This window comes from Psittacula echo, assembly GCF_963264785.1.
Source record: "Psittacula echo genome assembly, chromosome: 14".
Lineage (NCBI taxonomy): Eukaryota > Metazoa > Chordata > Aves > Psittaciformes > Psittacidae > Psittacula > Psittacula echo.
Window position 1 is genome coordinate 4,615,311 of NC_137750.1, and position 118,336 is coordinate 4,733,646.

Genomic DNA, 118,336 nt, shown 5'->3' on the forward strand with positions numbered 1-118,336 from the left:
ATTAGGGGGTACAGAGCAGCTTAGACATAAGTTAGCCCATGACGTGGGCATCTTCCAGGAGCTAAATGCTATTGAAAGATCTCATCCTGCATGACTTCAGGGGGAGCGGCCAAAAGTCATCTCATGGCTGAGGTGCTTCTCTCTAGGGCAGGTTTGGAGGAAGGTGGCAGGGATGGGACACAAGGACAATATGGGACCAAACCCACCCTAACGTACCTGATGGTGTTTCTCCTGCAGGAGCCAGGAGGCTGACTTCCCTTCTGTGTTTTCGACATGTCCATCTTCCTCTCTCTGTGCCCATCCATGGAGGTCTTGGGGCAGCTTGGAGATGTGACAGGAAGGTCTCCTTTTGCCACCTACCTGCATGGGAAATGGCTTCCTCATGTGCATTGGGATGCTGTGACAGTGCAGGAGCTGGTTGTGCCCTCCAAGATCCAGGGAAGGTGCTGGAGATAAAAGACCAAGGGTAAGTTTCTTTGTTGATTCCATGCCTTGTCGTCTTAGGAATGGGAAACACGGGTGCTCAGAGAGGGGTGAGGGCAGACCAGGACTGTCTCCAAGACTCAGATTGTTCTTTGTGATGTTCTCCCCTAGACATGACCCCGGGAGCTTTGCTTGCATTGCAGAGCAGCTCATTTGGAAGGGTTTTCTGTAGCTCCTCCAGAGCCACTCAACAAGCTCTAATAATAACTGACTGCTTTCCTATTTATACATGAGCACAGCAGCGAGGAACTCGGCTCAAGCGGCTGCGACCACCGCAGCCCCTGTGCTCCTACCCAGTACCATGGCTCTCACCCTTTGCCACTGTTTATCTCAGAGCCTTGAGCAGCCTGGTCTATGGAAGGTGCCCCTGCCCATGGCAGGGGGTTGGAACTGGGTGATCTTAAGGTCCTTTCCATAGAATCTGTGATTCTATGGTCTGTCCTGCCAGAGCCCCGGCAGCCCTGCCACCGTGCATGGGAAAGGGCATTTCCCAGGGCTCTTTCCTTCGGATACACAGTGGGTTTTTCTGCTTGTTGCCAGGGAATATTTCCTCTTTGGAAACTGGGATTGTTTCTGTAGCAGCTCTTCCCCCAGTCTGTAAAACAAACACTCCCCAAGTGCTTCATGGTTCAGAGGATGTTACTGGAACACCAGTGTGGATGTCAGAAAATGTACTTCTTGGTTGGTTTTGTGCTGCCCAGCTCCCACACGTGATGCCGAGGACTGATGGATCCTTTTGGCTGAGCCAGTCGGGGGTTTCCTGCATTGGAAAAGCATTTAGGTTTGGATTAACATGCCGTAGCCCAAGACTAGCTCTCGCCCCGCTGCATGCAGGAGGGGAGCATCCCTTCTGCTTTGCTTGAGTCAGGCTGAAGCTGGCTTCTGTCTCATGGGGACCGGACATCTGCAGCCAGTGCTGGTTCTGTCCACTTTATTTCCCCTTCTGAATAGCACCAGACCCCATAGCTGCACTTCTGGGAGAGGCTGGAGGGAGTTTTCCCTCTAATACATCCTCTCACTATCTCTGCTACATGCAGGATGCCAGATTTGATGCAAACGCTCTGATCTGTTCTGACAAATCCTCTGTTCCTAAGTAGATAATAACTAGAAAATCTTCCTAAATAAATCCCAGTTTCAGAGCTGTGCCCACAATTCTTATTCTTTTCGTGCCAATTAACTGCTCCTTCTTGCCCTGGTCTGGGTCCATCCTCAGCCCCTCGTAGGAGAAAGGGGGCACAGATTTATGGCTGCTGAAGTCAGCATGGGAACTAGCGGAGTTTTATGACTGTAAAACATGCGTGTGATTTGGCAGCATTAATGCACAAATGACCAAAACACTCACTCCTGAGCAGCGATTAGAGGCAGCAGATAGCTGTAATCCCAAACTGCAGAGGAAAGGGCTGGGATACCTTGTAATTACAACTGCATTGGAGCAAAGCTGACACATGGATCTGACCTGGACGAGAGGAATATATTAGAATAATACCTGTCTACTTCTCTGTTTCCATCAGGATCAAGTTGATGTATGGATACTGAGACATTCCTCTGGCAACAGGATTCCTGGATCTCCATCTGCCCCCAAACTGGGACCAGATATGGCCACACTGATAAGGCCTGTCACATACTGAACAGACACAGCTTCCTCAGAAAGGTTCATCACAGGTGCATTGAGGATGTGAACATCCCTGGTGATGGTGGCCGCTGCATTCCTGTTGTTACAGCATCTGTGGTTCAGCTTTTTGACCTTCTTCCATCTGCGCATCCTCGGTGTGCAGCCAAAGCCCTTGGACAGCAGAGGAGCAGCAGAACAAGGCTCTGGCTTGTATGGGAGGCAGAGGTGCCACCTTCAGCACAGAGAAGCAGAACCTGGAAGACTTGGGAATGGACCTTCCCTTGGATGGATGCATTGCACAGAAAACTGGGCATATCATAGAGTAGTTTGGGTTGGAAAGGACCATAAAATCCACTTCCAACCTCCCCGTGTGCCGCCGTGCACCGCTGCGGTGTCACCAGAAGGTGGCGCAGCACGAATGGAGATGCTGCGGGCAGAGCCGCGGCTCTGCACCCCGAGGCGACCCGCGGTGATTCAGCAGCAGGGCGGCTCCAGGAACGGGCAGAAAAGTCCCGATCATCGTTCTCGGAAACGCGATGTGCAAAATCCTTGTACATGGGAGGGAACGAAAACAACGGCACAAACCCCACGTTTGTCTGGAGAGAAGGAAAGAATGAGCGCATTCCCCCTCGTTGAGAGCATGCAGATGTCGGGACAGCCGCTGTCCTGTGTCCCCATGGCCTTTCTGCACGAGCGGAGCCTCTGCCTGGTGCCCTCATTCCCTGCTCTAACATGCCATCTGTCGGTACGGTCTTTAAGGAAGCTTCATTTACAGCTTGTATGCTAGTAATGATACCAGCTATAAATCATTTATATGCTGTAAGGCATAAATGAAGTTTACCCAGAAATATGTGTTATAAAACTTAAATATTTAAATAAACCACAATAAAATAGATAACACATGCTAACTCTAATTATACTGATTTAATGATATTTGCATTTTAAATTTTATTTATAAATATATATTTTTTATAATATATGCATGTCATTATTTTTCTATAAATATATATTTTATTTGTATAATATATATTTATATACAAAAATTTATGGATTTATATATTATTATATAATAATATAATAATATATTTTTATATACTTATATAAATATGAAGACATAATATATAAATATATATAAATCCATAAATGTAAATATTTATCAATATATTTATATAAATATATATTTTATTTACATATATAACTTTAATATGTAAAAATAGACATATATACTATATAGTTCTATATTATTATATATATTTATTTTATATATTTCTATATATGAATACATTTGCGTATATATAATATATAAATTAGATATAGAAATTATAGATATACACAAATAGATATGCAAATATAATAAATATATATTTTACATCTATTTATATGCATATATACATATAAAATATACATAAATAGATATATAGTTACCTATATAAAACATGCATTTTGAATATATTTACATATATTCATTTTTATATATAAATATATTAATGAAAATACCACTAAAGATGTAGAAAACATATTTTTCGATATAAACATAGAAATATTTTTCTGTTTATATATTTATATAAAAATACATTCATATAAATTAATATATATACAATTAAATATTTTGATTTATATATACTTATACATGTTTATACATACCCATGTATACATGTATAGGTACATATACCTATATAAACATATATATAGCTCTATATATTTTAATATTTATATGTTATATTTAAATACAAATATATTTATAAATTTATACATAAATATATATAAATATATGTGTGTATAATCCGTATACTTAATATCTATTAAATAGAAAATTAATATATTAATATATATTTATAAATATAGAGATATAGAAAGATTTATATATGATATAGACATATATTTCTAAATATCTATGTATAAATATGTTTATGTATCTGTAAAAATACATATAAATATACGTATTTTTATATAAATGTATACGTATATATACACTCATAAATATATAATTAAAAATAATATATATTAATAAATATATATTTTATGGCATATAAAAATATATAATTATTTAATATAACAATATCTGTATATCTAAACATATACCTATACATTTAATATATTTATATATCATATATAATATGTGTTTATATATTTATGTATTTAAATATATTTTTATATTTATATGTATACATATTATATATTGATATGTTATGCAACATTACATTAGTATATATTAGTATATTTATACATTAATATTTAAATATAGATATATAGTTTAATACCTATTTATATAGAAATATATATAAATAAATATTATGCATAAAGTAAAATATAAATTATATAAATATTTATAAATGAAATTTTAAATGTCATCATCCTATAATCATTATAATTAATATATAATGTAATTAATTATAATTCCGTTATATCTTCTACATTTTAATATTATATTTTATATGTTATTATAAGTTATATATTTTAAAACATAATTTATACTTATATATGTAAATATATAAAGATAGATGTTAAGTATAAACATGTATGGATATATAATTATATAGAGAAATATATGAATTATATAAATTTCTATTTATATAATTGAAATTTAATGATGTATAATTGAAATTTAATGATGTAAATATCATTCAATCATTATAATGACATAAGCTGCTTTGAATAGAGATTTTCCCTTGAAAACCTTTCCAGGAGCATTGCGTCGCTGGAGCTCTCAGTGGCTGAGCAAGGACAAGTCCTGCTCCCCAAGCCCCAACCTCCAGAGCTCCATGTGCTCATCCCCAGATGGGATCCAAGGCATGTTCCCCATAGGACATATTTAGCCCAGATTCCCTTGCAGGTGCTCCCATTAGGCACCAGTGGCAGCGCTGATTCGGGTTTGCCATTTCCAGCTGTAGTTTTTTGCTGAATATCCGCAATTTTCCCTTTCTAGCAAAGGACAGGGGATGTAGAAGGAAGAGATCAGCCATTACAGACCAGATGGAGGATTTGCTTGCCGCGAGGCACTGACCTACGGCGCTTCTGCTACAAACACTGCGTTTCAAGAACATTATTGTCTGTATTATACTTGTGCAGCTGATTTTGCAGTGCATTGCTATCATTGTAAACCATACACCATACACCCATGCCCACTTTGAAACCCCCAAAATGCTGATTTCTTCCTAGAAAAGACTTCCTGCTCTCCCAATTTTCCCTTATTGGGTTTACGTGTCAAAAGTTAACACAGACTTAATGGGCTCCTAGGAGAACAAGGACCAAGCATCTCTTCCGGGTTCTTGGGGTCCTTTGGGTCCAGCAGCTCCCCATGGGGGGCTTTGTCAAGCCAGATCAGCTTTTAGCTTTCACAGCATCCTAATGGATGCAGTTCCATGCCATGCCCTCCAATCTGTGCCTGAAAGAGTAGAGTTGTCCCTGTCACCGCTACAAGCCTTTTACTATCAGTAAAAACCCCAGGACAGGATATAGATGTTCTGCAAATGCAGGAAATGAGATGTAGAAGATATTGTGCAATCATTCACTCACCGGAGCCCATTTCTTGCTTTTCAGTCCCTTGTGAGGTGCAATCACAACTCCCCTCGTGCGATGCGGTGTAGCTCTGTGACACGATGTTGGCAGGAGCCTTCTCTCCTATCCTGGGAGAGGAAAAACCATTGCAGTTTCCAGGCCAGTTATTTTTCAAATTAAAGCAAAAAAAGAGAAATAAATCTCATTTCTTTTTGTTTTTCCTGCTTTGCATCCTGAACCCTTTTAGAGGATTTGTGTTTAGAACATGAAATGGATTTCTCAACATGAGGCCAAAGAAAACCAAGTTCTGTGGGTGGAGGAAGCGGTGGCCTGTGCCAGCAAGTAGATGTCCTCAAACTGCCTAAGGTGAGGCCGAGCACTGCCTCAAATCCTTGAATCCCACAGCACTTCCTTTAAAGTCAGAATCATAAACTCATGAATGAATAGAATGGTTTATGTTGGAAGGGACCTTAAAGCTCATCCAGCTCCAACCCCTGCCATGGGCAGGGACACCTTCCACTAGAGCAGATTGTTCCAAGCCCCATCCAGCCTGTGTGAAAATGGCTCTGTTCACATACCGGGTGAGAAGGAAGATGTCTTAGGTGATCTTGCTGTGTTTTGTGGGTGGAGGAGTTGATGGCTGGGCTGGCTCCTGGATCTCATTTGGAACATGGAGCATGAAGGCTGCTGTAAGGTAGGAAGCTGCTGGGAGTTAGGGTCAGGCTGGTGTGGTCACCTGCAAGAGAGATGATTATTTACTTATAGGCATTACAGGTTCCTATAGCTACATCCAGTTACCTGGGAGAGAAACGTGGATGGCAGTGACAGTTCTTCCTGCAAACCCATGGTATTTTGCCACCATAATGACACAGAAAGAGCTGTGTCAGTATAGCCCAAATCCATGGGGAATATTTGCCATTGGTATCTTGGGCATCAGGACATCCATCACCCTTCTCTGACCCAACCCAAGACCTTCCCGGGGGCATTAATTGCTGGACTAGATGACTTCTGATACTGTCAAATTCAGTCTGAAAAGCCCCTGCAGGAGGACTGTATTCAGTGCTCGTGACAGTGGCATCCACCATGACCACAGACACCCATGTGTGTTTCTATCTCCTCTGCTGCACAGCCCGTATCATAGAACCCTAGCATAGTTAGGGTTGGAAAGGACCTTAAGATCATCCAGTTCCAACACCCCTGCCATGGGCAGGGACACCTTACACTAAATCATGTCCTTCCTTATCTGTCCATAAAACACCATCTGATGTCTGCTCCAGGATAAGGATGCACAGGGACAAACCGGACACCTCCATTCTGTCCAGAACATAAGTTCATGAACTCCTGTTGTCATTCAGGCATGACCTAATTGAAACACCAGGACTTACACAATCATCTCCTTGTCTGTCCCCTTCTTCCACTCCTTTAAAAGCGCGCTTCCTGCTTTTTCCAGCTGGACAAGCTATCCTTCTGCCTGCTTTGAAGTAAATATGTTGTTGGGTTTGGCTGCTGTCAGAGCCACACAGTGTCTTCGGCCTGATATTTTATCCGTCTGCTGCTAAAGAGAATAGTTTGAGCTCCAAAGGGGTTTGAGGTGCTCAGTAGAATTAGGGAGAACCAATGCAAGAGGAAATTCTCAGCTTTTCATGAGTAGTAATTCAAGCTGAATTCCGCCTTAAAAGTTAAATACTCCGAGATGCTTGTTGTGACATCCTGGTGCTCACGTGCTGCAAACTGGGGCTCATACGCTGGTTCGCATTAGCTGACGGCCTGATCCATCCTGCTCACCCCCCTCCACATGCAGATGTAATCCAACCCTGATTTCCTCTTTTGTCTCAAGCAAATGGAAAAAGGGAATTGGACTCCTGCACTGTCGAGGTTGCCAACATCTGCCTTGCCTCATTTCTTCTGCTTGAAGAACATCTGGCTCTGCTCTGGGACAGCCACGTATGGCCAGTTGTGTTGCACGGGAATGAGCTGGGCTCGCTGTGATAAAGCCTCTCATCTCCCTGGCTGGAGATGCTCAGTGCCCTCATGGCATGGGAGGTTGTGTGTTCGTGGTGCCTTTCCTTCCAGAGCACACACAAATAACTTTGTTTGATGCTGTAAACCTATTTTCCTCTCCATGCAGGTTGCTGTGAAAAAAGGATGGGTTTTGTTCAGTTGAAATACACTAGAGGTGCCTGCCTGGGAGCAAGCACATACACCCATGGCACTGCTGCTGTGAATGGGAGGATACAGCTGTGATGAGCTGCACAGGGCTGGGATACATTGCTTTTACTCTGCAGGGTGGCTGGAGGCAGGACTTGTAGGCCATCTGCTATGGGCTTCTTGCAGAAAACCAGCCCTTTGCTTACCATCGCTCAGCTTTACCCTCCTCCTCCTCCTCCACAGGAGTTAGTGTGAGCTCTTTTGCACCTTGCATCACTGCTTTTTGTGAAGTTCCTTGAACTTCTCAGAAACACCACGTTGTTGTTGTGGTTTACTTGTGCTTAAGGGAAATTGCTTAACCAGCATTTGAACTACACAACATCCATCTCTCTCTCACTGCAAGAGCATGAGACCTGGAAAGCCCTGTCATTCCTGCCCAGACATTTTGCAAACACCCCTTTGCTCCCCAGAATCTTGCAGGGTGAAATGCTGTCCCTGAGCTCCCAAACTTTGAGCACATGTGTGCCTTGCTCTCCAAACTCAAGCACTACTGCCTGGCACTGATTTGCCTTATCTAACCTCAAAGGCAAAGGCTGCTCTTTGCTGTCGCTCTGGGAGGCGTGTTTAGGGGATGGTGCTTGGGGACCAGCCCTGGAAGCAGCTGGTGGTGAATGGCCCTTTGTGTGCTTGCTGCATAAAGAAGACATTATTAACTCTGATAAATAAGAATCTCCCTGTTATTAAGACCAAGTTACTGCATGAATTACCTCCAGGAATGTGCAGCACCTGCAGCATGGAGCTGCCTCATCCTCTTTGTGCTGGGTCCATGGATGCACTCTGGGACATGGCCAGTATGCTCTGGTTCAGGTTTATCAGCAGAGACACTGTGGGCATGGAGGGCTTCTGCTGTGCTGGAAAACAAGGAGAAGAACCAAAACATTAGGCCAGTTTTGGAGCTGGTTTGCGTGCCGGAGCAGGGCATTCCCACCAGTCACAGAGCAGGTAGAGAGACCGCAGCTCCTGGGGATGTTTTCACTCCCCGCAGCCCTTTAGTTCAGGGCAGGGCAAAGGAGGGAGGTGGAATTGCTCTGAAGGGATTATTTCAGCAGCCAGTTCATTTCCAGGAAATCTCTCTCTTGTTCTTTTTGTTTTTCAATGGAAAAGCCAAGTCCTCATGAACTTTTGCTTGTTCCCTTTTGCCAGCAAAGTTCCTCTTTGTGCTGGTGACAGAACCTCTTTCTCCAAGCACTGGCCACAGGCCAGGACCTGGAAATCTTGACTGAGTGCTGCCAGTGCCATGAGCTCTATCCCCTTGATGCCCCAGCTCCAATCAGTTGGCCCTTAAGGGACCCCCTGTGGGTCCTTTTCCTTCTCCTCCTTGTGCAGGAGATGATGGAGCCAGCTCTGCTTGCTTCATCTTTCCCTGTAATGAAAAGCCTCAAATATCACGGAGAATAGTCTGTCAACCTGTGGTAGCAGAGGATGCAGTGGGTTGGTGGTGGTTACTTGCAAGAAACAACTGTGCAAGAGGGGTTGGAAGGAAGAGTCAAGGCAGGAGGTGCTCTTCACCCCAGAGAAGGAAATGCAATGGCCACAAGGTTTCATAACCTCAGTCCTGCTCTTTGCTTTCGTGTCTTGCCTGAATCCCAGTGCGCTCCTCTTCATCCAGATGCCAGAGGTGCTCTCTCTGGAGCAGGACTTTGCTGGGGCTTTTATTGCTGTTTGTGTCTTTACATCACTCCAAGACCTCTTCCCTTTCCCTGAGCTCCCATTTCCTGGAGCTGAGTGTGTGTGCACAGGTGACTGCAGGGCTGGTGATTGCACTTCCCAGGGGTGGGGATTACAGATGGAGCTGTTGTGCAATCAGCAGGGAAACAATCACGAGCCCTCTAAGTATGTGTCCTCCAACTGCCAAAATCTGTTTTGAAGCCAAGTGGGGAACAGACCCAAGCAGTGATTGCGACACAGCCACTGCTGCAGATCAGATAAAGAGAACTGGGCCGTGTTTGTTCTGTGAGTTTTAACCTTTGTAAAGGAGCTGGGCACAGGGATAACACGTGCCCGAGCTGTCAGGAGGAGAGCAATAGAATCATAGAATGGTTTGGGTGGGAAGGGACCTTTAAAGGCCATCTAGTCCAAATCCCCCTGCAGTGAGTAGGGACATCTTCAACTAGAACAGGTTGCCTAAAACCCTGTCTGACCTGATCCTGAATGTTACCAGGGATGAGGCATCTATCTCCTCTCTGGGCAACCTGTTCCAGTGTCTCACTGCTTATTGCAAAAAATTCCTTCCTTATAGCTAGTCTAAATCCACCCTCTTTTAGTTTAAAACCATCTCCTCTTTTCCTGTCACACCACGCTCTGCTATAAATTCTGCCTCCATCTTTCTTATAAGCCCCTTTTAAGTATTAAAAGGCTGTTACAACATCTTTGCAGAGCTTTCTCTTCTCCAGGCTGATGGAGACAGCAAACGTGAGGGGCTACAACAGCCTGACCACTAGCTCTTGCACCTCTGTAGCTACCTCCATCCCCATGGGAAGGAGTCTGAGCTGTTCCTGACGGTCCACAGCAATGATGACATATGAGGGTGTAACGGCGGTATCTATAGAGACATTTATTGGAAGGGTATAAAAATAGAGTGCAAATTTCATTAAGATGTATTTAAACACATCGTAGGCAAATAGCCCCACACGTTGGTGGGAGAGGAGCCCAGAAAGCTGGCAGCATGTCCAGAATTCCCTGATGCACCCACATCTACTGAGCAAAGCAGAGCTCCGATCCCCATAGATGGGTTATGATCCCTGCAAACCTCTTTGTCCCTTTGCTGTGTGCTGCTCTGTTTGATGAGAGCTTTCATCAGTGCAGGCACGGTTTCATCAACCAATTTCATTTGGAAATGCTGGTTGGGATCAGGCTTAATGTAGACACCTGCAATGTTCAGGTGAAATGCCTTCTGCATTGGAGAGGAGGCCTCAGCAGATGCTTGCTGGAAAGGTAGAGCTGTTCTTCCTCTTCATGGTACGCTGATAATGGTAGTAAATATGTGCAGTATCACGTCGGGTTAATACGCAGTAATGTGTAAATGAGCATCTTGGATCTTCAGCAGTCCTCCTGCTGAAGCTGATTCCATTCAAAAGCCCCATCCAAAGTCAGGTCAAGATTATCCATTTCCTGCTCTCGGGAGAGTTCCAGAAACACCTGAAATGGACAAGATGTGCTGTGTTCGTGACTTGGGTGAGTGGAGTCAGACAGCAACAATTCGCCTACACTTATTCCCGTCACGCTAAATCCCTGCAGTGCAAAAACCCCAGACCATTTTGCACCACTTTCCCAGCAAAGGATCCATCACCTGCCACCGCCAAAAGTCTTTTGGTGGATCCTCACTGCTTCACCAGATCCCACTGCAGCTTTTCTTCCTGCTCATGCCTTTACGGAATATCCAGCCTTGAAATCACCTACCTGAGCCAAAGTGTTCAAAGAGAAGCTGTAGTCCTCGAGGCTGCAGTTTCGTTTGGCTGTGGAGAAATGGAAAGAGCGTCAAAAAATGACGGTCTGTGTTTCACCTTCTCAGAAAGTCATCTTGTTTTGCTCTTACCCTCCTCTAGCTTGGAGAAAGATTGAGACAGGGGCAGTGCATCTTCCATTGGGACCTTGTAGACTAGCAAAGAAGGGAACCTTGAAGAAAAAGAAGAAAAGATGATTTCTGGTCTGTACTGAGGTCCTGGGATCAAAACTTTATGTCGTGCTATGAGCTGGATATGTGAATGTTTTGCTGCAGTGGTCACAGCAGGGTTGAACCTGGTGACATTATCAAATCAGATCCGCAGACAGGGTCTCTGAGCTGGTTGTCCATCTCCAGCTGAGATCCTGAGTCTGGCCATCAGACTGGGCACATTTTCAGGGATGAATTGAAACCACCGTTCACCCCATATTTTATAGTTACCGCTCCTGACGGGCTGCGCTCGGGAAAATCCTCAAAATCTCAGCATGGAGAAGCTCAGCGCGCTCCGGATCCTTCACCTTAATTTCCAGCAGATAGCCCTTGCCAAACTTGTTCTTCAAGTACTGAACGGAGCCAATGCACCTGCAGGAGGGGCAGGAAAAAGAAGAGATGCGAGTGTGAAACCATTGGTGCCCCATCGTCTGCTCCTTCCCAAATTGGTGAAATCACAGGGAGCACTCAGTAAAGCCCACGGTGACGGGCTCAGGTAAGTGAGGCTGAAGGAGGAGCCCCTGTTTCCCAGCTCAGCTGCATTCCCACCGTAGCTGCCCCGACACCAGGATGGCCACACGGTCACACACTGCCTCTGCCTCCTCCATGTGGTGTGTGGAAAGGATGGCTCCTGCCTCCTTGGTTTTCAGGGCGGCGCGAAGCGTTTTCCTGAGGACCAGAAGGGGGATAAAAAAAGAAGGAGAAATAACGTTAATATTCCCTGGGAATATTGGACACTTTTTCTTATACGTTTGTCCCTCCAGATACCTTTCCTCTAAAATAAGTGTAAAAATTCACATACAGCAACTTTAGACTGATGTGCACATGATAATACTTTGAAATAATAATATTAGAATATATGTGTGTATATATATACCCATGAATAACTATTTTTGCCTCAGGTCCCTTTATGAAGGTTTGCAATAAGGGTGAAAGTAAAACGTTTTTTCTCTCTCCTTGCTCATGTTTTAGCTAGGGAGAACCAAGAAAACGGAATTTCCAGTTAAAACCATTGGCAAGTGACAAGCAGCACTAACCGCAGATGGGGTCAAACAGTCTTTACCTGGCCTTAGGCACTGCACCCTTTATGACTGCGGTAACACAGTGCACAACATCCTAACTCACCAGACACAGCGCTGCCCTTTGGGATCCATGCCAGTTGATGGCTCGTCCAGGAGCAGGACCGCGGGGTTGCCCAGCATGCACACTGCAAAGCACAGCTAGGACAGGGAAAAGGGACTGGATCAAACCTTTTGCGGTCCCTGGCACTCGGTCTACAAAAAGCTGCAGCAGCATTGCTTCATTTATGGGAATAAAGGTTTGATTTATAGGCAGTGTGGTCTTGGGAAAGGCTGATTTTCCATCACCCCACCACGGGAGACAGCACGATGCTCTCCCTGTAGCTCGGAGCACAGGTAGGTCCCTCTGCTGACAAAGGGGATATTTGATTTGTGCTATGAGCATTGCAGTGCTCATTGTCAGTAAAACAATACAAACCTTTCTGGTTATCCCAGCAGATAATTTTCCAGGTTTCTTTTTTAGGTAGTCTTGAAGCTGTAGAGCATTTACTATTCTGGGGGGAAAGGGAGCAAGTGTTAAAAAGAAAGAACATTTTTGTTATTCCAAATCAATACTCTCATCAAGGACTCCCACAATGATAAGAAAAAGGAACTTTCTTCCCCTTGCTTTTCACTCCTGCTTGTTTTCATGAAACATTTATTGAGTTATTAAAATGGAAGGGAATACTTGAAGCAAAGTGTACTGAATAAGCCACACGCTTTTATCTAAACCCAGCATTAGTGTCAACAGCACTATAAATCCATTCCACCCTGCCAATGTCAGCTGAGCCTGCAGTGCTTAAGCACCCTTTCTTGTAGTTCCCAACTATAACATCAGATTTTAGGAAAGCTTCCTAAAGATAGCACACTTAAAAGGGCATTAGTGGTAAATTTATCTTCACTAGATGCACTCAGGCGAATTGGGGATTTTCTTAACCCACTCACTTAATCACGGCATTTAGCACAAAATCAGTTTTGCAGCTCCGTTTCCTGGGCTTCTTTATGGCTTAGAGTGAATTTTGACTTTCTGGTCCCCTCCTCGTAGCCTAGGAGTGGGGATAAACCATTGGCCAACCCCTGAGGCACCCTCCATCCGTACCGGTTAACAGCAGCAGCTGTATCCTCCTTGGACACCCCTTTCACAGCCGCATAGACCTGCAGGTGCTGGTGCACGGTGAGGTTTGGCCAGAGTGGGTCCTCCTGTGGGCAGTACCCCAGGAAGGAGGGTGCATGGTCCTGGAGGTGGGAGGTTGATCCATTTCCCTTCTTCATCAGCACCTGCACAAATAGGGTGATAGTTTTGCTCTCACAGCCTTGCCCAAATACAGATACAAGGGCAAGACTACTGGGATTTAGGCAAGGAAACCCAAAGAGCAAGGAAGTGATTTTGCAACCCTCATTTGCATTGCTTCTAAAGATAACCATGGACAATTAAGGTAGAAGCAACTGCTTGTCAAAGTCAGGCGTAGCTCAAAATTTGGTGCTGAGGTGCTGGCACAGGGTGCCCACAGAAGCTGTGGCTGCCCCATCCCTGGCAGTGTTCAAGGCCATGTTGGACACAGGGGCTTGGAGCAAGCTGCTCTAGTGGAAGGTGTCCCTGCCTGTGGCAGGGTTGGAACTGGATGAGATTTAAGGCCCCTTCCAACCCAAACCACTCTATGATTCTATGAATATCTTTCATCAATACATTCAATACAATCAATACAATTTAATAGCCCAGTGAATGCAGTCAAAACCTTTATCACTCATAATGCTTTGTAAAATAATGATAGCTTAGCCCAGGAACAAGGTTTGCACTTGTGCTTTTATTGTGGATCTCTCTCCTTTCTCCTACCTGCCCAGCAGTCAGTGTTGTCTCTCCAGTGATCATTTTTATAGCCGTGCTTTTACCAGCTCCATTGGGCCCCAGCAGCCCTAATACTTCTCCTGGAATAAATGCATATAATTTCTTAGCAATACTTCCCCTTCCAGAAATATATCCTTCCCACAAAAGAAAAAAATACAAATAATAACAAAGACATATAAAAGTAAATAGTATAAATATATGCCTTGAGAGCCCATAACATTTCTACTCTAACTGATGCTGTGAGCCTGAGCATTGCTCCCAGGGCTCTAAGAAGCCTCTGCTCAAGTGGATTCTGGAGGGGGGGGCTACTTTATTTTAAGTAACAGAGTCAAAGGTAACTAATGGGATGCCTCCACCTTACACTGTCCATTATCACATTAACCACACACTGAGCATGCCCTAACCACAGAACAAATAGATTTGACCTTTACGTCCTTGCTCAGATAACTAAGAATTAACTCTCTGGGTATGATCAGGGTCCAAATCAGGTCTAGGAGAACAGTTCCAGATCTCACCTTTTTTAACACAGAAGGAAACATTTTTGGTGGCCATTTTCTTCTTCTTCTTAAAAATGGAACCAGCTTGCTTTACTTTATATTCCTTGCACAGATTGCTGACAATAATGACTGATTTCTGAAAGTGAGGAGGGAGAAAGAGCAGTCTATTATATTGGATAGCATTAAGCCTTCAGTAATATTTTTCCATTAAAAAAGGCAGAAAACCTTCTAAAGATCTTTTGTTTTCTAATTCATTGGGAATCTGAGGTGCAAAAGGACACTTTACGGTTCATATTCCTCTTAACATCTTACGTCTCTATCCTGATGGGGCCCACACTGTACATGTAGGAGTTGGATTTTCCCCATGAGAATAATACAGCTGAAGCACTGACCTGTGCTTATTGATACTTGGTGATTTGGTTTTTACCAGTGGGCTTCTTATTGGTATAAAATAAGACAGATCTGGTCATACCTCCTCCTGACTCGGAGTCACTATGGCATTTCTCACTGCTGCTCTTTCAGCTTTAACATCTTCATCTTCCTCTTCAAGCTCTTCAGGATGCTGGTGGCTGCTTTGTCTTCTTGGGGAAATCCTACAAACATGAAACACCATATGGAGGTATTAGCAAGCTTGAGAGCTGTTTTATAGCTCCTCAGTATTTAAGAGGCTATTTTAGTTATAAAAAATCACCGATATTTAAACATATATTTAAAAATAGGGACACAAAGTCAATGATATCTGACCAAAACGTCTTCAAGGTAAAGCAGTGTGATAGCAATTTAGATCTCACATGTGCCTGCGGCGCATGCGTGTTTATACCAACCTAAATATCGGGTCCCTTCTCAGAACTGCTCTTCCATATTTGATCTCCAAATATCGAAGAAGAAAAATGAAACCCACAGAATGGATAAAAGGCTGAAAAACAGAGGTTGCCACATTAACAGCTTTGCCTTCCACCTACTGTGGCTGAAACTGAGACGGTGGGGGGGGGTTATAAAATACGTGGGGGAAAACCATAGTGTGTGAAACATCTAAATTTGGGGTAATCCTGAAGGAGGTGAACTCTGCTGTCACTTGCCAGTGCTCCAGAAAATAGCAATAGTAGAAGAAAAACATCATTCATAAAAATAACAGGGCAGCATTAAGTGATTTGGGCTTATTCCATTTCCCCTTCCCTGTTTCAAAGGAGCAAGGTTATTTTTGCACAGGGGAGTAACCCATTTTGATCCTGCTGCATGAAATGAACCCAGGGTTCTTGCCTGTTTACTCAACTGAGGGCAGGGTTTAGTAGACATGCATTACTAAATAAAAGTAATCTTAAATGTTTTCTTACTGCAAAGACAGTTATTAGTAAATCAGTCTTTGGAATCAGCTCAAATAACCACTCGTCGTCTACTAAGACCTATAAGAATAATAAGAAAATACACAGTTAAGAGCTGCTGGCTAATTCTGGGAGGGTTAAAAGCAAATAACAAATACTTTGAAACTGAAGAAAAGCTTCTGATTTACACAAGACATTCACCATACAATGAACAAATACAGATAGCAGAAAATGTCACAGCACTCAGCGCATGTCTCAAACCCTCCTTCAGGGGATAATGGCCTAACACAGGAAAATACCTTGTCTCCTCTCGTTTGGGGTACCAGCAGAGAAGAGGTGGAGGTGAATGGGACAGGACAGAGGAGTCTCTTCCGTTTGGACTCACTCCTAAGTAATTTGGGGCTCATAAGTGGTCTTGTATGTAGCTGGAGGGTGGTGTCAAATTCCTAGCTGACTTTCCACCACCCCCTTCAGCCGACATGGAGTAAAGCACCTTGTGAGTGTTCTGAATTCTCCCTTGGTTTCCATGCAACATCAGATGTGTAAGTTTCTCTTATGGTTGTTCAAGCCAAGTTGCTCAATTCTGCGTGGGAAGATCCTAATCTACAATCACAGCTCAAGCGCCAGAAGTGTTCCCTAACCATAACAAGCAGCAGGGAAAATCAAATCTGATCTGAAATGGATATCTAATGATGCACTCTGGCCATTGGGAAAATCCCACCTGTAAGAGAAAACTAAGGAGCCTTCCCAGAGCACAATACGTGGGTATCACCAGACTTTGCTCACAAGGACACATAGTTGTGTTCTATGGTGGGGTGCCTTTCCTTGCTCAGCACCATTGCTTACCTGCATGCAGCTCATCGTTACAGCCAGCAGTGGGAACAAAGGAATCAAGAGAGACAGAATATAGATGGTGACTCTGATATCCATGGAAAAATACATGATGTTGCTGATGATACAAGAAACGAAGAATACCTAAGAATAAAGCAAGAGGGTAACTTAGTTGATGGGGAAGATTGTGCTCATCACTAGCCTTTAAAGTTGTGTGGGTTTTACTTTTTCAGTTCCCTGATGGATTCCTAAAGGTGGACAAGAGATATAAAGATGAGAAACAGTGAGGGATCAGGACGTTCTCAGCCATCTCTGCCTGAGGGTAGGATGCTGGTTTAGGTCAGCTGGGGAAACTTCTTCCCAGGCAGAGCAATGAAGCATGGCATCCTACCCTGTTCTTTCCATCCCAAGTTCCTGCCAAATAACCCAGGTCAGGCTGCATCTAACCTAATGGCTCACGTCTCAACACCTTACATCTCCTGGATGCAAAGTGTTGAACAGAGCAATAAGTAACTTTTTTGCCTTCATTCCTGCACCAGAGCAGGGTATATCCAAGCATTTCCCTGTGCCACAGTAGGATTATAGGAACAGAACATGGTGTCAGGAATTTAATACAGAATTGACTCCTATAAAACACATGCTCATATTTATGTTCTTCATCTATATTTGGTGTTTTGACATAGAGTCCATCCTTACGATCTCAAAATACATTTCTGTAAACCCTACAGCACATTTTCTAGCCATATGCTTACCGCTATCATGATAAAAGACCAAAAATCACAGTTCCATCCTCTGCGAAAGATGAAGGAGATCACATAAGTGAAGAGAACAATAGAAATTCCATAGCTAAGAGCACCTGTGATCTACAGAAAGAAAGGGCTTTCATTAGAAATTGGAGTCATCTAAACAACCAGGAACCTATATATAGCAATGTGGTTCAGTTTAAACGATCATACATTAAGATCAAGGCATTCATAAATTACCACAATTCTACTGCCAAGTGTGAAGGAGTATATTAAAGGCAAGTTTTATTGCCTTTTATTCCCAGCTGGGAAAACCCAAACGATAGGAGGTGAAACAAGGAGAAGGTCCGTAAGCACCTGGGGACACAGAGGTGTCTCCTGTATCCCTACATGTGCGCAAAATACTACCTCAATCCCTCCCCTAGTGAACCAGCAATCATCAGAATGAGATGTACCACCAGGAAGAGGGCGTCAGTGTGCCAGGAAGTTTTGGTGCTCAATGCAAACTGGAGGCCAAACATCGAGAAGAGAAGGAGCCAGCACAGTGGGATGTCCACCAGTGCCTGGCCACACCAGTATGCTGAGGGAAAGAGCCCTGAGACCCTCAGCTGGGCACGAGCTCCCACCTGGGAAGACACAATGGAAAGAGCTGTTGTTGGGTGCAAAGCTGCTCATGGCATCATACTCAAACTTCCTTGTGTCAACACAGTTGTAATCCCTTCTGTGCACCCCAAATCTGCCTCCGTTTACCTTGTAATCCTGCATATAGCCCATTGCAAATTGAGGAGGAAAACCAGGGAATAACAACAGCATATAAAAGAGGTAAAAAGTAACAAAATAATCCCAGAATTGTGGGTCGCCTCTCTGAAAAAGAAGAACAAAGCATTGTGTAAAACATATGCCATGTAAAAGGCAAGATGCAATAATTTGTTTTATTGCATTTCTCATGAAATACAAGACAGGATGAACACAAAGTGAGATTTGAAAGCAAATACTGTCAGGAGGAAGGTTTTCCTCAAACCACAGCCCTGCAATGTGAAGTAGAGAATGAGGAACCTCCTGAAGAAACCCTCCTGAAGAAGCCCTCCCAGCCTTCAGTTTTCCTGAAGTTAAATGTTCCAGAGTGAGCATTGAGGAAGGTGGGTTTTCAGGCACATACAGCCCACAGGCTTGCCACTTAAATCTGATGAGTTACTGAGACCTTAATCAGATTTAATGACTATTTTCTGACACCTTCCGGCTCTGCCACTTACAGGTAAAAATGGATGGCTCCAGATCCGAATGTGCACGGTGGAATTGAAGACTTTCAGCAGAGCGTTGCTAATGACATTCACAAGCACCGGGAAGCAGTTGACAGCCTCCATGTGGCATAACACAGTAAACCTGTAGCTCTTGAAAGAACAAGAAAACAAGATGAGAACTCTTGGCTTTTCTCATCTGCAGTAGAAAAGGAGCACACCAGGAGAATCTGGGCCTGGAATAATTTTGCTTATGTTTTGTTTGCTAAAAAACCAGATTATAAGTTATTAGAAGTCTGTGCTACAAAAAATGTGAAGTTTGAGGTGGAGGATGAAGCAGATAAGGTCTCCTCTATCATGTAGTTTACTGGTTAAAACACTTTCACATCTTTCAACCCATGGGCCTTATTCAACAGGACCATCCCACAGGTAGACCAGATGGAAGCATCATGCTAAATTATTCAGTTGTTGGGAAGAAACAGGAGGAGGAGAAGAAAAATCCTCACCTGACCTTTGCGAGACACGTTTATAGCCCCATTGTGTTTTAGCTCCTCTGTGATGTTTTCCGCACTTATTTCCACTGTGAGATCTTGGCTCTCGAGCACATGGATGAAGTCTTCAATGGCTGTGCCTGGTGTGAAAGCCAAAAGCAGAGGAATCATAATACTGGACAACAGGAGAGTCTTTGATAGTTTGGGGTTTTTCTTCAAATCCATGACCACCAAACAGAACCCGAGGAAGTCTAATAACCGTGGATATCAGGTGACACACACGTGGTGGACCATTGCACAGTAATTCTTGTGAAGTTAATGGATTTCAGTCTCATTGACTGCATTTTTGCATTGTCATTTTTTTCCCTGCCTTTCCTGAACTGCTACCAAATGCAGTTCCTCCTTTGTGACGGTCTGATGAAGCCAACAGTCTCATACTCTGGCCAAATAACGTTAAATAGCATCCATTCATAGGAACATGGAAGGTAAAACTGGAACTAGATCATTAATTTTACTCAACATTAGTGAGCCTTTACTGGAATGTGGTTTGAGAATCCCATGCTCTGAAAATGCAGAGACTGCTTGGATAGGGGTCTAGATTTGGAGCAGGGAAAGCACTGGGTCCCTTCTAATCTCATCTGCTATGATATCCCTTTTCACATCATTGCATCAGGATCTTACCCCATGGGTTTCCTTCACAACCCTCTAAAAATGACAATTCCCATGCTTCTCCATCATAAACCCCTCCATCCCGCCTTAGATTCCCTACATCCTACAACCATCTCCTCTTTCACTATTTTCCTTCGCAACACCAAGCAGCCCCAGCATAGGAAAGGATGAGGAAAGGCTTGTTGCCCTCACCCGTGTTGTTGTGGACCAGGAGGCTGGTTGTTGTCTCTGACCAAGCCCTCTTCCCCTGGGGCAAGAAATATCGTGCAGATGAGAGCTCCCAAGCATTCCCGCTCTGCCAGGCAGCTAGCAGGGACAGTTGCAAAACCACAGGAAGCAGGAAAACCACATAGAGCAGCAAACTAAAGAGAGAGATGGATAAACACTCTGAAAACAGACCTTCAGCAGAATGCGGTTGCCTATTGGGAATGGTTAAACTGTATTCAGGTTACCCAACGCTCCTTCTGCTACGGATATTTGGCATTTTTCTTTTCAGAAGTCTCAAATTTGATCATTCACAAACAACCTCAAAATGCATCAGGGAGAGAACCTTAGATCTGCAATGCTCAGATTTTAGAGCCATAAAACGCTTTTCAGATTTCCTTAAGGATGCATAGATCAGCATCTCCCATCGGCTTCTTGTACCCCAGCAGGAAATACCAGCTTGAAGATCAGTGGGGCCAAAATAGTTCAACATTGGCAACGTGAGAGAATTTTAAGTTAAAAGAAGAAGCCTGGTAGTAGCATTTTTTCCTCTCTTTGAACACGCTGGCTTATTTTGAAACTTCCCTCTCCATCTGAAATAAAAGTGTTTCTAAATGATTCTTTTCTTCAGAAAGAAATTGGGTTTCTGTTGCATAAATTACTCAGTACAGAAAGGAAAATGCACAAAAGGGAGATTTTGTATTACTGGCACTGGAAAAGAAGAAGCTTTTCTCTCCTCTGAGTGCAGATTACCAAGATCATTCATTGCTAAGACTTGATATCAACTAATCTAAATGCTCATAGAAACAGCCTGCTGTGATTGTTCGGATCTGCAAGACAGAATCACGCTGGTACTTACATGGACCGCAGGTTTTTCACTGAGCTCTTCAGCTTTAAGAAGTGCACCCATGCCATGGCAGAGACCTGCTGCCTCCAGAGAGCCAAGCCGACGACTGCCGCCTTCCCAGAGTCCGAGAGCATCAGGGAGCCCAGCTCCATCTCCTCAGGGCATTGCGATCCCACTTCTGCACGCTCTTCCCCGAGGACGTGCTCATCTGCAGAGAGTTTTCCACGTACACATTCATGTCTAAGACCAGCTTCTATGTTGTAATGTGTGAAAGCCTAAGAGCCATCTAGTAACCAGCTGTTGGAGGCATGGCCAGAGGTTATTGCAAAGTAGCCGTTCCCTTTGGCTGCGAGTTGTGCATTTGCAGCCACGATTGTACCTTCTTGATCCACTGTGGCTTCTTCCTCCAGCCTCAGGAAGACATCCTCCAGGGTTGTCATGCTAACTCCATAATTGATAATCCCCTGGTCAGAGCAGCTGTCGAGGCCACTGAACAGATCTGCAGGACAGAGGTAAGACGAGTGCCTCCAAGGTTGCAAATATAAGCACGTATAAGCTCCGTCCCTGGCAATGTTCAAGGCCAGGCTGGACAGAGCCTTGGGTGACATGGTCTAATGTGAGGTGCCCCTGCCCATGGCAGGTGGGTTGGAACTGGATGATCTTAAGGCCCTTTCCAACCCAAACCATTCTATGTTTCTATATTCTATGATTCCATGCTAAAATTGTAGGGGAAAACCATAATGCAACAGTTCTAATTCCTTAAGTGACTCCTATAGAAAATTGCTCCATTTGTCTTTCCCCACATTTGTGATGATTTTTTTTCCCTATGGACAATTCTGAATTATTTTAATACACATTACCTGGGAATTTGTTCATGTTCTCTAATGGCAGTTTATATCTTAGCTCATATTGACTGTGTCCTGAGAAGATGACATTGGGGATGTACCGTTTAACCAGAGATGTCACGTTCTTTAAGTCACAGGACTCCCTGACATGGATCCTGTTCAGTTATGAAAAGAGAGATGCTTAGTCTTGAAACAACAACAAACCTACCCTAGCAACCAAACAAGCCCAACAAACCTAAACACAAATAATCCCCTAAACCCAAACACAAACCCAAACTCAAACAACCACCACCACTGGGTTTGCTTGGATGCATACAAAGAAAGCTCCAGTGTATTTCATTCATTCCTTACTCCAGAGTAAAATCCTGCTTCAGTTTATTTAACTGTATTAATCAAGTTCATTTTCTTGGTTTGATGACATCTGCAATATGGTTTCCCCCTGACACTCATTCTGGTGACTTCCCAGATACCCATTGCTGGGGCTGAAGTAGATACCTTAAATGGTAGCAAATCCCCCATTTCTTCTTTAAGAACAGAGAAGAACCGACACACTTCAGCCTTCCATGTGAGATAAAAGCCTTGCGGTCTAGAAGAAGAATAAGCCAAAGGGATTTATACTGTAGAGCTGTGGTTCAAAACTGGTTTTGCAGCTGAACCTCATATGAGCTTTCTACTCCATGGTTGCTCTGCAGATGTGCTGCAGGCCGAGCCAGTGCTTGCCTGCAAGGATATCAGCCTCATCCATGAACTGGGTACTGAACAGGATCACCCGACCAGCTCTGTGCTCCTTGAGGAGGCTCCACACCTTGTGCCTGGAAAGAGGATCCAACCCAGCCGTTGGCTCATCCAGGAGCAAAACCTGCAGAACGGATGAAATCAGACGCTCTTCATGCCAGAGTTACTGCACGTCTTTTGGGTCTGGTGTTCTGAAAACCTCATGTCCTGAAGGCAAGAGACCCAGGCCAGCTTTTGTGCAAAGGCATCTATTCTGGGAGCTGAGGTCGGGGGACTGTCTATGTGCTTTAAAACAAAACTAGCAAGATGGATCAGCAATATAATGACATTTATTAATGTTAATAATTATGAGAACTTTAAAGATGTCTGAAGTTATGCAAGAGCTTGTAGCCAAGCACATGACAAGGTTTTACTTATGTTGGACCTAAACATTCCCTATGTTATGGTGCCATGCCTGCTGCTTTACCTGGGGGTTCCCAAGCATGGCTATTCCAATGGATAACTTCCGTTTCTGCCCACCACTGAGTTTCTCTGCTTGAATGTCTTGAATGTTACTGATATCCAGCAGTTCCAAAATGTTTTGCACCTAGAACAGCACAAGGATGTCCATTCTCAACACCGAGTGTCTTTCCATCCTTTACCAGTCGTGAAGGAGATCTGGCTGGGATTGAAGGTGCAGTTTCTAAGAGCATATACCAAGGTCTACCATCACCAGCAAGAGGTCATCTGCTCATCTCCTTGGGTTCCGTCAAGCCCACAAGTTGCCTACTAACCTGGTTGATGGTCAAAACCAGCTTTGGTTTTCAGAAGAGACAACCAGGAGGAGCCTTTGAGCTTCCCAGAGGAGCCTTTGCTGAAACATGATGCATTCCAGGGGAGTGCTCACAGGACATACACTTACCTCTTGCTCTACCTCTTTGGACCTGATGCCCTTGATTTCTGCAAAGGTTTTCAAGTTTTCTTTCACTGTTAAGACACCGAACTGTACATTGAACTGCGGGCAGACGCCAACCATCTCTCGAATCTCTTCCCTATCTCCTATTTCAGAGAGTTTGTAGTTGTAGATGGTTGCAGAGCCTGTTTATAGGAATAAATGTGGTGAGGTGGAATGAACTGGTCTTCACAGCTTTTGAATTAAGCCCAGTACTTGCCATCCTACCTTCGGAAGGGAAAGTGAGCCCACTGAGCACGTTTAACAGTGTCGTCTTTCCAGCCTCACTGTGGCCAAGTAAGGCGGTGATCTGACCCTCATAAATACTTAGAGACAAACCTAGAATGCAAACAACATCAAGTTTGGGAAGAAATAAGGTTTGACTTGGCTTTACTCATTGTTGAAGGTAGGACAAGTTCAGGAGTATAAGGACTAGGTAGCAATAATTAGTGAAAAGTGCATTAAGAAATGTGGGGTAAAGTTCTGCAAACTTTTAACTGAAGACATAAGAAATTGCTCTATATTTAGCAAAAAAGACAGAAATACAATAGAAAAAAATCTTTGTTCTCTTTAGTCTTATTAAATATGGAAAATCAGTGAAAACTGAACAAAATAGTGATCAGTTACATCAATATTTGACATAAATTCTTAAGCAATGCAAGTGTTGTATTTCTTTGACTGAAACATTTGCACAACTGTTTTCCCTCATTTTTAACAGGAATCAGTATCAAGGCTTTCTTACCTCTTAAAACTTCTGTAGTCTTGTCCTTCTTCTTATATGCTTTTTTAATATTGCTGAGTCTAAAAGGAAGGTAAGTAAGATATTATGGTTTGGTTTGGTATGCTCTGTACACAGGCGTGAACATCTCTACCTGGCACAAAATACTGGAGCACCCAGCCTTGCAAAGACAGGGTTCCTAATGGATGTTTAACCAAGTCTACACCAAAAACCCTGCTATTTTTAAAACTGAATTTACCCGAATTTCACTATTAGTGCTCAGCCTGAATTATCTATTCATCTCATCTGCATTCCATCTCTAATATTTCTCTGTGAAATAAAGTGTTTTGCAAGAGCCTCATGAACACAAAAACTGCCTGGGTAAATCAAAACAAAGCTGATGGTGGAAGCGGTGGGAGCATTAAACCCAGGCTCCTCAACTGAAAAAGAAGAGCAGCAACTCCTCTCTTTACCTGATGGCCTCTTTCCCCATGAATTCAGAGGGCACCGGCTCTACATCGTCTCTGAGGAGCTCTTCAGGGTTCACTGGAGTTCTGGGCATCTTCCTGGTGGAGCCTTTCCTGCTCTGCACCCAGTACGAGGGCTTCAGGCAGAAAAAAGGGGGGTCTGGGATGCCGTATTTGCCTGACAGGAAAGCAGAGAAGATGATCTGTCATTAACCAAAGCCACAACCAAAACACCATCCGGGACTAAACATATAGGAGGGCCTAATAAGAACCTGGCTGCCTCAAAATAGGTACTTCGAGGAGTTAAAAACAGAGGTTTGGAGATGGGGTTAGGAGAGACAAAAAGGCTGGCTTCAGGCCTGTACCTAGCGAATTCAGTATTTACTTAATGAATTAACATAATATCCCACTGTGTTTTCTCATAAACAGCTCAACAGCTATATAAGAGAAAGAAAAACCATTAAGTACTTTGTTGTCTTTGATTTGGGACTTAAGAGTGTGCGTGCCCGGGGCTGAAAAGTCACTCAGTAATATAATATGAGTTTTTAGTCCAAAACCTATTCTGAGAAAGGAGCAGGCCCTCATTTCCTTGTCAAGCTATTACAGGCAATCCATAGAAATCAAAGGTATAAAATGAGAGAGTATAATCATAAGTATAAATTATACCTACCTGGGAGAACCTTGTCGAAGTACATAGCTAACAGCATGTACAAGACTGAGTCAAAGACTAGCATAATATAAGTTGAAAATAGAAAGTATGAATCCTCCATTAGGTTAGAAAAAGATAAACCCATTCCGTATTTTTCTAAATGGAAAACCTGAAATAAAGGACAAAGAAGAATAATCTGCAGGCTGGAAGACTATGCAGATGCCATCAAACCATGGGTGACTTTGTTAACCCAGACATCATCTGCAGTACTGACCAATTCTCCTTCCTTTCTATCTAGTGAGGAAAGGAAATACTTTTACTCCATGCAGAGATCTTATGGTTTCATTTAGAATTTTCCAGAACAATCCAAAAGCAGAGACCAGAATGTTACAGAAAATCATTCAAGAAACATGATATTGGCAGCCTTGACATGACAGAGTCATGACAAAGACAGTACAATTTTACATGGTGGTTGATTTATCCATATGGTAAATTAGCAGTAAACTCAGTTTCTTTTCTGCTGGTGCAGAATCTCCTCTCTCAGGCAGATTTTTTAACATATATATATATACGTGTGTGTATCAGGAAATCAAATATAAAATAACTAGAGCTAGCAAGCATTGCTCAGAGCTATGGAGATATGGGCTTATGGGAAACAGCACAGAATTAACCAAAAGGGGGATGGAGGAAGGCCGGCTGCAGCAGGAAACTGGAGTTGTGTTTGCAGTGTCTCTGTTGCCAGGAAGAGTCGCTGCAGCAAGAGGGGAATGACCGCGTTGAGAAGAGCTGATGTCCCCAACTCAACTCCCATCTGCCTGGGGTCCAGGCCCCAGAGGATAATGGTGCTGTTGTGTGCGGCAATGGGCTTGTTGTGGCTTCCTCGGGTTCGTGTGGGTGCTACTGAAGTGCACAATGACAGACTGTGAGAAGGGCTGTGGTTTTCTTTGCATTTATGAGCTCCTAAATACGGGAACAGGATGGGGCATTGGAGCCCCTCTTTGCTGCCCAACAGCAGCTCAGCTCTCACAGGTATGAATGAAGAGCACTTGAAGGTTTTACAGATGTGGAGAAACTGGTCTTTTGCAATGAGGACCATGACTTCCCATGCCTTTTTCTATCAGCAAAGCACAGCAGGGTCCTTTATGGCCTCTGTCTGTGATAAAATATACTCTGTCCTCACTGTTTGCCCAGGACAGCAAACTATCGGGAAGGTTCAGCTGCAGAGATGATGTGCCATACCTTTGCAATGCCAGCGTTAAATGCAAAAGGACAGAAGAGACCAAGAAACCATTTCAGCGGTTCTGGAAGGTTTTCTATCAGCACCACAAGGCTCAGGCATCCGAAGAGGAGGGTGATGAGGAACGCCATGAGACCAGTGAGTCTGGAGGTCCTTAATAGGGAGCAGAGCATAAAAACCAGGTGGATCTGTAAGAACAGAAGTTTCCTTCAATCAAGGAAGAAAATAAATCTCTTTAACCGTAGCGCCTCCATTTGGCAGGCAAAGAGATTGCTCCTGAGCCGAGTCCGTGTAATAAAATACACTAAAATCCTTCTTAGTGGATTGATCTGACTTCCAAACCAGGTCTTTGGTAGCCAACCTACTGCCTGTCAGACCTTCAAGCTGCGATTCAAATCACTGCTGCTGAGTCAGAGAATCCACAGCTATTTCAATCAGTATGACCATACAAAGGATACAGTACTGAGCACTGTGCAAAGGGCTCATCAACAGTGTACTAAATCATGTAGTGAGAAAACGTGGCTGTAAAACCCGGCTTACGCATGCTAGGCCATAGAGGAAAAACAGCAGTAGGACCGCAGGGAAGCTGCTGAGGTAGAAAGAATCCTCCACCACGATAGCTGTCAGCAGGCAGGAGAGGACCAACACATAAACAGCATACAGCAGACTCCAGGAGAACCTGAGGATGAAAGGGGGCATGACACTTTCATTTAAATAAGAACTGTTGTTGAAACTTAATCTGCGTGCCAGAACCGTTTTATCTTAAGGTATGAATTATTTCCCAGGGTCAACTCATTCTCATCCTAGGCAGATAGCACCATCCACCTGAGGAGGAAACACCAAGGAAGAAGAACACACCACTGCCATGCTCAGCACTTCTGGTTTGTTCTTAGAGTACTGGAGAAAACTTATGAACTCATTTAACTTACGAACTGACTGCTCAAGGGGCCAGGAGTATACTGATTTCTGGCAAACACACCTTCGTTAAAAAAGAACTCACCAAAATGCCATGTCCTGCAACCCCATTGTCTTCATCAATACTTTGAGCTGCTTCTTTTCTCTTGCAACATTCATTGACAAGAAATACATGAACGGGGAGAAACACATCACAATAGTAATCATGAAGTAACCGTAGTCTAGTGTGACGGAGGGGATGACGCTTCGGGACTTCATACGGACACCAGCAATTGATTTCATTTCTTCCCAAACAGAATGATTTGTCACCACCTGAAGGAATTCAAGGTCAGCATCTCAGCATTTGTTTTCTACAGTGAGATGGATTTATATAAGGAACCTTCTGATTCACCATCTTTAGGTGTACTTTTGAATGCAGCTTTATAGAGAACATCAACAAGTAATGCGATAAAGCCCAATAGGAAGGGCTCATCTGACTCATTTTTGTGTCTGCACCTCAGCTAGATTGCCTTCTTTGTCTAATCGAAGAGATAAATCCTTCAAGCTCATCCAGAGGTAAGGATCCAGACACACAAATGATTCACATTCCCTGGTGTTCTGTTTCTCTCCGCAGGTACAAAACCAGCCTGGACAACTGGAGATGCACAGCCAGGTGAAATGACCCCTATCCTGGTATACTTTTGAGGAACAATTTGGAAAGGAAGGACAAGAAATTACAGATATGTCTACTTTGAAAGCAAATCATTCAGCAGATATTCAGAGCATCCCAGTCTCCTGCAAGAACTGCCTTTTCCTTGGAATCTGAGTAATTCCCTAAATCAAATAATGGTATTACACTTGGTTCCCAGCCTTTAAGAGAAACTAAAGTCAGGAACCACTGATTGCGTTCAAGTTCCCACTGGTACTGCCAATAGTACTCAGGTGGCTGAGTATTTATAAAGGTTATTTCTATGCAGAATTTTCTGACTTTGCTACTGCCACAGAACAATTTATCTCTTCTATACCAAGCTGAAAACAAAATGACACCTACATCAGGTCATAAATCCCATTTACCTCTATAATAGCAGCGTCGATGCTGGCCTGCAGGGACAGGAAGCCTTTGTACCAGTACCTTGGGTTGTGACAGTACTGCCATGAGAAATCGTAACAGTTATCTGCAAGGTGAGAGATGAAGGGAATCACAGGTAAGACCAGTGAAAGGTAAATGGTTTTCACTGCAAAAGCTGATGCTAAGATGCATGTGCACTATGGGGACTCTGCAAATGGACAATGTCCCCCGACCAAAAAAATAACAACTTATTAAATCACTGAACAGATATGGATTATTCCAACGAAGCAATTCTGTCCGTGCCAGGCCATCACCCACCCGTACATCCTCATTTTGTATTACCTATGTCTCCAAAGTTGTCATTTGGAGCAGCCACATTCTCAGCAGGAAACCTGAGGTGATAGGAGAAGTTGTCCTTAAATACAACCCCTATAATTTCTTTATTTGAAATCCAGGTTTCTTCCAGGGCTCTCTCACTGTCCAGTGCTTCTAATATTATACCTGTGGTTTGTAAGAAAAGAACTGCAATGAGGTTTTTTAGGTCTGGAATTACGTGCCTAGACACTGGGGGTATATCCTGCTTTTTTAGCATTGCAACTCCTCCTTCCCAGTTCTTCTCATGGGATGGGGTGGCACTTTAAAATCCTTCATACTTTAGGGATTGAGAAACGTACCTCAAAAGAACAAACCAAGGTGTCTTAATAGTATTAGTCTACATAGTGAATATTGGAAAGGTTCAGCTTTGCTGTTCTGAAGCACTCCGTAATAATTTAAATACTGGAAAACAAGTATTGTTGAGAATGGAAAACTTGGGATGAATTTTCTCCCCTGACCAAAGATACTGGAGAACCAGCAACACACAAAACTTGTACAATAGGTTAAATAATGACAAAGTTACGTATTTAACAAGCCAACCATACCTATCATTACTGAGTTCAAGGCCACTTTATTCATGATCTGCCTTGTGGTCACAGTGATGGGTGTATAAGCGATGGTGACCCCAGTGGCATCGTAGGCAGGATCATCCAACTGCCCGAGGTAGCCATAAGGCACTTCAGGGTAGCGGATGTTCCTCATGAGCATGCACACGCAGAAAATCAGTGGCAGAAAGAGCAGAGACAGCATCCACTCCTAGGAGAGCAGAGAAGATTTAATATATAACAGTACAAAAGCACATTCTACGTGGGATTAAAATACAAGAAGCACTAAGTCACACAGGTACCTTAGATGTTAACTAACAAATGGTCTTTGCGTCGCGCTTGTTACCTCAGTAAATTACCCAAAGAACCCATCTGTGCTCTAATATATTACATAAAAGACAGAAATATCAGTTAAACTCTAGGTGTGTGTTACCAGCTCGGCTTTTCAAGAGTACTTTAACTTAGGGCAGGCAGGGATTGGCCACTCTCAATGGCTGACTACTCACTTTTGTCTTTCTATTTCAGCTTACCTGAAAACTCTGCGTCCTCATCCTCCACTTCATCAGGATGTTTTTCCACAAGAGAACTTTAGTCTGCTGGAACACACTCATATTTCTCTGAAGAGTCTTCATCTTCGAACCTACAAACATTTTTTTGCCCCAAATCACTTTCAAACGCAAGAAAAGCCAGAAAAGCAGTGACTGCTTTTATGTGCAGATCCGCACAGTGATGCTTTCCCTCCGTTCCTGCTGCAAGGAGCAGTTCAGACCTCATGTGCTGAGCACAAGCCAGCCCTGCAGCACAGTTTCTAACATGGCAGGACCTCATCATCTTCAATATCCCAACCCTTACAGTGGTAAAGACACTGATGACAACCAGAATTTCACACTTTTGTGCTGTGGCATGGTAAAACTGGAGGAGTTATTTGTGAAATAAAAGAGGGAAGATCATTCCACACGACCTGAAATGAGCTTGAGTGGCCTTAATAGGCAAGAAATGACAACATGGTTGATTAAAATCACCAAAACCTTTCTGCATGTCGTCTTAATGTGCTGAAGGCTTCACACCAAGAAGCATTGAGCAACTCCTGGCTGTGGTGTGAGCTGAGCTCACAAGGAAAACAGTGCTGATTGAAGGCAACTCGGAGCTAGGAGAGAACAAATTCTTGGAAGCGTGTGGAGAGAGCTGTTGTTGCTGGGGATATTAATAGAAAACAAGAGAGAAGCAGAGAGCCACGAGCCTGTTTTGGGGTGTTACTCCAGCAGACCTGGCAGCATCATTCAAAAGACGTGGTCAAAGCAAAACAGAGATTTGTTGCCTGGGTTAATGCTGGTGGTGGTAACTTAAAGAAGCAGGCACAGAGCTGGCTGTCAGAGTAAACTCTGCAGATGAGATACATCTCTATTAACCAGCAGTAATTATGAGTGCCTTTAATGAGGAAAAGGATTAAGTACCCCATATGCAGAAGAGCGACACTCGCTGCTCTGCTGTCACATATATAGATAAAATATGCATTCAAACAAGACATTGATCTTCTATACGTGACGTCTCAGGTAGAAATAGCAGAACATTTATAGATCTAATCCTTCCAAACCTTCCTGTCATATGGAAGGAGGATTTACGTTGTGCTGTTCCCTTTGGGGGATGATGCCTCACAGTGCTGACAGGCAAGACAGAGTTGATCTTCTTCCAGTTATTTATATGCAGCCCACAGGAGAGGCATGATCCCTGTAATGAGGCAGCAGGCACTGGAATGCTGGAAAAGCAGCTGCAACAAATGGTCTTCCCTCGGTGCACGCTGCAAACACATGCACTAGTACAGCGTGCCAGGACGATGAGCAGGGACATGGGCTCAGTGACAGAAGACTCTTTAAATTCAATCCTTAGCTTACACTGCACGTCGTGAAAGAAATCTGCTCCTCACGTGCTGGATTAGCTAAAATACGGAGCTGAACTGATCCTAACGCATCCCCTTAGCACTGAGAACCTCTGGAAACAGACCCCTGCCATAAACTGAGCTCCATTTGTGTGTTATTCCACATCAAACTGCCACCTTTAAGTAGTCACTAAGCTTCATCACAAGCTTAACTCAGGCTGTTAGAAAGATACCCAGTGTCCCACCTATGCATTCATATTCTCAGCCAATATTAACAGTGTTATTAATTACTGGATGTTTTCATATCTTTTAAGGAGCAATTTTTACTTGCTTTAAGAAGAATGCTTAACCTTACCTTGATGGGAAGGTTTGAAAGGAATCCAGAGCCCGTCCTTTGCAGTGTGCCTATAGAAGCAGAGATGCTGATCCTCCCTGGGATGGACTGGCCTCACTGCCCCAGTGGTTCTCAGTGCTCCTTTGTCCACGCACCCGTTTCTTCAGTCCAGCACTTCTGCCAAAAGGCATTCCTCACACCATCACTTCTCTTTTCCCTTGCTTCCTCCCCCTCTTCCTCTTTGGCAGATGTTCAGATTTATTTATGTTAGAAAAAGCAAACGGAGCGTATTGCTGTTGGGTTGCTGGAACAGATTCTCTGAAAAGTTACTCAGCAAATTCTTGAGTCTTGGCCAAGAGAAGTGAAATGAGCCCAACAACAAACCACACAAATATCCTTTCTCTGGCAAACTCTGGTGTGCTTCTCAGTGCAGCAATACAGGCTGAAGACAACAGCGATATCACAGCACAATGCTACAGGCGAGGAGCAAAAGGTGACTCTGGCTCATCATCATCATCATCGTCATCAAAAAGGTTGTGTTTGCAAAGCTGCAGTGTCACCAGCCCGGTGTAGGAAGAGTGTGTGGGGTGGCTGCCTGGGGGCTTCTCCTGGCAGGAGGGGCCCAAAACTGAGCTACGGCAGCCACCTGCTGGTACCTGCCTGCCCGCATCCCTGCCTGCATTGCCCAGACACCCATAAGCGCCTGCGTAAGTCACTTCATCCTCCTTGCCTGCATCGCCCATACCTGCATCGCCCATACCTGCATCACTGGCATCATCCACATGAACCAGAGGAGCTCATGGTGTGAGTGAAAGTCTTGCTGCTGCATCAGTCCCATGGGATGGAGCTGCCACTGTCCTCTAGTGGGTCCCCAGCCCAGCCTTTCCCCGAGGCTAGATGGGTTGAGAAACAGGACAACAGGGCAGCACGGGAAACACCTGGCTGCCCAAATGTAGGGAGTTTCCATGTTATTCAGTTGTTTTAATTGGTTATTTAAAACTAGCCCTGGCTGCCAAATATCTGCCATGGATGAGTGGGGCTGTCAGAGCCTCCTCTGAATTTGCACATGGTTCTCTCCAACAGCCAAGCTGCCATGAACAGCCACAGTGCCCACCTAGCTGCCTTGGGACCAGCAATTCACCCGGGCAAGATTATTCCTCAGCACAGCAAATCTTCATGAGTCAGGGTACAGATGAAGGGAAGCATCAATTAGTCAAAGAATAAAGGCTTTATTTATTAAAATAAGATTTGTTTTCTTTGCAAGGCAGAAAACCTGCAGAGCAATGTGTGTTGTGACACGGGTAACCAGGTCCTGGAGCTGCAGCTGATCACACACATCAGTAACACTGATGAAATACACTGAATATTTCCTTTGTGGGTCCAAGGAATCAGGGGTGAAGCGGTCTCTGCTCCACAGTCCCATCGGATGCTCCATCCAGGTCGTGCTCCTCCAGGTCCCTGGTGAGGTCTACAAACACCTGCAATATGCCACATCAGAAACAACCCCACTATGGCCAGTCTTTACACTGGTCACAGGCTATTTCTTGCTTTTACACAGTCAGTTTCTAACCTATAACTTCCACATGAGCATACCTGTTGCAAAGAGTGCAATGACAAGCTGTAATCCTCAAGCCTGAAATTCTGTTTAGCTGCAGAGGGATGGAGAAGGCAGCCGTAAAAACCAAATCCATATGAACAATCTGAAAGCAATCTTCTTGCCTAATGGATTGTTTCCTTTTACCTGCTTCTAGCTTGGAGAAAGACTGGGACAGAGGTAGTGCATTTTCCATTGGTATCTTGTAGATGAGTGAAGAAGTTGTCCTGAAAAAGTAACAAAACCAATTAATTCATCATTGTGTGACTCAGCACCAAGGCTTAGGGGTGCTTGGAGAGTGAATTATTGAGCAAGGAACAACAGAGAGTCCCAGCACAACTCTGGGCTGGGTGTGCAGCCCATGGGCAGTGACCTTTCTTGCCGAGTAGCATAGGGGAAGAGGTGCAGAACTTCAGCATGGAGAGCATCACTTTGTCCTGGGTCTGTCATTTTGACTTCTAGGTGGTAACTTGTGCCAGACTTACTCTTCAGATCCTCAAGGGAACCGATGTACCTGCAGAGGAGGGAAACCATTGCTCCAGCCATCATGATCAGCAAATAAAGCAGTCACTGGATATGAGCGGCAGATGTCTGTCCTCTAATTCACCTGCTGCTTAATCTGTGCTGCTAAAACAACCTTACCAAACTGTTTGTTACACGCTTTGGACAATCCAAACCAAGATTTTCTATTAGATTATAGAGAATCATAGAACCATAGAATGGTTTGGGTTGGAAAGGACCTTAAAGCTCATCCAACCCACTGCCAAGGGCAGGGACACCTTCCACTAGCCCCCATAGACCCCAATGCCCACCGTAGCTGCCCTGACACCAGGATGGCCATGCGGTCACACATCGCTGCCACCTCCTCCAGGTACTGCGTGCTGAGGATGGCTGCACGCTCCTTGCTTTTCATGGCTGTCTGAATCACTTTCCTGGGGACAGAGAGACCACAGTTACTTCCCAGGAATAGCCACAGGAAATCTCCTGGTTTATGTCTCACAAGCCCCAACTGAAATGCTAGAATCATAAATAAGCGGATGACTAAAAGCTGTCAGTTATCTTGCTTAAAGATGACATGTGGATGCTGATGCTGTGTTGCAACTTGTCATGTCAGCATCCCTCCAGAGCTTACACCTTCAGCATAAACTGCTGATGAAAAGCTGGAGCTAAGCACTAGAGATCAATGACAAAAGGGAAGAACTACCTATAATTTTTAATCTTGCTCAGAAGAAAACAGCAATTTTTATCTTTTATACCAAATACATGGGTTCAACCGGTGCTTACTCAGATTTTTTGGGGCATCAAAATTGCGTCTGGTGGTTCTGCTTACTGCTTGCTGAATAAGGAGTTTAAGGGTACCCCATCCCATGTGCATTAGGAAAAAGGGGAAATAAAGATGTGCTCTGCCACCAAAGCAGAACCTCTTTGCCTGCCCGGTGGTTACTACAGTAGGGAGGGTAAAATCCATCCTGTTAAGTCTGTCACACACTTCTCAGCCCTGCTAAAATGTGGTTTCTCACCACATACGGCGCTGCCCTTTCAGATCCATGCCCACTGATGGCTCATCCCAAAGCATTACCATCGGATCTCCCAGGATGCTCAATGCAAAACACAGCTGAAACGGGAAAGACACAGAGGTCAGGTCTGCTTTTACTTTACCAGCAGAACAAGCGAGTTGTCCCGCTACACTTTAATCCCTGTGAATCCCCTAGAAGCTGAAGCTCATGATTCCAAAATGCAGGAGGAACAGGGATTCAAAACCCCCCATCTCAAGGTGTTCTTAGTTAACATTTCAAACTCTTAAAATCAGCTTCCCCCAAAACTCCCAAGCCTGCCAAAGATCTGAAAGGGGTTTTCCATCCCGTTTACTGGAAGATGCACATGGTGGGGCATGAAGAAGTGATTACCTTGTAAACCCAATTTGCGGTTAGCATGTATTAAACACTTGATGTGGGAGGATGGGAAAAGAGGAGAAGGAGGGATCCTGCCAGACTGGATTCAAAAGCTACTAATGGAAACAGATCACGTCAGGAATCCATTCTGCTTATGGTTTTCTGTGCACAATGTTCAAGGAAGAAAGCAGGCAAAGAAAGGCTAGGAGTAGCCAACACATGTCTAACACAAACCTTTCTGGCTTCTCCAGCAGATAACCTTCTCACTGGGGTTCTTAAATGCTCCTGGAGATCCAAGGCCTTTTCTATGCTGTGGGGAATGGAAAGGAAAGACACTGAAATGACCATCTCTGTTTGCTAAGGCAGGATACTGGGTCAGGGGTATTGAGGAACCAGACACTAACATACTTGTTTCAGCTGATACACATCACCTTGGGTTACTTGGTGATCTTACTGCTAGCTTGGATGGTAAATTAAAGAATTTTTGCAGGAATTCTAGACAGTCATCACAGCTAATGGGAAAAGTGAGTTACTCATGTAACTGGCCATGAACTGGAGCAAGTTTTGGGTTTTCAAGATAAAGTAGGGCTAAAATCTTCATTGACAAGGAATTGAGAACAGTATAAGGTAGCAGGTATCAGAAGGAGATCCCATTTCTCAAAGAGGCATTGAAGGTGCTGCCTCTTAATCACAGCAGCCAGGTTTGCTACCAGAAAAACCTTTCCCTCTCCTATGCATCCAAAGGGAAGAAGAACCAAAAGCTGAAATCATTTGGCTTTGTACCGGTTGATGGTAACGGCTGCATCTTCCTCCCTCATCCCTCTTACAGCGGCGTACGCCTGCAGGTGCTGGTGCACAGTGAGGTCTGGCCAGAGCGGGTTCTGCTGTGGGCAGCATCCCAGGTATCCTGGAATGCTCTGCCCTGAGGTGGAGACAAATCCATCACAGCCCTTCAGCAGCACCTGCAAACACATACACCTCTGTAGCTGTGGAGTGTTATTCTGGGGTGAATTGGTGAACCCCTTGGAAATGTGGTGGTGTTTTCTCCTGTGTCTTGGGGAACCTCGTGAGCACATAAAAACATGGAATGGTTTGGGTTGGAAGGGACCTTAAAGCTCCTCCAGTTCCAACCCCTGCCACGGGCAGGGACACCTTCCACTAGAGCAGCTTGCTCCAAGCCCCTGTGTCCAACCTGGCCTTGAACACTGCCAGGGATGGGGCAGCCACAGCTTCTCTGGGCACCCTGTGCCAGCGCCTCAGCACCCTCACAGGGAAGAACTTCTGCCTAAGAGCTCATCTCAATCTCCCCTCTTCCAGTAGGAAAAGGAAGTAAATGATAAAGTTCTTTCACGGAAAACGAATGCCAGCATCATCGGACTGATCACCTCCACCTACCATGTCTTCTGCTCACCTGAATCCAGACCGGCACTTTCACAAAACTAAACACACATATTTACTACCATAAAACTCTGGGTAATAGGTACCAACATGAGACCATTTTTCCTTAGTAATTCTTTTCTATTTCAAACATTCAGTCCCAAATCTGTAACTGCAATGGTATTTCCCCTCCCCCAGCACATGCCATTAATCATCCTGCACATAATTAAGTGATGGATTTTTGCTGGCCCAACCCTGTTCCCATTCGGTTTCAATTTCCTGGGTTTGCAAGGCTGTTTATGAAGAGCTTTATTAATACATTTTTTAGATGTCAACATTTCTTACAGGGTGTGTGAAATTTCTCGATGGGTTTCAAACACACACCAAAGATTTTGTGTAGCTCAAACCCTTAATTCTGCAACACTGATTTTGATGTAAATTGGAACATGCTCGGACTAAATCAAAGCACGTCACTCTTTTCTTCTTACTTCTGTAAATAAGGTTGCATGTACATAAATGCCCTGACTTTCAGGCTGCATTGCCAGCTTGCCTCATCACATCCTTAATTCATAAAGGCATCAAGATCACCCTGCAGCTGCCCCAAAGGAGTCACCTACCTCCCCAGCAGTCACTGTTATGTCTCCAGAAATCATGTTTATAGTGGTGCTTTTTCCAGCTCCGTTGGGTCCTAACAGACCTAATACTTCTCCTGGGAAAATGATGCAAGAACTGTTAATAATAAATATTGTTAATAAAACTGTCCTCCCTGTGTGCTAGGCAATAACTGAAAGTACAGGAGGAGGAAAAACTGCTCATGACTCCCCATAAATTAAAATGTAGGAGCTCAGGTGTGTTGGGTCTGATCATACACAAGGATATAGTCTCCAAATGTGACCTTCACATTAGTCATTTATAAGGAGTTCAGCAAAATACTTGAACCTTTTTTAACAGTAAAAGAAAGGTTTTTGACAGCAACTTTCTTCTTTTTCTTAAAGATGGAACTGGCTTTCTTGTCCTCATATTCCTTGCGCAAACTGTTGACAACGATCGCTGACTCCTGTGAAGAGATGAAGTGGGAAATAAAACCTCTGCTCCTATCCCACAAGACAGCTCATCTGTTCTTACCATTAAGTATGCCTCTTTAAAGACAACACTCCTAAATTAAAAATCCAGGAGACAGAGCAACAGAATGAAACAAAGCAGAATAGGAATTAAAATACAGTGCCAGCTAAACTCCTCCTGGTGCCAGGGCAACCCTGGGGTGAATGGCGAGACGTGCACTTGGACATCAGATCGGTGAATAACAAGTGCATGAGCTAAGAAAGCAGAGATGGAGAACGAAAAGTAAAACAAGCCAGAAGGCTGGTTTCACCTCCTCCTGCTGAGGTGAGGCCATCACAATCCTCACACTTTCCCTCTCTGCATGGACTTCTGGGGGCTCCTCTCCTGGGTGCTCCCTGTTCTGGCGGGTGACCGGTCTCCTCTTCTGGATCCTACAAGTGGAGGCAGAGAGATGGTGTCACTGGGAATCACTTCCAGAAAGGATTGGGTTTACAAGTTAGTTCCCAGTGCGGTGCTAATCCAGCACCCTGCAAAATGTATTTGAGTTCAGGAGGTGTTGCGCAGGCAGCATCGACTCCAATATTTATTAATGGGGGGAAAATAATCCTGTTGACATGCATGAGAAAATAAAGGTGAGATTTAGCTTTTCCTTCATTAGCAAGCATTGACTGGTCCTGTAAGTATTGATCAGGTTGACACCTTCCACTAGACCAGGTTGGACAGGGCTTGGAGCAACTTGGTCTCGTGGAAGGTGTCCCTGCCCATGGTAGTGGGTTGGAACTGGATGAGCTTTAAGGTCCCTTCCAACACAAACCATTCTATATGATATGATATGATTCTGTGGTCCTTTGCTTGATGCATGCCAGCGATCAGTTCAAGGAGAATTTAAATAGATATGACAGATTTTCAAAGGTATTTGGTCATCTCACTCCCGAGTCACATTTGTCTCAGTTCTTCCTTATCTGTTGATGGCAGATAAGCAAAGAGGAGGTTGCAGACCCCAACCTGATGAAACTTATGGAGAAGTCTCCATCCTGCAGCGAGCAACACTGACACACTTGAAAAGGAGTTAAAATGCTGGATTTCAGTTTGTAACTCTCAGCTTGGCCAGCTGGAGTGAAACATCCCGAAACCTCGGCTATGAAGCTTAATGTGAAAAAGCTTGAATCACATTTGTTATTCTCTCTAGGACACTGTAAGCCAACTGACCTTCTATTGCAACACACTGGGTGGGAATTTGTCACCAGACACATTCAGGGAAACTCCAGGAAATAAAGTTGGAAAATGATAACCCAAAGGAACAAAAAATCCCCCTCCCTTCATCCTCAATACCCTCCCTTCCAGATAAACTGATTAAACCCCAAAATATGACTTTAACCACACTTTGCTACAGGTCTTTAAGTTCACTTGTCCCCTCCTCCTGCTGTCAGGGGTTGAGCCAGCAGGATCCTGCCTGGTTGTGTAGCCCTGAGCCCATCCCACAGGCTGGGATAACCAGGCTCACAAGGGCACCCTGGTGCCCAGTTCACACCTGAAGATGGGATCAAGTCTCGTAGCTGCTTCTCCAGATCTCGCCTCCAAACAGCGCAGGAGAAAAGCAAAAAGCACACAATGGATGTAAGGCTGAAAAGGAAAGAATTAATTAGGTTAGTATGGAGAGGAGGTAACATCACACTCAGTAAGATTCAACTATAAGGGGATGCCGCTATTGAAAAGGCCCAGAAGGGGAAGAAGTTAAATTGGTGCTTCACATATATCTCCATCTCATATGCAGATCATTTGCAAAGGCCTTGACTTCACACTGCAGTTTTAGCTCAGCTAATCTGCACCCCAACAGACATCCCACAGGATCAGAGAGCCCTCCTTTCTTTTGCAGAAGCAGCATTAAACTGAGTATCTGATTAATGAAATCCCTGCCTTATACACAAGCTCTGCGTAATCCCCCCACTTTTGCCCATATGATACAGCATCCAGGGGTCACATGAGACACAAGCCCATGATAATTCGGATGTACCTCCCAGCCGTCATTTAACATGAAATTTTGACCACACAGCCCATGCTTTATTTATGGGGAGAGTTATGCAAGCCCAGCGCAAGTCCATCACATTAGAACAGTCATCCAAAAACCCATCATCAAATCGCTCCTTACTGCAAAGACAGCTACGAAGATGTGATTCCATGTCTCATAAAGACTGGTACTGTGAAAAAACAAGAAGCGCTACGAGAGAAGAAGATCAGTCAGTTAGAAAAAGTCCCTAGCACAGGGCAAGCGCGAGATGTAGGATGCTCAGCTTTCCCTCAGGATGGGATAAAGGAGCTTTGATCTGTACTTATTCTTGTGGGTTCATACTGCCTCAAAGAGCTGTGCCTTCCTTGGCTACAGCTAATTCAGAGATGCTTCAAATCAGCCAGGTTGGATTGGCCTTTTCCATCACTGCTTTTCCCAGTCATTCACCTCCTTCTGTCAGCTTACTTCATCCAGGCCTTTTCCCCTCCCACGCTACCGTGTCTGCCAAAATGCAGTCATTGTAACAGCTCTTTGTAACTAAAAACCCCCAAATCCAACAAAGGATTAATAAATCCAATCTTGGCCCCTTCTTTCAATCCCCAGCCTGGACCTTTTCTTCTCCTGTTGTCTTTTGACAGTTGACACTTTGCGCCAGGGAATATGAAAAGTGCCTCTTGTTCTTCCAGTTTGTCCCATTAGGACCATTACTGAATTGAGCAGGACACGTTTACTCACTGGTGTACTGAAGATCAACCAGCCCAGAGGTGGAAACACAGGAATCAAAGTAGAGAAGGTGAAGTAAAGTGCTTCGTGTAGGTCACTGATCATATAAAGAGTGGAATTCACCTGAAATAAAGCAGAAAAGTATTTCTAATATTAATGTATCCTTGCTAAAAATTGGCTGTCACTGAAAATCAATCGGATTCGGGTTATTCTGCTGAATATCGGTATATTTGAAATGAAATCTCCAGTGGCGAGATGTGTAAATCAAACGTTTCAGATTCACTTCACTTACCAGAATGAAGATGAAAGACCAAATGTAACGATTGCTTCGTCCTGTGCGAAATTTGAAAGCAATTAAGTAGATGAGGAGGACGAGAGATACTCCATAACCAATGGTGCAAATGATCTGGAGAGAGAGAATGGTGTCAGCAACAAGGAGATGGATGTGGGTAAGTGAAAACCTGCCTAGAGTAGTCTGTTTAAATGAAAGCATTTAAAGGACAAACTCACTGTGAAGGGGGGGGGCAGGATTTGAGTCTGCAAGCAAAGAGCTCACCAGGGACAGCAGGGTGCTGGCCTGCAAGGGGCAGATGCGGTTGAAGAGCAGCAGGACCCCAAACATGAGGCACAAGAGGGTCCAGAAGAGCGGAACATCCACCAGCGCCTGCCCGCACCAGTATGCAGAGGGGAAGAGCCCTGCAAGCCGCAGCTGGGCACGAGCCTGGAGCTGTGAAACCAAATGGGATAATGGAGGTGATTTAGAAGAGTCTAAAGTATCGTTCCTGCTCCTCCTTATCCATTATCCTTGGTCTTCCCTTCCCTGGCTCAGCCTTCCTCTTCTCTCTTCCAATTCTCTCTTAGTTCTCCTATTGTTTTAAACCACGTCACTCTTAAAAAAACCCCAAACAAATCCTCCTGACCCCCAAAAGCTTTAACACCCCCCAGATGGTTCAGAGCCCCCACTGATTCCCTGAGATGGAGGGTAACGCACTTTGGAAAAACACTGTGCTCATGTGGCTATATTTCTTCTCTATATTATACCTGGATGTATTATGTCTAGATTAAGATATTATTCTACAGTCTACAGATATAATATATATCCAGATATAACATATCTAGAAATGCCAGACAGCCCACCGGTACGTGAACTGCTCTCCAGAGACCTTGCATTTGCACTTGCTCCCTGTGTACGGCCACTTCCAGCACGGGCTTTTTACCTTGTAATCCTCCATGCTGCTCATTGCAAAGTGAGGAGGCAAACCAGCAGCCAAAATCAGCATGTAGCTGAGGCAGATGAAAAAGATATCACTCTTTACTTCTGGGCTTTGTGTCTGTGGAAGAGAAATGTGGAGTCATATCAATAAACAGCTTCCCATGGAAAATCTGGCTAGCTCAATGCTCTTAGGATGACTAAACACACAAGTGAGTGATAACACTAATGGTAAGTCATTTGTGTTTAAGAACATAAAGCAAGGCAATAAAAAGCCCCAGCATTCAGCATCTTAGAATCTGCAAAAAGTATGGGTATCACTGTAAACTGCTGAAGATAGACACCATCATTTGATGCTGATTCTTGCTATACAGATGCTGAAGAAAAGTGGGGGTTGCAAGAATTACTTGTGAAATACTTAAATGTATTCCTATATATAATACTTATATATATTCCTATACTAAAAAATGTATTCCTACCGTATTGCCACATAAGACAAGCTTAAATGTCTCATGGCACTGAATCCCTGTAAAACACTTGAACACTGCAGAAGAAATTGCCATTAAATAGTACTGGTTTTGACTGCTAAGCAATGCCCCCAGGAACTGGCCTCCAGTTGGACCATTAACCCCAACCCTTGGAGGGTGCTCAACCAACCAGGTTTCTAACCCATCCAGTCCTTATCACTTCAGCATGGCTATTTCAATTCATTTTCAGCCAGGAAGGCGGGACACTCACACTGTAGAAGGGCTCGCTCCAGATACGGATGCGCGCGGTGGAGTTGAAGAGCCTTAGGAAGGTGTTGCTGAGGATGTTCACCAGCACGGGGAAGCAGTTGATGGGCTCTGCACTGCACATGACCGTGAATCGGTAGCTCTGAAGATGTGAGAGCAAAAGACGTTACCTTCACACCCATGGGAGGTGTGAGGAGGAGCTGACAGCAGTGAGGGGTTGAGCAGAAAGCAATGACAAAGGAATTAGTGTTATTGGTGGGACCACAGTGACCTGGAAATGTGCTAACAGGAGCCACAAGGAAAATGAACAACAAAGGCGCCTGGAGAAGAGCACAAAAGACTTGCATTAGTGCTTTCCTCTAAAAGTCACTGCAAAGCAGCATGCAGTGGCAAGAACCAAATATAATCCTGGTTCCCCCAACACAACTACCAATATTATTTAATATGTCAAACAAATATTCTCCCTTTTGCTGGTGTGTGTATTTTGCTGTGCCTCATTTAAACACATTGCAGAAAATCCTGTTGACGCACAGGATGAAAGGAGCAAAAATATCCCTCACCTTGCCTTCCAGGGAGATTTTTATAGCTCCGTTGTACAGTGGAATGCTTGTGATGTTTTTCTCCAGAGTTATTTCTGGGGTTATGTTTTGAGTCTTCAAAGCAGCAAGGAAATCCTCAATTTCTGATCCTGAAATCAAGCCAGGAACAGAAATGAGAGTAGTTAGAGGTGTATTTCTGTAAGTATAAACAGTTTCATATAGGCAAGTTCCTACTTGCAAAGCAGCGATATGTTAAAACCCCAGACATTCAGAACACAAGCCAACTTTCATTTTCCCTATTTTTTTCCTATTATAATTAAACTGGTTAAACACAATGTATGTTTCCACAACTAGGGTGTTTATTGCTTTTTAAAAAGGAAATAAATGCCTGATTTATTACTCTTTTAAATATCAGCTACTCAGTTATCATCACCAAAACTGGATTTGCTTTTGGCCAACAGAAAACACCTCCCAAAGTCACAAGTATATAAAGGGACGTACAGAAATAGCAAGGCAAGGTTGGTCTATCAACTCTAAGAGGACTCGGAGTGATGCAGAAAGCGAATCAACATCACATGTTCTTCTTCACCTGTGTCATTGACGATGAGGAGGTTTGCTGACTTATCCTGCATTTTCTCTTCAGTGGGAAGGAAATATGATCTGGCTGTGATTTCCCATTTACTGGAGCTGTCCCACAGTTGAAATACAATGAAAATCATCATCATTGGAAGGATGAATACTCCAAAGAATAGCAGTCTAAATGGAAAAACAGGCCAGAAGTGGGCGCAGGGGAACTCCATGTTCAAGTGTGTGATTTATGGTGAGAAAGACAAAGGGGAATTTAAAACTTAAGCAATTCAGAGCTCTACCAGTAAGTCCCAACTGCCCTTATTACTGCAGCTTTCAAATGCTTTTCACCTAATTTTGACTTCTAAATATCACCACGAGTATTTAAGTGTTCCCTCAGACACCCAAAGGAATGATCACATTGGAAAGCACGAAGTAGGTGAGAGCTCCCGTACTTACATGGACCTGAGGAACTTCCCTTCATGCTTTAGCTTTAAGAAGCGAACTTTCATCACAGCACACACTTGCTGCCTCCAGAGCTCCATCCGGCTCACTGCTGTGCTTCCATTTTCGGAAAACACCAGGAGGCTTTGGTCCTTCTCCTCCAGGTGTCCGTCTTCTGTGTGTTCAGCACAAGAAATACCATTATCCACAAAGAACGTTCAAGGGACACATTTTAATCGCACACAATCAATAAGAATCTTCTGTTCTGGATAGAGGAATGCTTTTACTTTATAGCCAGAAGAGAAACAAGGGCAAAGAACAGGGGCCGTAATCTATCTAGAATATAACTTTTATTACTGAGTTCGGACTGGCTGAACCTGGGCTCATCTGGCAACACATCCAATATCTTCACTGCCCTTGTGAAATGCTTCTGTCTAGTTTATTTCTTCTCACCTCCTAGTCTGGGCAATGCACCCTTCAAAGGCAAATCCCCTTCCAATATCAGCCTTCAATTCTTGTGCTTAAAAGCATGTGGGAAGTCAAGATTGAATCATCTAGACTTCTCCAAGAAGGCATAATTCACTAGAGGAAAGTTGGATACAACTCTTGACCTACCAAAACCTACCGAAATTCACACTGAAACTCAGTAGACATTCAACTAAAGCCTATGTCTATATGGAACCTTAACCATACCACCCTTGCAAATCAGAATCACTGTTTTACCTTCTTGACCGATGGCTTCCTCACCCTCCAACTTCAAGAAAACCTCTTCCAGGGTTTTCCTGCTAACCTCATAGTTAACAACCCCCTGTGAAAGGCTGCTCTCGAGATGGCTGAAGAGATCTGCATGATAGAAACAACAGACTCAGCCCAGCGACCAAGGCTAATGTTGAGCAGAAGCTCCGACTGGCATTATTGATGTTGCATGTTCTAGCATTCACATCATGCATCTCCATAGCTTAAAAGCCATGGCAAAATTATTGCTCTCTTTTAGAGGTAAGTAGAAGATTCAGAGTCCTTGATTACCAGGGGCCATCCTGAAACCAGAGGAGACTCAGTGGACTGTAGTTTGTAAATTAGTTGCTGGATTTTCTTCTGTTCACCTGCATTATTATTATTAGCATGTCCATTAGAGGCTTTCTTTAAGGATAATGTTTAAGCATTTGGTTTCCAAATCCCATGCAGTATGGACCAGGGAATATAGATATTCCCATCATAGCAACTTTGCTTTCTGCTTTTCCCACCATTTGGTTTCCCTTTACAACCCTGGCATAAGGACAGGCTTTTCTTACCTGGGAAGCTGTCAGTGTTTTCCAAAGGTAGCATATAACACAGCTCTCCCTGCTTCTGTCCTTTGAGCACAGCATTGGGGATGTACTGTCTGACCAGGGATGATATAAGCTCAGGGTCACACAGGTCATTTATGTGCATCCTGTTTGTATCAGAAAGCAATTGCTATAATATTAAATGACAAAAAACCAACGCATACATCACCCATTTAAAACAGAAAGCCAGCAGAAGTTTATTGAGCCATAGGGAAACCTCCAAAACTGGGCAGCATTTCAGTGGAGATTTTCATTGGCATCTGCAGTGCCCCTGGTTTTGCCATAGCTGAGGTTAAGAATAATGATCCTGGCCAGTACTGCTAACCCAAGAACACAGAAATTAGAATCCAAAGGAAAACAGCTTTACATTAAAGCAGTGGTACATCACTTTGACACCACAGAGGAGGTGGAAATTGCAATGCTTCATACTGTGGTCCTGTTTTGTCTGCAAAGGAGTTGCAAAGTCTTTTTAGCTGCATTCACAGAGCTTTGAGGATTGGGTTCCAAAGAAAACCAGCTTCCTATCCAAAGCAAGATACTTTAAGCAGCCTCAAAAGTCTTCTAAATAGGTTTGTCAAGATTTCTATTACTCTATATAGAGAAACTCTATAGAGACACAGACCCTACAAGAAAAGACATCAACTAGAAGCTTTTCATAGAAAGAGAAATGACCGAAAAGAGAAGGATTTACCTCAAGTGATAGCCAACTCCCCATTTTCTCTTCAAGTACAGAGATGAGCCCACACACTGTAATCTCCCATTTGAGAGGAAAGCTTTCCGATCTAAGGAGGCATGGATACAGAGGATTAAGGGGGGATTTACAACAGTGCAGCAAACTGACCTCACTCTGCTCCTTCTGAACTCAACAGGCATTTTTGTAGTGAAGTTGAGAGGAGTAAGGCCAGTGCTGAACGTTCTTTCTTTTTTGAATTGATTCCTTTCTCCTAAGCATCAAGGTTAATCTTTTAATTATACATTCTTATAGGCTTGTATAAGATTTCCCACGCAGCCCAGGAGCAATAAGGAGACAGGGAAGAAATAATTCAAACAATATCACTAATTCGTGTGGGTGCTGCTAGTGGTATATCCAGATAATATGCAAGTGCTTCATCCTGATGCAGAACACAAGCAAGGTCTTGGAGGAGCACATCAGTCCAGTTTTAGCCTTTGCTCAGACTGGGGTAGATGGTTGCTATCAGACAAAATGTGTCCCATGAGCACAGATGGCATCATGGTGGGACCCATATGAGGGCTCTGCAACAGGAAACTTGTGTTTGTGAAGTGCATTCAACCACAGTGCAAAAATCAGGGCTCACCAGCATAAGCATCGGCCTCCTCCATGGACTGGGTGGTGAACAGCGTCACGCGTCCAGCCTGGCGCTCCTTCAGCAGGGTCCACACATGGTGCCTGGAGCAGGGATCCAACCCAGCCGTTGGCTCGTCTAAAAGCAGCACCTGCAAAGGTGAATGAGATTGGATCTCTGCGTGTCCAAGCTGGAATTTCCACGTTTGCATCCTTTCATTTCATGCTTTTTGATCACCTCATTCCAAGGATAAAATGCATCCTCAAGTATCAGCCATATTTATGCTTTCTCCTACTATAATATTATTACCCTTTTAACCTAAAATACAGTTCTTGTTGACCTAGAATCTTTGATCCAGCAGACAAGTGAATTAGTAGGTCAGCAGATCGTGAATGCCAGGGGAAAAGCACGCATGTCTGTGTGCCAAGTCAAAATGCAAAGCTACGTGCTACAACAGCTCGTGTTGTGTATGTGTAAACATGACCATTCCCTACCTGGGGGTTCCCTAAAACTGCAATTCCAAGAGACAATTTTCTTTTCTGTCCTCCGCTCAGAGCATCGACATGAACGTCCTGAAGGTCAGTGAGGTCCAGCATTGAGAGAACCTTTTGCACCTTGGCGACACAGAGAGACAAGAGCCAGATTTCCAAAGCACTGGTTGCATTTTAATTCATAGAATCATAGAATCAGCTGGGTTGGAAAAGACCCTTAAGATCATCAAGTCCAACCTTTACTGAAGGACTGTCAAGTCCACCACTAATCCATGTCATAAATGCTGGTTATAGTCCTTTATAAAGCTCAAACTGTCCAAGATGCCGTACAACAGAGGTCAGTGACTGACAAGCACATACCAACCTCTTGCTCTACTTCTTTCTGCTGAATCCCCTTGATGTGAGCAAAAGTTCTCAGGTTTTCCTTCACTGTTAAGGCTTCAAAATGCAAATTTAACTGAGGGCAAATCCCAACCATTGCCTGAATTCCTTCCATATCCCATACTTCAGAAACTTTGTGGTTGTATATCATTGCAGACCCTGCGGACAGGAATGACGGAAACAGATTTCATATGGTACAGTATTTCCCAGTTCAAGGTGAAGCACAGACCGCTTTGTGTTCATGCCTTGGACACTAATTCCAGCTCTGTGGATGTTGCTTATGAAATAATATGCAAAATAACTGTGTTGTCCAAAGCTTTAATACCACTTCAAAATATTTCAGAGCACAGAATCTCTCCCTTCAGAACTAGAACATATCTCCTATAGGTATGCAGCTCATGGAAAACATCAGGCCATCCAGATTGAGAAATAACCATCTGTGCATGCTTGCACACATGAGTATATCCATAAGGGATGCATTAGCCCTGAAGCTCATGTTGATGGAGCAATCTGCGCTGGCAACAAGCCAGACTGGATGACTGAGGAAAAATGGGGGTTTGCATCTTTACCCCTTTACACTTGGAAAAGCAACCATTTTCTCCTCTTCAGCACTGGGGTCCATCACCTTACCTGCTGAAGGCTTGGCAAATCCACTGAGCACATTTAAGAGAGCAGTTTTTCCAGATCCACTGTGACCAAGTAATGCAGTGATCTGGCCTTCATATATACTTAAGGACAAACCTAGAATAGAAATAGGATAACATTGGCATGAAGTTTGCAAGGAATAGACTTGTAGCTTGTTGCAAAGTATGACAGAGGAGTGACACTTCTGAAACCGAGAGGCAAAAACACAGATCCAAAACCATGGATTACATCTTCAGAAGCTAGGACTAGACTTAGCTAGGAACTTGCAGCCATGAATTGAGGGAACAAGTGTATTAACTTCAATATTGAAAGAATTTTGGCTTTTGTTTTCTATGGGGTTTATAACCTTTTATTTTAGCACGGCTCAAGAGAAAGTCTGCAGAAGGAGAAAAGCCCATAGCCTTTCCAACACGTGGGATTTCAAGTTATTCCAAAGCAGCCAGACTTTGCTACCTTATTTCCTTTAAGAAGAAAAGACTTGGTTTGTATTTCTGTGGGTTGTGTGTGGGGGGTTTGTTTGTCAACATAAAGCTTTGAGACCATATTGATACTTCCACCATCACTTGGAGATCTTGCTAAACCAAGGCATCTAACAAACATCCTATATATACACCTATATACCAACCACCTGCATACCTGCAGCTGGCAGATGGGCAAGTGCTTGGAGAACAGGGCTCAGGCCGCGATAGCAGCCTCAGCTACAGCCAGGGACCAAAGACACAAGTTTTGTTTGCCCAAAGTAGTTTGCAGTTAGAAAGGGAGGTTTGAGAGGGGATTTCTCGAGCGGTTCAATGCTGCGGGAGCCACAGCTTTTAAGGACACTTAAACTGTTGCAAAGAAGTAATAAATATTTACTTTCCTGGAGTGAACAGGAAGAGAATAACTAGGTGGAAATCTGACAGTCATTTACCCCAGACAGCAATAACCAATGCAAAACGGCTTTTGACAGTGCTGGAGGCAGCATTAAGAACATCCAGTAAATTCCAAAGCAGTTTGGGTTCGTGTCTATTGGAAAATGAAATTAAAAGCATTACAAAACCTCTCTTACCCCTTAGAGCTTCTGTTCTCTTGTCCTTCTTCTTGTATGTTTTTTTAATGTTGTTTAGTCTAAAGGAAAGATAAGCAAGCCGTTACTATTGGATCTCACAACTCTGGCACATTTCCTGCCTCAAAATAACCTTGGAAAAGTGCTGGAAGAATGGTTCTCAACCTCCTCCTCAGACTGGCCCTGCTCCTTATCAGCTGAAGGGTTTGCTTTCTGGAATCCATTTCTTGTACTCTTAAAAGCAGAATTAGGGAAGGAGCATTTCTAAAGGTGTTTAAAAGTTTTCAAAGTCAAACTCAGTGAGCACTTAGTGAATGAAGCAGAAAGCCCTAGGGAATGTGGCAACACACTAAAAGCAATGGCCTGGCTATTATTTTAGCAGATTTATGTTTGCTTTCCAGTAACATGCAATGGACAGTAACAGCAATGGGCCAAACAAGCTCCATAAGGATGCAAATGACAGTATTGTATGCAGCACACTCCATCAGCAGTGTTTTAAAGGTGATGGTGAAGAGGTCAGACTCACTGGTGCTGCTCTGCAAAGAGGAAAGTGCAGGGTAGTGAGTTGGTCCCTGGCACTGAGGATGCACATGCCCAATAAACCTTCAAATCCAGCTCTGGAGTGGAATAAAACACTGAACAAACCCTCCCCCTTTCACATGCTTATCACTAACCTTATCTGTACATGCTAAATGGCTCAGTCTAACATTTATCAGTGCAATATGGCTATGCTCTCTAGAGTCATACACAACATGTAGCATGGTATTTGTCATGCCTACAGGAGTCTTTACCTGATTGCTTCCTTCCCATCAAAGCCTGGAGGCATTGGCTCGATGTTATTGCTGAGGACAGGATTGTGGCTGCTGTCACCACCAGCTTGTACCCCCATGTACTCACTCCTGGGCTTGCACCAGTAGGATGGTCTCAGGAAGAACAAAGGTGGGTATGGTACTCCATACTTGCCTGGTTTAGAAACAGAGCGGGTGAAATATCAACCAAAACCTGCTTGCTATTAGGACACCTTTCTTGATGTTCCATGTAGATTACTGTTTTCCCAGTCTATCCATGACCCCTTTGGCAACTTTCTCCTTGTGAAGGTAGAGGATTATTGAAGAAAAATGGAAGGAAATTTGTATTCTTTCCCTCAGATTTCTACTCACCAGGCAAAACCTTATCGAAGTAGATGGCCAACAGCAAATACAAGACACTGTCAAGGCTCAGTATGAGGTACAGGTTAAAGAAAGGGTACAATTCTGGCGTAAAGGCTGGTCCATATTTGTCTAATTTTAACATCTAAGGGAAAACAAAATAGCACGAGTCAGATGCAACACTTCCTTTAGCCAGAAACACTACATGCTGAGTAGTACTGTAATACACTGCTGTGTCATCGTGACCATTGTCACCAGAAAGCCACGTCCACTCATAATCATGATGCTGTTTCCAAGCAGGGCAACACTTTCTCATGACCACAAGTATCAGAAGTGCTTCAGTAAGCTCAATTCAAAGTTGTTGCACCAGAAGAGTGATGCACATAATTTTTGCTAAGGCAGCACTTCAAGACCTCATGGTTCTTGCAGATGTTGGCACCCACCAGACACATCCCACTGCTGGGATAATTTTCCAGAGATTGAAATTAATGATATACACAGAGCTGATAAGTTCAGGATAGAGTTGACATACCTGTGAGATGCCGGCTGTAAAGGCAAAAGGACTGAAGACATTTAAAATCCATTCCAAATACAATGGTAGCTTTTCAAACAATGTCGAAAAGCCCAGCAATCCAAAGAGGACGTGAAGGACAAAGCCCACAAAGCTGGCAATATTTGGCTGCTGTAGCAATGAGCTGAGCATAAACCAGAAGTGAATCTGCAGCAGGGAAAACCGGCAGTTAGGAGGATGAATTTCTGCTGGTGGTTAAATACACCAATACGAAAATCCAATGAGCAAAATCAGAGACTCAGTTGAGTTTCAGCTGTCCCCTACAGATTCAAGTGGCACATCATAAGGCTTTCATTTAGCAAACAGGTCTATAGGGGCAGAGAGATCAGATCCCTCTCAAACTCCTTAGGAGACTGGATGCCAGGAGGAAGCCCAAGCCTTCCCATTTATGCTGGTGTTAGCACCTCTCTTTACTCTGATTTCACACCTGAATCCCCCAAAATATAATGAGTGAGATCTTAGCCTACACATAACGATAAATCCCAGTAGTGAAGTGTTTGTTACTTTCTCGTACAATGCCCAGCCCCAGAGCACTCTGTAGCCTTTGAGTTTTAGATGTTTGACTTAGGAAAAGGATTGTGCATCATTTAAGAAGACAAAAGCAGACTTACAGATGCTGTGCCATAAAAGAAATAAAAGAAGTATATCTCAAAAAAGCTGTGGTCACGGATAACTCCTGCAATGGTGATCAGTGTCAGCAGAGTTGCTGTGATTGAAACATAAACAGTGTACAGCAAGCTCCAGGATAACCTACAAATGAAGGCATGATTATTTTTGCTATTGTACATGACAGCGCTTGCCCTGATGTAGCCAATATGTGATATAAGTCACACTCTTTTTAATTCAAATACTCCAAACACACTTCTATTTACAGTTTCCAGATTGGAAAGGTGCAAATCATAGAATAGTTTGTGTTGGAAGGGACCTTAAAACTCATCCAGCTCCAAACCCCTGCCACAGACAGGGACACCTTCCACTAGAACAGGTTGCATAAATATCCATGTCTTGTGCCTACCTAAATCTCTGCAGAGGCAATGATGCCAGCAAAGAGCCACAGGGCATCTGATCACACTAAGGTGATTGCAAGTGATTGCTACTGGCTCTGGGGAGTTACTCTTCTCAGCTGAGCAGTGCTACCAGGCCCACATCCATCCCACGAGCTAGTATACATTTTATATACATAATTCCCGTAGTTACCCAGTTTATGAGACTTACCAGAACGCGATGTCTTGCAAACCCATTGCTCGCATTAACACCTTCAGCTTCTTTTTCTCTCTTATAATTTTCACTGATAAAAAGTACATGTATGGGGAGAAGCACAAAATAATGTAAACAATGAACCAAATGTAATCCAGTTTATACACGGGTTTGATCAAGGGCGACTTCAGACGAACGCCACTGATTGACTTCATCTCTTCCCACACAGAACGGTTGGTTTTCATCTAAAGGAAAGAAATCAGCCATTCATTTAAATTGCTGCAATGAAACAGCCAACATCAGAACAAACAGGTTCTCCTTAGTGTTCATTATTAGTCTGTCAGTAACAACATTTCATTTGTAAGTGGCAAATAACATCAATATTTAGTATCTCTTTGTATTGCCTTGTAATAAAGACTAACGCTACCTTGAGCGAGAAGAATGATCTATCATTCTTTTATCTTTTGAATCTCTCTATTTAAAAAGTTAATGGTCACAGAAAATGACCTGGTTTGGCTTCGGTTTTTGTTGGTTTTTTTAAGTTTACAGGTAACTCTGGAATGAACAGAAAATGTTATTTTCCATCGTGATCACACTTACTTCTATCACTGCTGCATCGATGCTGGACTGCAGCGATAGGAAACCTGCATACCAGTACAAGGGAACGTTGCAGGTACCTGATGAAAAATTGGAGCAGGTATCTGAAAGAAAATAAATGAAGAATTTTATATATTTCCATAGATACGTATATAAATTCTTATGTATAATCTGTAGGTTTGAAAATGTAATTGACCTAAAGGTCAGGAAATCAAGAATCAATGCTGAGAGCAGGAGAGAAGCTCTTTCAGGAAACCCTGAGCACACTGGAGCTAGGGTCACGTCTGTAAAGAGCTTGTGTAGACAGGACAAATGACCTCTCCAGCATTTCCATTTTCCAAGACCAGTTCTTAGCAAAATGCTTCTCTCTTTTCCCCATCAACTGATGAACTCACTTGATTTTCATCTCATAATAAGGTTACTGTTTGGTTTGGATAGTTTACTGCTTTTAGTCAGTAAATAGGAGTGCTTTTGGTCACAGTAGCAGTAATATGGACAAATGTGCGTGTAGATTTATGCTTTAATCTATATGCCCATACGGTATATGTTAGATGTAGATAAGTGCACACACAACGCTCATTTTCCAGGCATGATCTGACATGGCAAGACATAGAACGGAAAGGAACAAAAAGTACTGTGGATAACATGGTCTTAAAAGCTTTTCTCTCTGACATTTGTTTCCTTCTAAATAAACAAGTCCTCAAATTTGAATTAATATCTTTCAAAAGCCCTTAGAATATAGAGCCTTTGATCCCTGCTCAGTGGCACGGTATCACACTGATCCATCTAAGCACTTCTTAATGTAAAATCAAGTCCTCTGCTTTCATTTGTTTTGTTACCGATGTGTTCAAAGGCATCATTTGGAGACACCACACTGTAGCTTTGAAATCTGAGACAGTAGGAGAAATCATCCTTAAAAACAACACCAATGATGTCTTCCTCCAAAATTCCTCTTGTTTCCAGTTCTTTCTCATTGTCCACCTCTTCTGTTGTTATACCTGGCATTAAAAAGGAAGGGAAAACAGAAGAATAAAACCACCACAGCTGAAACTTTAATTATTTTACATTATTACATTTATTAAACATGAAAATGGGCATCAGTCACAATCTATATCCTCAAGAACTGTCTTGTCCAAACCCTTTTCTCCCTGCACACAATGACTGCATCAGGGTCAGATCAGACTGTGCAACTATACCAAGGATTTAAAGGCACCGTTACCTGTCATTACAGAATCTGAAGCCACTTTGCTCATTATGTGCCTGGTGGTGGTTGTTACAGGCGTGTATGCGAGTGTAACTCCCGTAGTGTTAAAGGCTGGATCATCCAACCGCCCCAGGAACTCGTAAGGGATTTCTTGCCGTGGGTAATGGAATATTATACTTGCTGATGTTTGTATTATTAAGAGGAAAACCACCGATGTGATCCATTCCTAGTGAAAGGGAGGAAATGCAGAGGTGAGTCACAGCCCAATGACTTGGATGTTGGGTGGTATGGGAAGTATCTTCAAATACCCTCCTCATCCAGCTCTGCTATGCATGGTCCAGCTCCTCCAGCCATTAATGCTGCCTTTCGTAAGTGATGAAGAACCATTTCACAGGTATAATAACATTAAAATACGAGGATATTTGACGTGAAAAACATGTTTCGTTAGCACTGGAGCCAGCGAGCTCTGCTGATGATTTTATACCCGTAATCATGAGCTGGACATTGTGTTCCTCTGGGCAGTGTAGAAATGGGATCAACAACCAAAAGCCACAAGCCAGCTTTGTAACAAGACCTTCTTATGCTGTGATATTGTAGTGTCTGACATTTTCCAGCAAACCACTTGACCAGCTGAGGTTTCTCATGTATCACCCAGCATAAAAGCAATGCAAAGTAAAAATCATCCGTAGTGAAAATCCCAACCTTTGGAAGAAGCAATACTTGCCTGAAAACTTTCTGTCTTCCTTCTCCACACCAGAAGGATATTTTTCCATAGGAGGGCTTGGGTTTGCTGAAGTATTTTTGAGGCTTTCTTGACTATCCCCTGCATTTTCCCATCTAGGAAGAGAAAGAAAATGTTATTATTTAGAATACAGTCATGGAATGAAACAGATCACTGGAAATGAATATATTTATTCAGGTAAACACCAATACCATGCCAAAGGTTAAGAACTTCCCTCCATTTTACAGTTTGGACAAACCAAGGAGAAGTTTGAAGGAAACAGTCCAGGGTAACCCAAGGGAACAGAGATCTGGGTTGGACTAAGCTGCCTCTTCCACTTGCACAGATTTATCCTTCTTCATCCAGAGGCTTTGTAGAAAGAGGCATCCAACTGGCTATAGTTTGATTCTTCATGTACATAAAAGAAAAGCCAGTTTGTCCTGTACTAAAGACGCGAGAAGGTTGAACGGCATATAGAATAGAATCATATAGAAGAAAGCAGTTCTACATTTTAATGCTCTTTTTTATGCAGTTATTCAAAATACTTAACACATGCATGATCTGCAGTAGCAGGGTCAAGTCCAGCTCCTGAGTGCCAAAAGGAGTCGATTTGCTCTATTTTCACCCAAAAGCTAACATAATGCATTATAGCTCTGGGACAGGCAGCGCAGGGCAGCATTAGCACACCAATGTGTTTCTTTATATCCTTCGAAATACAAACCAGAGAGTATCTATTGGGGGATATTCCTATTTCTGCATATTAACCATGCTGCCAAACAGCAAATATCCTGTGCAGAGACAATAGCAGCTTCAGAGCAACCGGTTTCACAACCTCCCCAGGAAGAGAGCAGGGGAGGGAACCTCAGAACATGTTGTTGTATTTTAATCCTTTAAAATGGCTGGAACCAAAAGAATTCAAAGCAAGCTCAAACGCTCAGTGCTGTTTTCCCCTTGGACATCACTTCCCGGTTACACACATTGGGCAGCTGGAGTTAATAAATGGTTTTACTACTCTGTTCCCTTCGCTGTTTGTTTTTGGAAGAATTCAATATTTGCATACTCCGGGGGCAATGGATCCAGAATCCCTGTTTATTCTCTTGACTGTTAGCACAAGGTTTATCTCCCTGGCGCTCTGCTTTCCCTGCCTGGAGCTCTTTCCTGTGCTTCCCTGCTGCAGCCTGCAGTGAAGGTTAAAGGCAATCCGGAAGGGATTTCTAGGAAGCATTAGTGGTTTTTTGTGCAGGTCTGGGTTTCAGCTGCTGTGAACTCAAGCAGCAGCCCAGGGATGTTGGGGCAGTAAACAAGGGCTCACGCTGGAGCATTTGGATAACATGGAAAACATTGTGCTCTTGTAAGAGCTGCACCGAACGTCTGCAGACATAACAAACACTTCATTAAAACTAAAGATGGAGCAATTCTGAAAGCTTTTAGGAAATTCCAGCTAAATTTCTACCAGTTTTAATCGTATTTTTGCCTGTGGAGCAAGAAGCAAATACTGGGAACATAAAGCCAGAAATTCAAACAAGTGATGCTGCCTGCAAAAGCTGCACAGACTTCATCAAGAAGAATTTAACTTTCAATTAGATATCAAAAGGCGTGAAAAGTAAGTGGGACTCGCACCTCCACAAGACCTGAAAGTCAAACTTTCTGACTCAGAAGACAAAACCAAGCATCAGAAATCTATTTAGAGGCATTGGTGTTTGAGAAGCTTTAAACCTGTAAAGAGCATCACTTGTAAGAGGCTGGATGCCTCTGGAAGCATTTTCCTTCCCCAGGGCTCAGCAAATGCACCCAAACTTCTTGCTCTCCAGGAACACACTCCCCTTTTACTGGGATGCTGTGTCTATCATTGCTATACCAAAGGTTGTCCCAGGAAGCCATGTCCCAAAGAACCACTTTCCTTATTTACCATCGCAAGGATTTCCCATTTGGCACCTCTTCAGACTTGTTTTCCTCTCTAATAACAACCTAACAGAGCATATCGTGACGAGCTCCTAAAAGCCCTTCAGGAGCACTGGCAGGAGCCTCTCGATGCTGGCTATGAAGAAAGCAGCGCGCTCCTTCCCAGAGGAGGCACCAGCATTCCAAGAGGCAACGATCAACCCCTGCACGTGGAGAGCGCAGAGGTGAACGTGCTCACTATAAACCCTGCTGTTTGCCAGTCAGTGTCAAAACAAAGACCTGCATCTGACCCCTACACAGCCCTGTCTTAACTCCTGGCAAATACGGGAGAGGTTTGCACCGACTCCGCTCTTTAACACACAGTTTTAAATTCCAAACTGGAGGAAAAACAGCTCTAAGCCTGTTCTGCGTCAAAGTTCAATGCTTTCATTCATAGAGAAGTGAAGTTTGGGGGTCTGTGCTTTTAGAAGCCTTTATTGGTGATGGCAAGGCTGGAGGAGGGGGGACAAGGGGGGGATACTCAGCTGGAAGGAGCCTGTGCTCAACCTGCAGCTCTGTCTCGAGCCAAAGTACATCAGCAGCGAGAATCAAAATCACACCCGGAAAAGCAGACTAGTTTTGCTTCTTTGCCTCTTAAACATTTTGATGTGAAGCTCAGTGTTTGCCAGAGAACAGAGCTGGAAAGTGCAGCTCTTACAGCATGACACTGGATTAAAATAGTAAGGAAAGAAAACGATCAAACGCAACCCCTGCACAAAAAGTGCCATGGGCAGTTTTTCCCTTAACAAAAGAGGGAAATGAAGCTCCTTACCTCGTAACGTGCTTTCCATCAGGAACAGGTCTCCTCGAGCTCTGAGATGCCTGGGTTCTTCGCCTCTTTGCAGCCCTGGAGAGGGTTCAAAGCTGTATCACAGCCCGATGGCCTTGCCCCTCTCCAGCCTGACGTCAGAGTCCAGTCCCGGGGGTGGGAATGCTCTCAGTGCTTCTGGAGCAACGACCCAACGGGGGAGCCACACCTGCAACCACCCAGCCTAAAGCTTGGGTATACTGACACTGTGTTGTGCAGCACTTAATACAACACGTGCATTGTGTGCAATACAACAGCATGTTTCTAGCAGGAGCTGGGGTCCTGAGATGGGGTGAATGCGAGCTCCCGAGGCAAAGCAACCTCGTCCCTGCCTGAGCTTCTCTGGAGGGAAGCTTCACATCTCAGCTCCTCAGCGCCTGAGCAGAAGAAGCTCCCTCCTTTCCAGAGGCAAACGCGGTGCCTAAGGACCAGTGGCATTTTTGTTTCTCAATTCCTCTTTGGTTTTAATATATTTAATTTTCCACTCCTTTTCCACAGCTTTCCACTGTGGCAGCTTTTCCAGCAGCTGCCCCACAGCTGGAATCAGGATGGGGGTTGTTGGGTGTTCTAAAAACCAGCTTTCCAATGCATCTGTGCTCACAACAGGCGGGTGAGGAAAACAGATACGCCAGGATACACTTCAAATGAGCGCGGAGCCACACAATTCAGCCAACTAAAGGAGTTGGGTTGTCCTGGAACTTCAACAGCTCAAAACCCCTGCATCTGATCTGCAGAGCTGACCAAAAACCTAAAAACCACAAAAGCCATCTGGTTGTTGCTTAACAAAAGGCTGTAGATCTGCAGCTGCCAATTTACTCATTTACAAGGAATGAGCTTATTTAGGAGAGGAGCAGAGCCTTTCCCTGCATCACTTCCAATTGGGCAAAAGGGGAGAATGGGGAAAGTTGCTCATCACTGCAGAAAGCACATCTGGGATGCACTTCGCTACAAAAACTTGTCTGACGCATACCCTGGGCCATAGCTTGCTGGCAGTACCTGGTGCAGTATGGGCCCTGGCACGCCTGCACATTATCTACAGAAAAATGCATTTTAACTCCCAAATTACACCCAAATTCAGATTCCCCAAATTAAATTCTTTGGGGTTGTCTTCCTCCTCCCTGAGGGGTTCAGAAAGCACAACCCGCTTTCATTTTGCTAGGTCCTCAAGTGACCCATAGGGCTGAAGGTGTCCTTCCTCCTCCTCCTCAGCAGCAGGTCATGCCAGTCCCACACCGCAGTCGAGGAGCAAGCAGGGTGCTTCATCCCTGTTTCATGGTCCAGCTTCAGCCACCCCTCACAAGCACCCATCCAGCCACCCAAGCAAGCTCATCCTAGGTTCCAACCACAAAAATGGGTTATTATCTTTTCATTGGGGTCGATTTTCAAGTGGATGAACAGATTCATCCTGCAGATGCAGGACACGGTGTGCCAGGAGCACGCAGCTGCCGTGGGGTCACTTCTAGCCTGAAGCTGGGCTGAATTCATCCGCCTGTGGGCGGTCAAATCCCAAGTGTTTCAACGCTGCAATTCCCTGAATTCGATTTAAAATATGGAATAATTGCAGCCTGACATCCCCAGTTGTATCTACCCCCCATGCTCTGCCTGAGCCCACTCACCTGCAAGCCTTACTGCACTCCAGGAACAGCAGAGGCTTTTGAAATCAACCCCCTTATTTCTAGCACCAAAGCACACACATGACAGAAACACAAGCATTTATCAATCCAATCCATCTTTATTTTGGTAGTACTTTCTGCTGAAAAAGGAAAAACCTCGACCTTACAAACACAACAAAGTGGTAAAAGACATACGAGTGGATAAATTAAACTCCAAATGACTCAAAGTGCCCAATAGCAACATCAGGAGGAGTGTTACCAACGTGTCACCTTCAGACCCAACACCTTCTGTGTCTGCTACCAGAGTACTGGATGTTGTCTATACAATAGACTTCACTTTCTATACAGAGAGCTTTTTAAATAAAGGCTTTTCTTGGGGACATAAATGAAATCAGACACACTAAATTCCTCCATAGAAAAATACAACCTTATAATAACACCGCAAAGCAAATGCATCTTCCAAGTTTTGGATGACTATTTCTCACAACCACCCTGCAAGGTAACTAAACCCATTGGAACTGGTAATGGTGGCATAAACTGAACTGATTTACTCCAAGTCCCCCAGTCAGCCCGAATCCAGCTGCCTTGTCCCAGTTTTATCTGCTAGAGCACAACCTGGGTGTGTGCATTGGGCAGCTGTGATTTGGCATGAACAAAGGGACTTCAAATTGCAGGAATAAAGCTCTCAAACCAGAGAATCCCCTGGGAATTTAATTTTGCATGTGTTTTTCCCTGTTCTGGCAACCATAGCCATCGTATGACACTCTGAAAGACTTCTGATACAATCCACTATGATTACATCAATGTTTGAGGTGGCATCTTGTGCCACATTGACTCTATGTCCCCACACCAAAAAGATCCCACCCAACAACACAGTGCATCTAAAGAGCCAAATTCTTTGTACATGTAGCTGCATAAATACAGTGCCACCATCAACTGGGTTACTCCAGAGTAAACAAGATCAGTACCAAGCTGAGCAAATAATGCTGCTAATAGAAGCTTTCTTATGATCCAATTGAAACATTAGGAAATAAGAAAGCATTTGAAATAGGGTGATGTTATCCAGACAGTCCAGAGCTATTTTACAGACTATTAACTTCGACTTAAAAGAAGGCATCAAGGCTGACAGGTCACAGCTGTACTTCGCTAAGTTCACATAAAGAGAGTGCTGTACACTGCTGGAGAGATGTGCACATGACAGCTGAAACACCATTAAAAGGGAGATGGAAGTAAGAAAGGTGGGATCTGGAGAAGACACCAAACTTGTATGTACATACATGGGAAAGCATCTGAAGACAAAGTTCCGGCTCCCACCTTTGCTCCAAATAAAGGAAAATGCTCAGAGATGGCAGCAGCAGGGATGCAGTTGGGAGCAACGGGATGGGGGTTCCCAGGGGCTAAATAAAAGGCTGCAGAAATGAAAGAGCTGAATTTTGGTCATTTTAGTGTTCTTATAGGGAAGCTTCACCCCTAGAAAGGTTGAAACTGGAGCTGCAGTTTAGAGGCTGGTGCTTTAATCCCATTCTTTACCTCCATTCTGTTTCCAGCACAGGAGATTAGGGAGTATGCAAGTACCATGGCTGAGGGCTCCTCAAAACAGCAAGGATCATGGTCTGGGCTCTTGACCTTCCCCTGCGGAAGCAGATGGGATGTCCACGTGTTCCTCCAGTCCTTGGGCTCAAATGTTAACTACAGAACAAAACCTGAACATGTTGATGCAATCTATGGGTACAGAAGAGGAAGCAAAGGTTGTATATACTATGGGGAGATGTGAACTCTTTAAAGTAAGAAACTAATGACAACACATTTGGGCTCAATATGCTGACAAACCACTATCAGACGTATAACATACATTATTGCCTGATAAATACAAACAGTTGGGGGACACAACTCCGCCTTAACCCATAGTTTCTTAAGTTTTTGCAATTAAAACAGAAGTCTCTTCTAACTCTAATGTGAAGATAATCGATATGACTTATGAAGCCAATGTCTCGATATAAATGCATCACTATTATCTGTTCATTGCAGAACACAATGAACTGTTAGCAATCTTTAATTTTACCTTATAAAACTAAAAGAAGTGATGACAACTTTGTGTAGAAAACCAAAAAAATATATATTTTCTTACATCTGCCATACCTTAGGCTAAAGGACCACCTATTCTGCTCTTCTTAGCGCTTCTAAGACAAAGCAAACGTTCCTGTGCTGAGCACACTGCTGCATTACTAACTGCTATCACAACAAAGACGGATTAGGAAATACTGTTGCACGTACTTACGAAATCACTGTCAAGGAAAAGGAAGACATCCAGGAAGGACTGCCTCTAAAAGCAACTGGCAGGATACATGTTGTTACACCCAACAAAAGAATTAGGATTTTGTAATGAAGACAGGGACTACTCACATCTCCACACACCCCGTAACTACACAGTTATGTCTTTGTACTTTCACCAAGCAGGGGAAAGAAAGCATCCACTTCTGTACACCCCTTGAACCCTACAGTGCATGCATTACAAACACCAGTGCCTCCCATATCAGCAGCAGGAATCATCCAGAGCTGCCAGTAGAAAGGAATGTGTGTGTCAACAAGTGCCATATGATATCTGTAAAGGAACATTTTCACATTGGTTGGATACCAAGCTAAGCTTGCAGTGGAATTCAGGACCCTCTTTGCAGTGAATACGATTACTTTGGAGTGGTTTTGCCCCTCTCTTATAAGTAGGTACATCTTCTAAGCACAAGCAGGGGCAGAGCTGCCAGTGGGAGAACAGGACCTTGCAGGGGTATGTGTCTGCATGGCACCTCATTGGGCAGGCAGCAATACCCAGCCAAGGGCACGGGGCAAGGCAATACCCAGTGAGCAGGTCCCACAGGACAGGATGCTCCAACAGCAACTGGTTTAGTTCAGATGCAGGATTTCCAGTAAGGACCTCAACCTCAGCACAATACAGCCGAGGGAGGAAGGCAGGCTGGTGCTCCTGCACAAGCCACCAACACCAGTGGATGACCGACTGTCATGGCAGCATCTTCTTGCTCAATGCAAACTGGGAAACAGCAAAGGGAGGAGGAATGTCAGGTCAGCCAGAACAACGGTGGGGATGCTCACCGCTATTGCGGCGATATTCCTAAGGCCAGGATGGTGCAATGTGCTCCGTGCTCCCAAATACAACTTCCTTCTCCATCCCAGCTCGGGTGTCTCCCACGCACATGCCCTGATGTCTGCACAGAGGATCATCACTGGCACAACACACCAGCTGCAGAGCAGGTCTGGACCACGAGGAGCTCAGAAAACAACCCTGTCTTCCTGTGTCCTCTCCCACCACAGTGTGCTGTTCAGGGTACCAAAGGTGCTGTCCTCCTCCTCCTGCTCTTTCGCAAGCTCCACAAAAACCTGGGACAGACAAAGGGAGAGAATGCACCATGCTGCTTGTAGGAACTGTCTCAGCAGAATTCATGCTGAAAGCCTGATAAGGATTGGAAGTGTTGCTTCATCTCCACGTAGGAAGTTTTTAGTATTCTGGGGTTTGTCCTCCTTGCTGCTACCCTCCCAACTCACTTCTTCAGGACAACAGTGAAAAGGAAGCTGAACCAAATATACACTGAAGGACATTTATGGTCAGCAATAACTAATACAGAATAAGCAATACTAAGCCTCAGCTTTACCCTCCGTTTCAGGGAACTGGTGGTCCCAATTCACTTTGATAAAGGGGATTTCAGGTATCCAAAAATACCCAAACAGGCATCAGCAGAGCAGCCCCAGCTGCCCGAAAGCCAGACACAGGGCACAAGCTGCCTGCCTGTATAGGGCTCCTCATCCCCTCTATATTCTATATAGCCAGATGCCTGCAAAAACCCCATCAAAAGACCTGCAACACCTTTGCCTGGCAGGGTTTACTTCCACCAAGCATCATTTGCTTTAACATACCTGTTCCAGCGTTGCCTGAGAAAAGCTGTACTCCTCGATGTGAAAGGCGTGTTTTACTGTTGAAAGAATTAATGAGAGCATATTTAGGGATGCTTCACGATCTGACACCTTTGGATTTAAAGCATTCTAAGCTGGTACAAGTGCTTACTCTGGATTTCACACAAAACAGAGTTGGGACAGCAATAATAATAGAAAACATAAATCAAATAGATTTGGAACAGTAACGCAGAAGTGCCACCTCATGGCAAATGTGTCGGTTAAGGGGGACAAAACGATTTCTGCATGTGATGCATGGCAAGTGCTTAATTACCTTCTTCCAGCTTGGAAAAAGAATGTGAAAGTGACTGTACATCTTCTTTAGGAATTTTATATGCCAAAATAGAAGCAAAACTGCAATACAGAAACAAAGAAGATACAGCTTCAGGTGAGGTTACTCAAAGCAAAAGAATTAATATCCAGCTGAAGGGATTTAAACTCATTTTCTGAAGGTTATTCCAGGCATTTTGACCAGTTACCATCATACAAGACAACAACTCCAGATCAGCTGGTTTATAACCCTATCAGAGACCCAGGTCCAGGTGCATCAGCTGTGATCCCCTGAGACTGCTTTGTGTTTCATGCTCTTCAGCTTGGATTCAACCATTTGTATTCTGTTATAAACTCATGAAAGAAAAATCACTGCCCAGAACTCCTGTGGTTGTGAGGTTTTGCTTTTCAAATGAACCCAGGCAGAGGCCACAGGGTCTACCGGGACTTTGCAACCCACACTCCAGAACAGAGAGCTGCTCTACCCCACACATTCGCTTCTGTAAACAGAGCCCTCCTCCAGATCTCCCCCATTTGAGGAACACTCTTTACACAATGCCCCTAGTGCCCTCCTGGAGAGTTTCACCAAGCCAGACCCTTGAGCCCATAGAGCAAATCAAAGCTGCTGACAGAAAACCACCCATCCCACCCTCAAACCCTGAGGTAACCCCCGAAAACGCTGAAGCATTTCCAGCCAAGGGCCAGTGACTCAGATTTTACCCATTTCCCGAGGGCCTCAACTGAGGAGGAAGCCGTCAGGCAACAGTTATGCAGCAATGGAGTTTTGCTTCCTCCGTGCTGAACATCTGCAAGCAGGGCTCACAGCCATCGCCTGGCAGCTTCTGCTGGCCTGCAAAACCCTCCCTTGTCTTGTTTTTTAAGCTATGCGTAAATATTTGGTGTAAGTTTCACTATCCTGGCATTCCCCACTCAGTGCCAAGGAACTGCTGAGGAATCAGGGGCTTTGTTAACATCAACATTTTCCATGCATTTGTTCAACTTCACCTTTCCTGGCGATTCGCGTTCGGGAAGATGTGCAAAATCTGGCTCTGCAGATACTCCACCTGCTGCACATCTGCTGTTTCTTTTAGTTTCATTTCCAAGAAGTATCCTCTGCCAAACTTACTCTTCAGGTGTTGGACCGTACCTATACATCTACCAGGGGCAGAGAGAAAAGGAGAGTCACACGTATTACACCACACTCAAAAAGCAGCTTAACTCCTTACAGACCATTTATTGCAGCTTAAAGCTTAATTTTGCTCCAAGTTTAAGGTGCATAATAAGTTGTATATCTATAGTTTTAGCAATATATTCTAGTTGGCTGCTGTCCTACCCTCCCTGCAGGGAGGGCTCCGGTGGTACCTGAGCTGCCCGGACACCAGGATGGCCACACGGTCACAGACAGCATCTGCTTCCTCCATGTAGTGAGTGGTCAGGATTGCTGCTCTCTCCTTATTTTTAAAGGCTGCTCGAATTGCCCGCCTGCAAAACACAATCAAGAAAACCCCCAAATAAAACATTTCTAATGAAGCAGTGAAGCCTGGGTTAGCAGGAAGAGGGGACTGTGATGGTCAAACGCAAACCCTCTATTTTATGGACCAATACTACTACAATAACACTTGCATTTTTCACAAACATGACTCAAATATACACTCCTTATACTGTTTTGAAGATTTCTTTTCACTTCCAAGCTTTCCATCTCCAAGCTGTTCTGGAAGAGGACACAGATGAAGTGCACCTGGCACTAAGGATGCATTCGTTATTCCCCCTCTATGGCTCTCTCTAGTGTTAACAGGGATAATGCACACATAAAACTGGGCAGAGACAAGCCTGTGGTCAGCACAGCCCTGGCAGCACTCACCACATGTGCTGCTTGGCTTTTGGATCCATCCCAGTCGATGGCTCATCCAAGAGTGTGACCCGTGGGTTGCCCAGCATACTGAGGGCAAAGCACAGCTGGGAGGAAGGCAAAGGAACAGGGTAAGGACACCATGGATGCTACGGACACCCCACATGGGCAGCTTGAGCAGCTCCCCCATACCTTGCGCTTTAGACCCACTCCCAGCTTCTTTGTTGTCTTCTGCAGGTGATCTTTTAAATCCAGGGCATTTGAGATGCTGCAGAAGGGGGAGGACTGCATGTGAAAAGCTGAGAGTGATGGCTTGGCTTTCCCCTCATCACACTGCATGCAAACAGTCTCATTTGAAGAACTCAGTTACAAACGTTTGGATATAAGGTGGAAAAAAAGCAGAGCAATAAACAGAATTGGAGCTGGGTGCTTCCATACAAAACCCACCATCCCCATGTCCCAGGGCAGCCTGTGGTGACAGAAACACCTCTGAGCCCCAACTCCCCATGGTCTGCAAAGGTCATTGATAGCACTTCTTAAAGAGAATATGAAGCTACAAATGCCAGTTGAATTTTGCATGGTTTAACCAGTATCTCCTCACCTACAATTCACATGTGCTAAGTCTGCTAAAAAGATCCAATTAAATTTAAAGGGAAAAAGCATTATATTAGGGAAAGCGGAAACAACCTCCAACAAACCAACCTGTAAGAAAAGCATAGCCAACCTTAAACATGCCTATAACAAACTACTTACCGTTTTATGACTTCCTTAACATCAGATGGACTCATTCCTTTGATAGCACCGTAAATTTCAAAGTGTTCCTGCAATGTAATATCTGGCCAAAGCGGGTTTGTCTGAGGACAGTACCCCACAAATTTCACTGAGTCGTCTTCACTGTGCAGGCCAAAAGCATCATCTCCCATCAGAACCTGCGAGGGAACAACACAAACCTTACTCAATATTGTAAGTTTCAGAGCTGCTTTTGTAAAGTTTTAGTGAAAAACACTTGGGAATGCTTGCAATAATAATAATAATAGTAATAATAATACATCCATTTTCTGTTTGTGGCACATAACGTACCTGCCCACTGGTTGGCTCAATCTCTCCAACGAGCATATTAATTAACGTGCTTTTCCCAGCTCCGTTGGGTCCTAACAAACCCAGTATCTCCCCTAAAGAAAGGAGAACATAAAACATTGCCCATGAGGTCAGGCAAATGGATTCAAGAGTTGTTGTTGTAGCTAAAACAGCTCAATAGCAAAGTAGTTGAACCCCAACCTTTCTTTACACAGAGAGAAACATGTTTCGTTGCCACTTTCTTTATTTTTCTCCCCAGAAGAAATTCCTTCCTCTCATCAAACTCTTTGTGCAAGCTGCTGACCAGGATTGCTGGCATCTAGAACAGGAGAGAGAAGAGGCTGTGGATACCAGCAACTCTGGGAAAGCTCCAAATCTGGGTTCCGGGTAGCACCACAGCGTTACCTCCTCACTTTTGGGGCTGCTCAGCACTTCTTGTACTCGCAGCCTCTCTGCCTTCACATCTTCATCTTCATTCTCGTCACGTGGCACATCTGGAAACTTCCAGGTTTTGGCTCTTGTAAAGCACTTTCTAAGGGGAAGAAAACAACGCGATGCCGCTGCTCAGCATCCAGCTGAGATTTGCTCGCGGCTTGGATGCAGAAAGCAACTTGTGTTTGCCAACCCTGGGAGTAACACGTTTCTGCAGCGCATCTGGGAAGCCCCAAAAGAGCAGAAAGAGATGCCAACAGCTGCAACGATGTCATCTTCATGCTGAGCTCTTTGTTGGTAAAGGGAGTTGCAATGGGAAAGGAAGTTCCCCTATTTTTTTTATAGGTGATGTCCTTACAAAACTCCTGATTTTGCACTGGCAGAACTTAAAGGAAAGTAAGAAACCTATTTCTGCACTTTAGCGACTGAATTTCAGACAACTAAAATTAGGAGAGCAAATTTTGTATACACCTGGGAGAGGATATAACCAAAAGTATTACATTTTCTGCAACATCCCCCATAGTTATACACTGCATACTCCAGTTTCATCCCCAGCATCACTTGCAAAAGCAGCTCCTTTGGACTATTACTTTTACAAAGTCTATTCAACAGAGACAGACCTGAAAAATGGATCTTCTCTCACTGTCCTCCCTCCATTCTTCAGCTCGAAACACCGCAGGAGGAAGAGCCACACGACGCACTGCAAATAGGGCTAAAACAGACAAATACAGTCTGGTTACTCAGACAGCTGCTGGCCCTCCAAGGCTGGAGGCCCTATAGGTGACCCTATAGGTGATCCCACCAGTGTAATGAGCGACAAGAAACCTCAGCTCTTCACAGCCACAGAAGTGCTCATGTTTCCAAGACGCTGCTCAATGGATCAACACTGAGGATGCGCAACCAGAGCCTGCTTAGATTTAATAGCAATTATGTGGGGTTCCTGAGGGAGAAGGGGCTGCCCCTGCTCCAGCTCTTGCTCCATCAACATGGACTCACATATTAATCAGGATAAACACTGGCACCACTGACGAGGCTGCTGAAGCAGCAGACATTGACCTGGTAGGCACAGCAGCTTTACTGGTACTGTTCACACTGCAACAAGCTGCAAAAGCTGCAGGCTCCAGCGACGCTCAGCATTAGATCAAATCTTTATTAATAAAGATGCCTAAACAGAAGGGGCCTCCCAGCAGGAGCTGGTAATTGTCTACAGCAAATATGGCAAATAATCCAATAACCATACTTACAGCTAGAACTGCTACCAGGAGCCGGTCCCATGGGTCATAGTATCCGCCGTTCCTCCGCTTGCCTTTCCATGAGACCTGACAATGAGGAAAAACGTATTCAGGTAAATAACCACCTACCAGAGACTGCTTATTCTGTACCGCACTTCAGTCTCCAATCAGACATTTAAGTTACCTTGCTCAAGCACCTTCTGAGCTCTGCAAAGATCCTGCTTGCACAAGTCCAACACCACTAAAACTCCATCAAAGTCCCTGTGGCTGCTCCTGCTTTAAAGCCACCGGCTTCCAATTAACCCCTCTCCCATCTCTGGGTTTGCCCAGTCCACAGGCTGAGAAATACACGGTTTTCCTTTAGATATTTAATGGAAGACTTGCTCCTTTTCTTATTTCAGAGCTGCAATGCTTCACTTTCAGGATGAAAGTGACTCTTCACCAGCAGTTGCTATTTTTCACGTGTTGAACAGCTATGTTACATCATTGCTGCCCTGTTATCATTATAGTCACCCACCCAACCCCAGCCATCTGCAAGCACTGTAGAGAGGATCTCCTGTATCCCCCTTACCTTTATAAAACAAATCAGGCAGCCAATAAGGGGGTAAATGGGAATGAAGATGGAGAAGACATAATGCAGCACGGTGGTTATCAGGTAATAGTCCAGAAAAAAGGCCACTTCAGTGACAACGGTACAGAGCAAGGCTGTCTGTACAAAAGAAAAGGGGGAAAAAAGTTAATTGTCATTTAGTTCAGACTCTCTAAGCATAAATAATCTAATTTGAGGTACGTTATTTAAAGCTTTTATCATGCAGGACACGGCAGTAATGCACATTAGTGAACGGTTCAGATTTCTTGTGCATTAAGGACACACAGCTCAATAAAACAGCTCTGGAGATAACCGATCTCCCCAGCTAACCAAAACCGAGGTAAAGTTACTCACCACTGAAAATATAAATGACCAAAATTCCTTTGTATTCTGGACTTTTTTAAAGGTGAAGGAGACCACGTATGTGAAGAGCACAACTGAGGGGACATAACCAATCAGGCAGAAAATCTGCAACGAGAGGAGAGGTTCGTCAGGAGAGCAGGAACGCAGGGGTTCTGTATAACTGGAATTACTTCAGTGTGCTTTAGAACTCTGGATCCATCTGTGTCACTTAACTTGATATCTTTTGCCACCCTGGTACATATAACATACACTATTAAAGACATGAATAAGCGTACGTGGATAGGCAGGAATGCACTAACTCAGTTTCCTTTAAACTATTTCCCTTGTTTAAATAACACAGGCTCCCAATAAATGTTGATCTCAAGATTTTGGCAAATATTAGGAATTCCACCTTCAACCTTAGCATTTGCACAGGAACGAAAGCAAGGGTAAAGGATAAAGATAAACCAGCCCTGCAGCACAACAGTCACATCCCAAACCTGATTAACTCAAGAGCTCTGGGAAGGCAGTGAGGAGAATCTGATTCTTCTCAATTACAGCCAATATCTCAGGGAAGCCCATAGTGAATACAAAAGACATGAAGACTTGTAGCCTCTTCGCTTCATTCACATACTGCAATTCGTTGTGGAGCTGCTCCGTGTTCAAAGTCACTGTAACCTTGTCATTAGCAGCACGCTGATGCAAAGGGAGCAATTATCAATCAGCAGCAAAAAGCACAAAGCAGACTGAGCAAGCAGGGCAAAAAAGGACAGAGCGTTTCCTTGGAAGATCCTTGCATGTTAAAGCTCTGTTTTATTCCTGTTCTGAATGAAACTCCAAAATGTGAGTGGGTCTCCCCATGAAAAATGCTACTATTTTGCCTTTGGTGCAGCCTGACTGGTGCCTCTCCTCCAACAGCCTCAATTAAGCATTTTCATAGCATCCCAGACTGGTTTGTATTGGAAGGGACCTTAAAGCTCATCCAGTTCCAACCCCTGCCACAGGCAGGGACACCTTCCCCTAGAGCAGCTTGCTCCAAGCCCCTGTGTCCAACCTGGCCTTGAACACTGCCAGGGATGGGGCAGCCACAGCTTCTCTGGGCACCCTGTGCCAGCGCCTCAGCACCCTCACAGGGAAGAGCTTCTGCCTAAGAGCTCATCTCAGTCTCCCCTCTGGCAGGTTAAAGCCATTCCCCTTGGCCTGTCCCTACAGGCCCTTGTCCAAAGCCCCTCTCCAGGTTTCTTGTGACCTTAGAGCAGTCTTCTAGTACCTATCTAAAGGGAGCTGCTGTCCCCACTGCACTCACCACAGCAAGGAACTTGCCCACATAGAAATAAACACCATAGTGGAAGGCAAAGAGGCTGCCTATCATCAGGGTAAGGATGAAGAAGAATAGTGGGAGGTCAACCACAGCTTGCCCAGTCCAGTAAGCAGAGGGGTAAAGCCCGGCTATCTTCAGCTGCGTATATGCTTTGATCTGCAATAGGACAAGAAAACACCATGTTAATTAAATGCTAATTAAAACACCCCCTCAGATTTTTCCTCCAAATCCCAAGTTCTTGTGCATTCTCTGAATCAACACCCAGGAGTTTACCTTATGGTTTTCTGCATTATCCATTGCAAAATAGGGTGGCATTCCAGTTATGATGATTCCCAGCAAGACAGCCTCAAAATAGATCTCCAGCCTGAAAATTGTGTCTGGAAGGTTCTGAAATATAAACCAGATTTCTTCAGTACTAGAATGTGTGTGACCAAAATAAATGCATTTAGAATTGGAACACGACTGTAAATGCTGATGTATTCTGTGTGTCTCAAGATCATCTGAGCCACAGCAGGAATCAAAATACCTATGGAAGTTCTGGAGTATTTGAAAGTGTGTATAAGAAACTCCTAGGGCATTTATCTCCTGCAGCAGGTCCTCTCCTCCCCTATAGGCTACCCCAGCTCTGCACAGGAGGCAGCAGACCTCCAGCATCCTCACATTCAGTCCCCAAGAACTGCAGGTAACCCGTAACAAACATGTAATGAATTCCCAACAGAACATCCTCTTTCCAAGCCCCTTTTTCCTCCTCTTTCACAAGCTGCAGAGCAAAATCCTGACAACCTGTCACCATAGAATGGTTTGGGGTGAAGGGACCTTAAAGCTCATCCAGTTCCAACCCCTGCCACGGGCAGGGACACCTTCCACTAGAGCAGATTGCTCCAAGCCCCTGTGTCCAACCTGGCCTTGAACGCTGCCAGGGATGGGGAAGTGTCCTCTTCATGTCATTCCGATGCTTTGCCACCTACCCTGTGTTTAAGGTGGCAAACACCCTGTGTTTAAGGGTGGTTTCTGCTGTGCTGCTCACCTGAATGAAGGGGTTGCTCCAGATCTGAATGCTCTCCGTCACGTTTAAATTGCGCAGGAGAAGGTTGCTGATGATGTTCATCAAAACCGGCAAGGAATGCACCATGGTACTGTTGAATATGACCGTAAAAACATAGTTCTGGAAAGGAAAGTATGTGCTGGATTAATTCTTCTGCATGAAGGGTAATACCCTGAGAGAAGTTTCCTATGGGCTGATTAAACCTGAACATGGGGACAAATCTTTGCACAATACAGGATGCTTTGCAGGAGGCTCTGGGCTGCTCAGGGTGGTTATAACACACCAGGGTGGTTATAACACATCACCTAATTCGGAAAACAGTCATGCTCACAGAGAACAAATTATTTGGGATAAATTCCCAGCATGCTTTATGCAACTGTGACACCGTGACAAATGATGCTCCAGACAATTACAGTCTGAAAAACAAACCCCACAGCAACCCACACTCGTATGTTCTTCCTAATGCATTTAGAAACCAGGCAGGCCCAAATTTACATTAGCTAAGGGCTACCCTGTCACACTGATATCAACAGTTTGTAATGAATAAACTGGGAACAAGAGGCAGAGCTGGCACATTGCAAAGCAGTTCCTTTGCTAGAGATTAAATATGACCCCAATGTTCAAGTCTGTTTCCACTCCTCCAGTGACCATACTGAAATGAATACTTACAACCCAAGAAACTCATTTTCTTTACACATGACAGCACAAGGGAATTATACTTCTGTCAAATTGTACAATTCAACCAGCATAAGAAAATAAATGAATCCCTGTGCCAGGTCTCTTGTAAAGTAAAATATCCCTCTTGGCTATTGGTATCCTTGGGGGGAGAAAAAGGGGATGGAAGTTTTATTGGTCTACCATAATTATCATTATGGGAGAACATTCATTTTGATAATTTGATAGTATTTCCATTGTGTTAATACAAGTCCTCTTGTATAAGCAATATCATAGGATATTATTTGATTACATGACTCAATACGTGCCTTTCAGTCCGGAGAACAACAAACCCAGCTGCTTGTCTGCTCCTTGGGATACGACTGAGCCAGTCTGGCTCTCTTACCTGTCTGGGTTCAAGATCAAGCACATTTAAAGCTGCACTGTGAGGTGCTACCGAGACGTAATCACTGTCATTGAACATCTCCAGGAGGATGTTCATGCTCCCAAGAGAGCGAACAATGTCGTCGATACTGGATTCTGGTGTAAGACAGAGAAAACAACGTCGAGGCATGAAATTGTTTAGGTTGAAAAGCCCCTTTAGATCATAAAGTCCAACCATTAACCCAGCGCTGCCAAGCCACCACTAAACCATGTCCCTAAGCATCACATCTACATGTCTTTTCCAAACCTCCTCAGCACTCACTAATGCATTTTCTCAGAGGTACAACCCTAAGAAGAAAGATCGTCGTTTCCTCACACCCATCAAAGAGAGTCTTCTGCTATTCCAAACACATGAATGGCTTTATTTTGGCTTCTCACTCAACAGCCTCCAAAGAACTCCAGAAAATGTTATGGTTTTATTCTCCAATGCATTTGTGCAAGTCCAATGGAGCAGAGCTGCCAATGAGCATTATCAGGAGGCTCAAAGTTTCAGTTGAATAGAAAATTCACTAAAATAGCAGGAAACCAGCAGCACTTTGATATGGTGTCCAGAGAAATTAAGTTGCATTAAGCCCAAATTCCTGTAGCTCAGACCCTCATTTCTATTGCCTGCATTTGCTGCTATGCACATTTAAAACATCCCAAGTTGAGGCAAAAAGCAATTTTCCAAACTGTTTTATAGCAGGATTTTAATGTTGATGGATCTAAACGGCTCTGGGGCCAGTTCCTTCATACAGGTCATTTTATGACATAGTGAGCATAAAGCTACCAGACATGGAGGAGGAGGAAGGTCTCCAAATCAATCCCAGTGGCATGAAGGATACTCACTCTTTACCCTCTGTGGGTACTTGGAAACCCTTCATTTGGGTTAACTATGAGGAAAAGGCTTGTCCCCAGGCCCAAATGCTGCACACATCATCCTTCCCCACCTTGTAAAACACTATCTTAAAGAGAGAAGGGGAGACAGAAGCATCTTTACCCTCCTACCTGTGGAGTTCTGCAGCAGGAGATGACTCCTGTACTTGTGAGAGCTCTCTCCGGGCTTCAGCAAGTACAAATCAGGGGAGAGCTTGATGGCAGCGACGGAATTTTTGATGATGTGATGTATGAAAAACAGTAGAATCTGAACTACGAGGAAAATCAGGAAAAGCAACAACCTGCAAGAGAGAGAAGTTTGGGGTTTACTAAAATCCAGCCAAAGCCAACCCAATTTCTGTGCATACTACTAAACATCACCTCCCGCACCCCGCAAAAGCATGCATTCAACAGTAATGGATAGTATCACTTATTATGTTTCAAATATAACTATGGGGAGAACATTAATCACACCCTGCCCTTTCTTTGTGTCATTCAAACAGGTTTGGAGCATTTATGCATACAAATGAGAAAGCCCCAATACTCACATCACTCTCACACACTTGTTTTCCCGCTTGAGACTAAGGAAATGAACTTTTGCTATGGTGGCAACCTGCTTCTTCCAGAGGGCTGCATTGCTCATTGCGGGTGCCTTCGTCTCCGACAGCATCAGGAGGCTCTGCTCCATATCGTCCAGGGATTTTGTATCCATTTCATCCTGCACTTGCTGGGAATTGAACACGCTGTAATCTGAAACAGAAGAGAGTGAAACTCTACAATGTGATGCTCTGACAGAGCATGGTTTGAAATGGCAGGGCTGGAGGAAGCTGGGTGGCCATCAGTTCCTGCCCCTTGCTATTGCAGAAGCCATCTCATCCCATCCCAGTGTCTCAACTTAACCCCAAGGTCAATGACACTGATCTACCCAAAGCTCTGAATCACACACAGAGGAGGTGATATAAATTTCTGCCACTCAAAAGATGTATTCACCCCTATTTCTCACCATTAACCTACGTATGCATCAGCACTAGTCAGTACCAGCGTGTTCAGCTATTAAACCCTCTTATACCCACACAGAAACTTTGCAGAGCAGGATAGGTTACTAGCCTGTATCACTCAGAAAGCTCTAGAAAGATTAAGATAGCTTAAACCATTCAAAGTAAACATCAAAAGAAGAACTGATTCATTCTGGAGTAACATTAAGTGATCCCAACTTTATTAGAATTGAAAGTTAATTTAAAGGAGGGGGAAAAAAAAGCGAGAAGTTCATCTATTTCAGCCTTAAATGCAGGCTGTTAATATTACTGTTCATGCAGAAAGCTGGAAATGAATTTTACACTGTGCATTTAGAACTGCTTGAAAGTAAAGCTCCATTAGGACAATAAAGCCCATTTTAAGAAGCGCCACTACAAAGCAAAGAAGCTGTAAGTACACTGGATGAAAAATGCACTACCGCAGACACAGCAAGTAAAAAGCTTTTCCCCTGCCTCCTCCCAGAACCACTCCACACCCAAAACCACTGCTTTTGAGTGGGTTTTGTGTTAAATGTTTCAAAAGGCTGGATCTGGCTCTGAGAGCAGAGGAGCTGATGCGCTCTGCAAGAGGACTTGTTATTCCTGCCTCCAAGGCAAAGCTCCTTCTGGTAGTGACGAGGGCAATTCTACACTAGTGAAGGCTAAATCAGATACGAAGGAAACCAGTAAAACAGCCATGGTCCACCCCACCTGCTTGATCAATCTCTGCCTCAACCTCCAGCTTCAGGTAGACATCCTCCAGCGTCGTCATTGAAACGCCATAGGTGATAACGCCCAGGTGGGAATGGGTGTCGAGGTCAGAAAACAAGCCTAGAGACAGAAATGAAGCATCCTGCTCTGAAACAGGGCTACATCGCCTCCCAAGAGGTCTTCAAGCGCACCAGAGGCATCCCTAAAGCCTTCTGCATGGTGGGAAAAAGGAGGTAACGTGTGAATGTGGTTGCTTAGTTATGAAGACCCAGGTCGTGGCTTGAGAGCCAAGGTTGGGATAAGCCCCTTTTAGCACAAAACTTCAATGTCTGGTCAGAAACGGGCATGTTTTCCTGAAACTGCCTTCTGCCAGTCCTATGAACTGAATGACTTGATAAAACAAGGAGCTTCAGAGCCAAGATCACACTGAAAGGAAAGGTAAAATGGGAAGAGCAGTTGGATACACAATAATGCTCATCACATCTCCACAATTCCTTCTGCCCCTGTGGCTGAGGCATGTTCCCAACCTCGGCTTCTCCTGGCAATAGTTTTGGGGAATTGATTCAATCCTGCCTGCTTTTCCAGAAAGTTCACACAGTCTCTGCTAGAGGGGAAGCGAATAAACTATGAACTGGCTAAATGCAATGGGGAAAATACCATTTATGAAATATGAGCCGCATATTCACATCAGTATTGATTCTCCCTTAGCTCTGCACAAAGGGGACACTGTTTCTTCCATACCCTGGGAGGTGACCAAGGAGCCCAGGGTAGGACTGATCAGGTAACTGCTGCCATCTAGTGAAATCAGCACATCTGCTCTGTGCTCCCTCACAGTGAATTTTAAGGCAGTGACACGATGCTCTTTGCAACTCACAACAAGGGGGATTGATTTTGGTAGGACTTGGGGCTTTCTGGCTTCCTGCTGGAGGCCAACCCTGCTCATGAAAACACTCTGTGACAAGATGATGCTTCTGCAGGACAAGGGGATTCTTGGACAAAGGGGTCTCTTCATCCTTCTGCTAACAGCATCTCCCCAGCCCTCATTGTTGGGTACCCGCATCCCACTTAACACACCACAGCTCCTTCGGGGGATGCAGCAAGGTCATCACTCACCTAAGACCTTACTTAACTGAGCACCAGCCAAATAACAAATACATATAAAGACACATAAATGCAGAAGTCACAATGTAATGAGAATTGCAAGTTGCAGCCACGTTTGCTGGATTTCATTTCTACAGCCATTCAACCCTGCAGCACCACACAACCATCAGTACCTGCAAACTTGTCCATGTCCTTAAGCGGCAGCGTGTACACGAGCTGCTCATCGTTCTCCTGGAGCAAGCTGGCTGCAGGGATGTGCTGTCGTATCAGAGAGGTTGTAGCTTCTGTGTTGCAATAGGCATCGATGTGCATGCTACGAAAACACAGGAAACTGGGGTTTTAAAGCTTTTCTCCTTACACCAGCACAGGAGAGCACCAAGCAGTCGGTACAAAGGGGTTGCCATCTTACAGATTTCAACAGAAAGCAATTTAAGAAGTGATATATGATGTCAACACAACACGTATCACACAAAAAATAATACCTCAAGCGATAGCCAATTCCCCATTTGCTTTTGAGAAAGAGAGAGGATCCAAGGCATTTTAACATCCCTTGAGAAATCACAGCTTTCCGATCTAGAGACAAAAGTCAAGAAGGATCTTGAATCAGAATACCGACAAAATCTGCTCCAAACCCCCTGTATTTCACATAGGAGTGTATTCCATGGTTAGAGAAGCATCACTTCCTGCTGTCCACTGACGGGACTGTCACTGCGCCAGGTTGGTACCCAGGGGGTGGCAGCAGGACTCACCAGCAAGGATATCCGCCTCATCCATGAAGTGCGTGCTGAAAACTGTCACACGATCCGCTTTCCTGTTTTTCAGGAGGTTCCAGACGATGTGCCGTGAGCATGGATCCATCCCTGCAGTCGGCTCATCCAGCAGCAAAACCTTAGTGCAAAACCAAGAGAGCCTGTAAAGCCACATCCACATGCATGATGCTGACCTCAGGAAATCCTACCTAAGTAACAGACACAGGGCTTGTCGCTTGAAGCCTGCTCATTAGTCCTCTAAAACATAGAACATTCTAGAGTAAGCAGGGCAGCTCCCTTCATTATACATGGAATAAACTCACCTCCTGTTGTGACAAATGGGAAAATCATAATAGTAAGTTAATGCCAGCCTGTTTTATTCTGTTTCTAATAAAGTCACTTTTAGCTACGGACTCACTCCTCCCATTAAAGGATGGTTAAATACACACACACTCTTTCAAAATCCCAGTGAACTGACACACATCATATTTAAATACAGATCTAAAGGCAGCCCCCACTCTTAAAGGCTAGAAATAATAGAACTGTAACACAAAAAAGAGCTCTGGCTCCATCCCTGCTCCAAGTGCCTGGAAGCAAGGAATCTGGAGAGAGAGTTTTGACAAGGGCATGTAGTGACAGGACAAAGGGGAATGGCTTTAAACAGGGAAGCTGTGGCTGCCCCATCCCTGGCAGTGTTCAAGGCCAGGTTGGACACAGGGGCTTGGAGCAAGCTGCTCCAGTGGAAGGCGTCCCTGCCCATGGCAGGGGTTGGAACTGGACAAGCTTTAAGGTCCCTTCAACCCAAACCAGTCTGGGATTCCATGGATCTATGGATTTGCAAGGAAAGTCTCCAACAGGTTCACTCTTGGGAGCTAAATCTTACTTGTCAGAAACAGCATAAAACTTGCCATGCTATTTATTTCACAAAGAGGTCAAATCCAGAGCCACTGCCATTACCTAAACCTTTAACATCCTTAATTATAAAGGTTCAGCTACTGAAGTGATTTTAATTGTTTAAACCATAAGCAAAGAGAAAAGGAGCAACAGATGTTCAAAGTAACAATCTCTGCCTCTCACTTATTAGCAGCATTATTATTACATATATACATACATAGTACTACATCTTATTAGCATTATTAGCATGGTTCTGATAAGAAACACCCACCCTTAGGTGTATTAGTGACACCAAGTGAGGAACTTCTCCATCACACTCACCTTTGGGTTACCAAGAACAGCAACCCCCACCGACAGGCGCCTCTTCTGCCCCCCGCTTAATTTTTTAGCTTGGTTGTCTCTGATAGGCTGCATATCCAAATCCAACAGCACTTTCTGCACCTGTAGAACACACAGAACACATCTATTGTTAAAAAACCTATAAGTTTTTTAACCAGATTATTAACAATAACACTCAAATTAACTGTTCCTAATTCGGTGTATCTGAGCTGCACACCCTGCTAATGAACCTGTACATCCAGAGCAGGGTCTTCAGCTCCAGCAGAGCAGAAGAACTTCAAAGGTGTCTACACCTTAATACAAATGCTGTGATTTAGAACACTTTATGAGCATTTTAGTCTCTTACACATAACTGACAATTTATCTTTGTAAAGAAATCTGCCTGTACCTCTTTGCCTATTGTACTGTAGAACAGTATTTCTCTGCAAACTTGTCTTAGGGAAATCCCTGCACAGTGTAAGGGTATTTTGTCATACAGGTTAAAATACAGACAGTATCTGTGTGCAGCTGATTACCTCTTGTATCAAATCATTCTGAGGGATTCCTTTAATTGCAGCAAATATGGAGAGGTTCTCCTCCACAGTTAGTATATCGAAGTGGATGTCGGACTGAGGGCACACCCCCGCTATCTGTCGTACTTCGAGCATCTCATCGATTTCAGAGACTTTGTGCCCATAGACAGAGACAAACCCTATAAAAGAAAAGCCAGGAGCAATCAGTGGAGAGGTGTTGTTACTGCCAGAGAGCAGGCTAGCGTGGACACGGACCTAAAGTGGATGTTATCCAGAGAAAAACCTGGTGCATCCTGAAATACCAAAGGTCAACGGCTTTGGTTTTCCAAAGCAGGATGCTCAAGGTCTCCTGACACTGAGGAAGCTCACCGTCTGTTGGTGGACACAGCCCGCAGAGGATGTTCATCAGCGTTGTCTTCCCTGTCCCACTGTGCCCAAGCAGAGCCGTGATCTGACCTTCATAGATGTCAAAGGATAAATCTGGTCCCCAGGGCAGGCACAAGAGGAAGAGGAGACGTTAGTGGTGTTCTCGTGGTACCCGGAGCCGGCTCCTACCACAAAGGTACATTCAAATACTAACATGTGGGGTACGCATTTAGCCTCTGCTCAAGGGGACACCTCACCTCCATGCCCTGGGGTGGCATGGCACTGCTGGGCCGGGACAGTCCCTGCACCACTTTGGGGTGACCATGTTTGAAAGCCACATAGGGAAGGGAAAGAACATATCACTAACAACATGGGCAGAGGAGTAACAGAGATGACATCAGAGGGCTTCCTTTGGTGATGGAAGGGCTCCCCTTTTGGGGTACCATTTTAAACAAGATTACTCTCAACATAAGGACACACACAAGCACATCTGGCATTCATGCTTTAAGGCCCAGCCCCACAAAAAGAACCAAAAAGCCCAAACTGAAACACAAAAGATCACTCAACAGTTCAGCTATCGCTCCGCTGCACCTGGTAAGCAGGTATAAAGCTAAAAGGTTCTTACTTCTGAGAGCCTCCACAGTTTCCCCCTTTTTCCTGAATGTTTTCTGAACACAGCTGATTCTGAAAGAAGACAAGTCATTTTATAAGCTATTGTAGGATCTTTGTACGTCATTTTGAATGATCAACACTTGGCAACAGTCACAACAAGAAGACCACACTAAAATGGCACTAGACATGTTAAAGACCTATAGAAGCAAGTCAAGAGACAGGACATCTTGGCACAGAACTTAGTCCACCTCCACCCTGGTACCAGAAAGCTTTTTCTGGTCACCTTCTAAGGTATCTCCTATGATAATACGCTGAGTTATTTCAAATCTGTGTTTCTTTATCAAATCACGACCATGCACTAGAGGTTTCCCAAGCTAGAAAAGGCAACAGCTACTCCCCAATAACTGCACAATACAACAAAAGATTCAACAGATATGATATGGAAAAGAGGTGTTAGTAAAACAGACGCCAAAGATGTGATTTCTGGCAGCTCTTGATCAAAATTAGGTAGAAGAAAGTAGGTATCTTTCTCTAAAGAAAGGCAAAACACCTTCCTTCCAGCCCCACTGCTAGTCAAAATGAAAAATGCCAATCAGTTTATCTGAAGGCACCACGTGAAGGATGCATTCAGGAAGCCTGGCCAGCCTGAAAATGAGGATGGGGAGTGGATTACAGGAGTGAATAGCAAGGAGAACTGGGTATGCAAGAAAACAAAACCTCTACATATAATGATGACAAGATAGCGCAAACATGATGGTGAGCTGATGGAGAGATGCCATGGCAAGAGTCCAGGGTGAATGAACGATGCAAAACCAGCCACAATATTATAATGTGAAAATCAGGATAAAGACTGGACCCTTCAACCCATGGTGGATGCCCAAAGAGATACGGGTAGTGTGGACAATACAAGACTCATCCTAGTCACTAAGCTCAAACAGTTATTTGAGGCTCGCGTAGCCAACCAGGAGGAGTGAAGATGCAGAGTTCCCCAACTCACATCAGGCTACAGCACTGGAAAATGATGGAACCAAGCGCTAAAAGGCAGATACTGAAAATAACATCTGGGAAACACCAATAAATACCTGACAGTGCAGATGCAAGACATCAGGTGACACAAAATGCAGCATGAAAGATGAAAGAACAGATATCCTGTTTTCAGTTCTGTTTTACCCTCGTATATGGGTAAAACCGCCACGAAGTTCCCCTCTGGTCTACAGAGGACACATCAGCCTTCACACAGACCTAGAATTCAGCTTTTCCTCCTCAAAAGCGCATTACCAGAAACTAAACTCTCCCAGAAGAGTAGGCGTTTCAACATCTGCAACCGCTTATGCCTCTCATGGCCTCAGTGCAACTGAGCGAATGGAAAACCAGCCGGTTTTGAGAGGGCTCCAGCTAAAGGAATACAATCCACAAACAAACCCTTTCTTTAAGCCCAGTGATCTATCCTTGGAGGGCATCCATGTCCTTGATGATGGGCCTTCACTGAAGATGGAAAGTAGCCATGGTGCGTGTGTGGAGGGCTCTCTGCAATGCATACCATATGCTGTTTGAATCCAGCATAGACTGGATAACTAAGTGGTTTTCAAGTTGCACAACAAAACGTCAGGATCCAGGTGAATCTGCACGTGAGACAGGGCAGGAACTGTACCTGATGGCTTCCTTCCCCTGGAATTCCGAAGGCACGGGTTCAACTATCTCACTGAAGCTTAAACTGCCATTGACGCTGCTCTCGTACAATTCCTTGTAGTTCTTTCTGTGCTTGGACCAAAAAGAGGGCTTCATGAAGAAGAAGGGCGTGCGGCGCAGTCCGAACTCCCCTGGAAAGCAAAGGGAAAAAGCCAGTTTCTTAACTGGAACTGCAGATATTCCTCTGAATTTGGCTTTTAGCTCTAAAACCCATGAGCTATGCTGCTAAAGGCTCAGGAGCCAGCCTGCATCCCATTCTGGAGGGATTCCATCAGCCAAGTTTACATTATCTGCATTTAAGCTGTGGTTCCCATCAACACTGCAAGCAGGCTCCAGTTTTAGCTAAGTATTTAAATACACGTGCAAATCTCTTTCTAGGCAAGAGAAACCCCCAGTGCTGAAAGAAAAGTGACTTAAACACAGGCTTAGAAATCAGAGAGAACAGAGGCAAAGGCTGCTGAAGGGTCAAGCAGGCATTAGCCACAAGATAAACAACTGTATTCTGGGTTTCATGTTAAACTACTGCTGTCACAGGGAAAGGTCTGGAACAGCAGCAGTCCTTAATTATCAACCCTATAAGAGCAATTTGCAAGGCTGAGGCATTGGTTAACCCAGTAAGGAAGCTTCTCCTCTAGAAAGAGGGAAACAGAAGTTAGCTGGAGTGCCTAATGGCCACTGTGATTCTAAACACGCTGATACTGCTCCTCGCATCTCACACCTTTAACAGGAAACAACTGATTTCAGCTTAAAGTATTCTGAGTCACAGCGTAAAATGTATTTGCAAACAGCACCACCTCCTTTCTCCACAGTCAAAATTCAGACAGAAATAGAATCCCAGACTGGTTTGTGTTGGAAGGGACCTTAAACCCATTCCCTGTCAGCTTAAAGCCATTCCCCCTTGTCCTGTCATCAGCCGTGTCAACCTGGGGCTCAGGACCTCAGGAACCGGTGATGCCAGCACAGTTCAGTTTTTCTCATGGACATACCTGGCATAATCTGATCCAGGTAGACAGCTACAAGCAGATAAAAGATGCTATCCAGCACCAATAAAATGAGAGAGATGAAGAGTGGGTAGGGACCGTGACTTAGATTTGAGAACGTTGCACCATCTTCATAATCTTCTAGATGCATGACCTGCCAACAATCAGGGACAGAGGGAGATGTTACACACCAGCACTATGCCAGCCTGGGAAGACAGAACAGCAAACTTAACACAGCAATAAATAAAACAATGGAAAAAGTGACTGAGATCACAGCAATGAACACAAAGAAAACCAGCTACTTGATGGTGCACTTGATGTTAAATTGCTGTGGTAAGCTATTAAAACAGGCATTTTCGCCTACCACCATCAGTTTATCAAAGAAAATCATCATAATTTCACTACATCAAGAGCTGGTTGAAGATGATACAAGAGAAATGAGCACGATGAGGCTGCGATCCGAGCAGAAGGTGGTGATTTACCTGCGCGATGCCGATCAAGAAGCTGCACTGGCACAAGGGGCTGAGGACCCACACGAAAGACTTGGGGAAATCTTCCAGCAGGACAATGTTAAGGCCCACAAACCCAAAAGCCAGCGTCGCCAAGAACTCCACTATGCCCACATGTTTTGACTTTTTAAATAGAGGTGTCAGCATAAGTGCAAAGAAAACCTAAGGACAGATTACAGAAAGAGGTAATAAGGTACTATATTAAGATATATTACAGGGTATATGAAAACCAAAGTAAAAAGACCACAGTTTCAATCTTCGCTCTGATAACCACATCGTTTTCCTGGTAGTCACTACAGCATCACCCACATCCCACATTTCCCTTACTAACAGACCACTGGGAGGGGCAGAGGTTCCAAAGATGCCAAGTGACAGAGCACAGGAAAAGGGAAAAATTTGCTATATACATAATTGTCTGACCCTTAATTAGGGTTTTGACATTACACTATATAGCAACAGCCAATGTTTAGAAGAGTGCATGGGTCTGGACTTCAAAATGGTGCTGTACAGACAGTGTTCAAAACCACATGGTTATAAGCTCGATATTTCAGTAAGGAAAGGTGTTCCTCATAGTGACCACTGAAACCTGTACAGCAGCCCAAACTGGAGCAGACCTGGGGAATGGGATGAGCATGGGCAAGACACCCACTGCCAACTGCTCCTGCAGATGCTATGCTTGTTCCAGATGCTTTAATAGAGAGAGCAAGATCAGATGGGAAGGGAAAAAAACCCCACAGGGATGGGTGAATTCACTGAGACCAGGAATACTTACTGAAGAGACTCCATACAGGAAAAAAAGTAGGAATATCACAAAGGCACTGCTCTGGGGAAAGAGGGAAGAGGCCGTTGCAATCACCGCCATAAGAATGGACATGACAAAAATCAGGCTAATGTAAAGCAGCACCCAAGAAAGCCTAGGAGCAAAACAAGGGGAAAAAAAGAACAGAAAGCAGTCAGTGAATTCCCAGCCGGAATTATCCCCACATACAAACAGCTAAATCTACCATTCTTTAATATTCCAAACAGCTGCACCAGAGGACAAGCTCGCAACAGAACAAGAGCCCCCAGATAAAGAGCTCTCTTATAAACATCCCTGTGATTGTTCCAGGCATTACAGCACACACATCAATACCCGGAGCATCAAAGTTCCACAATCAGATGATTCATGACTTTTATATGATTTAAACTTGCATCATTAATTTCCTGATATCACCAGAAGAAGGTAAGTGAGCAGCAGGCTTCAATAATTAAAGAAATCCTATTTAATATTTAATACACTGGTCATTCCAGTAGCTGGGCTGGGTAATAAAATCCTTTTCTTTGTAAAAACAGAGCTGCAAGCCTGGGAGCAATTCTGACCTCAGGAAACAAGGGGGGCTTGCAAACAGGCAGTGAAAAAGGACACATCTTCCACAGCAGCAAGTTTCTGAGCTACAGTCAGTGGTTGATCAGAGCTGCATGACCAGTGTGCCATCAAACACCCTGGACCAGAGATGCTCAGTGCTCACGTGCAAAGAGGCAAGTGGGGATAGATAACAAATGCCACAGGTGATGGGTCGGTTAAACAGGATTTATCACTAAGGATGTATCACAAATAACCAGAACTGGCAGGAAAAAAGCTTGGGTGCAGAAATCAAACAAAAGCAACCAGACAAAAATAACCCAACTGGCTGTTACAGTGGGAAAGATGTTAAAACGCTGTCGGCCCCTGCAGCAAAGGGCAAAGCTAAACCCATTTTTATCTCTGCAGCTCAACCCATGGTTTCAAATTAGCACATCCCCTCATCTGGAAAAAAGCCCAAACATTACATTGCATAGGGTAAGTTCCATCATGGTATGGAAACAAGCTTAGACTGCTCTGTCACATTAAGATGATAGAGTTAGATTCATTTAATTATGTGTCCGGGAAGGAGGAGAAACTGCAGGTTACCTGTGGAGCCTCCAGAAAAGGAGGCACTGAGCCAAAAACAGTCAAAACCAATAAAAATCAAACTACATAAAAATCTCACACATCATCACACATTTAAACCCTCTAAGTCAGGCATAACTTTACCTTCATAAATGCAACAGCATCGCTCTGGTATTTACTGATTAAAATGATGCTGCAAGTTTCTCTCTGGATAGACCTTACAGAGCATCTCACTTTTAGGCTGCTTCCAGTTCATCAGCCTGAAAACAACATAAAAACCTGGAGGATGGGATAGAACTGTTTTCTAGAAAGTGTTAGTTTTCCTATTTCTTTATATACTTCATATTTTCTTTATCAAGAATGGGTTATCTCAAACACTCACGTACCAAAAGGCAGTGTCGTGAAGTCCCAGTATTTTTAAGAACTCCTTCAACTTCCTCTCCTTTTCTGCCACAATATGAATGGCCAGATAATACCCAAATGGAGAGAAAGCGATCACCAGGTAAATTAAAATGATGGCACGGGGAAAATTATCTATTTCCACCACTGCAGCCTCTCCCATAACCACGGCTCTTGTCAATTCAAGTTGTTCCCAAACAGACTGATTGGTCTTCAGCTGGAAGGAATGGAAGGAAGAGTTAGTTTTGCATCACTCCTGCTTTTGCCACCCTATCCAACCCAGCAGCAGCAACTCCAGCTCAGCCCTTAAGTGTTGTCACTAACAGAGAGAGATCTGGAGAGCCCAAACCCCTACAGTCCCCAAATCCCAGTTCAAAATCATGGGAATTGGAGAAAATCCGGATGCTTAGTGATAAAATTAACAGGTTTTGCAATTCCTATTGCCTAAAAATGTAAGACTGGCTCTCACTGCAAGCAGCACGATGGGAGAGCAGCAGGGAAAAGGGCATTGCTGGCAAATGATGACACCAAAATAGTAAGGCAAATTCCGCAGTGCCTTTTGGGCCAGCATTTGAAATAGCTTTTTGGGGTGAGTACTGTCATGTGTTTTGAGGTCTAACGCAAGGCTCCAGCATCGCACACAAATGAAGACAAATGTCCACATTATTCAACTGGACAAGAACACCTCTATACAAGCCATGGCAAAACACACATGAAATAGAATCATAGAGTGGTTTGAGTTGGAAGGGACCTTAAAGCTCATCCAGTTCCAACCCCCTGCCACGGCAGGGACACCCTCCATGAGACCAGGCTGCTCTTCTCATTGTATTCAAGCTTATTTTTGATATGGCATTTTGTACCATTAACAGATAACATCACAAAACCAGCCAGAGCCCAGGCACTCCATGGATTTGAACCTCTTGCTTTAATGACATGATCAGATTTACCTGTATAATTGCAGCATCGATGCAGGCTTGCAGAGCTATAAACCCCGAGCTCCAGTATGTCACTGATTCACATCCTTTCCGCAGGTTGGAGCAACTGGCTGCAGAATGAAACATGGCATTTCAAAATGCAAACAGCCAGAGTTAATCTGTCCCGTCCTCAATGTAAAGATGGGAATGACCTTTCAGTTTATCCCCTTACAGAACACAAATCAGAGTGTGCACACTCACCTCTCGATTCCATGTAGATGGAAGACATAGCGACTGAATCGTGGAACCTCAGCTGGTAGGACATGGCATCATTGAACACAACACCCACAAAGTTTGAGGGTTTAAAAGCACTGGCCTCTTGCAGCTCCTCTTCACTTAGATACTCCTCGGTGATGATGCCTGTGAGACAGAGGACATTATCACACTGATTTAGGTATCAGCACAGCAGGGAGAAAAACTGCATCAGTTGTAAAGAAGCATCATGATAATCATTAATGATTTATGTCATTTTGGAGATAGAGCTATAGATATATAAGGCTGTATTTTTGTCCCAGTGAAGGAAGTATTCTCCTAAATAGAAACTGTTGCTCAGTAGCAGGATAAAATTTAATCTTATCCCTGAATCTTCCCTTTTTCCCCCCTTTTTTTTGCTGCTCCAGCAACTTCTGAGCCCCAATCCTCTGCTACCTATCCCAGAGTTTATTCTCCAGCACCAGTGCTTTTCAAGAAGGGCAGATTCAGTGGTACATCGGGCTAAATATATGAAAACATGGTATTTGCACCAACTTCAGCAGAGGATGGGAGGAAGATGGGGTTTGAAGGAAGAAAGTGGAACCATATGGATATATGCCATATGGAACCTTATTTTCCATAAGGAAAATGCCGATGTTGGGCTGGTTCTCCAGCTCCTCTGAAGCATGCCCAGCACAAGGAAGAGAATCAAAGACACCAAACTAATACATCAGAGGGGTTTGGGAGAGATAAGTTCCCACTTATGTGCAAGATGTGTAGGCAAAGCGCTTAAGAAAGGAAAACAAAAGTAAATCTGTTTCAAAAGCAGAGGTGACCCAGTGTTAATAGCAATTACACAGAAATAAAGATGCTCTTGTGATAGTAACAACAGGACAGAAACCACAACTTAAAACATCTGCAGGACAGCATCATCTCCTGAATCTGCCCCAGGATGTCACAGGACAAGTATGAATTAGCCCCAGAGCTGTCCAGGGCCTTTATGTACTTTGCATCGGGGCATCTCAAATCCTTTCCTGCAGCCACATTAACACTTGTTGGCTGCAGGAGGAGAATGGGAATCGCTGTGCGATGGCAGTGCCAGAACATTCGCCAGCCAAGCAGAAAAAACGCCTTCTCAGTCTCTGTCTGAGCAGAAAAGAAAGGCAAGAAATGCTCTTTTCCTATCATCATCAGTGACAAACACAAGCCACAAGCCGCAGCGTGAGATATACTGAGGAAAATCAGATGCTTGGTGTATAAATACCATCTTCAAAGTTATCAAAAGCCACTTTATTCATGATTTCTCGCGCCATCCGGGTCGGTGGTGTGTACCCGATGATGAAATTCACCAGCATGGAGGTATCCAGGGTGCCGAGGTTGGTGTTGGCCACCTCAGCGTACTTCCTATGCGGGTGCATCATGCTCATCAGAATGAGCCAGAACAAGAAGAAGAGTGGGAACAGGACCTCCTGTGTGAGACAAGAAAGAAAGGAAGGTGAAAACTCCAAAGAGCAAGTGCAGAAATGAAACCTTCCACAAGTTTCAGTTACACAAAGCTTAAAGAGGGGCTGAGTTTCCCCACCTTGTTCCTGTAAATTTCCCTGAACATTTGCAATGCACCAGCAATTTCAATGCCAAATCCTTCCCTGGCACTGCAGCAGGATTTTAATCGCATGCATTAGTAACCTAAGAAGCCACTTTCAGGCACAAAGGGATAATTCTACATGCTTTAAATATCAGCAAACTTACACTGTTTGGGTGGAAAGCAGCAAAACACAAAGCATGAACTGTTAAACAAGTCTAGCCAAGCATTGAACCGCCTCTTCTGTACTTCAAAATGAATCTTAAAGTATTACACATCACCTATGCACACGGGTGAACTGTTAGGAAAGATAAAACCTTTTTGGAGAGGTCAAATCCTGCCATAATGCTCAGATACGGGTGCAAACGTGCGCTGAGATTGCAATATTAACATAAGGATAATGCCTTACAGCTCAGGATATGTTTCCAACCACAAAACACCTTCTCAAAAACCCTATTCCACCCCAAAATTCAGAGCACTGCGAAGCTTCAGAAGCATTGCAACAAAGCTCTGACTCACAAACCACTTGACTGCAGAATAACAGCAGGCACAAAGGCAGCAGCAAGTGCTCCACTTACCTGAACGCTGCTCTTTTTAGTCCTGCACTTAATAAGACAGTTCTTGAATAGGAGAGCTCTCGTTTGCCTCCATACTCCTGCTTCTCTGAGAGCAGCTGGTGCCATTTTTCAAGAGCAGCTTGTTTAAGAAGCAAACAAGAAAAGACCTATATTAAATGACAAAACAATTTAAAGAGCAAAAGCCGGGCAGCTGCGTCATTCAGCAGCTCGTATTTCTCTATTTTCATATAAACTTTTCAGTTTCTCATATTTTAAATGCCTTCCCATACGCATGCTAGCTGCCGTGACAGGCAGGAATTGGTGGCACTGATTTACAAGCTTTACTGATTTACCCCGAGCCACCCTCCGTGCAAAGGTGGGATCAGCTCAATGCAAACAGGACTTGAGCTAACCTGGGCTTGTTTTCAGTTTGCTACTATAAACTACAAATCAAAGTCTTTATCTCAGAGCACAATGCCAGTGTCCATCACATGGCAGCCAGCCAGAGCCATGCATCCAAAAACAAGAGCCACCTCACCCCGGGCAAACTGTCCAGTTAACCATGAGTAACCCCTTTGCATCCTGGAGCAGATCCAACACTACTGATTTTCATTACTTTCTCTCTCTTCATTAGGCCACCTGCACAGCAGAGTGGTGCTGAACATCATCTTTTAGGAAATAAAAGAAGAAATCAAAATGAAATTGAAGATGCTTTTCCAGGAGAGAGCATCCCATCCCACCCGGAGTACCTGATGAGGGATGGCAGGCTGAGAAACCACCAGGTTTTTATCCTGTTTTGCCACCACCTTGCTGTCCCAAGGTTCGGAGTCACTGGTTAATCCGCGTCTCTCTGTTTCCTCATCTGTGGAGCTGAAATACAGCTATGAGTGGCTAAGCCCAGGGGTTAGTGATGGTCTGGACCAAACCACCCCTTCCAGCCATAAGACCCACCTCCGGCAATACCAACACGCCACAGGTTACAACCAGATCGTTTCTCATTATTTCAACTAAAACACAGCGTAGATTTCAATGGATATCCCATATTCCATGCTTTTCAGCTACCAACACTCATTCCAGAAGCGGACTGATGGTTTTGGTGGCTGCATACTCAGAGCAGCCCTGCGTCAGGACCTGGTTCCGCTGTTATCTCTTAGACAACACATGGCTCAAGCTTCCTTCCCCAGCTGTATTTTAATATGGAAACCTATTTTTGGAGCACAGGCATCACCTAACTACAGAAACACACAAGGCTGCTGACATGCCAGCACTGCTGCTGCGAGCTGAGCTCCAACAACTTCAAGTACATGAACTGCTCCTGCATTTAACAGGGGTAAGAGGGAGGAGAGGAGCGGAAAGGCATCTGAGAGCACCCAGACCCACTGATCACAGCTTCCATTGCTGGGTGCTGGGGTCCCTCCCTAGGCAATGACCCAGCACTAGGACCCGTGATGGCTGCAGGTCACTGGAAGCGAAGCCTTAGGAAAAGATCCCACCTAGAACCCCGATAAAGTCCCATTGAAACTACTCCAAAAATGAAAACCATAAAGATTTTGACAGAAAGAATAATGAATGCTTAAACGTGAAGCTATGCTGATAGCCAGTCCTCACAAGAAACATGCATACAACTCCTCTGGGTGTTTTAGAGCTTCAAAATGACAGCACAGTGGTTTAGAATTAATCAAAAGCAGCAGCTATTGCTTACAGGTCATAAAAACTAACAGGCTGCTGCCCTCTGCTCACGCTGTGCCCTGTTAAGTGCTTGGGCTGCCTCTGTTTGCTTTCAGGAGCAGATTTCAAGAGCTCTTACAAGAGAAGCTCCACTGAGGTCCTTAGTGAATGCTGCACGACTGTGTTAAAGCAGCGACCCCTTTCCTTGGTCTTCTCTATTTTAGGCAGCAAAAAGCCCTGGCAAAGATGCTTTAATCAGACTGAATCACCAACACCAGTTACTGCTGCTTTAATTATTTTCTATCCACTTATAAACTAACAAACAGCAATACTCCCACGTCCTCCCTGGAGCCTTTCCATGCTTTAATTACATCACCTCGCTTGGAGGAAGGGTCATTTTCAGCCTGTCAATTGATTTCTTGGTATTCCACCTGCCATTTCCACTTAAGTTAATGAAGCCACACAGCACATGGGGAGCACTGAAGAAGCATCACTTGAATGGGGGAAAATGGTTGGAAAACAAAACCCAAACCCTTCTAGAAGCTCCCGATGTGGAAATGAACCCAAAGGTTGAGCAGAAAAGGAGCTGCCAAGAGATTTCATTCAAATAAGACTGGACAAAATGAAAACACCCCAAACCTGTGGAAGTCCCCCACAATTCAGCCACTTCCTTATGACCTTATCCCCCCAGGAGAAACAGCTGAAACACAACTACTTATGGGCATCTCAATCAAAGCAATCACTGGGTTTGTACCTTAATTCCACATCAAGGATGCTTGTCCTTACAGGGCCTTTCCCAGACCAATCTGACACTGGTCTTGAAGGCTCAGTTGATGGGATTTAGTGCAGCCCCTCAGGTTTCCCTCGGTTTTTAAGCTAAAATCTCAAACTAGGGATGGGGTGAACCTCAGCTTAATGTGCTTGAAGAAAAAGCAATCAACTTATCAGTGAACGACAGATAAGAATACAAGACTATTGATCTCGCTGCAAGCAGACAGTAGCCCAAATGATACTTAAGGGAAACCCTGCGGTGCTTGTTACTGGTCTTTAATTATTTAAGCTCATTGCTTTATTTATGCATTCTTAAAACGGGATGAGTTTTCCTCCCTGCCTGAATCCCGAGGGATACAAGCGCGTCTCGGGCTGAGCAGCACCATGAACCCCCGCACCGCAGCCTCCAACCCTCCGGACCGACACGGAACTGCAGCGTGAGGGAATGCCCGGCTCCTGCATTCATATCCCGCACCCCCCCGCCGCAGCCCGCATCCCTTCGCATCCCGCCCCGAACCCAGCGCTCTGGAGCTCCGCCGGTCGCTAAGAGCGGGTACGGGATTGGGGACACCCCTCTGTGTTTCCATCCCTCCCCTTCCCCCAAAGGACCCCTTTCAAACACCCGCTCCTCACCATTCTTCGCCCAGCCACGAAACCTGAATGCACACATCAATAACGACCCAAAGCCTTCACTCCGGGGCAATGACGCGCTCCGGCAGGTACCGAAAACTCCTCCTCTTCCTCTCCTTTCCTTCCCCTTCCCGTTTTACACCCCTCGGGTGGGGGCTGTTTCCCCCGCTCCAGCCGGTCCCCCCCTCCCGGTTCCCGCCTCCATCCGCAGCGGAGCAAAGCCCCCCCCTACCCCCGGCACTCACCGCTCCGCTACCGGCCCAGCGCAGGGCGATGGCGCGGCTGCACCGCGGGTACCACCGCCCCGGGGCGGAGCGGGGCGGAGCAGAGCGGGGCTGCCTCGAGGGACCGGGCGGGGCCGCAGCGCCGGTACCCGCCTACCGAGAGATACCCCCCCACCCCACCAGCCCCCCCCCCGAACGGGAGCCTTCGTGCTCGGGCCCCCCCACCGGGGATGCTTCTCCACTGCTATGGACCGCTTGTTCTGGGACCCCATCTTTTCCCAGGACCTTCCCCCTCCCATGGATCCCTATCCCGGGGACCCCTACTTCCACGTACACCCTGCTCCCATGGACCCTTGTCCTGGGGAGCCCTCCTCTAGGGATGCCTTCCTCCTGGGAACACTCTCCCCATGGACCGCCTGTCCTAAGAACCCCCTCTTCTCACCCCCACCCCCCCCCCCTTCCCATGAACCCCTATCCCAGGGAGCCGCTTCTCCCTGGAATCTCCTTCCATGGACCCCTGTCCTGAGAACCCCCTCTTCCTGAGACCCCCTTCTCCCATGGATTCCTATCCCAGGGACCCTTCCTCTCAGGGACACCCTGCTTCCATGGACCCTTGTCCTGGGGACCCCTCTTTCTGGGACTCCCCCCTCCTGGTGACCCCCCTGTCCTCACCAGAAAGCCAAGGAAAAAGGGTCAGAAATAAGGCCCAGGGACTGTGGGTTGGCTGGGAGCCGCATGGGTACACCCAGGGCTGCTGGTTCCTGCTTGCATCCAGAACGTCACTGGAGTTTTATTGCATTACCCAAAACACAATGAAAATGCTGCCTCGCATACAAACGCTGATCTCCTCTTGGTTACATGTGTTGGTTCCCTGCCTTGGTGTCCTGAGGGCGCATGATCCCACTGAGTTATTCCCATTCCAGAGAGTGTTCCTGTCACACTCCGGACAGGCCCTTGTCCATGACCGGCCTTTCTCTGACAAGAAGGATGTGATGAAAGCCACTGAGACATCAATTATCCCATTCCCATCACTGCCAGCGCACTGGAACGTGCTCGTTTTCCTAAATCCCTCCCGCAAGCTGCTGGGAAAGGCTGAGCTGAAAGTGAAACCCGGAGGTGCCATTGAGCATCTGGAGCCCTGCGGCAGAGATGCTGCGTGCTCGGGAATGGTGCAGCTCCGTGTGCTCCCTGAGGAAGGACAGCTCAGCTTCCTGCGGTTGGATGGAGCAGGGTTTGAAATGCCCTTGTCCGAGCCGGTTTTGTGTACCCAGGGAGCTGCATGAGCATCACGCATGCCTGTGCTGGAGCACAGCGCTGTAACGATGGTGTGGATTCAATATTTCACTTGGAAAACTGAGATCAGGAGGTGGTGTCCTCATCCAGAAGGAAGGAAAGAGTCTCTAAGGACAGTTTACATAAGGAGGTATCGTGACCATGCCCAAGCCTTTGTGTTCATACTTTCACCTACAGCTGTGATTGGAAACATCTTGGATTCAAGCCCCAGACATGGTCCCAGGACCCTCTTTATCCAAATCCTATGGGCTGGCATAGGGCTGTTTTGGGAAAGAGGTGTGGGGAGAAGGTTTTTTGAGGAGGAGGTTTTAGACACAAGGTTTTGGGGACAAAGATGCTTCCACCAGGTGTCCCCCGTGAGCGGCAGTTGTGGGTCCAGACTTCTTCATATGCCCCCATACAAAATGTGATCAAATCCCACCTCGTCACCTGGTTTTATGCCTTCTTTTAGGGGGAAAAGATTAAAACGAAAAAGCCATCAGCAAGGCTTGCTTTAACTGGAAAAGTTCTTTGTTTTCATCAGTTTCCACCTTAACAAAGAGCATGAGATAAAAGCACTCTCATTAAATAATGCCTTTTAGTTTTGCCTAATGAATGCTGCATAAACACAATGGCATAACCTGAGCTTCTATAAAAAAACCCAAAACTTCTTATCTTCATCCATCTAGCATTAAACAGAACAGAGGCCCGTCTGGGGCTGAATTCTTCTGGTCACTTTGATGTTGGTTGTGGTCTCTGTTTCTACTTGAAAAGTTTTAACTGCTCTTATTCATGTTCTACCTGCAAAGTCTGGAACTCCTTGGGTATTTTAGCACAACCTCCCTCCTTCATCGGTCCACAGTTCAGCTCACCTCGAGCCCCATCCTTCCAGGGAAGAGCCTGGAACAGCAATAACCCCCCCAGCACAGTTCATAGAATCCCATAGACTGGTTTGGGTTAAAGGACCTGAAGGCTCATCCAGTTCCAACCCCCTGCCACACCACTCTCACAGTTCACAGAACATCAGGCTATGTCCAATGGGAAGACAACATTACCTACAATACATCTTAGTGCCAGGTGATGGGACACCCATGGCACTGGCGCTGCTTGCATCCCCAGAGCCACCGAGCTCAGGCACAGCAGCATCAATACAAGAGACAAAACCAACTGGCACAATGGGGAGAGAGCCTCCACAGAGCAAGCATCACCTAAAGCACTGCAACGCTTTTCATCTTCAAAGTACACCAAAACCACTGCCTAATTAATTTTTACAACAGCCCTGCATGCTCAGGTGCCTTAAACATGATCTCCATTTGGAGATATAAAAAGCCAAGGGTGATGTAATTTGTTCAAGGCCAAGAGGAGTCTGTAGCTGGGGTAGGGATGGGTACTGCAGCACCAGAAACCTGCCCAGCTTAGCTTCTGAGCAGAGAACTTTGAAGACAAAAGGAGCAATTTCATCTATTTAACTGGAATAAAGATCTAAGGAACTACACCCACCGCACCACGTGCAATAAAGCTCCATGAATGGCTGCACAAAGGTTTGGCAGATACAGATGATAGGATTTTCCTTATGGAAACTTATATCTGCCTATAATGGGAACCAGGACAAACGGGGAAAGGCCCATTTCTGCAGCACGGTGTCTCCGTCTGCATTCAAGCCAATCATAAACCAAGCCAGCACCTGGCAAAACGTTTACACATCTATTTGTAAGTTAGGGGTGTTTCTTCCAGGAGCTCAGTATAAACACGCTGCAGCTGGAGGGGTTGTTGTTTAAAGTATGTGAGTTTGAAGACAAAAGGTAAAATAACAAAGCAAAGGAAATGTAACTTTCTTCATCATCAATGGAGAACAGCAGGGAGATGTGGGGGGTCCAACAAACCCAAGTGTGTGCTGGTGATACAGGCTGGGGACCTTCACACCAGACAGCAGAGGTTGTCCTTTGGCTGTAGGGCAGCCCCAACACTGTGTCTTCACACCCACAGTGTCTGCAGCTCCCAGGTACCCAACACCTATGGAGGTGATGCTTGTGCCAGAGTTGTGCTGGATCCTCAGCACGCTTCTGCTCCATGTGTGTGAGCAGGGCTCCAGTTTGGAACAGGGAACTCAGAGCTTTAAAGAAACTTGAACATCTGAACTCCATCATTTGCTGATGCTTATCCCAGCAAGTCTCCACTTTGTTTTCTGTACCCAAATCACCAACAGCTCATGCCAAAGCAGTGGGAATTTCTTCTAGCCCTCATCACTGATGGATCTGCATCATATCGGGAGCTTGGAAGCTGCAGTGGCACATGCAGAATGGCACATCTTCCCTGCCAGTCTGGATGGCCATTTCTGCCACTTTCTTTTTAAAGCATCTCCTTATGGAGGTATTTCTTACAAAAAGAAAGCTGTGCAGGGGCACTCACCTAAGGAATTCAGCAACCAGGATATTATGGCAACACAGTTCAATGCACTGCAGTTGCCACACATTAATCCATCGTGTTTCAGAAAGAAAACATGATTAACTGAATTTCCTCTCCTTAAGTAGGTAGAGACACAGCTTTTCAAGAGGAAAGAGGAAAAATGAAGTCAGCATTAAAATCACAAAGGACCATTTCCATATTCTTCAGTAGCATCCCTGCTCATCCTGCTGTGCAAAACCTGCTACCACCAGGATGTGGAACAGAGCGAGAGGGAGATGCTCACATCAGAGCAGGCTCTATTTATTGCAAATCCTGCCCATCACCCTTTCCTGTGCTGAGAGGGGAGCACATGTGCAGTATCGAGCTAATGAATAAATGGCCAAAGCTGGAGCGTTATTCCCAAGTTTCAGTTGGGTGGATGTGGCCCTTTCTGTCGCAGCCGAGAAGCTGCTCCTGCTCCGATGGCTCTGCCCCTTCTGCAGAGAGCTTGCAAGGAGCCCAGGAATGCTAAAATGATTTTGCCCAGTGATGCAGAAGCTTCAGGTGAGCAGCTGCTCTTTCACTGCTCCACTTTCTATCAAAGCTCTGCACAGCCCTGTGAGAACCAGAGGCCACAGCGTGAATTGCCAAGATCCAAATGCAGATAAACCCAAATGATTCCTCATTTTCCTTTGGACTTAGACTTACCATCTGCTTATTAACTGACTGGAGTCCTGCCTCTGGCCCACTCCTTGTTACTGCTTAGATCCATTTTCCTCATGCAAAGCGCTGGCTGTGCCTCTTTGCTGCAGATGCTCTCCTGACCCTGGGCATGTCACTGTTGCAGAGGAACTGGGTGACCACAGCCCAAAGGCTGCTTATGCTGGGAGTCCTAGGCACACTCTTCCTTCTGCATCTAGGAGTACTGCTGCTTTATAAGAAGAAATGACACAAGGAACAGCATTTATACTGTAAATCAGAGATGTTCTCATCTCACAAAGGACACTAAAACAGTTGTTTTTGCCCAACACAGGGCTTCTCCTGCATCCAAACCAGGGGCTGCAAGTCATCTGAGGTCAGTTCTCTCGATGCTGAGCACCAGCAGCAGGTTTCCAGCCTCGTGCCAGCAGCCTGCCTTCCCTCTGCTGAGGGGCTGCATTGAAGAGCTGCTCTTTTCTTTCTTTGAGGGATCATTATTAGAGGCTGTGCCGGGCAGAACCAAATCACAGGCGAGGAGACCGAGTCCCCCATTGTGCGCTGCTTCTATCTGGAGACAGCAGCTCCTGAGTGCCCAGCACTTCAGCAGAACACAGGCATGGAGGACAAAGCCACAGTTATGTACTTGTGCCTCTTCTCATTAGGGTGAGTTTTGCTGGGCTATGAGGCAGTGTGCGGCACCGTCTGTCATTAGGAGCATCAGAGGTGCCAAGCAGGAACCGCTGCTGCTTCCCTGCTTGCTTCTCCTGCTGTGCATCCGTCCAGACTGAAACAAAATCAAGCTGTTGTAAAAGCAGGCTGTCCCGAATATTTAGGTTTAATTAATCAGGAAACTTGCCACCAACAGTTAAACTGAGTCTCAGAAATCAGGTACCTTTGTCTGTATTTGTATATTGTATATTGTCAGTATTACTCCACCATCTACAGCAGAGGCAACCATAGAATCACAGAATGGTTTGGGTTTGGAAGGGACCTCAAATCTCAATCTCCCCTCTGTCAGGTTAAAGCCATTCCCCCTTGTCCTGTCCTTACAGGCCCTTGTCAAAAGTCTCTCAATAGCTTAGAAGAACACAGAACAGGCTTTAAAGGAGAGATATACTCCATATTTACTGGAAACGATGTGCTTGCATCAATAAACCTCTATATAAGCACAGGGGTGATGCATTTGCATCATCTAACACGAGAGCCCAGATTCTCTGCCAGCAAAGCCCTTCAGCAGTAATTCACAGCACCTAATTTAACGACCTGCCTCTCTCCGTGAGCGAGGAGGAGACCAAAATAAACCCTGCAAAACCCAGCTTCCTTCAGGGTTTACTGCTCGAGGTCTGCAGCTGTGCCCACTGAGAACGGAGCTCTGCCACTGCCAAAGCCACCAGCTCTCTGCCACCCAAAACTTCCCACTATTCAGAAGCAGGGCACAAGTATCAAATACAGGCCAATAATGGCAATTTATAAAGAAAAGGGGTTAAACCCCTTCTGAGAACAGCAGCATTTTGCACCTCTATAAGTGCTTAGGCAAAATGGAAGCTCATTAGGAGTCAGATTTGCTCATAGCACGCAAGACTCTGTGCCCTTACCCACCTTCTAGAATAACATTCAAACTGGCTCAAAGTAAGATTTCATCAAAGAAATTTCAATCTTGACCTAAGACTTGGCACACGGAGAGTTTCAGCCCAGAACAGACTTTTATGGGAAGTCAGAAACCTCTGGAAAAAAACAAGTTTGCAACAGACTCTTGAACAACAGCAGTGCCAGGGGTACAAGGATAATATATACACTGTGTGCAATGTGTATAGAATGCTACAATCACAGCCACATCAGTACAAACAGATATTCATTCCGGCCATGAATGATACCTCATGTTGACAGAAAAAAGAACCAAAATGCCTATTTTAAATCAGCAGCGTTTGGAGGGAGGAAAAAGAACCAAAATTCCTATTTTAAAGCAATTTGGAGGGGGAAATGTGCCCATTGCTAATGGGGAGATGGCAGAAAATAGGTATTTTCCATCAGCGCTGCTGTTGCCCCGATCCAGCAGCCATCAAACACTTGCCCACCACCAGCCGTGCTCCCGTCCCAGTGAATTTTGCTGCACGGATTATGAAATACAATTTCCTGCTCTGAAAAAGCACCGAGCCTTTGTATTGCAGCGTGCTCTGGGTATACATGTCATTGACAGAAAATTATGCTTCCTGCTGCCAGCCCAACACAAATATCCCTCCAGACAGAGGCCTCTCTACCTGTCCTTATTTAGCACTGCTTTTCTCAGAATTGCACTTTTGGAGCTGCTCAACCTCAGTGAACCGTTTCTGCAGTGGATTCCTCCTCCTCCTTCCTCTCCCTGGCTGCTGGGAAGGCGTCAGCCCTGAATATCTGGGCTCCTCATTGACTGATTAGAGTTGGAAGGGACCTTAAAGCTCATCCAGCTCCAGCCCCTGCCACGGGCAGGGACCCCTTCCACTGGAGCAGGTTGCTCCAAGCCCCTGTGTCCAACCTGGCCTTGAGCACTGCCAGGGATGGGGCAGCCACAGCTTCTCTGGGCACCCTGGGCCAGTGCCTCAGCACCCTCACAGGGAAGAGCTTCTGCCTAAGAGCTCATCTCAGTCTCCCCTCTGGCAGGTTAAAGCCATTCCCCTTGGCCTGTCCCTGCAGGCCCTTGTCCAAAGCCCCTCTCCAGGTTTCCTGTAGCCCCTTCAGGCACTGGAGCTGCTCTCAGGTCTCCTCTTCAGGAGCCTTCTCTTCTCCAGGCTGAACCAGCCCAGCTCTCTCAGCCTGTCCCCACAGCAGAGATGCTCCAGCCCTCACAGCATCTTCATGGCCCATCTGGACTCACTTGAGCAGATCCACATCTGCCTCCAACCCCCCCGGATGGTTGGGACACTGTGTGCATCCATACCCAAGGAGTCATCTGGCACCCACATCTGAGGCAGAGCTTTTGCTGTGCAAAGGCAAACCCCCTGCAAAGCAACACATGGCTCCTGGCCACCTTTATGGCATCTGAGCCCTCCCAATGCCGATGTTTATATCAAGCCATCCAAATTTGTACCATATTAAACAGGAGCACAAAAGACTACCGCAGGCTTTTCAGATGGATTCACAGAGAAAAGCGGCTCCAGTAATTAACCCCAGATCACATTACCCTGAGAGCTACACAAACATCATAAAGGTTTAATAAACCACCTCAAGAAAAACACTCATGTGGTGGTGGTTGTACACAGCGAGGGATAGAGCTCTACCCCAGACAGCTCACGGCAGTGAGGAGCTGGGATGCTGCTGCCGTTGTGCTCCCAAAGGAAGCATCCGTGCAGGAGCCTGCAACTCATTCTGCTGCAAAAAGAGCTTAGAGGGACAAAGGACTCAGTGAAAAAGAGCAAGAAACAAAGTGCAAAGTACAGAACAGTGCCACAAAGGTGAAAAAGACCCAAAACTAAGCCTGTGTAAGGTAGGAAGTGAGGGATGCAGGGCAGGTGACTTGCACGGATTGCCATCAACCGGACCAAAGGTCACTAAGTTGAAAGCAGTTTTCATTTACGGGCTTCTGCCCCTTTTATGAGCTGCGTGTGCTTCTTGGGTCACATTATCACCTCTGAATTGCTCAGCTATCTGGTTAAAGCCACAAAGGGAGGCTTTCCCAACAGTCCCACTGTGTGCAGCAGGGCAGCACAGTTTGTGTAGCTTCTGTGATTCGCAGCATCCCCCTGGGCTTTTCACCCATCCGTGATCCAAGGTGGATAAATGTCCTATTGATCCAAGGTGGATGAATGTGCTTTGAGTAAACGGCTAAGAGAGGAGATGCTGGTGGAGAAGGAGACGGAGGAAACTCAGACAAAAGGTAAGAGGTGGCTGAACTCTCAGGGACTGTGTTTGGCTTTAAGCGCCGGCAGCCTGGAATTCCCTTTAACCCCGGGAACAAAGGAATGCAGGATATTGCTCGGCACCATTCAGGCTGGTGAGGAGCAGATGGTCTCTGCTCCCATAAGCGGCTCATGCTCGGGACGACTCATTGTTTCTCACCTCCTCTCCTGTTAAGCCTCATTCTCCTCCCCAGCATCTGCACCCGCTGTTTGCTTTGGCTTTTCTTCAAGCTCCTTCCCCGCATATCCCCTCAGGGGCATCCCTTTTTCCAGCTGGTCCCTCTTGTCTTGGAGAACTTCCTGCAGTTCCTTCACCTTCTGCAGCCAAGAGCCTGCTGCCTTCTCGGCCAGCATTTAGTGTGCTTATTCCTGCTATTTTCCATTTCCAGCTCGGTACTGTGAGGCCATAGCACCTCGGGAGCACTAGGGAAATGGCTGGCATTCCCCACTCTCTTCTGCTTCTCCATGGGGGGCTGACCACTGCCCCAGCTAAAAAATGATGGGAAGTTCCATAAGATCCCATCCCAGGGGATGAGATCCCCCCACACTTGCAAATCCCATTGTCCTGCCTGTTGTATCTAAACCCCATCATTACACTCTTTCACAGGACAGACCAAGCCGAAGCCTCTCTGCACTTGCCCCACAATACCCTTCCTTCTTCACAGCTCCCACCCCCATGATGGGAGGCGATGGCTGGAAGCAGCATAATCCAACAAAAACAGGAGCTGGAATGGAAGGAAACTGGAATAGCCACTGGGTCCTTCTGCAGAGGTCCTGCAGAGTCCCACCTCCTGCCCCATGCAAGTTGGCCCTGCTTGATTTCTCCAGTTGCAAAGCATATTGGTTTTGGGAGATCCCCCTTCCCAAGCCCCGTGACTCCTCTCCATCCCTGCCCAGGGTTGTCATCCAAAGTACACAAGAGCATCAGAACAATAGATACGGCACTTTCCCACCATGTGCCACACTGGGAAAACCAGGATTTGAGCCCCAAAACCTGGTCTTACTGTTCAAGGGTGTAGAAGGAGGCACCAGAGGTGTTTTGGACACCAGTTTTGCTTCTGTTTCACAGCACCTAGGACTAAAACATATATAAACTGTAAAACACATTTATAAACCACACATCACCAGCATTTGGATTCTGCAAACAATTCTTAGCGAAGGGATATGAACCAGGGGAAAACACTGATGTGCAAGACACTGAAATGCACAAAGAAACCTCTGACAGTGGCCTTGCAAGAGCGAAGCCTTGGAGAAGCTGCACCCCTCGAGCTCACTGCTGTCTGTGGGCAGAGCTCTGGGATTAATTTCCAGCCTGTTGATTCTCTCTTTGTGCAAACACTGAAACCCAAGCCTCTAATTGTATTTGTACTGGAGAAACCCGCCACGGGACACGCATGGGTCGCCTTCCAAGCACCGCAATCAAAGCACACGCTGGAAACGAAGCCTTGTCTAACACAAAGGCATATTTTGGTGCAACCCCCCTGTTTACAAACGCGGAGAGGAGATGTTTTCTCAGCAGTGCCCTGAAGCCGCAGCACGTTTGTCCAATTGCTCTGCAGTAGAATAGGGAGCAAGCTGGGAAGAGGAAGAAACAAACCATACCACACATACAATTCCAATTCTACGTAGAGTCAGTATTAAAGGTGAAGTTATGGCCAGACCCAGATACAGAAAGTGGATCTCTTTGCTCAGCCCTTTGGATTCCTCCTAGGAGTAACTCCTTTCTTTAAGATGCTCCCCCAAGGACTTTGCAGGACTCCTCTATTTCACAGCCATGCATAACATGGTAATTCACTTCCTATAAAGTGACTGCACAGGGATGCACATGGCGTGGCACTACTTATTGACACCAGATGATTACAGTGATGTTCCTGGAGAATTAAATTCCATGCACTGAGAGACACGAGCTCACACAAGGCACCTCGCTGGTTCCTGCACGTCGCCCTGCATGATTCTATCTATGACTCCATCCTCTATAGCAAAAAATGCCTTAAAACAACCAAGCTTTTGTTCTCACCCAACGAAAAACCAAAGGAGCATCCCTCACTCTGTACCTGCATAGAGGGCAGACCAGCAGAAGTTTGTTAGAAGCATTAAAAGCCATAGTCTTTACTCACACAAGGCCTCCAGGCTCACTACAGCGCTCCTCGAAGGCTGCTGGCATCACTGCTCATTTAGCTTATAGCTACCGAGTTTGAACGCTGCCATTTGTAAGGGGTTAGTGAAGGGGTTGTCAGCATTTCCACCGTAAACCTTTCATTTGGGGGATTTATCGCTTGGCTGTAAGGATCTGATCTAGCTGCAGCTTGGCAGGCAGGACCACATGCGGCAGCATACTTCCTTCACACCAAACACAAACAGATCCCTAATGGAGGGGTACAGCCTCCTCCAGACTTCAGTCCTTGCAGATAAAAGGGGCAAAATCCTGCCCAACGCCAGCCTAGTGTGAGCTAAGCCCACGAGGCTGGCAGGGACACAGAGGAGTGTGAAAATCAGCCACACCAGACGTTTCTTAGCGCTCAGGATTTGGGCTTTTCATTTTCCAGTATTAGTTCTTCCAATGTTGCTGTAACAAAATATGTATTTCACATAAAGCACAGCTTCATGAAGGCCTGCCTTTCCTTAGGGGCTTTTCCCGAGATGGAGTTCCTATGTATGGAAGTGGGTACCCATATACTACACCCCAGGGTACAGCTGCGCTCCTGATCCAGGCAGCATCCCCATCCCTGGGGGATGTCACTGCATCACCTCTTCCCATGGGAAAACTCCATGAAGCCACAGGGGCCAAGGTGACCACCTCAGAAATTAGACTTGGGCAAACTCACTTTATCTCATCTGTCTGTGAGGGGAAAAGGATATAAAAGGATTAAAAATATCTTTTATTATACAAGGTTACCAGAAGCATTGGTTAAGACCAGGCACCACTGCGCTATGCAGAACGTGCAATGCCCTGGGCATCACATTAGCACAAAGGCAAGATGTCCCTCTCCAACAGATCCTTAGAATCTAAAGCCAGCAGGGACAAAATGGAGCCCTGATGGGGTACCCATGCCCAGTGCACGGCAGCCGGTGGAAGCCTGGTGTGCACCCAACATCGGCAGCACCAGTGGTACCCACGCGCATGGCGGGAGAGACGGGGCAATGCTTCCTGCACAGCCCGGGATGCCCCATCCCGCCATATCCACTTCCAGCCACGGCCCCAGCCCCAGAGCCTCTCCCTGCTTCCCAAGAGATGCGTTTGCATTGGGTGGATGCCACCCTCCCCAAAACGTGGGGACAGGAGGAGGGCAGCCGGCAGCCACTGCACCCCCCGCCTGCACGGTGCCTGGAGTGTACTGCACAGCGTGCAGGCAGGGAGGGAAGCAGGCAGGCAGGCAGAGCAGACAGGCAGCAACACAGGAAGGGAGGCAGGGCAGGGTAATGGGAAGGAAGGAAGAAAAGAGGCAGGGAAGCAAGGAGGGAAGCGCCGGGAGGCTGCAGCCACCTCACTCCCGCAGCCCCCTCCACGTTCCCAGCGCGGAGCCACTACCTCCCCGCTCCCTCCCTCCGCTCCCGCGCGACTTCGCGCCAGTCCCCGCGCAGGCTCCGCGGGCGCGCAGCCCCGCGCCGCCCCCTGCAGGAAGCACCGCGCAGCTGCCGTTGTGGCGGGGGGGGGGGAGCAGAGACTCCAAGCCCCAGTCTGCAGCGCGGCAGCCGTGGGCACGGCGCCTGCGCTGTGCGCAAACCTCCCCCCCCCCACCCCCCCCCCGCTCCAAGTTTGGAGGTTCGAGCCGCCAGCCCCGGCCCATCATGTAGGTGCCGCGGAGGCTGCCCCACACCGCGCCGGGGGGGGGGGAAGCGAGCCCCCCGCGGGCCTCTGCTGCACGGCGTGCAAGCGCAGCGCAGCCCCCCCGACGTGCACCCCCCCTTTGCGCACCCCCGCTGCAGGGCGCGCTGCAGCAGCGAGGCAGGAGAACTCCAGGTGCACGAAGAGCGAGCGCGGTGCAGTTTGCATCTTTGTGTGCAAAACTAGCTCCAGAGGAGGGGCGAGGCAAAGTCTTTTGTGCTGCCCATCTATCCCCCCCCGCCCCCTGCAAAGCACAAGGGGGGGAAAAAACATGTCTCAGCCCAGAGGTAAGGCTCCTGCTTCTCTTCCTTGCAGCTCTGCAGACGGCCGTGCATGCATTCGCGAGGTGCACGCATGCATGGATGCGTTTTGTGCTCGGGATGCAATTGCAATTTGAAGTTTGAGGCTTCTCCGTGGCTCCCCCCGTTGCATTTCCTGTTGGGCGCGGGTGCGCACACGCACTCACACACACACACACACACACATCCACACAGCACAGTTCCTGCAGGCTGCGTTCGCCGTTCAGCTGTGCTTTGGCGTTAGTGGAATTCTTCAGCCGGGATCACCGAGTGTGTGTCCCCCCCGCTCCTGCACCGGTCAGCAAGGAGAGAAAAGGGTGTCGAGGAGTAAAATGGGGTTGTGGCCGTGCGTGCGGATTGCGGGCTCGTTTCATTGAGATGAAACTTTGAAACAAGTCCTGGGAGGAGATGAAAGGTGAAACTTGAGTGCGAGTGAGCAGGGAATTAAATATATACCTCTATGTTTCCATGGGAAAGTATTGTTCTTGTGCCAGGGCTGAGATCATTTTCCACCGATCTCCCCCCCCCCCCCCCTTCAATATTTGGTAACTTTTGGTCGGAGGTTTGTAACACCAGATCGCTGAGAGCGGCTTTATTTAGCGTTTGGGGAGGGGACGGCAGTGATTTATTATTCTTCTTCTTGCATTGACGGCTTTCTTTTGCCAGCGTGGTGGGCAAGGTTTGAGCTTTGCTTGTGAACTGATCCGGAGTGATTCTGCCTTGTGTCCTGCAAGGAAGGGGTGATGGTTGGTGGGAGGGAGGAGGTGGAGAGTTTAATATTGCAAAAATGCAGTGGGAATGCAATAGACCCTGCAAGAGCCGGCTGGAGATGTTTTTAAGGAGGAGTTGCTCCGGCCATTCATTGTGGAAATAGATGCCCATATGTCAGCAGATGCAGCTTTTGGAGCTTCTTTTAAATGGGTGGATTTGCTGTTGCAGCTTGGCTCTTGCATTCTGCAGCCCTCACGCATATTGGGGAGCGGGGGGGGGTGTGTGCGAGCGAGTGCATGGCAGAGAAGATCCCAAACTGGGACCGGGGCTGCTTCTTGCTGTTTTGTTTTTAAATCCCAAGCCATCTGTGGAGCCAGTGGCCTTCCTCCACAAGCCTTGCAGGGAGGCCATGGGAAGGAGGTGCTTTCACAGCTCTTGCCACACAGTTTTCCTTTGTAAGAAAAATGTAAAGTTGTTGTATAATTTATTCCTAATTTGGGTTTGCTGCAGTCATCTGTTCCAGCCAAGCAGAGAATTGTTAAAAGTTTCCAATAGAAAGAGCCAAAGAAGTTTGATAATGCAGAATTGAACCGAACGATGCCCGCTGCTGCTTGCGGGAGGGTCCCTGCAAGACCCATAGTAGGGCAAGGGAGCAGCCTCTTCTTGGGGGTCCCCAAAAGCCTCAGGCTGGGATGTCTGCAGCACATGGAGCCAGTGGTGGCAGGGAGCTGAGCTGGTGACCGTGCAGCCCACTCTGCTGGGGTGCCGCTTATCCCATGCACTCGCTTTGTCCATCCTTCTTCATACCAGGAAAATGGGGAAAATGCAAGTAGCCAACCCACAAAACATGATCTCAATGAATGGCATCATTCTTGAATCCGTTTCCCGTCCATCCCGCGCTGTGCAATACGGGTGTCTAAGTCTGAATTCCTTGCATGGATAACTTTTCCAAGTTCAGCTGTTCAGGCGGAGGTTTTGCTCGGGAAAGGGTTTGCAGCAGAGGTATCGCTCTTCAGGATGAATTAAGGGAGGCATAATCTGCATTTCAGGATCAGCTTTCATGTGTTGCACAGGAGGTTCCTCGTCAGGTTTCTAAAATACTGCGTGGAGCTCTAGCCAGCTGCTGGGCTGCGGAGCCCTCTCCCTGCTTTGAATCCTTTCCAAAGTTGTGCTCAGGGTTTGCCAGGATTAATTCTTTTTTCCCTAATGCTGCTTGTCAGGGGAACATGCAGCCGGGATGGTTATTCTCTGATAACACTTGCTCCCTGCAAGGAATCTCACCTAGGTTAGAGAGCAGAACTGCTCCTTGGACCCTACCTGTGCCATGCGGGAAGCGGAGGTGATGTGCTTTGCACGCAACCGTAGCATGGGCTGCAGGAGATAAAACATTCCCTGGGGTTCGGAAGCAACAGCTTCATCCTGGCCCTTTCCATAGCAGATGCCTCCAGCATCGTGCTTGCAGGATGCAGGCATGTTCCCTGCACGCTGATGTCCTGATGCACTCCCTAAGACAAAACAGAGATCAAGTCAGAAAGACACCAACCAGGTCCAAATCCCTGCATTTCACTCATTTCTACCTTTATCCCCTCTTTGAAGTTGCAGAATGGTATTTTTAGTTGGATGGAGCAATCCACAGCAAATAAAGATTTCCCCAGCAGGTCCCTGCAGTCTTTTCCATCAAGTCTCTGCTCTCGACAAGTGGGACTTGATGTCGATGAGAGCTCAGAAGAAGTTGAATCATTGCCCAAATAGGGCACTTTTTTGCTGTCATGACTAATAGGATATTATTCTGGAAGAGGAAAAAGAAATGCGGAAGTCCGTATTAATTACAAGTTAAACAGAGTCTGAGGCTATAAATCTGAACTCTCGTGACAGCAGATGTATTCAAGAGTCTTCCAAATTCATTGTAATGGGGGAATTATTCACTCACATCAGAGGAGCAACCTGCATGTATGCAGATTTCTCCATTGAAATAAGGGAAGGGGGAAGCAGTTCCCATTAGACCACTAATTCACAAACAGTGCATTGAAATGAGCTACATTTAATTTAATATCGCTGTCCATTGATCTCATTCCTAATATCTTACACTTTGATGCTTCAAACACAGTTTTTTGTGCTCTAGCTGGGAAGGAGACACTGAGATTATGAGAACCACGTCCCACGTGGTGCTGGCTGAACATGTACCCTATGGACTTTGACCAAAGGCCCTGTGCCTATTCTAAATATTACGTTTTATGTGAAATGCTCTTTTTTTTTTTTTCCAGCTAGAAGCCTCAGTGGAGTCAGTGTAAAGCCTAAATGGCAGTTGGGGTTATTTTTGTTTAAATCCTTGGTAGGTGGCAGGTCTTTGCTGGTATAAAATTAACCCGTGAGCAGCGCGAGGCTCTGTTGGTTGTGCAATGAGCAGTTTGCCTTGTCAGCACCACCTCAGCTTCTCACTCTTAACTCACTCCCATGACATAGGCACTTGGCATGGGCCAGGCTTTGCCAGAGCAGGGCTAGCAAAGCTGTGGCATGGCCAGTGAGGTGCAAGCCTAGCAAAGCCTGGTCTAGCAGCAAACAGCCAATTTCAGTCCAAGTTGCTTCTTTACTTTCAATGTTTTAAGGTTATCTCATTGAATTACCATTTCACCTTGCTTTGCTTTATCACTTCCGTGGTGGAAGTGCCTGTGTACGTGCTTTGGATTAAGAGGGGGCAAGCAATTATAAAGAGGTTTAAAAATCTCATGCAATGCCATGCTGGAGGAATTAACCATGAGTTAATCAAGCAACTGGTTGGGGTAGAAAGTGTTGGAAATGATGCCTGACATAAACCAAATCACTGCTCTGCATAGCGGGGACCAAAACACTGCATCAAGCCCCTCTAGCTGATGCCTTTGCTACCTCTGCATTGCACTAAGGAGGCATTTGCTTGCAGGTCTCACCCCTTCCACCCCAGGCAGTGACTCTGGGGGTGCAAAAACCAGGGTGCATTTGCAGGGTGCCATGTCCTTGTGTCCCCACATGGATGGGAAGACACAGGCATTGAAAGCTCAAACCATAGAAGTAATTATAGCAATAAAAGCAGTAAGTTGCAGGGGAAAAGGAGCAAAGAGCTGTTTTCTCTTCCCAGCTGAAGAAAAGTGTAGGTTTCTCATTGCCACACTGAGTGTTGCTTGTTTGCTACTTTAGACACCCAAAAAAAGGTGGAACTTCCTTTGGGGTGAATTCCCTCCTCTGACACATACACAAGCTGCTAAGGTGAAGCAAATGATACTCAATTAAAACCACAGAAGTAATTTAGAGATGAGACACTTCATTCCTCCAAGAGTATTGGCATTAATGGAACACAATTACCTTCAAAGTCACATGGTAGATTTGCAAATCCTGTGTTCTGTGGTTGCAGGTATACAAGATGACTAAAAAGTTGCCTTTTTTCCCCCAAACAATACATGCATTTGATGTCACTTGTCCATTTTCTTTTGCTGAAAAGAGCCATAACAGCACCTATAGAAGCCTCTTGGAAAAGGATTTAAAAAACACATCTGAGAAAAGCTCAGATCCCTTTTTAAGTTGGACAAAGAAGGAAAAGAGGGGAGCTTTAATAGCACAGGAGTGGGAAGACACTTGCAGCCTTCCCTTGTGATGCACTTGGAGGACCGCAGGGTCTGTTACCCTGATCTTTGTGCACAGTCGTGATTCCCAGCCTTTTCCCATGAGGTCCTTGCGTTCACCCCATGAACTTCCATTTCTAATGCTCAGCCTGCACATAGCAGGTCTCCTCCTGCTCCAAGCTCCAAAGGCAAAGCTCTGCATCTCCCAGGTCACAGCTTCCCAATGGCAGTGAGTGGCACGAGTAGTTCTGAGTAAGGCATAGAGGTAAAACTTGGAGCACCTGCATGTCCTTGACTGCGGCCCCTTACATTCTGGGTGATGATGGGTGCATTGTATGAGTTGGCAGCACGGTCACCAGCAGCATCATTATATAGTGTTGAGTCAGTCTCCAGTGGCCAGGTAAATTGCAGGACTGTTCTGTTCATTTTGGACCTGGACAGAGCTATAATTAAAACAATAAATAAGTAAATGCTTCATTACCTGTGGAGTTACTTCGCTCCCTTCCTCGAGGCCTGTCTGGGAAGAGTTGAGGAGATGAGCATTATCAGCTAGAGCAACGTTAGCAGGAAGGCAGATCTAGGACCCTGGAGCAGTACCATGTTAGATGTTATGGTTTGTGGTAGCAAAGCAGTGAAGGCTGTTCAGTGCAATTTCCATATCTACTCATTGTGCAAGAAGTTCGCCTTTATCTTCAGATCCACTGTATTCTGCATGGTGACAAGTGTCAATGCAAAAGTGTCTTCTGCTCAGTGGAAAGAAGTTTGGAGAGGGGAAGCCTGAGACTGTCAATTGTAGGGCTTGCTTTTGCTTCAAAGCCAAAATTAAAGCTATCCTTCCTTTTAAGCTAGGGATTCCAAACATTCAGTTAATGTTTTAGAGGGTTCATCCCACTGTGAAAGTCTCTGGGGTGCTAAAGCACTTCTGAATCATCTTTACATTGGAGATGCTGCAGACAGATGCTGAACGTCCTTTAGGGAAGCTCCAAACAGCCACTTGTGCGTCTTGGTCTGCTGGTGCTAGCAAAGATGAGGCTGACCGTCGCTCTGGATTTGCATCCCATCAGCAAGCAGGGGCCTAGATTTGTATGGGCATGGTAAAAGCAGCATCTGACTGTATCAGGAGGGTACTTTGGGGTTGGAGCTACTCAGGATACTGTCCCCTGGAGTTTCTGTAGGAGCAATGGCTGTGGCTTGTTTGCAGAGAGCTTCAGATCTGTAAGCAAGACGGCAAAGAAAAGGCATGTTCCCCCCCCCCCCCCCCCCCCCCCCCCCGTTTAAGCAGGAAAACCTCAGTGAGCAAAGCTGATCCAGTTTCTTGCAGTTACTGTTTTGTTAGCCTACTTAGCTTGCAGTTTTGTAATCAGGGCTAGATTCTCCTATCCTGCACCCAGGCAGATCAAACAGCATTGCAAGAACCGAAGCCCAAGCAGCATCCACTTCTCTTGCACTCAGATGAAACCAGTGGAGAAAAAATAAACCCAGAAGTTGCAGATGAGATGCCAAAGATAAGGCAGCGATAGAAAATAAGCACAGGAGTCACCACTTCACTGTGTCCGCAGTAAGAGGCCTCTAATGAAGGCTGAATCAGCAGAGACTTGGGAGCTGCTTTTGATGGAGAATCTTTCTTCTAAACAGAAATATGTAATTGCACTCAGTGAAACAATGCTTATCAGTGCCAAATGGCCTCAGAGCATCATCTGGCTGCTGGGCTGTGGAAGTCCCAGGCAGCACGCTTTTGTGCTTGTTTTCATCCTGCAGCAGGGTCAGATCCTTATTTGTGTTTTCAGCAGGGCTTATTTGACACTTGAGCAGCAAGTTACAATGTCAAAATTACAGCTTCACTCTATGTTCTCATTGCTCTTAATGTTTATTGCTGCTCCAGTAATTCAAGGTCAGATATAGAAAATGACTCAAAGCAGTCTTTTGTTGTTCTGACAGCTCTAAAGTAATGGAAGTCCCCATCTGGCAAAGGCAAACCTTTACAGAGCACCAGCATCAAAAAGGGAGAGGGAGCATTCTAAAGGCAAGCCCAGCATCGATTACTTTCTTTCCCTGGTCTTGCTCCATTCTATCTGCCCTCATCAGCTCCCAGCATCTCCCACATGCAGGAGCCCCAGTAAGAGCCTGCTGGATTTGCATGCTCATGCAAGTGCCTGCATGCAGGAGGTGAAGTGTTCACTTAACCAGGACACAGGAGAGGAGAAGGTCCTTCTAGCCCCAGCTCTATGTGGAGGGTTTGTGCAGCACCAGCTCCTTCTCCTGGGGCACTTCTCCAGCGCTGACAACTGGCACCCATTTAGAGGCAGGCTTTCCAGCCTGGATTTCAACACAGCCCTTCTTTTCCTAGGGCTGCTTTAATTGCCTGCAATTAGGGTCTCCAGTGCTGCGAAAGCATGAAGGAATAAAACCAAGTTTGGCTTTGTATGACTGGAGTTGATTTCTTGTTTCAAACTGCTGATGCTGTGGCCTTTTAAAAAGGAAGTGGCAGCCTGTGATTGTAGCATTTATGATGCCACTGCCTAGGGATTGAAGCCCAGATAAGTGACATTTATTGTAGCTTCATTCAAGGAGTGAAACACCTGTAGCAGCTAAGTACGTCTGCCCTTCTTCCAGCAGGATGAAGGGGAAGACAGGGATTTTACATGCTATCATCAAAATGCCAAAACCCCTTTGGGCAAAGCTACATCTTAAGCAGCTTTGTTCAAGCACTGAGCCTCAGCACTCAGCAAGAAATGCCTCAGGAGGAGTGCAAGCCACAGCACAGGGCTTTTGGCAGCCCTGATGGGTCTCTGAGGGTGCAGTGGGTCACCCCAGCCCCTGCACAAGAAGGCCAGGATCTGGCCAGCTGGGACTCTTGCTGTTAAAGAGGTGCAGACAGAGATCCGACTGGGATTTCCAAATGCCATGCAGGTTTTGGAGCTAGCAACGGGACAGGCAATCCGGGACAGGCCATCCGGAACCGTTTTCATCCTCAGCTCAAACACCACTGAAGGTTTGGACACAGAGATGGAGCCTTAACCTGCAGCCCCCTTTTGCAGGCTGGCTGCTGCAGACAGAAGGATGCAGATGCTTAATGAAGAAGCTCACTCCCAAGCAGACCTCAGTATTTAACCATACTAATTAAATGCTTTCAAAAACCACAAGATTGACCTTCACTGCATGCCCACAGATTTTTCTCTCATTTAACAAGCAGAGGGTTGACAGAGTAGCCTATTAAAGGAGAAGAAAGGCAATGCTCTAGATACTGTTGTTTTTCAACCTGTTCCAAAGGGTTTTCTGCTTTTTAACTGTAAGAGATGGGAGCCACAATCTCCTAATAACTAATCAGGAGAAACCAGGCTGGAGACCAGAAGTGCTTGGCTCAAATGGAGCACAAAGTCTGGTAATGCAGTGAACAGACTTAAAACTGAGGTTTACTCAGATATCTGTGCAGTAAGCCATGACAGCCATTATATATACAGGTACTTGTGTAACCAGAGACCCATTCTATGTGTCAGAGTTGTCCTTTGGGAGACACCCTCTAGAAGAAACATAAAGGCCATTTACATAGGCTCCGACTTCCTTATGTTTCCCAAGGACACCAGCGATTTGCTCATTGCCACTAAAACCTGGAGCATCTCGACGGAGAACCTGAATCCCTGCCAAGGAAGAATCAGTTGTACAGATTAACCAAAAGAGCAGATCAGTGCAGTGCACTGTGTGAAAGGACATCAGGAAACAGCCCCTGACGGAGCAGCATCTGAACTGGAGGGAGAGCCCAAAATAGTCCTTGGCAGCTGGGGAGGGCAACACAGACGTGGCATTCAGAGATGGTTCATAGTAAGTTGGTGTTTGGAGACAAGAAAGGCTGAAGTGGCTGCAGGCACCTTTTGGCCAAGAGAAGGACCTTTGGGTTGCACATCCACAGGTTTCTATGGGGTGACAGTAGGGTAACACGCTCCTGCTTGTAGGCACCTAAGCTATGCAGCACAGCAAGCTCCCACATAGCACGACTTGGGTTTCATTCATGCCATTAAGGCAGCTTCCTTTATAGCCAAGCATGCGATTTATTTTTTCCCTTCTTTTTTTTCTTCCCTTCGAAAACATTTGGTACTTCCCCCGCAAGGAATCAGAAGCTTTATGTCTGATAAGAGGCTGGAACAGCTTCCTGCAATAGGAGAGCATTCCTCCTCTCGCTCTTCCTGCGCAGACCTCAGAACAATGCCAGCGCTTCCAGCGTCAACAAGCATTTACTTTACCTTGTGGCACAAGCATTCAGGGCTCATCCTGTGCAGGCATCTCCCTGGCCAGCACCTCCTGCAAAAGGGGGAGGCTCATTTTCCAGGAGCTTGCTTTAAAAAGGCGTTGCTGCAGCTGAAACACAAGGAGCAATCTGGGAGATTGAATCAGAGCCGATGCAGAGCAGCTGTAGCCAAGCAGGGCCCTCATTTGGATGAGTGGGGTCTGAGGAATCTTCTTTTTTCCCCTTCAAAGAGAAGCTAAATAGGGGGTTTATTTTGCTCTGATCTTGAAGCAACTTGTGCATGTGCTAAACTTGGAGCATAGGAGTCCTTCTGCAGGAGTCAGTGGGACTGAATGTGCTTGGGGTTTGAGCACACACACAAGAATTTACAAGGTTTGGGATGTATTTTGTCCTGGTTGCTAAGTAGGGTGGACGTGATGCATCTGTGTCGATGATTTATGCTACCCTGCTTCTTCTTGGGTTCTTTTGATCCCATTTCTGCTGTTCTGTCCTTGCAACTCAGAAAGCAGCCCTGGATTTGTGAGCGTGTGTGTGTGTATATAACTGACACTACAGTCCTGAACCTCGCACAGGGAGTTCTATGGAGGCTTTGACGGAAAGCCTTATAAAGAGGGTTTTGTATGTACAGCTCCTGATTTAAAAGGCTGGGTGGAGAGATGTAACCTGATGGGGTTTGATCCACGTGGACATGTGCGGATAGAAAACATAGGCGTCCCGTTGTGTAAGGGACACTTTATGGGGAAAAAAGGGTAAAACTTGTTTTCTGCCCCAGCACTGCACCGTAATACATTTATTCAGTATGTTTTCCAAACTACTATAAAATTGCATGATAAAAGCTAGGGAAAGGCTGATTTCCTTCACAGCCTCATTGCTTTATTATATGGCGTACAAGCGATTGTATGCTCCTAGCAGGTGTCTGGAAGGAGAGCTGCAATTCATGCTCTCTGACCTGTGGCTAAAACCTCTTTGAACTTGAAAGAGCTTCCCTTGGACCCCCATGAGCTGCTCAGCATCCTGTGTGCAGGGCTTTGAGCTTTCTCTTAGTGCAAAGATAGAACCTGAAGTGGTTGCAGGACCAAGACTTGATGTTCGTGGTCGGATGGACTCGCTGCTGCCGTAGTGGTGATGGAGCAGCCCCAGCTCTTGCTGCTGGGAGTATCTTGGAGCTGCTGCTGTTGTCGCTGACAGTGCAAACGGGAGGGTGGTTTTTCCATTGGAACGTCCTGCCCTGCTCCAGAGCTGGGGACCTGGGTTTGGCTTCTCACTGTGAATAGGATCTCTGTGTGTTTTTAAAGTAGGACCTACACATTTTAGGTGAGGCATTGCCAGCAGAGGGAGCAGGAGTTAGTTCCTCCCATCTACACTGCCCAGAGCTGTCAAAATCCTATCTTTGATAATGTAGGCACAAAAATAAGCTCTTCTATCAAAGCAAGAGAGCTGTCTGACAGGGTAGCACAAAGGCAGATTGGGCAAAGTCTTGACTGTGTTGAAAACTCAATCACAATGTTTGGCTGAACCTTTACAAAGATGCCCCATGACAAGGTGTTAAGCAAGGAAGAGATCTTCCCCTTCCATGCCAGTGCTGTGGTGTTCTTCTAATGCAGGCAGGGAATCGGAGGGGTGAAGGACAGAGCGTGAGCATCATATCGCTGGGAAGAGATTAGGCGTTGATTTGAAATCCTTCTGAGTGTTATTTGCACCTCCAAAGAGGGAAGTGGTCCTAAAATTAACCTCAGTTGGACGCTTTCAGTTGAAATAAGCAGTTGGCAGCTGCCAAAGAGCAGCACAACTTGAGGACTGGAGAGCAGCAATTCAGTCTGGAGGTGTCTCGTACAACTTTGACACTGTTTATGACCCAGAGGTGCCGTTTTCCCCATAGGAGCACAGTGGATGCCAGACCATGGGGATTGATGTAGCCCTCAGAGTCCCCATCAGGGACCTTCTGCAGAGGGTGAGGATATTTGCTAAAGCAATGGCTTGTGGCACATTCCTCTGTTCCCATTTGGCAGTAAAAGTTGTTGATACTCTATAACTTCCAAATGACCAAATCAATGGGCAGTTTTCTCTCTACGGAACATAAATTGCTCATTTTGTCCTAAGGTGGCTTTATTCTTGAGCAGAAAATTATAAACCCAAGCTTTATATGCAGTGCATCAGCAGTTGTAGATGCCTGATAACGATGGAGTTTAAATGTCCAACATTTACAATACGCTGAACAAATTAAATCTGTGCTGGGTAAAATGAGCCTCCTGCTGCTGCCTGGAGCACAGAAATGAGACCTCAGATTGCTCCGTGGTATTGATTAGATTGTATTCTGTCCTGCTGTGAGGGTGATGACACCAAGACAGGCACTGGGTGCAATCCTGCTCAGCGAGCAAAAGCTTCTCTGCAGAGAAATGGGGCTGCATTAGCACGTTGGGAACAGTAGTTCGGAGCTAAGGACAAGTAACTGTGCATCCCTTCCTGGGGATGGTTTGCTGAGCTCCTCAAGGGAGTCCTTCCTGCCCCATCACACCCTCTAGTTTCAGGAAGTCCTGCTTTTCCTGTGTTTAAGCCTCCTGACTCATTGTGAATGAGCCTCAGCACTGGAAGTGTTCACGAACCATGTATATAAGGCCCTAAGTGACATGGGTTAGTGGTGGACTTGGCAGTGCTGGTGTAATGGTTGGACTTGATGATCTTAAAGCTCTTTTCCAACCTTGTTGATTCTATGATTCTATGGAGTTTTGCAAGTGGATGCTGCGGGGCAGCATCTTGGGAGGGTGATGATGAGGGATTACAGAGGGACATCCACCAGTGCCTGTGTGCAGGTTGTCCCTTTTGGTGGGTATGGCTGAAGCCTGCAGTTATTGCAAAGGCTAAGACAACGGTCTGGGCACAGCCTTGATGCACAGGTTCCTGCTCAGCCTGGCACTTGATACAGCCTTAATAGGAACCTGTGCTCCCAGTAAGCACGTGCTTAAGTGTAAGTACCATCAAGACATAAGCACCTTCATAGCTGGAGCTGCAGGCCTGGATCTGAGTGTGCAGCGCAGCAGCAGTCAGCACGCGGGTGGGAATGTCACCTTCCTTTTCCAAAGCAATTTGCATTTCTCCAGGCTGGCAGCACATCTGACAGCTCCAAGAGGCCCTGGCTCGGGATGCGTGGTGCTGGAGCTGCCTCTCGCCTGCTTTGCTGGATGCATGGACCTGTCACCCCTCGGCATGGGAACAGAGGCAGAAGCTGATCTGGGTTATTAGGGGGAGTGAAGCTCTGTGATTCTCCTTTAAAAGCACCTGGCAGGAATCTGCTGGGGGAAAATCCTGGCCACGTTAAAGCAAAATAGAAACTGGAGGGAGACCTTGAGCAAAAAGGCATCCACAGGGAGTCTGATGGAGAGGGGATCTTACTGCTCTAAGAAAGTTGGGGTTTGAGGCTCTGCAGAGCACTGGGGAGGGATGGATGCTCCTTCTCTGTGTCCTGTTTTCCAGGGAGCAGGGGTTTAGGAAGGGTAGAAATGTTTGTAGCTAGGCTGGTGGGTTTAAGGCAAATCCTGCAGACCGGGCCCCTGCTTTTGTGCTGGATAGAGGAGATTTGCTGCTGCCTGCTAGGTATTTGTATGAGAAGTCGCTCAGAGCCCTGTAGCTGTGTGTGGTCACTCACTGGTGTGTTGAGATGGAATCTTGCTGGATAAGAGAAGTAAACCAAAGCAAATGGAGTACTGGGAGTGATGCTCAACAGCATCCCTGCTCACACATTGGTCATTGGAGCTTCATCCCCTTATCCACAGGGCTGCATCACCCCATGGAAGCACCCACCAGCATGGCACCCTTGGGAGATGTATGAGGGTGCTGCTGCTGCACTGAGGAGCAGAGCCCACCCTATGCAAGGGACAAAGCCAGGGCAGGGAGCACAAGGCTTGGCTGAAAAGCTGTGAAAAGCCTTGCACACCATGATGCATGAACATTTGGGAAGCACTTCATCCTTCTGCCTTTGAAAGTGTCCATCCTCCTGCCTGTCCATCCCCCTGCACAGGCAGCATCCCACCTCCAGCATCACTGCAGGTGCGTTTTGGCAGGGAGGAACAGAGATGCAGGTAGCGGCAATGGAAGCAGCCGAGTCCTCCAAATCCTCTTGCACAAAAGCCCTTTTGTTCCCTGGGTGAATTCCAAGAGCTTTTCTCCAGTTTTGGTTCCAGCAAACTCCCACTGCAAGCAGACAGCTTGAAAACAAAGCAGCGACTAAACGCAAAGTCCCCCCATGAAAACAATCCCCATGAGGGTTGGATTCAAACAGCAATTCCTGTGGATTTCCTAATTTGAGATAAGCAGCAATGAAAACAGGCTCTGGGATGGGGAGGCAGTGGAGCCAGCGGACCTTGGCAGAGGGAAACCATGGCTTTGGTTTGTGATGTGCTGGTGACTGGAGTGACTGCCCCTGTGCTCGCCTGCCCGGAGCTGCACTGCTGTGATTTCTCCTGATAGCAGAGGCAAGCGGACAGCCCACGAGGCTCCAGATGTCTTCTGTTGCTCCATGGGATCTTTGCCACCATCGCATCTTCCCCAGGGCAACAGGAGGATGCAGCAGCCTGAATGCTGAAGGTGCAGGAGCCCTACGAGGGATGCAGCTTGCTCATCAGCAGAAAGCAAAGTCCTTTTTGGCATCACTTGGACACTAATAAGATTTCCCTGAGCCATCAGCGCTGCCTTTGGCTTTCGCAGCCTCACATTGGGCAGCGTAAGTGATTTGCAGGATTTGAGGGCATTGGAGACGGTGTGATGGGAGCAGTGGAAGTGCTTTTTCCCTGCCTGTGATGAGGAAGGTTGAGCACTCCCACGAAATTAAGTTGATGAGTGGAAAACTAGTTAAGGTAAAGCAAGGTGAGGAGAGGGAAGAGGCTTTGGTCCCTGTAGGATTTCTGTCAGACTGTTGCAGATGGAGGCATGTGTTGGCAACTGTTGAATTCTGCATTTTGTGGCTTTATGCACGTGCTTCCATAGGAGTCTCTGGAGGATCCAGTATGTCCGGAGCATCAAGGCACAAACTTGGTGACTCCTTGCAGCTAAGGGGTGCCAGGGATGTCTCACAAGCCTGCTCTCCCATCCTTAGCTTGAACCACCTCCATGGGTTCAGGCTAATACTCTCAGGTGCCAAAGGGAACAGGATGGTTGTTGTGAGCCTGTGTTGCCTTGTGTCCCCTGTGCAATGTGCAGCATTGTGCTAGGCAGAGGGGACATAACACACACAAACAAGGCTTGTGCAGCTTTGGAGTTGGACTCAATGAGATCCTTATGGGTCCCTTCCAACTCGAGATATTCTATGATTCTATGATTAACTTGCATATGGCCATGGACAGGGCTGTTAGAGCTGAAACCACAGCATGCACATCCTGATGCCTGGTCCCTTCTCTCCTCTCTTTATCCCATGGACCACAAGGTCCCTGGTGTTGCGGTGAATCAGCAGAGAACTGAACATTTCCATTGCACCCCAGCACAGGGAGGTGATCCCTGGAGAGCTGGGGTCGGCTTGGGACAGCTGAGCCCCAGCCTGGGTGGAATTCACTGGCAGCGGATGCTCCCAGCTCTGGTGCAACCAGTGCCTTTCCTGCTGGGTGATGTTGCCACCGCTTGCACAGAGGTGCTGATGCTTGGGAGGAGCTGTGCCCTTTCCCCCAGGCCATCCAAGCAGCTGGATGCACACGCCAGATGAGTTCAGCCAAAGTGTTGTAACAGGGGCTTTAATATGAAAGTCTCCTGTGCCCTGTGCTGCAAGCCAAGCAGAGCTCTGTTATCTGCCATCTCTCACTTAACATTAGCACCTAAAGCACGACAGATTTAGGGCTGTTTTGCATTGCATCTGTTTGGTGGAGAAAGGCTGGCTGATGCAAAGGTTGCCTCAGCAGTGCAGGATGGCAGGGGAGGGATGTGCCTTGCCTTGTCACATCTGCAGATGCTAACGTGGTCCTGGCACCAGCGCAACAGGGACATGGT

General features: G+C 45.6%; 3 protein-coding genes across 4 annotated transcripts; all 3 read right to left on the reverse strand.

Annotated features, from left to right (window-relative positions):
- Positions 1 to 10,840: 10,840 nt before the first annotated feature.
- Positions 10,841 to 30,296, reverse strand: LOC308227221 (ATP-binding cassette sub-family A member 10-like; the record flags this gene model as incomplete). The annotated part of the gene is made up of 38 exons (XM_080629632.1): positions 10,841 to 10,939; positions 11,201 to 11,256; positions 11,337 to 11,416; positions 11,685 to 11,825; positions 12,003 to 12,122; positions 12,579 to 12,673; positions 12,951 to 13,026; positions 13,611 to 13,789; positions 14,346 to 14,437; positions 14,873 to 14,990; positions 15,327 to 15,447; positions 15,679 to 15,770; positions 16,189 to 16,257; positions 17,023 to 17,151; positions 17,760 to 17,870; positions 18,206 to 18,376; positions 18,501 to 18,614; positions 19,004 to 19,141; positions 19,495 to 19,619; positions 20,341 to 20,510; positions 21,212 to 21,407; positions 21,579 to 21,698; positions 22,060 to 22,199; positions 22,540 to 22,630; positions 22,765 to 22,903; positions 23,246 to 23,365; positions 23,681 to 23,856; positions 23,939 to 24,049; positions 24,453 to 24,511; positions 24,902 to 25,073; positions 25,566 to 25,713; positions 26,784 to 26,969; positions 27,322 to 27,460; positions 27,782 to 28,008; positions 28,750 to 28,850; positions 29,087 to 29,245; positions 29,665 to 29,875; positions 30,195 to 30,296. 38 exons carry the CDS (start codon positions 30,294 to 30,296, stop codon positions 10,841 to 10,843), a joined length of 4,893 nt encoding a protein of 1,630 aa, XP_080485758.1.
- A 2,966-nt stretch (positions 30,297 to 33,262) lies between these two features.
- LOC308227222 (ATP-binding cassette sub-family A member 9-like) lies at positions 33,263 to 58,451 on the reverse strand (the record flags this gene model as incomplete). Its single annotated transcript, XM_080629633.1, has 39 exons — positions 33,263 to 33,352; positions 33,468 to 33,523; positions 33,616 to 33,695; positions 33,842 to 33,982; positions 34,281 to 34,400; positions 34,989 to 35,083; positions 35,595 to 35,670; positions 36,144 to 36,322; positions 37,355 to 37,446; positions 37,677 to 37,794; positions 38,110 to 38,230; positions 39,331 to 39,422; positions 39,949 to 40,017; positions 40,543 to 40,653; positions 40,823 to 40,936; positions 41,087 to 41,257; positions 41,748 to 41,861; positions 42,479 to 42,616; positions 43,035 to 43,162; positions 43,603 to 43,769; positions 44,040 to 44,199; positions 44,748 to 44,867; positions 45,317 to 45,456; positions 46,041 to 46,131; positions 46,666 to 46,804; positions 47,148 to 47,267; positions 47,509 to 47,684; positions 48,156 to 48,266; positions 49,219 to 49,277; positions 50,007 to 50,178; positions 50,376 to 50,508; positions 50,896 to 51,081; positions 51,546 to 51,684; positions 52,150 to 52,376; positions 52,732 to 52,832; positions 53,568 to 53,726; positions 53,948 to 54,158; positions 54,657 to 54,769; positions 58,373 to 58,451. 39 exons carry the CDS (start codon positions 58,449 to 58,451, stop codon positions 33,263 to 33,265), a joined length of 4,908 nt encoding a protein of 1,635 aa, XP_080485759.1.
- Positions 58,452 to 59,148: 697 nt separating this feature from the next.
- ABCA5 (ATP binding cassette subfamily A member 5) lies at positions 59,149 to 91,525 on the reverse strand. Of its 2 annotated transcripts, none has more exons than XM_080629518.1 (40): positions 91,488 to 91,525; positions 88,923 to 89,043; positions 88,195 to 88,312; positions 87,299 to 87,503; positions 86,044 to 86,202; positions 85,816 to 85,913; positions 84,856 to 85,085; positions 83,333 to 83,474; positions 82,534 to 82,722; positions 82,058 to 82,205; positions 81,034 to 81,202; positions 79,396 to 79,454; positions 78,774 to 78,884; positions 78,408 to 78,583; positions 77,875 to 77,994; positions 76,660 to 76,798; positions 76,393 to 76,483; positions 76,084 to 76,223; positions 74,810 to 74,929; positions 73,634 to 73,835; positions 73,218 to 73,387; positions 72,193 to 72,326; positions 71,115 to 71,252; positions 70,361 to 70,474; positions 70,073 to 70,243; positions 68,779 to 68,892; positions 68,407 to 68,544; positions 67,848 to 67,922; positions 67,224 to 67,315; positions 66,577 to 66,703; positions 66,373 to 66,490; positions 66,175 to 66,266; positions 65,848 to 66,023; positions 65,287 to 65,362; positions 65,107 to 65,201; positions 64,608 to 64,727; positions 64,251 to 64,400; positions 63,250 to 63,329; positions 62,940 to 62,995; positions 59,149 to 62,405 (listed from the first exon to the last, which is right to left on the reverse strand). In XM_080629518.1, exons 3-40 carry the CDS (start codon positions 88,297 to 88,299, stop codon positions 62,298 to 62,300), a joined length of 4,947 nt encoding a protein of 1,648 aa, XP_080485644.1. In that variant the 5' UTR covers positions 88,300 to 88,312; positions 88,923 to 89,043; positions 91,488 to 91,525; the 3' UTR covers positions 59,149 to 62,297. The 2 variants fall into 2 exon arrangements, with proteins under 2 accessions (XP_080485644.1, XP_080485643.1); XM_080629517.1 differs by lacking the exon at positions 91,488 to 91,525 and adding an exon at positions 91,246 to 91,322.
- Positions 91,526 to 118,336: the final 26,811 nt, after the last annotated feature.

Bases quoted from the DNA above. Each gene is read 5' to 3' on its own strand.
- ABCA5 (XM_080629518.1), bottom strand. From the start codon at position 88,299: ATGGCACCAGCTGCTCTCAGAGAAGCAGGAGTATGGAGGCAAACGAGA. The intron at 65,363-65,847 runs GTAAGTAGTTTG...CCCCTTCTGCAG, and splicing joins GTTAAGGAAGTCATAAAACG to CATCTCAAATGCCCTGGATT. The intron at 65,202-65,286 runs GTATGGGGGAGC...CCTTCCTCCCAG, and splicing joins GAGTGGGTCTAAAGCGCAAG to CTGTGCTTTGCCCTCAGTAT.